We start from the raw sequence: 107,386 nt of genomic DNA, 5'->3' as shown, positions 1-107,386 counted from the left end.
TCGAAAGCATATTCAGGTAACATAATCATTCTGACTACAGTCAAACCACAACGAGATCGTTTATAACGAAATGTCGGTTTCAACGAACAATTTTCCGTGTCCGGCCAAAAAAGTCGTTATTTCCTTTAATTTCCATCGGTTTTAACGAGATCGTTTACAACGAAATGTCGAATAGAACGAAGAAAATTTTGTGTCCCAAGAGTAATTTTCATCGGTTACAAACTAATTCCACGAGGCCGTAAAATATTGATGAATCGATCCCTTGCGTTTTAGAGCACAGAGCATTGTTTTATATACTGAACCTCCCGTAGTTACTAACAAAACCTTATACGTGCGTTCATATTTTCTACAACGGTGCCTCACAAACGCATGCATATTGATTTGGCCACTTAAGTCAAAATACTTCAAAAAGTTGACAAAAGGAACGAAAAAAGTGGATGTATGCAGAATGTTCAATTTGAAGGCTCCGAGCGGCTCATCGAATAGATAAACTCAAGCGATTTGTTTGTCCAAAATTAGTTTCTTTTTTGGTTTTATTCGTAGGAAATGACGGATCGGTCGTTTCAAAACGTATTCAGTGATACGTTGCGCGAGATCTTTTGAATGGTCCGGCATAAAAGTCACGGTGCCTCGGAACATTCCTTGAGTTTATTAGTTATAAAACGCCCGGTTCGACTATATGGGCATGGTGTTTAGAAGCAACGATTTATGTTTTTTCTTCAACCTTTACAAGTATTGGATACAACGAAGTTTTTGTTTTGCCCCCAGAACTTCGTGTTGTAACGAGGTGTGACTGTATGACCAGGATCAAGATCCACTGTTCTCTCAGTAACAATTGATCCTAGAGCCGAAATATTGAAAATGAACTGAGCTCTTGCGTTAACTATAGCTCTCAACTGTTGATGTTTAATCACTGAAAGTGACATAAGCTGCGATCACACGTGCAGTTTTGGCCCGGGCCAAATTTGGCCCGGAACAACTGTTCACACGGGTGCCAAATAGGCTCGAGCCGTTTGGCCCGGGCCAAATTTGGCCGGACCAGGCCCGAGCCTAATTTTAGCACCAGACAAATGAGCACTGGAAATGATCCACTTCGCTTTGTTTGAGCATAGTTGAGTATCGAGTGAATAGTTTGCGTGTGAACGCGCTCTCTAATTAGGCACGGTCCAAATTTGGCTCGAGCCTGATCCGTGCCAATTTGGCCCGGGCCAAATCGTGTGATCGCGGCTTATGTAGTCGAAGTGTGAGTGCGTAATCATCCATGTAATGCACTAAACGATTTGTTCTGGCTTACAGGAATTAAAACAGGAAGAAGGGCGGATCTAGGATATTTGTGTAGGGATGGGGCCGCCCAGGGAAGTAAAAAGGGACCATATGAAATGTTACTGTAATGACGATGCAAGACGCATAACAGCATAGTCCTTATAGTCCTCGACATGTTTTGAAATTTGAGAAGAATTTGGCGAGATTCCACGAAGTTGAATAATGAAATCGATGAAATTAATCATAAAATACACAAAACCACTGTATTCATGATGAGAAAATACCACGTCTGTTTGTTTTAGTGATTCACCTTAATTGAAAAACTGTCACTTCTTTTTGGTCCCGATCCCTTTGGACACCCCTCTTAATCCGCTCCTGAGTCTTCCACATCCAAAACAACCTTGTCCCGCTTGTCCACAAAAGTTTGAAGTTAACAAACCTCTCCTCGGCCTTTGATGTCTTTTTATACAGCCCATAAAACGTAAGCCTATATGACACACGACACGAATAAATGGACATTGAATTGAAAATAAGCTCTTCTAACTCATAATTCCAAATAATGTCACGAATTCATATTCATCTTCTCGACCACGTTTGCGCCAGTTACCGCCTACTCACAGTCGCGTAAATTCTACATTGTATCAAGTAGGCCCCTATACGGTATATATTCCATAAGGCGTCAGTATTCCCGGAGTTTCGCTTCGCTATGTTCGCGGGTACTTCGCCTTCGCCCAGTAACCGCTTTGGAGACGCCGTTTCTCCGGTTCTCTCACTTCCTCTTGGGGGGTTGAGGATACCACAGCCAAATTCCTGGTCGCGTTTGAAGATCATCGGGTATTCGGAGCAGGAGAAAAAAGTTCCCGTCTCCTCCCCCGTGATTACATCCATCACAAATCAAGCGGTCAGACGTTACTTAGAAGTTCGCGACCCCCTCTCGGGACCCCCTCTCGGTCTAAGTGCGTGCGCCCAGAGGGTACAAGTGTTCACAGGGAATTCACAGCGCAGCACCCCTTAAGCTGCGATCACACGATCATTTTTGGCCCGGGCCAAATTTGGCCCGTGCCAAATTTGGCCCGGAACAACTGTTCACACGAGTGCCAAATGGGCCCGAGCCTGTTTGGCCCGGGCCAAGTTTGGCCCGACCAAAAACGTCGGACCAGGCCCGAGCCAAATTTTAGCACCAGACAAATGATTGCGTTTGAATTGCAACTGGTACCGGAAATGATCCACTTCGCTTTGTGTGAGCATTGTTTAGTATCGAATGAATGGTTTGCGTGTGAACGCGCTCTCTAATTAGGCACGGGCCAAATTTGGCCCGAGCCTGATCCGTGTCATTTTGGCCCGGACCAAATCGTCTCCGTGTGATCGCGGCTTTAGAGTCATGAATTTCCAACCTATTTCCTGCGACTTTAAGATAATAAAATTGTGTCTATTAAAACCACACGCCATCCTAGTGTAAACACGCCGAACAGGGGCCGATCCAGTTTGTTGCCTCACCGGAGAAAAAAGGGCACTAGGAGTCACTCAACCCCAATCAGACTTAACAGTTATTGTCAAACCAATTTTGTTCTTTTGTAAGCGAGCGGACTAGTACAGCATTTGACTTTTTTCTGTGACTAATTTAGTCATGCCCGGTCAGATTAGTCACCGGATTTGCCAAAAAGGGCACATTAGTGCGCCTTAAAACAGATGCTCTATTTGTCCATTTACAGAAAAATTTGATTAAATTAAAAAAATTAAAAGGGCATTTTACACTGTCGGGCCCGGCTAAGCTGGCTGCTTAGTCCATTCGAGCTAGCCTGAGCCCGTACATAGGGGGATTAAGAAATTAGGAAAACAACAAAATTTACAATTTAGGGGACTCGAACATGCAAGCACGAGAGTAGCCCTAACAGGGCAGCACTCCCACGTCCATCAGTGTTTTTCGCCCCGCAATATTGTATTTGCAGCTCTATCGTCCTATAGCGCCATCTGCATAGCCGCCATCTCTAATTGGTGTTCAGGTACACCACTGAATAACCCTATCTGCCATAGAATACCCTACCTGCCGATAAATTTATTAGATAATTTATTACTCTCCATGGTTCGTGGAGGGAAAATGATTTTGTTAACAAATATTTACATATCAAGCGAAAAATAAAAGGATTTTAAAAACATAAAAAGGTTATTTAACGGTTACTATATATACAAATACACAGTGTACTTAAACAATCGACAGACTACAGGAGGGATCTATTTACATCTAAACCCTCTTAATAAATTGAAAATTTGGAGTTTTTTATATCAATGTTTCTAAATGTGCCGAAAGCCCTACACTTGCGCCCTCTACAATTACAACATGGCTGCCATTCTGCGTGCGTTACGTGCCATTCAACCGGCTGTAAATTGCGCTGCTGTTCGCAGTGCGCTGCCTAGAATTGCCGCTGTAGCTGTTCAACAGCAACAGAATAGTAAGGCACTTCAAACAAACCAAAATTATAGCACAATAATCCGTGACAATAAGGTAATTATTCACTTGAAAAATGAAACATTTCGTGTGACCTTCAATTCAACCCAGCCGCCTGGGCTTCCGTCCGGAGTGTCCAGTTTGGTTGGTCACCATGACATGTCCACGCACACACACAATGTTGTTTAAATTTTTAAATCATCAAGCAAGGTTTCAAACGTGAATATTCCTCTTACGACATCAGATACATTCACTATTCTATAGATTGTATTTTTGCTTTCTGTGACAGTGTGAAAAAAATTCCTTTTTCTGATCGAAGAGGATTTTTAACCGTATACTTACGGCAAAGTATTTACTTGCACTATTTTACCGTATATTATTGCTATATATATAGTGTTAACTAATAAAAGAAACATAAAATCATTATATTGGGTTTAATGTGAGGGTTTCGATTGGGTTAGTGTCGAGAGGGTAAGAGGGTCCAGAGGGTTCCGTTTTACCTCTAGGGATCGGATTAGGGTAGGGTTAGGTACAATAGATAGTTAAAACATTTGGTTGGTTTTCAGCGAGCTCGATGGTCTAGCGGTATGACGCTGCACTAGTAATTTACTGGCCCGGGTTCGAGTATCGCTCTATTGGCGCTCTATTTTCTCTGACTGTTCTCCACACTTTCCTTGAATTTTGTCGCGCTCCTCTGTTCGCATGCGCGATGTAAATCAGCCAATCAGCGACGATGTGCGGTAAAATAGCGGAAATAAATGCTCAGCCGTATACGGTAAAATATCCACTGCGTTTTCTGATACAACACTAACTAACAACAGGCACTTGAATATGGCCTTTGACCTTGTTTGTGCTTTAAAAATGATTAAAGTTACCGTAATCTATGATAAAAACTCCACCGGGGTCGCCATTTAATTATCCATGATTCAACTGTTTTACCCATGATGCAATGTTCGCCCCTCGTCTATCTAAACTACACAGAAGGGCAGACAACGCTCCTATCTCCGCAAGGCTTAAATCTACCCGCAAATATCAGGACAGCTGACGTCACTAGCGACAAGGCGTAGGCCTCATAGGAAAAACTTGACAGGCGTTCAGACGGCAACACTAGGTCAACAAACGTCTTACAACTGCTGAGTGGTGTCATTTATAGGACATCCCGTTACATGCGTGTATATATAAGGGGAATACTTGTAACAGGTGTTGGTATGATGTTACTTGACCTAGTGTTGCCGTCTGAAAGCAAATTTTTCCTCCTGTTAAAGATTTGTCTTCACTCTTGACTCTTGACCCCGAGAAAACTCACTGAAAATCAACTAATTTTGTCCCTAGATTTACCTCTTTAACTCACAACTGTGGAGTGGAACCGGACTTGGGTTCATAATGTATTGAAACACGTCCAACATAATATCAAACCCTAAATAGCCGCTGAGAAATCTTGAATGAGGACCTCTCTGCAGCGGCGTTTCGGTGTTTACGATTTTATTCGCAAATATATTTCAGCCAAAGTTAACGATCAAATCAACAACGCGGCGGCCTTATAGTTCAACGGCGAGTTCAAAACTGACAAAATCTGATATCGAAAAACGAGTGATGAAAGTTGTCAGCGACTACGATAAAATTGATTCCGGAAAGGTATTCATTCATTCATTCTGAATTGTGTAATTTCAGCTGAATCGAGTTGTTGGTTCGCTGTTAGGTGTTCGAAATTACAGCCATGTTCCATTAACGTTAGAAATGATCAGAGAACGCGTTTTGCTTGTTCTGAAATTGTACGATAAAGTCAACCCCGAAAAGGTACCAAATCAAAAATTTGAAAATGGATATAGGTTTTCAGATATTTATTGCCCGATGTTGTTCTCGAGTCTGAAATTCTTCCGAATTTTAGTGCATAATTTTAGTTAAGCTTGTATTGAAAATGTTTGTTAAGTACAGTATATGGGATATCGACAAATTAAAGTTCTGGAATTACTCGTTTGATGGCGCTAGTCAGAACCGGAAATTGAAACCTATATCCGCCATGTTCTAGTTCATTTGCAATAAAAAGTTTTTAGTTAGCAATATTTTACTTACTATACATAGGCACGCTTTAAGTATAGGCTCCTATAAGTATGATATCCTGACAATGTGTTGAATTGGATAAAACCTCACTTTGAACGCTAAAGGTCACTAGAAATATCAAAAAACTACCAAAAATCACAAATTTAGCGATGACGCTCGAAGCAGCTAACGGAAGTGAAGACTGGTGCCGGGTGTCATCACTTAGTTCATGAGTTCAAGACTCTAGGGTGAATTTATTGCACGCTACACTGATAAATATGAAATAATATTATGAAATAAAATTGATTTTAGAAGGACTAAACTCGTAGATTCATAATAGAAATATGAAAAGTACCAGGACTCAAACCAACAATCGAAATTGGGCTGTCAAGTGGTGCCACCATGTGATACCTCCCAAACAGTCTTTACATCGTCAGCTGTTGCAAAATGTTTTTTGATAATTTTAGGACATGCGTAGTGATTCACGTAGTGAACGACCACTTTGTTATCCTGTTCAAATGACGTCATGTTGTCTCCTAGGTCAGTCAAATTCTTGCCGTTTAGTTTTCTCCGTAACAACATAATGTCTACACTTTTCACAGTATACAACTTATTTGTACTATTGAATGTTAGATCAAGTTTATTGCGCTTTCCAATATTTCCATCATTTGATGTAAAAAATTGACTGAATTCCTTGAAAGATTATAGCTAGACTATGGCTCATATTGATGGCACGGCACTGCTATGTCGAGCGCGCTAACGTGATTATGGAAAACCCACGCTCTGATTGGTTGTTTTGGGAATGCCAGCGCTTTTGATGTAATTATGGGAAACAAGCTATGATTGGTTGTTACTAGCCACAGTGCTGAAGTGATCAGTTTGACAAGTTCAGTCGCTTATATACGGTAACCGCTTTCTAGAAGGCAGTTTTTCTTTAATTATGACATGGATTTCATTATACTTTGCGGATTAATTTGTCTGATGTACAAGGCTAACACGCGCGCGCCGCCGATGTATGAGAGTGCTGTTCAGAGTGATGTATGAGAGTGATGTTTGAAGTTTTCTAGTTAGCCTTTGGAGTGAGGTTTTATCATATCCAACGTAGCGGTAGGATAACATATTTAAAGGATTACGCATGACGATATATAGTAAGTAAAATATCGCTCATTGAAAACTTGAAGCGAGAGATTTTCATTGCAAATGTACTAGGGCATGGTGGATTTAGGTTTCAATTTCTGGTTCTGACTAGCGCCATCAAACGGGTAATTTGTCGATATCCCCTATTTTGCTGGTATCAATGTGCCGTATAAACCCACCCCTCTGAAGAAATTTGATTCTGGTCATCAGACATTTCGAAAATTGGCTACTAACGCTAGACAGTTTTCGTTAGAAATAGAAACAAGGGGTGGGTTCAGACTGCAGGTTGATACCTGAATTAGTGAAATAAGTCTCACATGAAATTAATTTAAGCCTGTTCATGTAGTACGTCGGCACTTGGGCAGCAGGGGATGAGAAAAATATTGTTTTCCTTTCCGTTATTGGACATTCATAAGCGGAATGGTCGGGAGTATCCACCCCTGATTCTGAGTGGGGATTTTAATGTTCGATCGAGGAGGTGGCATAATATGGGTTTAGTTGGAGGTTTGGAATATTTTTGCGCAGTACATGAGTGGAACCGTATTCAAACTGTAAACTTCTTGGTGACGTACTCTTAGCTGTTAAGCTGTGTTCAGATGAAAGGCTGTATTCTTATCTAGAAAAATCACACGCATTGGTGAAATCTTTACTGAACTCTTCGCTGTTTTTCTTTTTTCATAGTTGACAGTTGACTCTCATTTTATCAACGATTTGGGCTTAGATAGTTTAGATACAGTGGAAGTGATAATGGCCATGGAAGACGAATTCGGTAAGTTGTGAAATTTAACTGCGTGCTTGCGTAGGATTTTGAAAGGTAGAAATTTACTTCCTAGGCAGATATTCAAACATAATTGAGATCACAGTCCAAACAACGACCGTAGATATTGCTACGAGATAGGCGATATCCGACTTGACCGGCTACGGCTTAGATGAATACGAAAGCATTACTTTATAAAGGAAACTGAAGATTTTTTTTTTATTGCACCGAGTTGAGCGGTTATACGACTCGACTGGATCCGACTTAGGCAGAGTTTACAGTAGGAGTCCGCAGCAGGATTTTGTATTTTTTTTTGCAATGTGATGATGAATGAGTTCCATAGTTCTTTGTTTTAAGTGTGACTTGATGAAAGTTAAAATTGGTTCATTTCCAATAATTCAACTGGTGGTTCAGTTCAATTTTAACCAAGAACTCTAGAATTGTGTCCTGGTTCAAATCTTATCAAGGCCTGTTGTAATATATGAATGGATTTTAATGGGAATATTCGAATTCTCTTTATTTGTAGGATTTGAGATCCCGGATAATGACGCCGAACGTCTTCTAAAACCTGCCGATGTTATTCAGTATATAGCTGATAAAGAAGACGTATATCATTGAACCCACTTTGAGGTAGCTCGTCCAATAAATGCAAATTTCAGAGAGGTTTATGTAGAAGTCGGTTTGCAGTAACCAACCAACTCATAATTTCGAATTGCCCAGTTGCTACTGTCTGAACCTCATTGTTCAGGCCTTAGGCCTATACGAAACCTGTTTATTGCGGTTTAGATGTCGTAGCTGAGATAGTTATAAGCGTAGAAAAGATGATCTAGGCTACCTCGTATTGGTGGTTACTGTATATGTGTTATGTGATTTTTGCGCGCTGATGGGTATCTGCTTGAACTGGTGCAACAATGTCCCCTAACCCTGAAAATAAATTTCACTACATCTGCTGCTAAGCTGACAGCAACAGTTGAATTCAGGCAGTCAATATTGTGAGCAACTGACTGTCAGTAGATTAGAAAAAAAACTATCTGTGTCTCCAATCTGTAGTATCTGATTGGGAGGACCTGCATGTTATCCTCAGGCACAGAAAGGGTGTCATTTATACAGTAGCCTATGTTGTGTTCACTTGTAAACAAAGGGGAAATTGATTAGCTAAGTATGCATTCTGGGTTAAAAAAGACTTGCGGTTTCACAGGGTTATGGTATATAGTAATGAAATGAGTACGCTCTGAAAAAGCCAATGAGCGAGTGAAGTCTTCTGATTGGGTTAGCTGCAAATATCAGCATGTGCTCACTTGTTGAAAATATTTTTAAAACATATAGCACTCGGAATAAGGCAATAGTGTCCCAAATGGATTAAACCATTAAACTGCATGTAGATAACATTCTGCAAGGGTTTATGTTCCTCTTTCAATCAATCACTTGGGTAGGTGGTGCCAATATTTATGTGTACTGGCATGTCCACCAAATGGCACCCTTTGCCTGAAATATACCGTTGAATTCAGACCACGATAATTTCCCCTCAATCTCTGGATTAATTCATTTTTTCTGCATGGCAGTTTGATAAATGAATCTAGTTTCAGCAATATATGATAATTGAATTGAGTTTGCTCAAGTTATCAAGGTCCCTGGACCTTCCTCCCTTCCTGTTGAATGCATAATTACTTCATAAATGGCTAAACACATGTATTTAACTAGATTTATACTTATGATTTCAGGGGCATGTGTTGTTTCTCCGTGCTGCTATCTAGAGGGGTCTTCAATGAATCGCTTTGTCGTCATTTAGTGTGTAAATGATTGTGTTTAGTACGAATTAATAAAATGTATGTAGATATTATTTAAGATTTGTGAGGTAAGCGTGCGCTTGATTTTCAGAGGAGAGAGGACCAAATTGGATGTGTATGAAAGGATTCAATTTAAGGACGCAGTGTGGACAGATGCACCTAAAAATCGCGCGCCCTCGCTCTTGAGATAGAAGTTTTGTAATTATTCTAATGCCAGTTTCGAGTCCATGCGATGAAACTATTTTCCACCAGTAATATAGAACATTGGCGGCAAAACTAGACAATTTGGTTAGAATAATATAATGGGCGCCTCAAAAGTTATTGTTTGGAAACCGGTAGGTGTCAGATCGTCTTCCCTCGGCCCGGATTCAAACTTGATGGCATTGAAACTCGCCACAGTACAAAACCCTGCCATGTCTAGTGTGGCAGGGCTGCGTACTGTGCCCAATTGTAGCGATGTAATTGGGGTTGAATCCCTGCCGAGGGAGGACGGGGTCACTCAGATGTCCAAAAATGTGAAATATGAAAATGTTTGAAAAAAACTGTTCTTCGAATATTTTAAGAATACTATTAATATTTTATTTACACTCTAACAAAATATTTTGTTTCACAGAGGATTATGATAAAATATGCCATCAAATGAATGATTTTTCATTCAACACTGAAACGAACAAAAGGGTACCAAACAGTACTGAATAGGAATAGCAATAGTGTCAGTAAAACGTTAAAACATTTATTTATTTACAATTATTCAAATCTCATTATAATACCAACTCCAGGACCGTCAAAATTTTGGCGGTATAACGAAATGACGATCGTGAGAATACACATAGTTTACAAGACTTGACTATTAACCAAATCCAGAATTAGACATAATTTGACATCAATTAATCTTAATTTAGGAAAGGGTAAATGTCTTAGCTCATTTCATTTAGATAATAGAAGAAATTATGTGTGATACTGCCGACCACATATATCGGTTCTTAACCAAAAGACTCGAAACATCGTTGACGAAAGATCGTTGGTGGTATAACGAATGTTTTCTCTATGGGTTTGAATAGGACTGTTCTAGGATTTTGTTGGCGTTCTGGCAGAGGATGAGAGGTGGTATAACGAGAGCAATTTACATGCATATAGATACCAAATGAACTGTGCACGAGGAAATTCTTGGCGATTGGTGAATTTTGCGGTAAAACGGATGGGCGGTATAATGAGCTTTGACTGTATCTCGTAAAAGCATCGATGGGCCAGGATCGATTCAGTTCACTAGCTAGTATGTCACTCCCCAAATTGACATGGCCACATTTGCAACATCAACCCTTAAAGATGGAATTAAAGTTTATTGAATTTTCATGTTTAATAAAAAGAATCGGGCCAAAAATACATGTATTATACCTTATTTCTCAACACTTACAAATCCCGCCTGTGTCAGAAAATTTACCAGCAAATTTGCGTTGTGAATAAAATGCACCCTCCCACTTCAAGGTTCTTAAATATAAGTCTTATTTATCAAAATAAACAAATGAACCTGCCCGCAGTCAAATAAAAAGCATAGCCTCTGATATTTTCATATTCTTCAACAAATGATACGTTTGTGTTGGACCTAACATCCCGCAAGTGAAGTAATTTTATTAGCACAGTGTAGAGTCATCTTTTAATAACCGGAACCTCAAGGTATCAGTGTCAGTGTATGGATTTCCCGGCTTTAAAAGTTGATAACAAAACGGTGGTTGACCATACATGAGACCAAATTGATTGTAAATAAATAGTGAATAGACAGCTCCTGCATCTGGAGAATACATGCGCAAGAAGCAATTTTATTTCAACTGAGAGCCGTAAAAATGAATACATCTGTACTTCCCGACTACTATTTACTTTTAATGAGAAGAGAATGCAAAATAGCCTGTTGGGCATCCTTGGGTACCTGATGGTATTGAGACTGCCATGGTACAAAACGCTACCCGAGTAGCCCAAGTGCGCAGGTACATGTGCGGCTTAGATGTCATTTATATTAGCCAATCAGAAATCATGATTTATTCAAGCCCAGATTATTCAAAGTTATAATTATCAGTAAAATTTGACTCGGCGACAACAGGCTATCGCGCAGGCAAATTTCTGCATTCAGGCTAGTGAGGTAGCAAGGGTTTTCATGCTGTGGCTGGGTAGCGATGTCATCTGGTTTAAATCCCTGACGAGGGAGGATGCCCGCTGGAACGAAAGTCCCAAGTGGGCTAAAAAGGTGAAAATCCAGATTATTGCAAGAGACAGAATTTTGTGATGAAACGCACAGGGCAATTGTATGCACAATTTTTGCTGCCATTTGGTGGCCTTTCTGCTGCCATGCCTAGAACCTAGTCAGACCATTCAACACTTTATCCCTATGCCTATAATTTTGATCACCCAAGCTCAGGCTAAAAAATTGAAACCTTGTTTCTCATAGCCAAGCTTTAAAGTTGCCCTGGCCGGCTGTGTATATACCTTGTACATTGCTGTACTGTACACTTGACTCGGCCGATTATGAGAAACAAGGTACATTGGTTTAATTCTTAGCCTAACCCTGCAATTTGACATTTTGTCGCCACATTTTCAAAAAGTGATATAGACATGTGGTTTGAATTACAGTGGTACCACCTTGTAATGAACTCGGATACAACGATTCATCGGAAATAAAAAATATAGAATTTCGTCCCAAGTAAGAAAATTTAATTAATTTCATACTGGATATAACAAACTAATGGTTATAGCGAACAGATTTTCTGGTCCCGTGAAGTTTGTTGTAACAAGGTTCCACTGTAGCGTGTAGCAGTCATCTAACAACCAAACAACAAATATATACATAGAAATTTTATTAACAACATTTTCATTATTTACAAAATGTACAAATATCTTACATTCTTCAACAATTCAGAATTAAGCCTCTACGACGCATGTGAATTGGAATTCATATTACATTGGTCCCTTTTATAATTGTCCTATTTGGTATGAATTTCTAGGTTTGTAATAACTGATAAATCGTCATTGTAACAAGGTTGCATTCTATATGGAAACGGGATCCAGTTTGAATGAGTTAAAAAAAGTTCTTATTCAATGCTTTAACCTGAATTGATTAAAGGCCATCGTTCATTACAAGTCAAATCTTACCAAGGACTGTGGAAGTGGGTCCAGGGTACTACACCATGAGCAGCATCGAATTTCAAGATTTCGAATTTCATATTGCCAACAGTTGTCTTGGTTTGAAAAGATTGTATTGGGTAAGAGAGTAAATGCATCACATATATCTACAAGTGCGACTTAAAACTCGCAGGAGATTTCACTAATCTGATGTTAGATTGTAAAATAGCGGAACATTTCGGTGCAATGAGACTGATTCGCATATGTCTGGTTTTAAAATACATGCATTGTACTGAAGCACTGTGCGAAATGGAGCCAAAAACCTAGTTAACTAAAATCTTACAAAAACCACTTGCTGTAAAAAATAAATACCACACACTGAAATAACATACTTGGCTAAGTTTATATATACATATAGTATACTACGTAGTTTCTCTATGAAGTTCCCGTCTCACAGTCTCGCAGGAGGTACGTAGGTAGGTATACATCAAAATAATGAATCCGCAAGTAAAAAGAGCCTCAAGCTTAATCTCTTAAACAGGAATTAATAAACCTTCGGCAGAGACACTAGTGTAAATCTGAATAAATGAATGAAGTTATAATGCAGTGATAATGGGTTTTCTGCATTCAAACTGAAGGGAATTATATTAATCAATATATTGGATACTGTGAGGAATTGTGTTTTATGGGGTATGTTCTGGGGGGTGTAGCCATCTTATTGTACGAGGAACCTGGTTATATTATACAAGGTTAAGCGTGGTTTAATGAGCTGCACAAAAAGTTCACTCAAAGCATTGTTTGATCTCTTACAGCTGCAGAATGTGTTTTAGGGGGATATCGTAGGGGGCGTAGCTATATTAGTTTATTACAAACCAATCAACACAGCATTCAGTGAGTTCTACAAGTTAATTTAAACCCCCTTTTATCCCTTATAGTTCAGTGTAATAAGTAGAAACACGTTTCATAGGGTACATCAAAGGGGACGTAGCTATCTTAAAGGATGAAATCTGCTAAATGTGTCTCAAATTCAATTGCAGCAGGGTCCGATCTAAGGAATAAAAGCCACTTGCCCGGGGGTAAGCATATCTGGAATTTTGATTGCCCCCTCCAAAAAATACTTGCCCTACACAGGCAGTCCGATTGGTGGCACTGTCATCTGTTGTATCGAGTGGGAAAAAAGCTTTGTGACATAAAATTGCACTAGCCCGGCGGACAAGTGATTATGAAAACCTACTTGCCCTGATGAGAATATACTTGTCCCGGGCAATCAGACAAGTGCTTAGATCGGACCCTGTTGTTTATATGATGAACAATTCACCCATGAAATTTGCCTAACCTTACACAAGCTTTAGCAACCAATCAGTTCACACAAGAAATAGTAAAGTTCCGTATAAAGTGTTGAGGGTGAACGCACATTTTTATATTACCATTAATAAACCATCCTTCAAAGAATTTAAAACAAAATTCATACAATCATTTATCATTAATATCGATTATTAGGTATTAAGCACTGCCGAGGTGGAATATATATAAATCAAGGTCAATTCCAACTTCATTCTTTTATAAACAGAATGCCTTGAGGGTAAATTCCAATTTATATCTCTAGGAAAATAAATCTCTGATTCTAATAATAGATATAAGAAATGAAGCTTTTTTCTCTGTAGTGTTATACTCATCCTCCCTTCGCAGGGATTCGAACCTGATGGCTGAGTCTAGAGATGCCATCAGCTTCGAATCCCTGCAAAGAGAGGATGTGTTATACTAGGCAAATTCATTTTAATGAACGTCAAATTCGGTTTTCTATAATATGACAAGGTCTGGTACTACAAATCACCCCGAACATGGGTAACATACCTGTAGTCTGTAGTTCGATTTCATTATAACATGGGCAAATATTAGTAGGGGCGAGTCGCTTAAGATGGTTAGAGTTAACCAGTGAATATTCGACACAGTGACAATAAAAAGTTCATTAATACTATGGTATCTATTGGAAGGTTATCTTAAACCAACTTTTGAGCAACCGGGCCCCTTGCATTTATTATGTCAATACGTGATCATGGAACCAGCTTCGGGTATGACAGTTTGATTTGCAGCACCACCAATTCTGTACGCTAACATATCATTGGAATTATGATCCTGATATAGAACAAATTACTCTTAAAGAATTCAGCAAACATATAATTATTTACAATACATAAAATGTAATTCATTTTTTCTAACTATATAGCACCATTTACATAAACCAAAAACACCGGTATAACAAACGAAACTAACCTTATAAACATATCAATATTTTTTTCTTATCATCAACTCACACTGTGGCTTTAGTTTCATAGATAAATTTCAATTCAGCCATAGAAGTTTAGTCAATAATTTTTCAGTTGAATTAATCAATCCCATGGTTAAGTCACTGGTTAATAAAAGAGTGCCCTGGAGCTCGAGTTTCATGAAAAGAATTATACCGGTACCTGGAATCGATTTTAGACTTGAAACTTTTTGAAACTGGGCCCCGGGGCTGGTTTTATACACATGTATTAACTTTGGCCCAGGTCAAATGGTAATGAATTGAATGAAATTAACTGCCACCCTAGAATGACAGTTGAATGTGGAATGATGAGTAAAGGCAGTGAATTTAGAATAGTTTCTAAGTTGGAACATGTAGATGGTCAAAGTACCTCAATCCTCTCACATTTGCATACCGGTACCTCATATTTGTCCCAGCCCCTGGAATCAGATCCCTCACGGGCATATTTTTCATAAGTTTTTTTTCTTTTTTAACAGATCTGCATCTGTGGATAAAAAGATAGTCCTTTTTAAATGTACATATGCCATTAACAACAGCTTATCCGCCACACAATCAGGCAACCCACAAAGGAGCAGCCGTTTGAGAATTCTGTTTTCTGCACATACTATTCATAATCATTTATACAACACTGTTCATAGGGTAAAATATTTACAATATATACTGTTTTACAACACACTACAGAAATCAGGCTTCACTATTTCGTCAGCACACTTTAGAGTTTGCGGTACACTGTTTCACAGCACACTTCAGTGTTCATGGTACCGAAACACTATTTCACAGCACACTATAGAGTGTTCACGGTACACCATTTCACAGAACACTACAGTGTTCATGGTACACCATTTCACAGCAAAGAGCAGCGTTCTGGTTTGACGACGCATAATATTCACGGTGTGTTGGTTTACAGCACACTACAGTGTTCATGGTACACCGCTTCGTAGCACACCAGTTGTCATGGCACACCATTACACAGTACACGTCAGTGTTTATGGTACACTGTTTCGCAGCACACTATACAGTGTTATGGTACACCATTTCGCAAAGAGCAGTATTAAGGTTTTACTGATTCCCAGCATACTGAAAATATGTCAAGACAATACACAACTAAAGACACCATTTTGCCCAGGGCTAAGGCTACACTGTTTCATATCACACTATACTACAGCGTTTAGGCAAAAATTCATAAAGACTAGTCTTTATGAATTTTTGGTTTAGGGTATACTGTTTTACAGTACCATACAGCACAGGGTCCAGCGTGCACTGTCCATAATATCTACGTGTAAGTTCAGGGTACAATATTTCTCATATCCTGATAAATGACAGCATTTAGGATAGACTGTTTCACAAACTGTGTTCAGGATACAATGTTTCGCAGACAGTGTTTGATATTCTATCCGGTACACTATTTGATATCGAATTTAGGATAGGCTCGAACAACAGAAAAACAGATGCCAGGGGTACAAAACTCTTATAGAAACGTTTCGCTTCAGATTATTCGGAATACTCTTATCCTACTGTAATAAACACATATACGCTCCATTGCGGACTGCATCAGATCGAAGTTGTACCCATTGTTCCCATTGCGGAGCACACTGTAAAATCGGACGCCCGAATCGTATCTTGCCGGTAAATAGAAATTCACCCTCTCCATACATAACGTGACATTTCGTAGGAGTATAAACCGATCCGTTGTAGATTTTCGGGTGATTCGCACTAGTTTTGAACGGTTGTTTAATGAACGGCTGTCGATAGAGTTTATTCACTTTCACGTTGACTTCAGTATGGCTAATTTCGGGAATGTCTTTCACGGATTCCATCTCACCTCGAAATACTTAAAAGAAGAAAAAGAAAATAATAAACAAAAAATCATTATACATACGTATAAGATGTTTACTTTTAAAGAATACTGTAATGACTAAATTATTTTACAAATACGGGGATCTTTATAATTCAACATTTCATGAGAAATATCTAATTCCCGTGGATGGCTGCTTGATCTGAAAAATGCCTTGTCTTTTCTTCTGGACCCCGGCCAACCAAAGTTCCTAGGTATCAATTTCTGTGACCTTTGAAGGGATACGGGCCACTACTTAAAAAATTAAACATTTCATTGTTGAAATCAATATTCTAGATCCAGGGACACTCACTTCAAGTATCATAATATCCGACATACAGACTGCTAAAATTGATTCTTTGAAAAAATCACTTCAGGAGTCTGGGAGATATAGTCCTACTTTATCATGGACAAGTGGTTTCCTGTACAGTTCTAAGAATCAGAGCGCCTACAATAGCTTTCAAGGATTCACGGGTATAAAAATCATAACCTTATCATAGCGGATGTTATATAAATAAATAAATGCAGTATTGCAGTGAGAAATGAAGCTTATTAAATAGCTATAATCAGTTATGAAGGTTTCCTGGATAAGTGCTCCGACGGTGTCATGCAAAGATTGTTTCTACGGCTTATCTTTTTGCAATATGTTTAACGACTGAAAAGTACGAACATCAGCGGGATTTGAAGCTGAGCTGGTGACTGGGCGATGTGCGACTGTGCCAGTAAACCCCGGACATAGCATTTGATGAAATTCTTAGAATTATGAAAAGTTGTAATGGGCACTATTCATTGATTCCATGAAAAATACCATAACTTCTCCTGAAGAATAACGCATCCCACCGCAAAGTTAAACAAAAATAGACAAGAGAGGTATATACTAACTGCTAACTGGGCTAGTCAATGGTACTCAAAGGAAACGTTTCTCACAATATTATTTATCCTTTTCTTTTTCTCTCTCTCTCGTTAGTGTCTAGGAACCAGTTCGTTAAATCTGACCGTGGAGTAAGTAAGAGACATATTTTCATTTTGGGAATTTCCGGAAACTAGTAACATATACGTACACCTATGTATAGGCCTACTATAAAGAGGCAGCTGTCGTTTTTTTTTGTACAGTACAACTCGCTTAATTCAGAATGGTTTTGGTCAGATTTTCACTTATTTCGGACTAAAGTTCCCGTTCGGACTAAAGTTCCCGTCCCCTCTAAGTTATTTCTCTTCAAATGAGAGCACATAATTCTGATTTCGTTTAATTCGGACAAAACTATTCCAGTCCCAGGATTCCGAATTAGGACATATAAACTAGTCTAGTTTATACAACCATGGTTCTACTGAATGCAGTTTAAGAGAAACCTTTTCGTTTACTCATGAAACTAGGCATGTACACAAGAGGAACAATTTGTAGTATATGAGATACAGTAAACCTCGCATAATTCGGATCCGCATAAGTCGGATAAATGGACAAGTCGTATAGATTCAGAGGTCCCGTTTTTTTCTTCTTATTTTCAAGTTAATTTCTGTCCCAGTCGGATTTTACAAGTCAGAAACTCGCCGATGTAACAACACTAAATTATTATTTATAATTTCTCCTTTTTTATTGAAGATTTATATCACATATTGAGCATCATTTTTATCAGTATGAAATAACCATTTCATACATCATATTCAATTTCATATTATCTGACTTTTTGAATATCAACTATTTAGTAAATCAAAACAGTCATACTCAAGCAGAGCTGACACGTCATTGTTTATAATACGACCCCGATATAAAGTGACATCTGACTCGATTGTGTTTTTATTAGAGTTAAAGGAAACTACTTCATCCAAAAGTCCCTCCACTAGTGGACCAAACTATTAGGCAAACTTTCACCTGTGTAAACACCACTGTAGCTTGGTTTCTATCCACCAATCGGTTGCCCGGTCCAAGAAGACGGAGCCAAAACCAAGAAGGTCAAGCATAGACCGTTCTGGATCATTCTGGTTTTGGACGCTCAATAATAAAGAACAACTATTATATATCATCGTGTTTTTGGTCTTCTTGGACATTACAGGTAAGCAAACCATATAACTTGAAATAAAATAATATTTGTACTGAACTAGTAGTACAGAATATATCTTTTAGGCAGATTAGTTTTTGTATTGAAACCTATATCATGTAGGCCTTTATCTTATAAATAATATTTGTAATCAACATAATAAGACTATAATAATCATTCTGGTTTTGGACTCAATAATAAAGAACAACTATTATATATCATCGTGTTTTTGGTCTTCTTGGACATTACAGCCCGTTGCAGTTAAATAGAGGACAAAACCAGGGTCCCAGGCTGTGCGACTACCATCTGACTAGATTCCCCGTCTAATTCCAAAGCGTTATTATACCTATGTTGTAGTGTAAAGTGTGATCCCATAATATAAAATCTATTTAAACTCAGATTTTTTTGCTAGTCCCAAATGATCCGACTTATGCGAGGTTTACTGTACAAGATATATTGGGTCCCCGGGGCTGATTCCACACCAGAATAGTTCCTCTAATTCCCAGTAGATGGAATGCGAGGGTGAGTTGCTATGTGACTACTGACTGTAAGTCACTTGCAACTGCACTTGATCTCGGTTTTCGTTGCAACGAGTCACACAATATCAAACACGTTTGAGATCGTGGAAAGGAATTCTCATTTCAAAAAATTCTTAGATATGTATTATATAAATGTTTATTTTGATGTCCTTCACACTGAATGGAAAAATCGCAAAATGGCACATCCCAGAAAATGTCAATGAACCTGATTGAACCTGATTGCTGTTTCCTGCAACCATCATTTGACAGTTCCCTGTCAGGGTCAAGCTTTACTATGTTGTGTGGGATGTTTGACTTTGACCCAGTAATTGTATACATTTGCTTACATTTGATTATCAAGGCCGGGCTGACCCAAGGGGGACCAGTGGGACTAGTGCCCCCCTCCCTAAATATTTTTACGTGCCCTCAAAATTCTAGGAAATTTTCTTTTTATAATCTATTAAGAGATATGAATGATTCTCTCATGACAACCATCAAATAGCCTTGGAGAACGCCAAAATTTCAAAACCCCCTTCAGTGGCTTACTTTTGTGCCCATCAGTACTGGTCCTCCAGCTTCCAATAATCCTGGCCCCGCCCTTGATTATCAAATTAACAACAAATTTCTTAATAAACAATTTTCAATCGCCATAATTGTTTGATCCAAGAACTGAGGGGCGTGTTGAGTAAGGGATGAACAATCTCCAGGTTTCTGAGGGGGAATTTACTCGAAAAAAAAATTCCCCTTGGATTCCCCCTCAACCCAGCCTTGTATCTTCTGTATCAGTACATATACACGGTTTTTTTCATTGATAATGAACTCTAGAGTCTACTCCGCCTACTCATCAAAATAGCATCCCACACAACTCTTCAATTTCAACATTACTACAACAACTAATTTCTTCAAGAAAGAAAATATATCTGATTGTTACCGGTGTTGTTATCAGTGTTGTTATCGTTATCCTGTCAGATATTACGTAATTCTGGATGGTAGCAACAAAGTGGCTAAAATGCCTTGGAGAACGCCAAAATTTCAAAACCCCCTTCAGTGGCTTACTTTTGTGCCCATCAGTACTGGTCCTCCACCTTCCAATAATCCTGGCTCCGCCCTTGATTATCAAATTAACAACAAATTTCTTAATAAACAATTTTCAATCGCCATAATTGTTTGATCCAAGAACTGAGGGGCGTGTTGAGTAAGGGATGAACAATCTCCAGGTTTCTGAGGGGGAATTTACTCGAAAAAAACATTCCCCTTGGAATCCCCCTCAACCCAGCCTTGTATTTTCTGTATCAGTACATATACACGTTTTTTTTCATTGATAATGAACTCTAGAGTCTAGTCCGCCTACTCATCGAAATAGCATCCCACACAACTCTTCAATTTCAACATTACGACAACAACTAATTTCTTCAAGAAAGAAAATATATCCGATTGTTACGGTGTTGTTATCAGTGTTGTTATCGTTATCCTGTCAGATATTACGTAATTCTGGATGGTAGCAACAAAGTGGCTAAAATAGTACGTAAAAATAAAAGAATTCCGCGCGTCATCGTTAACGCGTAGGTGTTAGGCTCAATAGAATATAATTCCGATGCTCTCTCTGCGTAACAAAAAATTCTCACGATGCAAAAAATTACTCAGTTGAATAACTGCGCCGAGGGTGACCCGAGGGCGAAATAATACCAAACTAAACCTGATTGGTCAATGAAGGGTCATTATAGTTCACCGCAAAATACTGTTATTGTCCAATGATATCTTTTCAGGAGACCTGGGATTTTTATTTTGTTTGAATTGAGGTCATTTTGACCGCAATGTCCTATATTTCACCAGCACAACTACTCGCTGACAATATGTTTTTGAAATTACGAATAGCTTAGAGGACGGAAGAACGTTTTTGAGCCCTGGAACTATGTGCGGACCCGCGTTATTGTGAAAACTATTGTAAAAGCAGACATTTGAACATAGTTGTATTATTCAAAATGATGACCAATTCAAGTTCGAGAAAATGAAATAAAATATGATCAACATAGGGAGGCTTATAGACATACACATTTCCAAACAGAAGTTAATACAGAATTCAAACCATTTAAATAGAAATGCAATGAGTTAGTGTCACCTGCGCATAGTATTCCATAAATTTAAAAAAAAATGTCCCCAAAGAAGTGTAACATTAAAAATATTTTCTCACGGCAGAAAAACTCTAGATCATCTTAAATATATCACAATGAAATCCTGTTTGTTCTATGAATGTTACATCACTAAGTGGGCCATGGATGTAGAGGCCCTAGCAACCACTATCTGTTTGTATTTCATATCTACACCATTCAGTGTCCTGGCCTCCCCTTTCTTCACATGCCAGTGGTATATTCAACGGATCCACATTGGGCATTTTCAGTTTTTTATTCGGGTCTGATTGACAGAGTCTATGGATAGCTTTCCTGAGCCTATTCTCTGACTTAGCACACAGGCCTGAAGATAGGATATAAACACGACATGGGAAGGAGTGAAGCATTGAACGACTGTGAAATTAAAGATCGCATGTAGGCTACGACATTTTTCTTTAAAGCCGAAAAAACTTTTTCAATAATTTTTATATAATTAGTAATTCTTACACACATTGATACCCGAGTTATATAAGGGGCTCTGTGCGGGTCGATGTGCACAACACCATTGACATTGGCGTTTCAAAATAAAAAATTACAATTGTGAATTTTGGAGTATAATTTGTAATCAAATACATTTCATTTTTGATAAGTTATTTTTCTATTCGAGTACGTATGTGCACTACGTCATCAAACTATTGGGACTAAACTGGTCACCGGTCAATTCAATCCAATTATCGATATATTCAAATCCAAAATAACTTCATTGATCATTGAATCTTATAAAATTATATCATTCATTGTTGAGAATATTAAGCAATACATATGTGTTATTTTTCAAGACGTCAATCGACTTTCAAGTTAGTTTTCTCGTTACAAGATTGTATCAGCATTTTCCAGTACCTGTTAGTGTGTGGAGACAGCAGCATAACTACAGGTCACTACTACATCAAAATTCTCATATGAAAAAAATTATTATTGCTTTACGACCTATAATCATAGAGTTTTAACTTTTGTATCAGACTGCTGTAGAAAAAAGGGCATTCTGGACAACATACTAAATTTGTTTTAATACGCATGAATTTTCTGAAATCTATCATAGTTTTACAAGATGAGCATTCATGATCAAACAGTAAAAAGTGCCTGGAAAATAGTGTTTGAGAGTGAACAATAATCGGTGTTTACTTGAGATAAAGAGACAGTTTAGAGTGATCCACGCAGGTGTACACTTACTGAATGTCAAGGGCTTTCATATCATATACCCAACTAGCCGAAGAAAATCATTCAACCCTGCCAGAGAATGATGAGAGGGGCGGTGGACATGTAGAGGAGAGAGAGAAGAGAGAAATGAGAGAGGAGAGGTGAGATAGGGAGAAAAGACTGAGAGGTATGGGAAGTCATCATTGAAGGTTGGAGTAAGAAATGAAGAAGTGAAAAAGTGGATGGAGACAAGAGAGCAGACGAGACAAGGAGTGGTGACGAAAGATGAGGGATTTAACTGCGATATAGTTATCTGATATAGTTATCCGCTTACCAAAGTCGCTGGTACAAAATGCTAGTAGCATTTCGTTATCTGTACATGGACGGCATTCTGAAAGAAATACAAAAACTCAGATAAACATTGGATACAAACTATCCATAGCAACATGATTTACATGCTAAAGTCAATTTCAAAATAATTGACCTGATAGAATTTACAGGTCAGAGTCAGTTGTTACTGAACTAGCCACTGTTGTTGTTTATCCTACGACCAATTATCCTATAGTTGCTCATAGGTCCATCCATCACTTTTTTTTAAATAAGTACCCCTTATCCCACGTGGAAAACCTTCTGTGATGTATGTTATTCACGGAATATCAGTTAAAACTTCTAATTGTCGTCCGAACAAATTTTCTCATGACTTTCTAGTCGAAGAAAAAAGCTTGCCGATGTAGATTGACATTTTGCGATAAAGAATGAACTGATAGAAAGAACATGAGAATCATGTCTTCTATAGAAATAATACTCTCTGTATGCCGAACCCTTACAATACATAGAATACCAGACAGAATAATAAAACATCTTGAAAAGGTTGTGATCTCCCATAAAATTGACTTTTATTAGAGAGGTCAAACTGAACACATCTGATGGTTGCGTTATTTTTCTAAAGTAAATATTTGATATGTCAGAATCTAGCTGATTACCGTGGGTGATTTTCATCTGTTTGACTTGAATTTACTGATATTTACAGATTTCTAATAGGTCGATATATAATATGACGAAAGTGAAGAACTGTATTGAAAGATGATACTTCGGCGAATGGAAATGTACCTGGTAATGACATTTTAAAAACAGATCAAGCTTTTCCAATCTTGATGTACCAGTATTACATTTGTGAGCCATTGAAAAATCAACCCTATCGGTCGCTGGTTCAAGCTGTGTAGACGATTTTTCAGCAGAAACCAATTATGTACTTCAATCTAAAATTCATATTGTTTATTCAACCTTCAATGCTTTGCTCCCATTTCTAATCTAATTTCAAAATGACAGGAAGTTTCCATTGGTTGCGTATGTTCGTTTCCACCAGAATATGCTCCTACACCAATAGGCCTATGGTGTAATCTGTAAATCAGTAAACTGTAACAATCTTTCTAGGTAAAATACCCCTAATTCAGCTTTTGCTAAAGAAATATTTTCAGAGTTTGAATTTGGATCTTTAGATGTCATTCTTAATTACAGAGATTTCTAAATCAGGATCGAAACCTGTCCAACCTCTTGCTCATTGCAGAAAAACTTATTATTTGTTGCATTGTAGATTGAGTTCAAAATGCTTGAGCAAGTTTTCGAATTCCAGAAGTTAAAACCTGAATTATCAAAATTCACTTAATATGGTATATATCAGCGGAAGAAATGACACCGAAACTAATGCCACCAAATTTGCCAAATAGGAAAGAAATAGTAAAAATGCCACCTTTTGCACAGTAAGAAAAAATAACCCTTAATTTGCTCTGTCAAACGTGTTTAGTTTGTAACCGTTTTTATACTGACCCCTACAGCATCAGTCACAACAACAACTACGGTCTAGCATCAAATTCATCAGTGACACACCAAAAACTATTCCAGCACACTAAAAGGACGCAGCTTCAAGTGCTGCATCTGCCAGCATTGTAGGTCAAGTGGTCAATTGATCAAGTAATATGATCACAAAGCATGTGCATTGAAACTAAATACGGCTAAATCCTGCGGCATTGATGCAGAATTAGGCGGCAAAAAATGCCTGAAAATTACTTGTGGCGGTTTTGATGCTAGTGTGCGGCTGAGCAATCGACTGAGAAATCGCTTAAAAATTGCAGGGACTCATTGCTCGTCTCGTCTGCGAGACCAGCAGACTCTTTCCGAGTCGGATCCGATCAACTCGGGATAACCGTTCAACAACGGTTTTATGAAATATTCTTGAAGTGCATAACATCCAACTCGCATATCACTCTCAAGTCGGACACATTTTTATGGTCCCAAAAAATCCAACTCGAATTATGAATTACAATGGCACAGACGTTGGGCCAAGGATTTCAGTACGTCCTTCAATCGTCATTATCAATAATTCAACAGTTCTTCTCTTCCGGATAAACACGAATAAAACTATTATATAAAGCATTGGTTATGAATGAAATAAAGTTCAGAGTAGAGAAAATTATACGGTTGAAAAATGAATAGTTTACAGTTGAATTCGGGTGACCGATAACGCTACTCCTATTATTACAAGTAAATCTATTAAAATGATCTTTTAATTCCGTCATATTTTGTATTGTTCGCATTAAACTGTACTTTTATAATCCCGGGGAGTAAGTTCCGGGGAATGTTTATTACACCCACTCTCAGTCGTGTCGTCTGGTGTCAATATGCTTTTGACCTCTTCGTACATGAACACCACGCATTATAGAAGAATTATGACGTCCGATGGCAAAATCGCCAAACCATAATCATAACTAGCGGCCAAATCAGAGAATGAATGGCCCAATGAGTTGTTATGAGTAAATCCGAGGATTCCGAATATATTCAAGGCCCTATAGAATAAGCTGAGCTCGAAACTTTGGTCATTCCGTGCGGCGAAGAATCCAATTATCTCAAATATATCTAAAAAATATGGTTAGCGGCAAAAATCCCCCACGTTTTGAGTGTGTAGATAAAATCTTAAGGTCTATTTATTCATATTGATCTAATCAACTTATTCATATTTTACAGCAGTATAACATAAGGATATCATGAGCATACAAATCGTTGTACAAGTTCATTAACGCTTAAACTGATACTAAAAGTTCTCGCACAGCTCAAATAAAGTTAAAAATAGTTCATTGCGAAGTTCAAAAACATAATCCTAGCTTGAATTTAAGATATTTCAAATTGAAAGTTAATTATTTCAAACAATTCATTGCATCGCACAGTGAAATATAACACAAGTTAAAATTTTACAGTTCAAAAATATTCCAGTTCAAATTGCAAAAAAATAAACAAATAGAAATAGAAAAAATTACAAATAAAAGTTAAGCAATTCCAGTAATTCTAACAGTTTATTCAATACTAAGAATTAATTTAAGAATTCATCGCAACGAAAGAGTTCATTGCAGTTTTATCATTGCAAATGAATAGAATAGAATTGCAGAAATATCTTGCTTTGAAATGTTCTTGAAAAATTGCCAAACGAGGATTCCTACCCACTCAGAAGATTTTGGGATTCTTCCCTGCTTTCGAATTCAACAAATATAGTTTGATAACGGAATGACACAATCTTATCTCCATGGTGATAGCCTTATCGGGTTAACCAATGGATCGTAGAATGCCGAATACTGATTGGTCGACAAGGAAGAACGCGTTGTCAAGGATGGCAAAAATCTGAGAGCACTTCACTGGAATTTCGATGATGCTTGCAAAATGTTCCAAATCGAGGTTGAGTAGGAATTGACACGTGCTGAAACGACTAACATGTCAGCTTTGCATTGAAATACTAAGATCTTTTTCAAATTGGAGTCAATAATATTCTAGCTTCTCTTTTCACAAGGCTTGTACCTTCATACCTGTTGCAGACAGCATTTCATAACCCGCAGCTTTACTGAGGCCGGCATTCTTTGATTATTTCCTGCCAGATATTCCCCATACTTATTCTTCAACACAGATGACGATAAGTGCTTCGATTTACAAATTGGAAAGTAAATCTTTCCTATAATGATTCTTGAAAGAACTGCCACATTCACGCTTTGTTATTTAAAACATTTGGCCAATTCCAATTTTGAACACAAGTCCGTTGAGCGTACGCGTGGACAGAAGATATACATTTGAAGGTAAAATATTCAAGGCAATACCTTCCGGATCCATTGATAACTATGTTTAAAGTCGACATCTAAATTTGGTCATGCTGGGGTACAGAACAATGAACGCGGCGCCCCTGACCAGCAATCCAAACCGCCTTTGCTCCGCACAGTAACCTCACACTCTTTCCCACGAGAAGGGCATCAAACTGTTTGATCTGATGAATTGATTATATCTGGGTCATCACACACTGCTCTTTATATTTATTGAGGAAACATTTATTATTGTACGTCTGATTACATCTTCACCTGTATTGTGTATTCCGCCCTCCTCCTCCTCCTCCTCCTCCTCCTCCGAGACAACTACTCTGGAGGAGTAAGTTACTCGAACTATGGACTCAAGTCGTTTTTTTCAACAGTCCATTCTTGAACATTTAAGCTCAGACCCTATTCCTTGAGCAAACACTCAGGCTGACGAAAAACCCTAATATGCCGATTGTGTTCAGCAAAATGCTATGTTTTCAATAGTAGAATAGCCACCCTAACTAGAAACGTTTCCTGACACCTGGCAATCCCTCAGAGTTTGAAATGTTGTGTCTATAATTCTTGATAAATAAAATTTGTTCTTAAAATCTTAAATTCTGTTTATAGTGAGTTTTAAGCTTATTAGTGAACTTTTCAAATTTTGGACTGCCTGCTCTAGTTTGCGTTTCATTGCTTTTTTCGATACTTTGCCTGTAATCGAAATGAACAGTATGAAGAACATGATCGACGTTTACATGAAAAATACGACCATACTCTACATAAAGCTACCTTGAACCATGAGAGAAATCAATTCTACATAATACTTTTGTTAAAAGAGTTTGAGCTATGCGAAAACCCGTTTATCCAAAAATCAACACTGCTGGGAAATAATGGTCGATATATCTTCTATCAGTGTCCCATTCAAAACCTATTATGAAAATAAATCCTTTGCGTAGGATGAAAAATACACGGAAAAATAGTCCATCACGAATTGAGAACAATCGAGCACCCGTGCCACCAGACACCCCGGGGTTCTGGAAAAATGATTCTATACTCGTTCCCATCATCAAACAAAGTCGGCGTAACGGTGGGAAAATTTGAGATGTACAGCTTCTCAGAATGGTCCAGCAATAGACACGCTTCTCAACAATAGATTACTATGAACCCCGAAGCCACAAGACACGTGCCATTTCTATTTATTCATTTCTCTATCGGAATTCATTTTGTCGTCGCGAAAAAATTGATGCCGTCAACGATTTCAAATCATTTAAGAAAATGCAGCTTGCGCCCGCAAAAATTGCAACTCCTTTCATTCGAAAATTATGGCAATACACGAAAATACTAGCTCTATTCGACTGTTATTTATTCATTGTTCACATCTCAAGATTTGAAGTTGCGTCGCGAAACGAACTTTATGACACGTGGATTTCTAAAAAAATCATTGACGTATCGAATTACCCCCCCCCCCCCGAAAATAGATCAAACAATAGAATAACAAGCAATCGAATCAGCGAGAGGAAACAACTGAACCCGAGTTTAAAACACTACTTTCAACTAGCCTTTTCAACAATCATTGGCGAATAAAAGATCCCCAATTTGCGATAGGTCAAACAACATATATGATTCCATTGGATAAAGAATTTACAATTTACACAAGATACGCGAGGAACCATGACCCCATTGAAAAAAAAAACGCCTCGAAAATGTTCTTTGTACATAGGGCTAGAACAAAGTGACAAAGCGCAGAAAATATCAAAACAAAATATGAAAGTCTACAAAAAGCACAAAACATTTGGCAACAACAATACAGAGTTCCATATTGCACTTGAAAATGAACTGATTTCAACCCAAGAGTTAACTCCAAAAGTCACAACTGTGGACCTGGGTCCTGCAACCATTTCTCCAAGCAAAATCATACATTTCATGTTTGCATCGATATAGATTTGTTATGAAGACAAGATTGCAGTTGTGAAAACGAATGTTAATCCATTCACTTAACAGTAATATAATTTCTATTCTTTTTTCTTCAATTTCGTCGAAAACAAGGTAGAGAAAGAAAAAAAACATCATGCAGTAAATTCCGTGTACAGTTCCAAGGCCACAATATTTACATCACGCGGACACATGATACGACTGGATTCTGGCCGGAGAGGTCAGTGACAGAGTACTCACATAACTATGATTTTCAGAAAAATTTTACATTAATCATTCTGGTACTGGCCATACTGAGATACACATAGGCGTTTTGAACTGAATAAAGACCATTTGTTATTGAATAACTCATTTTGTGTCTTCTAACGCATTACAGATTTCAGGTTTTCAATCGCCTTCTTAGCTCGATTCGTGGAGTAAACCCGATCGCATGTGAAATAAAGCTCATCAGCGACTGGCGCAATTTTGTATGGTTCGCCGCGAAAATCACGTCTCACAAGACACACTACGCCAAAGCATACAGCGATAAAAGTGATTCCTTCCGCGAGAAAATTTCACGTGAAAAAAATATCAAACGCATTCGGTCAATTTTACCGTGATCACAATTTCTGCGTAATCGCAATTACTTTCGTTAGGCCCCGAACCTACTGTTAATGGATCCATGGTTCCCACAGTTACATGAATTGAAAATTCCCAAGTTTTTCACAAGTATTTCGTAAGTGGTTTTTCAATTTTTCAAATTGGATAATGGGACCTTCGTAGAAACGAACAGATATCATCATTCCAAACATTTTAGTGGCGACTGGTTGATGAAGGCGATTTTCAAGAGAAATTGCTGAAGAAAGTTCCCCTTGGCAAATGCAACACGTGAAATGTAGGCTAAACAAATTTCCCAACTATTTCACCTCGAATACAATGATAAAGAGGGCACTGTAATCCGTAGACATTTGTGAACAAATCCTAAACTCTTGGGTGATGTGGAACTGGGTCCTTGATCACAAATAGAGTTATAAACATACATACCTTCCATGTCATCCTCAGAGATGATACTCGTCAGATCATAATCTATAATCAAACTTCCGATCGGCGATTCGGATTTTGGCGCCTCGGCGAATAAAACTAATCCATCTTCGCCGACGACGTTTAAACACGTTTCCACGGTGACCTGTTCATTAGTTACCGCGTCCAGTATCGCCAACGCGCGCAGACCGTTGTTAGTTTCGCGAGATACCATCGCGCGGACCGAGCTAGCTCGCATTCGAAAACAAGCTTTCAACTTCGCCGATACGTCCGGTAAACGAAATCGCATTCTCAGCGCCCCCTCCAGGCCGAACCAGTCGATACGACCCTCGGGACATCCTACGTCGATGATCTTCACACCTCGAGTATCTTCATAATCACTACGATGAAAAAAAGAAGTCGATCAGCAAAACAACAACCACAGCAAACTAAAACGGATCATCAGATATTTACCAAGTATGCTTTCACTGAAAATCTGGGGCTGGTCCCACAAGGTATCTGAACTAAGGGTAGGGGGAGCTACAGCCCATCCCACATTTCAGCCTGTCCACTAAGCAGTGTTCATAACACCCGAAATCAAATGGAATCCACCCTGACACTTATTTTTGGTTTCACTATTTAAGTAGGATCTAGGGCTTTCAGAGTAATAAAGAATTATGAATAAGAGCCACTAACTACTACATGGAAGTTTAGAAACTGGTTAGAAACTGAAATGTCACACTGGTCGGACCAGTGACATTGTAATACTGATTGGACCAGTGACATTGTGATACCGGTCGGACCAGGATATTGTAATACTGATTGGACCAGTGACACTTTGATACTGGTCAGACCAGTGACACTGTGATACTTGCCAAATCATACTCCAGAAAAGCAAATTATAACATTTTTGGCCTGCGTACGAAAAGCATCTGAAGTGTACAACCTAAACTTTTTTGTCGCTGATCTAGACTCAAATCTCATTTTTCACAGGTCATTGCTGGTAACAATGATTCTATAGACACCTCTAACTAGCAAGATTCATTTGGATTAAAGGTTTGATACCAATGAGTAGCCTTGGGAATTACGTAAAACACCCTCATCAAGTCAGAGAAGACTTGTTAAACCAGAGCACATAGTAAACATGTATATGTGTTTTCTCACACGTATTCATATATTTATACAGGCCTAACACATGAGACTACTGTTTCAGCGAATCTGATCTCATAAGAACCAGAAATGAGGGTCACTGTGGACCATGGCTCAGTCTGCTAAAAAAATGAGCAGTTGGATCTATATTTGTGTATAGATACAGTCAGTAATATAATCATCAGTAAATCACAGACAGATTCCCGGGCCCTTATCAAAAATACATAGCGCTTTCCTTTAAGACCACAGAGGTCAGCAGTGTAGTGAATGTCACAATCCTTACTTTCCATAAAGTTGAAATGAGGTTGCGAAAACATTTATATCTATGACTAATGAGGCCACAAACTTTGTGCCTCTGTTAAGGAGAAATCCTGCCTGAGGGCTTCTGATTTTCAAAATTGTCTGTGCCTTCATTTACCGGTACCCCCCAATTTAAGTTTCCTGTGAAATTGTTCTGATGGGCGTGATGGTTCTTGGCTGAATCAACATACATTTTTCAAATAGGTAAAATAGAAGTCAAACCTTGACTTATAACTCATGGAACCGGACCTAGATTGCCATATATACTAGTGTAAGGTCTGGTTTTAGACTGATACACAACAGGTGTCTTGAGAGTTAACCTCCTCTGTTATCTCTTTCACTCTCTCAGCTCTCTTTTGCTCTTTCCATCAGAACCACTTCAGAATTTAGGCCACCAGAGAAAAGTGAAAGCCATTGTCAAGTACTCTTCGATAATGGAAAAAAATGAGATGCCTTTCAATGTATACATATACTGAAAATGCAGGGCATTTCTGAGCCGCAAGTTCAAATGATGCTTAACTATCGTCTTTCAGTAGATTTCAGTCAAAATGGATTCCAATCTCTGTCCTACACGTAACTACGTAACTGCCTCGCACTAACCATTGAGTGGAAAATATAAAGGGTTTCCAGTGGTAAGGCCAGGATAAAAAGAAGTACTAAGAAGGACTTTTTCGGTAATTCTTGACCCAAAAGGAGGGACTTGTGGACTCGGTAAGAAGTACTTTCCAGTAAAATGAGGGCCCATAAGGAAGCCTTTTTGCAATGCCTTGACCGCAATACTCGTCATGTAGACCAATCATACATGTCAGGGTAATTCTATAACACTTTCCTGTATATTCAATCTTACTGACAATTGAATTACCAGGTCTGAGTAAGAAAACACTTCAACAGTCGAATTCACGACAAAATTGCGCACAAAAAGTACATAAAATCAAATTTGGAAGGACTTTTTTATCAAGAGGAAGGGCTTTAAGTCAAAAAGAAGGACAAAGATGATGTTTGTCCTAACTTTTTCCGAAAGAAGGACAAAGAAGGACATGGAAGGACAGCTGGAAACCCTGAAAATCTTCATTTTATTCGAGAAACACTACTTCAGACTATTCATTTCGCAACATTTTTTACCAACATAAACCTGTTTACCCAGAACACACCTCGCGTGATTGTAGTATTAATTTGATTCGAAATACTCCAAAAAGGTATTTTGTTCCCTAAAAAAACCATAGATTACACGATGTGTTTTTGATCCTATTCGAAATAATTGACATGAAAATCTTACTACGAGCACAATGTGAATCGAATTGTCTGACATTTTTTTGCTAACCGTGGCAGTCAAAGACATGTCATTAAACCGTACAAAATACTATAGCGTTTTAGATTTTTTACAGCATACCGCTATACAAAGACTGGACGGATGCCAGAACTTCGGAGTAGTTTTTGGCAATTTTTCAGCGAAGTAAACAAAAGATTTCTTCACGGCACACTTCAGGCATCAAGACACTAGTCAAAACGATTTGATCAAGTAGCTCCAGGGGTGCCAGTCATACTGGTGATATGAGACCTGGATGTATTATAGCGCATTATGAATCATGCTACCCGCGAATTTGTTTACACGAGACACAAAACCGCTCGACAAATCATAAAACTCGGCAATCCTCCTAAAATAGATTTGTAAATAATATATGATTAACTTTCAACTTCAGTCGTCACATTTTGCAGTCTTGTAAGTTTAAAAATCTTTAGACTGAAAAACTGTTTAACGTTTTGATACCACGGCGCGGTTGATTCAATAGAATTTCGATTGGATAAAAAACAAATCAAGTTCAAAAAGTCTTTGGTTGATATCAAGTCTTACTGCCTAGTGTTAAGCAGGAATTCAAGGCACAATTTACGAGAACTTCTGTTTCAACAAGGACTTAAAATTAATAGGATTCACCTCTCATAGAGTACATAGAATAATCTATGCTGACTACCACCTATATCACCAAGACTATCTGAATCCACACGCCCACCAAACCCCCACACCTTTATTATAATTATCTACCTGAATGACACCCAAAAAAAGAAACCATTTTCAGTATTGAAGATGACTAGCGTCGAGATATTGAAAGTAAATCATTCTCTTAGAAAATCTTTTTAAATGCAATTTTCCTTCTATTTGACTCAAAACAAAACCAGATCAAAACTCCCACACCACCAGAAATCAGACTCTCAGCGAGCGCAATACCAGAAATAATCAGTCAACTTAAATTCATTACCGTATGCTACAAATCAAGGAATCAGTTGTCATAAATTTCCATTACGCTTAACACTTGTTTCGAATACCGATATCATTAGTAATTCTAGTCCATGCCATATTTTTGTAAACTAATTACAAATTGTCGTAAATGAGACTTAATTTTTTTCGTTATGCAGGCAACAACTCTACAGTTATAGGCACACCTCGAACAAAATAATTGCCATCATTTTATAGAACACGTTAATAATATCTCATCTATTATACGTAGCAATTGTTGTAGAAGTTTACATGCATTTTCATCTAATGTAAAAACTGATTCGAGGCTTGTGTAGTAGCGAGGATAATTGCACGCTATTATATGACTTATTTTTTGCCGTACGAGTTACATAGTAATGCAGACAGCGGAGTTGTAAACTGCCGGGCTACATAAAGGGTTCCAAAAATATTTTTAGTGAAACTGAAATCTAGAGGCAAGGAGAGAATTTTTGCGTGGGTGAGAATGTATATAATCAATCAGAATAAAATATCTATTGGAGAATTATATTTAAGTCTTGTTGGTGACACCCTTTAAATAGTTTATGTAGGCCTAATCATTCAAAATTTAAAAAAAACCGAAGCTGATGACAAAAATCATTTGATGCAACAAAGCATCATAATTATATGCCCAGAGGCCTCATAGTCAAACACTTGTCAATGTCATTACCTATTAGTGCGGGCAGTGTCAGGTGGAAAGGCTCCCGTATTCCCTTGAGGCTTTTGGGTCACTCCTTCATAAACCATTTATTTTTTACTTAATGTATCAAATTTGTATTTTCATTTGTACTCTATAATTTTTTTCTCTGTATTATTGTGTATATGTTCTATGTAAATAAAATATCAATCAAATAAACATTAAAAGTTAGTTTTGGAAAGCAAAAGCGCAGTTTATACTTACTAAATCTTCCAATAACATTGAGTATCACGACTGTCAACCAGTATTGTCCAGTTAAATAGAATTGCGATAATAACAATAGTCACAAATTGACAGTGAATTGATGATGATATCACGGCCGGTCCCATGTTGTACGTGTTCGCATGGTCGAGGCATCGCATTCATTTGCCATCCATGCCTGAAGCGCAGGTTACACCGACGAGGCTATTCCATTCAAACTTTATCACAGGGAATAGTAGCTTTCACGTGAAACATTAAGCAGTCATCCTTCTCGGATTTTTCTCCCTACACTGACCAGTTTATATAAAATTTTCAAATTTAAAATAGAATAAAACGCGGATAAATCTTTTGTAACTTGTTTTGTTAAACTGGATTAATTTGTAACCTACCTTTTCCCACTAATAGCTTGATCAAATGGACCCCACTCAGAGGTCACATGACTAAACATGGCGGCGCCCATGGTAGTTTCCGATTTTTTGTAAACATTGAGAATTCCGCTCTGGTTTTGCATAATTTTTAGTATGTAATGTGGCATGGTTGATGTAGTAAGTACTGATTTCATTGTTCTACTCTTGTATCTTAATCCGATGCTGCCATTTTGCTGAAGAGGTATCTGACGTCTACTTTCGCATAATAGGCCCCGGCCTGATGTGATACCGGTGTGTCGTCGGTAATTGACAACGTTCCCAGGTTCCGTTTGTGACGTGGCAACAATAACAAATAACGAGACGAGTAGGTTTACTAGTTTATTTGACGAACGAGCTTTCGCTACTAATGAATAATAGCTTCATCAGGTGAATTCTCGTGCGTCAAATAAACTAGCTAATATAGACAGACAGTAGGGTAAGGTGTCAGGTCAAAACGTCCTCATGTCAAAACGTCCTCGCATACCCGGTGAAAACGTCCTCGCTTTTGTCCGTCAAAACGTCCTCACTTTCGTCAGTCAAAACGTCCTCACTAACGCCAGAATAACTTTATCATACAATAAATTCTGTCAATGCATATAGTTATTACTACTGTTAAATCCGAGTTATAAGCTAAATAAATGACCTTTAATGTATAGATGGCGTATGAGGCAGTCGGTCAATATTTACAAAAACAGAAAATAAAAGTATTTAAAACATAAGACAAACGTTATTTACAACATACTTATTACATACTATCGGAGGAGGGGTCTAAATACATCTAAAAAAAGTTCAGATTTTTTTAAACATCAAGGTTCCTAAAGGTTACTATCGTGAGGTGCCGCCCTCTCCCCACTACTGTTGATTGAGCTGTTGAGTGTGGAGAGGACATAGGCCCCTAATACAGACAAGGACATTTTGACCGAGGACGTTTTGACTGGAGGACGTTTTGGCGCGACGTTTTGACATGAGGACGTTTTGACCGTAATTCGACAGTAGGCCTACTGCTACTTCGTCTCGTTATTTATTATTCTGCACCCATAAGCTTAACCTACCAACAATAACAAAGTATATGGATGACAGTCTCAGTTAGTCTCAATTATTGACAGACTTGCAGGTTCGGTTTTATGCTGGTGTTCACTTGATCAGGTTAACTCAATTCATTGTCAATTCAATTAAGCCCGGCTAAATTTTAACGATGTGGCTGTCGCAAATCTGCCAGTGATTTCAAACAACAGATCTTATGGCTTAATACATAGACTTTCGGCCACTGAGCGGCAACCTGTCCACCAGAGAAATCTTGGGCGGCGTTAATTGGACCAGTGAAGGGTCTGCAGCCAGGGCTTGTTTTGGTGTGAGCTTCTGTGGGAGGCAATCAAACCCTCAAAATTGTTCTTTTGAATATTATGTGAATTATAGATTAGAGAAATAGAGAATATTTAGAATTACAAGGCTGAAATATCCTTTTAGCTCTCCAAAATAGAAGTACAAACAAATTAGTTTGTAGGCCTACTTCATTATAATGTTAGGCCTACATGTTATTTGTAACTTGATGATAAGTTAAGCATTTCTTTGTCCCATTTTAAGCCTTATATATCAAACCCTGGCAGGTGAGGATGTGTGCAATCAGGCAGTCTCTGGCCACGATAATGATGATTCATAGGCTGCACATTTTGTCACCGGTACTGATTTTTAGCCCACTTGGGACTTTAGTCCCAGCGGGCTATTGCGTTCAATTTTCCACCGTCCGTCTGTCCGTAGACAGAATCCAGTTATTTTTGGAAGTTTTGAAGACGCTTCAAGGTAATGTCTTGATATTTGGTTTATACATGTATCTACCCTAGACACATCTTCAGGCAAAAAAACTGGCCCTATCAGATTCAAGATGGCCGACTGGCAACAAGATGGCCGATGGCCATTGTTGTTTGCCAATATCAGCACTTTTTACACATTTTTCGAGGGAAATTTTGAAGACACTTTTATCAATAACCTTGATTGTTTGTGTATATTTGTACCTCCAAAGGGCCTATCAACATAAGAAAAATTGGGTCGATCGGACTCAAGATGGCCGTCCTATGACCTTTTTAGTGCCCAAAAATGTCAATTTTGGCCCAAATTCTGAGTCCTGTAGCTTCCTACTGGTTTGCCATTTCTCATTGCAATTTGTGATGGGTATTCTTTGGAAAGGGATGTTTTATACCATGAGACATGTATTTTTGTATTTTTGATCAGCCAATTATGGCGCAATTGGCAGCCATCTTGGCGTCATCAGTACTCATTCGTAGGTGGGAAAAAGCTTTTCCACATTATATTGATACCTAAGCATATTGTGTTACCACAATGTATTGGAAAGTTGTAGTTCATAACGTTTTCTATGATTATGGTGAGTTTCAAGGTCATTGGTTTTTGTATATTGTCACCAGGGGGCATTGAATGATACAAAAACTTAGTATTTCTATATTATATTTGAACCTACGCATATTTTGTTACCTCAATCAATTACAAAGTTGTAGCTCATGACATCGTCTATGATTGTGGTGAGTTACGAGGACATAAGTTATTCTATATGGTCACCAGGGGGCATTGAATAGTAGATGAACTTGGTATTTCCATTCTCCATGTTGACACTTATGTATATTTTGTTACCACAATCAATAGCAAAGTTGTAGTTCATGACATGTTCTATGATTGTGGTGAGTTTCAAGGTCATTGGGTTTTGCATATGGTCACCAGGGGGCTTTGAATAGTAGAAGAACTTGGTATTTCCTTATTAGATTGGTACCTAGAGATATTTGGTTACCATGATCAATTGCAAAGTTGTAGATCATGACATGTTCTATGATTGTGGTGAGTTTCAAGGTCATTGGGTTTTGCAAATGGTCAGCAGGGGGGTTGAATAGTAGAATAACTTAGTATTTCCTTATTAATTTGGTAACAAAGCATATTTTGTTATCACAATCAATTACAAAATCATAGCTGTTGACATATTCTATGATTGTGGGGAGTTTCAAGGTCATTGGTTTTTGTATATGGTCACCAGGGGCATTGAATATTGAAATTGTTAGATTGTTGAGCATTTGAAACCACTTCCCAATAGGGCATTGTGTCCCTGGACCCCTAGTTTATTTTAGGTTTATTAATCATGTAGGCTACCGTAGGCCTATTTAATAAACTGTTGTGAATTAAACAATCCCTGTCATCTATCCACTTGATAGTTATCAGGGCCGTTGGAAGGAATAAACTATTGGTACGGCCATCCCCAACCGTACCTAATAGGCAGTAACGCGTAGCGCGCTCTCGTTCGTAGCAATTATTAATTGCCAATGACCGAAGTTTAAAGTTTAAGAACTTGGCGGATCAAAAACTCCGATACGATGATCATGATTTCTCAGAAACCGGTTAACAGCCTGATTCAAGTCAATGTGTTCTGCTCTCCTTTTGTGAACGTTGATGATCATAAGGCTGTTAAGTCGCCTCTGTGTCATGGTTGAACGTATGTTTTAATCCTTCTAACGGCTGAGAAGGACCGCTCACTTGATGCATTGGTTGCTGGCATCACCATTATCAGTTCTAACACAACAATTACTTCAGAGTAAAATGCCTGTGCCGCCTTTTCAAGACTTGCAAGGTAACGGATGATCTGAAGCTTTACTGGTCTCACATTGACAAAATGAGTCACCAAGGTTTGGAGCTGAATTTTAAGAACGCCCTTTTTGATGTCATCATCATAGAATTCGCATATGTCATCTACCGTCGCTGAGCATTCTTCTCCGTTGCTAGATTTTACCAATAAAGCTGTGAGGTTCCTGTAGATCTGATAACTGTCTTGATTAAAGAAATATTCCACTTTGCGCATCTGCTCAGCAGTTGAATGGAATTCTGGTGGCGCATTCCCTACTTGAAAACGGATTGGTGCCCGTCTCCATGTCTCGGTAGAACTGAATCACCGATACCGTTTCCATGCTTCTCCTTTTCTAGTAGAAATTTCTTGTAAAACAAGGAGAAGTCTGCATCAGAATGAATGCGCTTCAATGTTGCGACTGTTTGTCTAGCAATAGCCTGACCAGCAGCTGCAGACAAAGTCGGGCTTTGCAGTGTCTTACTCAAGTTTTCTACATGTGTCAGAAGCAGAACAACGAGCTGAACACGCCAGAAATGGTCGAACGTACCCATCTGTGATCGGACACCGATGATTCTGGCCTTCATGTCAGTGTCAGTTACATACTTCAGGCTCTCCTCCCATAGGTCGTGCAAAACCTGATAATTGTCAAGCACTGACTGTAGACTGTTTGCTCGAACTGTCCATCGTGTAGGACAAAGTACACGCATACCGGGAGTGCCTGGGGCAATTTCTGATTTCAGACGGTCGAATATTGCCCCTCGTCCAGGCGATAGCTTCACGAGTTTTGAAAGTTCGTGTGTCATATCAAGGGCGTCTTTTACTTCCTTGATCGCATAGTTTGCTGCCAAGTTCAGGCTATGGCCATAGCAATGTGTAAACAATGCTCTATTTTCTTCAGCACGTATAGTCGTAGCAACGCCTGCCCTCATTCCGGTCATATTTGATGCCCCATCGTAACACTGACCAGGGCATTTCAACAACGGAAGTTGTAGCCGTAACAGGACATGTTTCATACTGTAGGCTACATAATGGTGTCGGCCACAATATTTGGACACTTCATATAAGCCAACAAAATCTTCATTGGCCTCGAGTGTACTACTGTTCACCCACAGCATAACAAACACGACCTGCTCCTTGTTTGCTGCGTCAGTAGTTTCGTCAGCCATCATGCTGAAGAATCTGGCTTCTTTTAATTCACTGCATATATCATCAATAATTTCAGCAGCCAGGACATCCAGTATTTCATTTTGTATGTCCTTAGATGTGTATTTATTTGTCTTTTTATGCAGCCATGTGATTATTCTTGCGTCATTAATTCCACGGAGATTCATCAGACCTATGAAATTTGAGTCGCGTTCATCTCCGTCACCCCTCAGTGGTAAACCTTGGTGACCCAGAAACCGTATGTTTTCAAAAATTTTCATCAGCATTTCACAATTTGGTTTTATCTCAGCCTGGAATGACTTTGATAGAGTCTGTCCAACATGCATCATTGTCTTCGGTAATACGACTACTTGATCAACTTCTTCCCGGTGAGCACTCGACTCACTGCTTCCCAAAAGCAGTTGAGGCGTCTTTCCAGTTACAAAATCTCTTACTGACGAATGCCGTATCTGCTTTACAATTCGCTTGTTTTTTTCTCTTTCTGCCCGTTTACAAACGTAGCAGTATGCTGTGTCATTAGCTTCACGATAAGACAACCATGACCAAGTCTTAAACCACTCTGGATTGAAACAGCGCCTCAGATTTTTTGTTCAGAAAGTCCGGAAGGGATACTTGAAGTTGGCCAGTTGATGAGGTGCTAACTCAGTTGGTTCGGTAGCAGTATCCACGGCATTATCGGCTGTACGGATGTATGTTTCTGACAAATCGCCGTCACTTTCTGGCACTTGTACCTCACCAGCATTATCAGCATCTGTACTTGTACTCGTATCTAAATCATCATAACATTCTGGCGCTAGTTCAACAGTTGGTGGCTCATCTGTACCGGATGTTGTTAACTTAAAATACACGAGTACTAACCATTATGTAGTGGCCAATTAGAGACGACTCATTGTAGGCCTTGTGTAAAGTTACCTTTTCCTCACATTCTCGCGTACCCTGTTTGATATTCAAAAACATTTCATTGAATCAGTGATCCATGTGCTGGCCCACTATATTCACACTGCACGTTTTGAGACGTCCTCAGAGGTCTGATCCAGGGGCAATCGACAAAAATGCGTATTTCAACGTAGATTTTGACTCCTCTTAATTTTGAATGCGGGTTTTTCAACGAGGGGGTCGAGGGAAGGGGTCTTTCTACGAACGCCTCTGTCACAGAAGTTTCGTTTCAGTAGTCTATAATCCTGCTCTCCTGGGGTAACAAAATTCCTTAATTCCGAAATATTAGTTAAGGGCTACTCCGGAGTCCATTGGGGGTCTTTAAGTCTAAGGAGGCAGCTCATCCAACATTTTTCCTATTGCAAACGGATGTGACACGGACTAAGACAGGCATGTGCGTCTGGCGGTGGTGCCGTGAATGTAGGTGGAATTGTTGGTCTCTGCTGTACGATACAGTCAATACTAGTATTATTTTTCTTTTCGATTGGTGATATCTTTACTTAATGAGGTCTTTTCAGCACCGAGAAGTAATAGACATCTTGACAATTTGGTCGTCTGCTGTTCAATTTCCATTGAAGTCAAAATACGCGCAAAAGTAGCATGACCACCGCGTGGCTTTTTACTAGACTGGTACCCGGTTTATTTGTTAGACGGAACCCGGTGTACGCAGTTGTGACGCAGCGGCATCGACTATGTCATCAATGATGACGACGGCACTGGGCCCCAGCCTTACACAGAAAACAAAAACAACATAGATAGACCTGTGGTCGGCCGTATGACTGGAATTTTATTACACAAATTTTGAAACATCATTGGCAAAATTATTGGTCCGGCCATGGCCGTACTGGGCGCACCGGTTCCACCTGCCCTGGTTATTTGATCTGGATTGGTACCTAATGCTGACAATGGATTCTTAAATAAGTGTTTACGGAGCCAAAAGTCTAATCACGATGATCTACGGGTTCGGATGTCATGATTTATGTGGTAGCTGCTATCAGAACTGCAGAAAATTCCTTTCTCTGGCTGATCATCTTGTCCTACCACAGCACCCGCCATTTTGGAATTTGAAAACCTTTGAGTTGTTAAATATCTTGCAAGAATAATTTTATCCCAAGAAAACTAAAACTCAGTTTAGAAATGAAGTTATTGTTGTACAAATTGAAATTAAAGAAATTGATGAATTGATTGATAAATTAAAGAAATTGATAAGCAAATCCAACCCACCTAAAAATGATCTAAATGATTTCGTCTTAAAGACCAACCCAAACTACTTGTATATAAATGGAAACTAGGAAACTACTTGTGATTCAATCCATGAAATTACTTGAGTATGGATTTTTTCAAGAAAAAAGTGGGAGGTTAAAGAGAAAAAATCAAAATGCAAAAGGCGTTTTAAAATCAATATCACTCTTTTGGGTTATCCTTGGGAGTAATGGCAAGTCAGACTTAGCCTATTGGTTACCATGATTTAGTGTCATAGAATACTGGCTTGTACCTTGTTGGAAACTGTATTCAACTCCCGAATTGTTGAAATTTGGTGCATGTGTAGGCCTATTCGGATGAACATGTATTCTTATTTTCCTTTTTTGTAGTCGGTCATTCTGCCAGTACACGATGCTGAAAAATGGTTAGACGAATGCCTTCATTCTGTATGGATTCAACAATTTCCAGGAACTTTTGAATTATCAATATACAATGACGCTAGTCAGGTAAATTTTTGACACTAAGGCCGTTTTTATAACTTGAGTACATATTTTTTCAAGAAAGAAATGGGAGGGTGAAGGGAAGAAAATTAAGATCTGGAAAAACATTTTATAACAGGCATTTTAAAATGGAAGTTAATGGGGAAAAAATATGATGAATTTTTTCTATTATTTGAGTATCTTCCACGTCCTTGGAAGGACTGCAGAAAAAAATAAAAAAAGAGTGAAAATTATGATGAATTTGATTCAGAGAATAGCATAAATGAAAAAATTTATCAACTTTTTTGCTAATCACAAGATTGAAAACTAAGATGAACACAAGTTACTATAGATTGAAAATCAAGACGGATATAATGGAAAAAAAACTTCTTTTTTTAATTGAAAAATTGGGATGAACACAAAGTAGGCTTCATTAAAAAAAAATTCAAATACGGGTTGCTATGTGAAGTTTTGGTCATTAGTAAATCTTAAGTCTTCACAGGTTTTGTGACCGATGCATGACTAGTGCATGGACATGTGACGAATTGCACAGGGTGTCTCAAAGAATGTGTTACTGTGCTTTAAGATTACTTATGCATTAAATAAAATTGAAATGAATTTTTGGTGGGTAAGATTGCTAAACATGTATGTTTGCTTGAGGATGGAATGTTGAAATAATGTTGAGGATGGAATGCAGTAATAAGTCATGCATGGCTGAGCAATACCGTGTTTTTGAATGGCCATTAAAATGGAGTTGAACTAAAAACAAGAAATAAGGATTATTGCATTGTGTACGTTTATTGATTGATGATCAGCAACTGTTAGACACAAACCTTGGTTTTTACCAATTCCCTGCCACAGAAAAATATCACAAAAAGTGAAATTCAGTGATATTAAATCAATGTCTCAACTGGCAGCTGGTCATTTGATATTATCAAATTTATTATCATAATAAATGTGCACAGTGGGACAATCTGTAGTTTTTGGTTCGATTCCATTTTCATGGCCATTCAAAGACATGCTATGGCCAATTTTAACATTTCATCCTCGTGCAAACATCTAGGTCTACCAACCTTACCCCCCACCAAACAAAAAATAAAAATAATAGTTTATGATTTAGTTATCTTAAAGCTTGGGTAACACATTTTCTGAGACACTCTGTATATGTATAAGCTGTCTGGTGATGGTTAACTGATGTTCTGATTATACAAATATACAATACCACAATTGATGTACAGTTGCAAGATTTACCTAAATCCCATCATCAGAGAAACAATTTTGTAAGTACGTATGTACCAGTGAGACATCCGATGTGATTTTTCTTATAGGACGAATCCTTAAGTATAATTCAAAGTTGGACTGAACAATTCAAACTGAAAAAGGTTAACGTTGTCTTCGGTGAAAATAAAGCTGTAGGGTTTCCTAAAGGAGGTACGGTATGCGTTCCATTCTGCATTCATTTATAACCTTTCAAACTGTCAGCATCCTTAAAGAAATTATTGTTCCGTTTTGATTACAGTTGGTTTTGCTAAAAATGCTGCCATAAAACAATCGCATGGGAGATATTTATGTTTTCTCGACAGTGTAAGTAAATTCTCAGGGACGGATCTATGCAGTATTATGGAGTAGTCATATTCCAATTAACCGGTACCACAGAATACAAGTCAAAGTTTCCTAAGTGCCCTTCAAAGATTTGACGTTCAACCGATGTCCCATTTTCCACCCATACATAATTTTGGTGCAAACCTGTTCGCAATGGCAAAAATAGATGAAATTTGTTCCGGGGAGGGCTCCCTGGTCTCCTGCAATGACTGCTGCCTTTGTCACGGATACAGGTTTTGCTCGTGCTCCCTGGGAGTTTGCTCTTGGAGCTAGCCCTGGATCTGCCCCTGATATTGTCAGATCAAGAGTTAAATATCGTATTCTTAAGTCTTTTTCTTGTTGTTTTCAAGGATGATGTGATGCTACCAGGACGAATTGAACAGCAATATATCGCGGCAAAAGCCCGTCCTAACAGCGTAACTATTCTCTCGAAAAAATTTCATCATTTATCCACATGGGTACAGACAGCAGCACCGAACAATACCATTTATTTTCAGATAATTGGTTGTAGATTTTACCGATTGCCTGAAGATTCAACGGAAAGATTTACGAAATGGGCAAATACAATCAGCCAACATCAGTTAAAAACGCAGGTAGGTCTATTTCAGGTGGTGTCTGAAATTTCCTTTCATCTCTGAAAACTTGATCTTCATATTTTCAATGTTTCAGATTTATACATCTCATGGTCCGACCATTGTCATGCCAACTTGGTTTTGTTCGAGGGATGTTTACAACAATGTTGGTGGTTTTAGTGAAAGTGGAAAGGTTTGCATGTATAGAGGTGGTTGGTTGGTTTCATACTTCATATTGATTTCCCTTCATAGTCGCAATTCTGATTTGTAATGACAAGGCAAAATGTGAACCAGAATGCCATATCGAAATGGAGCGTTCACTGCATGTAGCCAGAGATTGTGGAACAGTTTACCAAATTAAACCACTCAGAAGATTTTTTCCTGGAACTTGAGCATGGTTTTATGTGGGGAAGCGCTGTACAAATGGCTATGGTTACTACAGCTATCATTTTATGTTGTGAATAGGTTCATATAGTAAACCATGCGTAAGTCAGATCGGCCGAAGTCAGATAATTCATTATATCGGATGAATATTGATGGTCCCCGATTTCCGTTCTCTTTTTCAAAGAAATTTATATTCCAAAGTCAGATTTTATAAGTTGATATCTCGTAATACTTTAATGTCCATGAAATTCGTTTTAATTCATGAACTGAAATTTGAACAAAACATCATTAGCTAACAATTTGAACAGCTTTCATTTAACTTGGAATCATTCTCCCCCAATTGTACGAACGTGTATTGATTTAATTTTCAGGGTACTCCTGAGGATCTGATATTTTTCTTCAAACATCTTGAACTCGGAGGAAGTTTACACAGACTAGATGAATGCTTACTCATGTATAGATATCATCCAGATGCTACTACATTCTCCATCAAACAGTAGGTTTCATTACCCTCAATATCCAGTTTCTATTATAAAGATTATAATTGCAGCAAAAATATATTTTTCCATGACCTGTTCAGCTAGACTGAAATCTTTGATGTCAGTTAAAATATATTTTACAGGGAAACAATTTGGAATTTACGAGTTGCTAAGTTACAGGAACAGGTGTTATCGCAATGGGATACTTTCACGATATGGAATGCCGGAAAACAAGGGCGTAGATTGTATAGAACATTGACTCCTGAAAATCGGAAAAAAGTGAAAATGTTCTGCGATGTCGATGATAAGAAAATAGAGAAAGGAATCTATAGATTTGAGGGTTCCCCGGTAAGTCTAGGTCACTTAGAGTTCATCAAGTATACATTGTTATCACTGAATAATGTGAATAAATTGATTATTTTTAGGAGAAATCTAAACCAGAAATTCCAATTGTACATTTTACACAGTTGAAACCTCCAGTAATTATTTGTATGAAACTAGTAAGTTACCTTTATTATTAACCTCGGTGATATTCAGCTGGGGTCCTGCCAGAGGACAAAACGAAACTAAACAAAATGGTCATTCTCCCGCAAGTTCTGCTTAAGTACAAAAAGAAATGGTTATTTTTTGCTACACTGCAGTTACACCATATTGTGTTCAAATCTCATGTCATTATTTGCCAGAAAAATGGTGCGATTGTCCAGTGTTTATGCTAATGTAGGCCTACTCATCGTACTGTTTTCTCAGGATACATAACAGTACTCTAACAAATTCAGACATATTCGGTGTCGGATTCGAATCCAATATCCACCAATCCACACTTCCGCTCTCTCTCGGGCATTTTCAATTATTTCCTACTCATATTTCGTAGAAAATCGAATAGTTTGATCGTGTTGAAATATCTGTGAGTACATTTACAGCCCCAAAAATGACCATTTCGTTTTGTTTCGTACTTGAGCAGGATCTGCCAAATTGACCATCCTGTAACTTCGTTTAGTAAATTTAGAAACACCCCTTCAGTGGTCGAAGCTATGGTCACAACTATCCACCACCGTCCATTCAATATGGTGACAAAATGTTGACACGTTTTTAACCGACATCCATTTGAAACCAGTGTGACCATAGTTTTTCATATGAACCCCACTTAGTTTGAAAATCTGTGCACTAGTTCAAACAGCTCAAAAGTTTTTCGTTTTTTTTTTCTTTAGGATCTGACCTGTGGATGTTTTGAAGAGAATTTGGAATCATTAAATTTGACAGAAGGCATAGATTATTTCCACTTTAACTGATGCGCACTCACGTGGCGGAATCCGAGTACTGATCAAAGTAATATTGTCTCCCGAGTAGCTGGCCGAACTGCCGACAAGGGTTTGGGAACCTTAACCAAGGAAATAGGCAAGCCGTAAGACTCTAGTGCCTCTGGTCCACATGTGCGTCAAGTACCGAGAGAGTAACATGATGCATGTTTGTGTGAAGTAACATGCAGGCAAATATTGACATGTGGGGGTGCTCCTAACGGGTGATCTTAAGGCTGGATCCGCCACTGCTCCTTCAGCTCTACTCATATTATGTTTCATTACTTAAATCTACTAACATTTGTTTTTATATACTGTTTACAAAAAATATTCTTATATATTTGTTACGTGCTATGTATTGAATTTCACACACTACTTTTCCGAAAATAAAAAAATTCAAATGAAAATGCGTATTATGAGATTTTTTTTATTACATCAAACTCTTTTATCATGAAAAGAGAGAAATTAAAGCCTGGTTTTATTACAAATACATGTAATTTGTTACATTCTAACACGCACAACACAGAGTGAATCAACTGATTTGATAGACCATACATATTCATTAGCGTTACAGCTATGTCAGCTTAGAGAAATCATGACTTAGGGGTTCACACTACCACTAGACTGGTCCAGATGTAGTCAGTAACCTGTCTGTGGTTTAGTTTCACGATCAGATATTTTCGACACAAGGTTGGTATAAAATCAGATTATAAAAAGCTTACCACCAACGATTAGGTAACTAACTAACTGGTACCTGGAACGGATCAAATCACTGTGTGTTAACACACACACACACATTGCTGAATTTGCTACAGATAGTTATGACTTGCCCCGCAAGATGCGCCATGAGTATTTTAACCTGAGAGGACATGTGGATTCAGTCCACAGTCATACCTCGATTTAACGCCACCCTTGGGGATTCCTGATTTTGGCGGTAAATAGTGTGACGGTAAATCGGGGTTTATGTCGAGTCACTCAAATAACTAATCTATCATCTGCTCAGTAGGCTACGGTGTATATTGATGTGATGAATAAAGAAAAAAATATGAAAAAAAAACATCCTTTTACAATTAAACACTTTTTACATAATAAACATCGGGGTGCATCATCAGGAAAACATCGTAGGCTAGAATAGGAATCATATCACATGCAACATTGATTGTTCATACTACGATACCAATCGCTCTGCAGATTGATTCGTAAATAGATGCACGCCACTGTATGCCGCCTTTAACGCAATTATCGCCGTAAATCACAGTCTTATTCCATCGTATGGAAAATAATGGTCAGCTATTTTCTATTGCGCTGGATCTTTATTCCTCCAGTTTTTCTTCAACCGTAAATTCAATTCGTTTCGGTGTCGGTGCCATCTAATGAAATAGTTCTAATTACCGTACCTTACTGGAGGGCTAGACTTGCAACTAAGTGAGGTCATCGGATCGATAAATGAGGTAATCGGTATAATTTTATGGTGGCGTATCGTAATATTATTAAAGATCAAGTTACTCAACTTTACGATGGCGGTAAATCGGGAAATATTGTAATACATTTTTATAGGATTGTACTAGGAGATTACGTTGGCGGTGGTGGTATGCGAAGGGCGGTAAATCGGGGTGGTTCCTGTAAATTTTAGATACGAATGTTCATTTTCCCATGAAATCCAGGCGGTAGGCGAGGTTGGCGTTAAATCGAGGTATGACTGTATGCATAAAGCACACCCTTAGAATAGTCCTCTATGAAACCATCGACCCCATTAGATTTCCACTATACTTCTGGATAAGTAAAAACCCTAACCAACGAAAACAAAAATCAATTTACGACACTGGTTGTCTTCTATCAGTCCCAAATGATAGCGAGTAAACAAGCCATACTTTTTTCACAAGTACTCTTTGTCAGTTAAAACTGGAATAAACAACAACCAAGCATACTTTGGTCATCTCTTAACTTCTTTCACCCAGTGATTTACTCTAGGACTAGTACAATGTATATTAAAACCCTCCTGTATGAATATAGAGTAAGACCTGTTTAATCAAGATCATGTGGGACCTATGAAATTAACCCTGTTTATAAGAAATCCAGATTAAACGTAATTCATATTTTACATACACTTATCGGTATATATAAAGGAGGGTTTTAAGCCTTACTCAGGTCGCATAAGATCCAACTCGATAGTTGGATCGTAAGGAATAGGCACCCAGTCACTGATTAATCAGTCATTGAATTTTTTACCACATTAGATCGTTAAAACTGATTGCAGACCAGACATAAGCCGATCGGACATTTTACATTTCTTAGGGATCATTCATTTATTACATACGCATAAAATTTAAATTTTTCAACCCCCCCTCCCCCTCTGTACGCAAAATCGGCCATTTTTTCATATACATTAAGCATTACAGTACGCAAATTGCACTGACCCCTCCCCCTCCCCTAATGCGTACGTAATAAATAAATGACCCCTTACGACAATCTAATCGGATCTTACGTGACCTGAGTGTACTTACGACCGATCGTAATGTTGTAGCCAATGAACAACGACGTGTATACATCACATGACTTAAGGATTCGGTGCAAAATAACCGTGGAACTCCGGCGACTCGAGAGTAGCTAAGATCCGACTAACCAGTCTTGACCGAATCGGCGACTAAACCTCGCAATGTAAAATAAGCGTTCTTGAGACCACGTACCATAAAAATTGTCGGTATTTCTAAGTGTGTTCAGATGTGGTACAGGATAAATTTCTTCAAAAACACAGTACCCACTGGAATAAGCTTAAGGCATGTTTACAGCAAACTGAAAAGGTTTATGGGAAAAATAACAATTGTGTTGAACAATTTGTGAATTGATTTACCCATGGGTATTATTGACAACATGTAAAATCCTGTGTTTAATCCGGATTTCTCGAACTGGACTATTGATCTCAATAATGTGGCATCTACCATATATATTCCAAATTTAATGGTACAAAAAGGTCGGAATTAAGTCGACTGTATTATTTGGTAAGTGCCATTTTCATAAAATTAGATCATTACTTTCACCACATCCTTGGCAAAATAGATGACATTCACATGTACGGGTATCACTGTAAGAGGAAGAAATTTGTATGATCTATTGAACAAACAGTTAGAACAAATAAATACAAGACATCATTAGAATTTATTCCCAAATGGACTAGATCCCCCAACACACAGGGTTGACTTAGTACCTTAAAAACAAGAACTGTTTATATTCAGGCAACTCGCTTTACGCTGTGTTGGCCGGAGAGGTAGGCAAATCTTCAATAAATGCATTGAGTCATTTCAATGGTATTACTTTGTACTCTTTTGACATTGTCACACTTTAAGATGCTGCACCATATGTAAGCGACTTAGTGAACAAGTAAGGGCACAGGGACACCATGCCCACTTGGCGAAATGTTGGATTTGTTCTTAAACTCAATTGAAATCTAACAATTATGTCTCAAATCCACATGTGAATGGGATGCTACAATAATGCAACATATATATTTTCAAGATTAATCAGAGTATAATTAGACATGTTTTTTGGATTGAGATTGAAAAATGAGATCAAAGGTAATCGGTAATTAACTAATTTTGGTAGAACACACCTGATAAATCATCTGACAAGCGTGTCAGTACCCCATTCTTTCATCTACAATGAGGACCCTGTGCCACCACTACCAGGTGATTTACTTTCATCGATATTTTTAGCCTCACACATCAGAAATTCGCAAATCACATCTCTCAACAAAGTCTAGATTGATATTTAGGGTTCATACATAACAAGAGATGCCGCCACTACTGCCGGTGAAAAAATAAAGACTTATTTCATTGTAATGATGAAGCAAATACCAGTGGTGCAAAGTCCAAAGGAGGGGAGTGATGCCCTATCAGAGAATCCGAGGTATTAGAATAACAGATAATTATATTGAAATTTGTGATAAGTTTCCAATGATTTTAATGCTAACTAGTTACTAGGAAGGTCTATTTTTAGAAGCTGACAGCTGATATATGGAAAGGAATGGACGCACAGACAACAAAACTATATGTGTAATCGACAAGTTAATTTTGATAATGGCGCTGAACATGAAATATCAACGATATCCCGAAGATAGTACTTCTGAATCGAAAACTCAGCATTCTGCAGAAATCTGGAGAACAACTCTATATAAATAAGGATTTATATTTTCGTAGAATTCAAGATATTAGTGATAGATTTCAATTGAATCAGAGAAGAAATCTGGCCTTGTTGTCATTATGCACACAAGCAAACCTGGTGGATCCTTGCTTTCCACAGTCTTACATTGAGTTCTCATTGAATTAAAATTTCAGTGAGATCAGTATCGCATTCAAAATTGTGCAAATCATGTCTCTAACTGGTTATCAATGTTGTTACATTTGAACTCGTGCTGAATTATGAAACGCTCCACCATGAATAAAAAAAGACAAAAAAAACCAACCAATCATTCTTGGTCCCAATGGAAAATAATACATGTTAGTGAGAATTATTATATTTCATAATAGAACATCCGTGTAGGCAGGACTAAACATGCCTACTCGATCCATATAAATGCTAGGCATTAGTTTTTTGCCTAGCCGCAAATCTGCTGCACGATCACAGCGCGAACATTCAGAGTTTGATTATGAGATAGACCTGTGAGCAACCATATTAGCTCAAAAATAATTTTTTGCAAAAACGATAATGCAAATGAAAGACGTAAGTACAAAATATTAATGGTCAGTTGTACATAATTAATCAACATAAACCGATTGATTCAACATAATAATAAGTAGATGCCAATGCAAATTTTCATGCATATAAGTTAGTTAAATCTTTAGTTTTAATTTCTCATCGAAATGAGCAGAAAATAATCAACACGTCAAGAGAAACCGACCGAAAAAGCAATTTTCTCGGAGGTTCTTTCTCATGCACAAAATAACCTTCAATTCAATTTGGTAAACAAAACCAAAAATTCAAAATAAATCACTAACCGAGTGGAAAACACACAAATAGATTTAAAGGCGAAAACAAAATCACAAATACTACCGTAACAATGGTTTAGTCACATTCGACTAGTGATATTTTTAAATTTAGTTGATTAACTAGAACGCTGTTCTATTGGAACGACAAATTTAGCGGCGATACGAGATTTTTTAGGTGTACCCGATTTAGGAGAATGACTGCTGTGAGTGCTACGACTGCTGTCTAAATCGCTGTCTATATCGGAATGGTTGGGAGTATTCTTAGGCGACAGCATCGCTAGTACATTCTTGATATCGGTATCGGTAGTTTTAGTATCAACGGTAAGCGCCGAAAACGGAGTTACGATCGATTTTACAAACGACGATTTATCGCCGTCCGACAGGGTCGGCGCGACGTCCTCGTACGCGACAAAATTCTCGACGATCTCTCCCTCGACCGTCGCTACCAACTCCTGGTCTAAATCCAATCGACGTTGTCTGCGATTAAGATTTGCTTGTTGAGATTCGTTCTCCCGATCTTTGTCCTTGGTTGCTATCTCTCCGCCGACTGATTCTGCGGGTATCGCCTCAACGACGGATCTATCCGGCGTTCCCTCCGGCTTAAGCGGCGACAGTAACGCCAGCACGTTGCGCACGTGTTCGTTGTTCTCATCTAACGAACTACAATCGGAGCGCGATTTATCGTAGCCTGGTGACAGCGATCTCGCCGAGACCGGGGTACTGCATGGAGGCGATATCATCGCCAGTATAGCTTTACCGGGATTATCAGTAGTATAGACGGATAGAGGAGTCTGTGGCAGGTGATACTGTCCTCCGAATGCATCCGTATATAAACGTGTAGATGCTGCTTCATTCTATAGAAAATTGAGAATCAAAGTAACTAGGGGTCCATGGTCATTAAGCCCACTTTGTGAAATGCTTGACAACAGTTCCAGTATTCAATGCTTCCAGGTGGAAAAATACAGAAACAAACTAGAACGTGGTGGAAATGAAATTTTGCACATTTTCTCCCAGTACTTCTAAACAACTAAGAGTTGATGCACGAAACTTTCAATATTAATTGCAGCAAAATATCAGCTGTGTATATTCAAATGGTTACAATTTGTTCTACCAAGAGCGAACAGTAAAGTACTTTCAGGACCACAGTTGATCCTAAAGATTTGTTAGGCAAATAATTATTTTTTAGAAAAACTTCCCAAATTAGGCAGCACATCGATATTTTAGAACCAAACTGCAACCGTGGATTTGCTAGAATTGTTACAATGAACAGAAAACGCATCAAGTGTGAACAACCCCTTACTCTGTAAAGGGTTATTCCTATTTTCTATTAAGACTGGGCCGGAGGTGGCTTTTCAACCAGGCTTTGTGTCCAGTAAGGACGTTCTGTGCATGTGCCGTTGTTTAGGGTTAGTGATAAACAATGCACTAAATCAGCCGAGAATTTGCTATTTTTGCGAATGAAAAATCTTCGAAATGTTCATTCGATACTTTAAGTGACTTGATCAGCCACTAAAATGCCTATCTTTTAGAAATCATATCAGAAAACTCAGGGTTTATCCATAGTTATAAATTCAAAACACATGGCAGAATCAGGCTGTATAGCAAGCAATAGACAGGGAAATTAAGATAAGTCTACTGCCGGGTTCATAGTCTCCATGACCAGTCTAATTCCATTACTTTCAAGGACCTTTTTAACCCTAATTCCATAACCCAATTTGATGATCAAATTGACGATTAATCAAAATAACTAATGACTTATACACTAGTGCTGTATTTGTAACTAGTAGCAGATGCGTGAAGTCTAATCCAAGATTTATGCACGTACCTGCGGTGATCCTGGAATGTACTGAGCCGTAAATTGTAGCAAATCAGAAACGGGTGTTCGCACCAAGGGCGACCGCTGGCGATTCTTTTCATCTTCACTCATCATTGTAATTGCCTCTATAATAATATTGACAATAAAATACGAACTGATTATCAAGTATAAATGATACACGTAGAATTAAACGCCATTGGCAAATTAACACTACCGGGTACTCTATTGACGGACTGAAGTAACTAAAATACTTTCATTCTGCTTTGATGAAAGGATTTGGACGTATCTTTCAGTCCAATACGCCCATTCATTCTCCAAGGGTTATGGACATATATTCAAGCTCAAGTCAACACCAATCACTAAGTTTTTCGGACATAATCATACGCTCCAGCTGTTGTTTCGTTAGCCTTAAGCCGGGCCTAGGTTGACCTTGCGACGCGACGCGATCGTCGCATCGCAAGAGGGGGCGTAAGTCAGTTGCGACGCGATTGTCAGCGACTGTGTGCAACTAGTTGCTCCCAGTCGCAAGAGCGTGTAGGTCGGTTGCGACAGTCGCGTTTCGTCGCAGAAAGTAGAACATGTGCGACTCATTGCGACTGGCGTCTCTGGCAGTCGCAACCCGTCGCTGGTGGTCGCAAGGTAGCGTAGGTCGGTTGGTCGTTGCGACGCGATTGCAGTCGGAGTGAGTCGCAAGCCGACGCAAGGCCGACCTACGCCCGGCTTTAGAGCCTTCATTCAAAACAACCATGGCAGCGCCAGGTAAGGCGAAATTTATCCAAGTGAAAATTGTGAATTTTGTGCTATTAATTGAAACCCTGGGAAAATGGAATCCGGAAACCATTGAAACCTTAAAGGGGTTAAAAACACCGGCATAGCAGTGAACTGAATAGAATGTGCCTTAACGTGTAATTAGCAGATAATTTCAGCAGCAGACGTGCATCAAATGGGTCATTCGAGTCACTTCACTGAACTATACAGTGAAACACAACGTGTTCTTCACTTGTGACAAGTAATGTTTAAATTGTATTAATATAAACTGTGAAATAGGAATTTGAAAAATCAATGTGCTAATGACCTTTAAGTAGAAAAAACCGAAACCACAGCAAGCAATTAGTATATAACAAACAATTAATATATACAACAAACAACAAAGAGACAAAAAATAAAAGCAAGCCGTACAGTTGCAGCCTGGAAGAAACCCACGCAGAAACTAAATGCAATCTTGTGCAGTGATTTATTAAGTGTTTCTGGTCTATTTGTTAGGTAGTTTATGTTTTAAAGTAACAATCTCGGCGAATTCTGGCACACTTGTGGTGTCAGGACGCTACAATATTATAGGAAATGTAATAGGGGCCAGATATACGAGAGGTGGGTTGGACTGCAAGTAGTATCTGTTAGTACCTAAACCATTCAATAGGTGGCAGGATAAAGTGTATGATTGTGGTTAGTGCCTAAATCACCAAGAAATTCCTTGAAATGAAATCATAACCCAGAAGTTATTGTTAGTACCAAAGACTAGGGGCCGTTTGTGACACCTACCTATAATAGGTAGAGGTGAATGAGTGAATCTAATAAGATCAACTGGAGTTGGAACTTTAGGGTTAATGCCTGGACATGGTATGGCAGACGGAATTCGCCCCTGCAACAAATCGATAGGAGACGGAGGCTTGAACGCAATCTGCATCAATTCTTCATCTTCCTCTTCTGAAACCATAGTAACCATATGCATAAAAGCTGTCTTAGTATCAGTACATATTTACAAATCAGTATCAGGCCATACGGCCTAGGGACCATGCCTGCTTGGGAACAGGAAAAATACGAAATGCTTGACGATCAGGAAATTTCAATAACCACAATCTCCTTGGGAAATGTAAACATGAAACAATCGTCCTCATCTTAAATACAAAGTTCGTTATAGTCTATTGATACTACAGTCAAACCCGCTTAAGCCGGATCAGCTTAATCCGGACAATATTTGCAGTCCATTTGTTCATTGATATACAACATAAATTTCAATCCAGATTTCCGGTAAATCAGATGAATTTTATTGGTCCCAAATGACCTGAATCAAGCGGATGCAACTGTACCAAATACCTTTCTTCATCTACACACAAGGAATGTGTGACGATGCCATTTGATTAAGATTGACAAAGGTTTAACATGGCATGGTTCCCACAGTTATATGAATTCAAAATTCACAATGTTTTCCCAAGTATTTCACGGGTGATTTTTCAATTTTCCCAAATGCAAATGAACACATATCGTCATGCTACAGTCAACATTTTAGCCGTGACTGGTTGATAAAGGTGATTTCCAAGGGAAACTGCTGAAGAAAGTTGCCCTTGGCAAATGCAATATGTGAAATGTAATGAATACACATAACTACCAAACTTTTAAATAACTGATTAAAAGTTTTTCAAAATACCCCATGAAAATGTAGAAATAAATGAAAAGTGACAATTTTTGCTTAGAAAAATTGCTGCCAGTCGGCCATGTTATTCAGATTGACCTAATTCTAGGGGCACAGTTATGCTTAGGGGTAGATGAATGTATTAACCAAATACATTAGACCTCGGATTTTCCAAGGCTGTTTTCATTTTTGCAGAAAGGTTTGAAATAGTGCTCACTGTGCTACCTACCTTGGTATCCTATAAATTATGAGGTTTGTATAACAGTGAACCAATAATATTGTTGCATTATTCTGTCATGATGCCCAATAGATAGTACTAACAAGATAGATAATGCACATAGAAGTACTGGTATAAATATATTGTATTATGCTTCATGAGGTACTTGAGATTCTAAGTAACAAGATTTATCTAAAAGAATTGATTTCAAAATATTTTTTCGATTAAGCCTGAGGAAAGTGTATATAATTTGAGGTACATGTACATATAAATCTGGGGCACGTGTTCTATATCACAGCAACCCATCAAAGGTGTCGAAAAATTCCCCAGTAAAACTTGACTCCATCTACAGATGAGGTAACAGGCAGTTGAAAAGGGAACGCATTAGCCCGCTGTGCCAAAATGAGCATAAACAAAGTATTCATCGAAAAAATGTAATACGACATTAAACCATGCAACACTTAAAGCACATAAACATAAACATAAACATGCTACACAGTTGCAACGCCTTTAGGTAAATATGAATAACTTACCCGGGTTGATATTTATACCAGAATCTTTAGAAGGAGTGTCGTTACTATCACGCCTCGAACCACTGTCGTCCTCAACCGGTGGACTATACGCCATCTGGTGGCTTAATTTATCTACAATTCAAATTCAGAACATTTTGCACAACAATGTTTACAGTCGATAGTGTCACAGCAAAGCCTAGAACAACCAGCGATACATGAACCCGAAAGATGAAATACTTTTCTTGCTTGTTTTGTGACGGTATGCATGCTTCGAAACACAAAACACAGTTTTTGATACCTGAACCTGTCGGTTCAGTGAAACCCGAAAAATTCCTTACGATTGTTGTGTGCAATGGGTGGAGTAGCGATTCAATAACCATGAGTAACACTGCACAGATCACATGACCGATAAAATCAACCGTCATTTTGATATAATGTGTATAATTGCTACTTTTCTAATCGCCATTGGTGCTGTAGGTTTGTTTCTCATTTGGCTCCGCGCGATTTAGCATGCAAACTGAATCATTTAAACACAAATGCAAATCTGTTTCATATTTCAGGTTCATTACTCAATGTGCACAGATAGGCTTAAGAATTGAAGTCTCCGTTTACCGAGAAAATCAGGACAAAGATGAATCATTCTTTTGAAACCTCGACCTTTAATGCTAGCAGCTAATGGAACAGCCATTAATAAGGCGGTAACCGACGGCAACCCGTACGCATCCGGTTTCAGGTCCACTCCGAAATGATTGGCATATGCATTTTCAAAATGTTGCAGCGGCATTTTACCGTTATGCTGTCTCAACAATGACCGTAAATCACGCGAGAATTCTAACAGGCAGTTCAGTTTGATAGTTCCGGATTCATCATCTCCATTAACCTGGAAAATATCCTCAATTTTACAAAACAGAACAGACTCCCCGCCATTTCGTTTTGGGCAGTAGATCTTAAAAGTACTAACTTGATTGAAAACCAACTAGAAATGAATCCGAGTTCATGCACATTTTTGATATTTTCAGAGTGATCGAGCACTCTTTCAAATATATAAGTATCTCTCTAATCAGGAATCGTCTCAATACAGGGCATCTCTCTTCTATTCACTCACCCACCAGGGGCAGATCAGATAATTTTCAGTGAGAATTTTGAAATGTTTTTTGAAAAAAAATGGATCCTTTTCTAGTGAGCATATAGAGCGATTCTACAACAAAATGAACGCCAACTATATGCCAACTATATGTCACTATACGTGACGTGTTACTTTCTTATGCCAGGTTGTGAAAATCTTAGCAAAAATAGTGCCGTTGGCCCCTTTTGGAACCGCCCCTGCCAGCAATACTCAGTGAATACAGTAATGATCCCCCATCTTACTAACTTCATAGTATTCATTCAGTAATACTATACTTACATTGACAACAGTAGTCATTTCCCGGCGTACAAGATCTATATCACACGGTTCAGAGTACAGTTTAAAGAACTGGTATTTCAGCGCAGATATTGTAATACTACCAGTCGGATCATCTAACAATATAATCAGTAATTTATGTACCAAATTTTGTACATTACTTCTATCCAGTAAACTTATTACTGTCTGACCATTGTTATCTTCAACCTAAAATAAATGCATAATCTATTTATTACCGTATTTTCCGGCCAATAAGCCGAGGGCAGTTTTTTAGCCTAAAATACATGGATTTCATAAAGCTTCACCCAATAAGCCGAGGCCCTTCATCAGAGATTTTAATTCACTGATTTGTCAATTAGTTCGTCTTAATTGACGATTTAAGAGGCTGACAGTAGCGCCCGCCGATGTGCGAGAGTGCTGTGTATACTATCATCGCCGAGTGACTGTGCTATATATAGACTCACTCAGCTGATTACTATACACACAGCCATACACGCAGTACGCGGCTCACTGCTGATTTGCATATATACTAATGTATGAACTGACACGTGGTAGTACGATGAACTCGCCCGTTATATAAATGTATACCATTGCCGCTGTGCGGTGATGGAACAATCAAAGTAAAAATAAAATAGTTCAAAATAGATTATAATTGGTAGTAAATAATGACCTCAAATAAATATCGACCACTTTTCTTGATTTTGACGATCATTGAGAGCATTAGAGTGGCATAGATCGGGAAGTGATTTTTTATGTCAGATCGTATCCGCCCAATAAGCCGATCACCATATTTTGGGTAAAAATCTGAGGCTAGAAAATCGGCTTATTGGCCGGAAAATACGGTATATTGGGCGAAGATGGTTGCAATAAAAATCTGGAAACCAGCGTGATGCATCAGAGAGATGAACACTGGAAAGCCGCTAAGTTCAAACCTCACCTTTACAATGTGGCTGATCTTTTTCATTAGAGCTAGTACGTTGTGAACACTGAAATCCTGCAACTGTAAACTGTGCCCGTGGAAACGCATAAACGCTGTAAGGAACTCACGGGCCGGAAGAGATTTCATCGGGAATGAGTTTAATAACGACATCACCTGATCAGCGAGAACTTTAATCAGTTCAGGTTCCGTTAAACATAACACCTTTTCATCTCCATCATCTACAATCTACAATATAGATAAACATACAACTTATAAGTCACTGAACATACAATGCATAGTCATTTATCCCATATCTAATTCACATAATCGCCCTCAGACAAGTTAGTTGCTTTGGATTCCCTGAGAATGAGGATTGTGATATTCCTCACTCAATTGAAAAAGAAACACAATCGATGGCTCATTGGAACTCTTCCATTAATGTTCGAAACTGAACTGCAGAGTGTTTGATTTCGAGTGAAATAAGTAGCACTTGTGCTAAATTGATCTTCAGATTACAAATGCCCTTTACAGATTTCAATGGTTCAGAGGCAACTAAAAACATTTTTGCAGCAACTAAAACAATACGCGAAAAACAATTTCCATTTTGGTTTCTCATGTTCAAACAGAGATCAAACAAGAGCCCTACCTGTATTACATCGGGAATGTTTTCGAAAAGATCCAGTAGTTTAGTATATCCATACTCTGACACCTTACACTGACGCCCAAAATGATGATGATACGACGGTATGAACTTATTAAACGGCATTCGACATTGCGGACTATGACGCAATAAATCTACGCATTCCTGACAGAATATTTTCGTTTTTTCTGCTTCTTCAGGAGTTTGATCTCGAGTCGGTAGTCGTATTAGCATTTCTTCTCCGGTACCAAAAACCTACATCGAGGAAGGAGGACGATACATTTTAGTGAAGGCCCTCTAGAAGCAAACACAACCTCGCTAAGTGCAAGCATTATCATCAATCATATAACACGTAAGAACAACATTAAATGTTCAAACTACAGTTTTCGAATTCTGCTTAATTCTCCCTTTTCTCCATAGCTTTGGTCATAAAATTTGCGCAAATTTACTGAATATACAATTCCTTTATGAATTTGGTAGAACAACCTCTGAACAGAATTTGCATAATAGAATATTTTTCTATAACATTGTATTTGGATAAAAAATACCTATTTTCACTTTTTTGACTTTGAATCTTGACAACAGAATTTCTATTGATTAAAAAAAAAAGAAATATACTCAGGAAAAATGATGAAGCTGGACAGGATGAATTTTGGAAAACGGCGAGTACCCAATGTGTTAATCACCATATCATAGTGCTGATACAGGAAACAATTTGCTGACAGTTATGGTATATATCATAGTCCAGGTTCTGTCACTATCGGCCACTATAGTTAACTTTTTGCTACTAATTGTGTTTGAATAAACTCTTAAGACGGGAAGAAGAAATCCTCCCAAAACATCAGTAAAACAGAATTCCTAGCTATCATTTCATCACTATTGTGGGTTTTTCAAATATACCTTGCCACTTCCCTTGTTATATTGTTAAAACTGTTCTTTGAAATTAAATCTATTTAAAAATGGGTTGTAGTATTCAGTCACTAGTCAATGGAAGCCAAATTTATGGTTCCTGATCATTCTTCCGTACGATGGAACAGTGTAAATGAAATAATGAATTAATGACGAAAGCCCATTAGTTAATCCTGTAAAATAGTTTACTAACTACCGCACGGGAACAGTGACCATGGAAGCAAAGATGTCAGTTTGTCCTCGCAGAATATACGGTACTTACGGTGATGGTACTTTCAGGAATTTCAGCTAGAATATCTTCTAGATAACAGACACCATATTCCGTCATGTCAAACATCTTGTTAAAAGTACGGAAGTAACCTCCGGGTATTTCTATAGCTTTCAACTGTTTCGTTGTTTGCGCCTTCAGCAGACGCAACAAATCAGACGTGAATCGTTTCACTTGAGCTCGATGAGTTAACGTCAAAATACGTCTGTTGCCAGTTCCCATCACCTTGCAACGATAACAAATTACAACAAATTATCGATTTGGTTCTGATCCGGATATAATTGACGGTTCATCCATATTGTTTCCTCAAATAGGTGGTGTTCCACCCTGATTTCTCATGAACGGGATGGATTTGTTCAGTCGCAATTGATTCAAATTACAGTACATTTATTGGCTTATTGTTCATTTATTGTTTAGCAAACATCATGAAGGACAACACAGCTAATTAAACATACATCAATTTTTAAATAACACATTTTTCTTATATCTTAGAAGACATGTCGCTTACCTGTAAGACATGCGGTAAAGCTTCAAATAGTTCAGCTAGTTTCGTATAGCCATAGTCAGCCACTCGACACTGACGACCAAAATGATGATGATAGGCCGGGATAAACTTACAAAATGGCATCCGACATTGAGGACAACTCTTCAATAAATCCACAATCTCTTTACTCAATTGATACAACTGCTGACTCAAAGCAGGACTCTGACTGGGTGCATGCATGAAATCTGAAATCAATATTCGTACCGATATTGGCCGAAACTAGTTGCATGGCAATTAGATTTTGTAAAGCAGAAATCACTGGTGATACCTGAGGGCGAAGGCGGTTTATTTTCGGCCCAATGTACTTTCTTGACGCCACTTTTCGAGATAGATAACTGAACGCCCGGAACGGCGCTGATCAGGTGTTCTAACGGTACTCCTCCCTCACTAACGGGATGAACTGGTCCAAACTCAGCTGCATAGCAAGCAGGAAAACTAAAAAAAAGTTCAAATAAATAGAACAGATTCCGAGACTAGTCGCAAGGGTCAAAGTAAAGTGGGGGGGGGGGGCGAATGGTTAGGGCATTTGGAGGTCATGGGTTCAATTCCAGCTGTTTACCAGTCACTATTTCTCATTGCCTCTCTCTCCAACCAGTAGCAATCGGGTATGACTCCTTAGCACTTTAAAGCAACTTTGTTTAATCATCGAAATGTGGGATGACCGGTTGATGGTAAGGCAACATAGTAATAGGCTGGAAGCGATAAACAGCAACAGCAAGAATGAATGCATTCAAATTGTGATAATCTTCACCGTCATTTAGCTCTGGAAGTCATTTGAAACCTTACTCACCTCATCATTGGCATATACCCATTGTGAGCCTGTAACAGCGTATGCAACTGCGGAGCGAAACTGCGCAGTTGTAATTGTACGTTGGGTAAACTCTCAGAGTTTAACGCCTCCATATAGAAATCAGTACCTTCACAACAATGAGTTTTACAAACTGGCGATTCGAATATCTCTTCAACCTGAAAATCACCACAACGATTACGGACTATAAGGCAGGTTTTTAATTGAGCTTTAGCAATTTTGGAGTAGGCTTCTGGTGTATTCATTTAAGACCAGAATACATTCTATTTCATTCGAGAACAACATAATCCGGAAACGGGATACAAAGCCGTTACAAAGCACTAAAGGAAATCCAGATTTCCATCAACCATATCATGGAATCGGCTTTCTCAAACCAGGATACAGTTCCCCACAGGTTAATATTTGATTAAGTTTAAAAACAAAGAAAATGAATTTATTTCAACTCTTTGAACCAAATCAATGCTGTGGAGCTGGTTTCTGAATGCATTCAATTATAGTCTGCCTAACTAATGCAATAAAATTCTGGAAATGGATTTACCTCTTTATCGATTGGATCTTGTAGATTCGGGCTGTCAGTAGTATTCCTATGTACAAGACTAATATTTCGCCCAGACCCTTCTGAATCCGTGATTTCTAAAACATCTCGCATTTTATACAGTTCTGACACGCTCACAGTTTTATGGAATCTAAAAATTTGAGAACACGTTAAAAGACATATTCTTTTCGCTTCAACTGAAATACAGTCAAACTTGCTTAAGTCATTTAAGTTGACAACTCAATTACGTAAATCATCATTTCCAAATAGTAAATTGAATTAGAAATGCAAACTAGGACTAAAAGATAGAAGACTTGAACAATAAAGACTTGATAATGACTTAACTGAATTTGACTGTAGTTATCCAATTTTTGTTTTGATTTTACCTTTTTTCAAAAAGTTCTATAAATTTGAATAGAGGAAGAGTTTGTCCAGTTACATCCTTCAGAATAGCAATAGATTCAGACCTAAAATACATTCATCGAATAACTTATCAGGGCCAAGTTTCACATCGTAAAACTATTGAGGCTCAGAGCGTGCATTCTAAATTGTGAACTAAAACAATGCATTGATTTGATCAGAATCTTAACACAGATTTCAAAGTCATTTGGACTCTTTTTCATCGAGTCTAAGGGTTCTCATTAAATTAAGATACTTGGAGTACCAGTAGGGAATTTTTCAAGAAAACTAGGGGCCCAGGAATACCATACCTTCTTGGTGAAATGCATGACAATCTGATTCTCATCTCATTTTAATTGCCCCCAAATGAACACAGAAGCGACTTAAACACCTACCACAATATGTGGTGGGTGTGTCAAGGTCATTCAATCAAAACAGAAATAAAACAAGTTGATAGGTTCCCATTTTCACATACATCTATGCGAGAGGACCGATAAAACTGCGACAGCTAAAAATTGTGCTTAAGTGTAATGATCGAAAAACCCATCTAATATCTTCTTTTCCCAAAGTATAGGCCTACCCATTACAAATTTCAATGGAAAATGACTAACCATTAATAAGCTACAGGTCTCGGAATACATGCCAAAAACAGTCTTTTGGGCACAAACAGGTATAGAATGGTCATCCACTCAATTTTTGCTGCATATGAAACTCAATGTGTTCAAAATATCCCTTAAATATTCAAGACTGTTTAAAAATAGCTGATTTTGGTGAACAACAACAGCCACCAGTGAGCCATCTTGAATCTGATTGGGTCAGTGTTTTGGGCAGCAGATGTGCCTAGGGTATATACATGAAGTAAAGTGTCTTCAAAACTTTCGAAAATGGGCCTAACTGATTTCTGTCTACGGAGGGACAAACAGACGAAAGTCCCGAGTGGGCTAAAAAGGTCCGAGAATTAACTCTTGACCTTAAACAAGTTAATTTTCATTTTGCAATAATTTTGAGAAGTGTGGCACCGGGTAATCACGTGTATGTGAATGTCATAATGAAACGTACCTCAGACTGGCCTGCGTAGCTGTATTGTTAGTTCGAACCAATGTAACGTGAATTCGTTTATAACCGATCTTTTTGCGGTGAAATTGAGCGATCGCCAATCTCGCTTCATCGATATTGGGTACACAGACGATCCCGATATTAGAACCGTCATTCTGCGTTTGTATATATACATTCAATACCTAGAGAAAAAACATATGGAAACATTCTCAATGATTTTACTTGAGAAAGAAGAGAACGGGAGAGAGACAGGGAGCGGAGGGGACAAGTAAAGGGAGGAAAGTAAGGGCAGACAGAAGTGGAGAGAAATGAACGAAAACAGCATGTCAATTTAAAAAGAAAAGAAGGCACGAGACAAAAAGGGAGAGAGGTGGAAACAGTGAGGGAAATAAGAATTGAAAGGAGAGAGGTTAGGAGGGAAACACTAAGGACCATTAAGGCCGAGTAAGCAAGCCTAGTTCTCTTTCACTTCAAATCTTAAAATTACTACGAAATACAGTGAAATCACTGTTGCAACATTTTACTAAGCGACCAGTAATGTGAGCTCAACTGATCTTTGATTTTTAAGCACACACATAGCCTGCCTTCGGGATATAGGCCTGCATAATGCATAAAAAGATAGATAAATAAGTAAAATTTACCTGAACTGATTGAACAAATGTAGAATACAGAATCTTTCTCCATTCACGCGGACTAATATTGTAATCCAAATTAGTAACGGTAAGTTCGACCCCCTGAACACAAGATGGCGACTGTGAGTATTCGTGCATAATCGGACTAGGCGACGGAGTCATCCGAGTCACCGGCGAATTCCCGCGAGATCGGATCGGTCGGAAAAAATTATTACCGTGATTCGCGTAGCCGTGATAATCGTAAACGCCGGATCGAGGGGTGATCCTTCCACCGGTGAAACACGCGGGACTCGTTCTCGGACTCGAGTACGGGTAACTATGAGGTCGACTGTAATGCGGTAAATCGCGGTAATAGAAATCTGGCGTGCTCGTATTACTGTGAGGACTGTATCGTCGGTCCTCGCCGCCGTACATCTGCGCCATCTGCAGGCTATTTCTCTTCTGGTAGAAACTAGGTGACGGCGTATGGTGCAACTCGCCCGATGGTGTTGGTATGCGTCCACTCATAGGGCCGCACGAACCCGGTCGATGATATACGAACTCGCTACTCGGCGGCCGGCCGCCGTATAATATGCCGTCATTGTCGTGACGACTAGGCGGACGACCATACATCAGCGCATCGTTGTCATGACGACTAGGCGGGCGCCAGTCACCGCTACCATCTAAACGACTAGGCGGTCTTATGAACGGACCAGAATCCATCGGGAACTGGTCAACTTGATCCAGCAAATCATCATCATCATCATCATCTCCAGCTGCGGTGGCATTTTCAACAACCTTAATGAATAGATATAGATATTCATTTGCCATATATACTGGCACAGAAGATGATACAAGGAATAGCCTACACAAGACGACAATTTCAGAAACAATTATTATAATTGTAATCAATTATTACATAGTTGGATGTACAAAACGGCAAATGCGTTTTACACCCTTAGATTTTTCAGACAATAAGTTTGGAAGCTCTGCGTCACATCACTGTGCGCACTGTTCTTCAAAGTGATATCATTTGTAACCAAGGTGACCCGAATAACCAAAATCACCCAAATATTGACTTTGTCACTGCTTTCAGTGTCTGCTTTAAATTTAGTAGTATTAATACTGAAACTGCATAGGTACTTTATGCGTCCTTGGACTTCACCCGTCCTCAGAGAACATCAGACGGTTCTTTGCTAGTATAGAAAGTATATGAAATTTCAAGGAATATTAACAGGGGCGGATCCAGGGACCACTTTCGAGGATAGCACAACTTACAATAAATTGCCCATGGGCAAAGTGTGGTTTACCTTGAAGCTAGAGGTTGTTTGGAGTAAGGACATTGCTTGAAAAATCTTTTTTATTTGTGACTTCAAAGTTGTAGAAGTATTGTATTATATCTTTCTTAAAGTATTATTTTGTAGGCAAATAAGACCAAAAATAAACATTTGTTTATGGTCTACGTCCAAAATCTCGTAGGGTACAGGTAGGCACTATTTTATATTTTCAATAAAATATTTTTCACAATATGAAAAAATATTCTAATAAAATTCATGTCACATGTCAGAGGGTGGCTGAATATTGAGTCTTAGGAACGAAACCTCTTCCAATGTATGGCCACGGACGCTAAAACACAGGGGCGTAGCATTAGATCATTTTAAATCCTGGAATTTACCACTACAATATTCAGACCTCGACCTATAGCTATAGTTTGCTGCTTAGTATTTTCAGGTCACAAGAAATTACAATTTATTACAAATTCGCACCAAGCAGCTTTACAGCAGATCACCATATAGTGCCTGTATGAGCGTGTGTTTGTGAGTGCAACAGTCTAATGTCTAGCACTCCCACGCACGTGGAGGCCTTGTTTAGTGAATGCTTGCTTCACTTCAATCTCAATCAACACAATCACCAGGTATTGAAACAATACCTATGGCGATATGTGAAATAATTATATTTTCACCAGCAATGAGCGTTTAAAATTCGCACATATACGGCACCTAGTCCAATGAAACGTTCGCCATTAATGGCTTTCCCATAATTATTTTAGTAGCACCGGAATTCCCCGCATATACCCAAAATGAGTCAATCACATTGAATCACATTCGCTCGTACAGATGACACCCCCAATCGAGGTCATTGCAATTTTATACACAAGAGCTACGAATTTTCCCACCAAAAACAGTTTTTCGTCGAATTTAAACAAAGTTGACCATGTCATCGACGGAGGTTCGTCATGCCTTCAAACGCATCCATTATACGTTGTTTAACCCGAGAACCAATGAAAAAATGCTCACATAAAAAAACGTACCGCGATTTTACATGAATTGGCTCAATGCCAACCTCATACTGCTGACAAAGGTAAACCAAAAAGGGCATTTTGAAATAAAAAGAACATTCTAAAATTCTGAAAATCTGTAGCATGTGCCTACAGTGCTAGCGTCTGAATCCGCGCCTGCTTAAAGGAGAAAATTTCAAAGATTGTCTGGGGTACTATAGGGGTAGGGGTAGTCTACTTTTCAACTATAAAAAGACAAAAAAATTCTAATAAATTGCCATTCTCTCAAAATTGAAGGAGTTTTGGACATTTTTGTTCAAATTAACGGGGTTTCAAGCACCTTTTTCGTTTTGGAATTTTTGAGGAATCAATGAGCCGTAAGGACCCTGTGTATAAGTCAATCTGACAAAGGCCCCGGTCTACCAAGGGCCGAGGCACAGTTTACCATCAGATTCGTGAGTATAGAATGGTTGCGACTACTTTCTCAATCCCACTCACCTGACGTTCAGGACTCGGTTGAGATTTTGGATTTTTGCGTTTTGTTGTTTCTTTATGACTGTCCGTCTGATTACTGTTGCCAGGATTACCATCATTGAGGTTACCACTGGTTTCTTGTTTACTGCGATTACCAGTCGATGGAACAGACTTGTGACGCCGCCGCCGTCTAGGGGCTACAATAAAAAGTACCGATTTCCTAACACAGTCAACCCCTGACATGATGCCCCTCTGATGCACAGGGGTATGTCTATGGGCTAGGATGGTGTATATCCCCATGGTTACTTGAATTTAGACTGAAAACTTTCATACTTTCCTTACTCTGGAACCCAGAAACGAGAAATAGATGTGTTCTTCCCACCAGTGCTATGGTAGACATTTGTCTATTACCAACCTTGTCTTTCTATAATATAATCACAAGGGGATAAAACGCCTGCGCACTTACTTGTGCCAGCCAGTAAGTCACAGTTACAGATCACAGATCAAAGCCATACATAGGGCGTCAATCCAAGCAACCATATAAAACACGCAATCCAAGCCCATCAACAAACCCATGTGTCTGATGAACCACCGTCAGTGCATTACATCAGATTTTTCTGAGAACAGAACATCCGTATTTCATCTCGGAACTTGTTGATATCTACCCTCAATAATCTATATACAGCCAAAATCCTTAATCACCGTTGTGGCCGGTAGATCCGGGGTGGTTTCTAAAGACAAAGAACAATACTTGGCGAGTGAGGACTTACTGATAACTTTTTCCGGTTTAATCGTCGAATTGTTGCTAGCTTCTTTTTTCTGCTCGGCAGGAGCAAAATCAACGCTAATTACCGAATTGAACACATCTTCACCGTCCATTCTTTTCTTAGCTCTGCAATAACAAATATACTCATAAGTAACTATCATACTCACCCTTGAGGGCCACTGAGAAGCAGTGATAGAAAAATAACTGACCCTTCGTAATTCCAGTAACTGTAGCCAGTTTGTAAAACTATTTCACATTTCAGTTGAATGAAACTCTACTTTATGAGGGTAGCTTGAAATAAATTTGGACTGAATGCTGAATGAAGAGTTAGAGCCAAACCTATCTGCTCAATGCATGTGACCAGCACCACCAGGCCACACACAGTGAACTGAAGCAGAGCATTCACTGTGTGGTGAATATAAATGTGCTTAAGTAATGGGTCAGTGGTTCCCATAATACTGCTCAATACATTCAATTCAGATATTAATTCAATTCAAGTATCTTATTTCTATTCATTTCAAAAAGTCTTAAATTTTCAATAGAATTTATAAACATGGAAAAATACTTCGATGAATTCCTCGGCATAAAATCGTGAAAAACTTTTTATATATAGGAAATGAATTTACGTTGAGATCAATTTTTTGTTTTTCATAAATGATGTCCCCAGGACGGCGGTGGATTTCGAGGGAAAATCAATTTTTGAATTAATGAAAAAAATTTCTAAATTAATGTTGAGATAACAACTCCACATAAAATCAGCCTATCTATCAATCATAAATGATTTTAGCAATTAATTTTGAAACTCATAACAATTCAGATAAACAATCATTATAAAATAAAGGACCAATGGTCCAGTGGCTTGCTAAACTGGTGTGAAGTAAAAAACTTGTCACGTAGGCTACTAGTACGCAAAAATTTATTTCATTGAAAATTAAAAAAGAAAAAATACATCAAAAAGGACTCAATTTGGTCAGTGGTAACTGACTTTAACGAGAATGAAATCTTCGAAAAATTGATTCTGGGAATTTTTATCTCAACAAATTAATGTTTATTTTAATACATCCCTGGAATGACATATAAAACAAATAAAACTATGAGTGACCAAGTCTATGCAAATTTGAGGCCGGTGCCAGTTACTGACGAAATAAAGTTTATCCACTGCCATGTTTTTTAATAATTTCATAATAGGATTGCTTTTAGAGGCAGGCAAGCTTACATCTTCACTCAAGACAAATTGTTGTTACGCGCAATATACACCATAGCGCGCGTTGACTGATACATACACGCAGTGAACGCGAGGGTATAAGGCGATATCTTATACCACGCCACTGTACACGACTGTTTTCTACGCGAACGCTGATTATCGATTGGCCAGACCATTGACATAGACTCGCTAACCCGAGCCAAAATCCGTCCGCATGGGGAACAAACAACTTGACTTGAATTTCCGAAAAATTGAACTAACCTTGCAGCAGAATCAAGATTCTGGAATTTAATGATTGCTGAACATGTATGGCTGTTAATGCTGATAACTTTGCCACCACAGTTATCAGATAGACGTTTCAAGCGATTTCGTAAAGCACCAATTGGTTGATTTACTGGTAACTGTGTAACCAGTAACTCAACTGCACCCACTGAAGATTTCTGTAAAAAAATGCATCATTATGTAAAGGTTATAGGCCTAAGCCGCAGTAACGATGCCAAACCAATTCAACAGTTCTTGGTTATCAATTTGACTCTGAAGCAAAACAAGGTGCCCATGGGCACTGTTAGATTCAGCGCAGAAGTTAGTTAATTGAAGAAGTTAATCATATCCACCATACTAGACCATACATTGGTTTAGTAAGGTGCTCTTTCAGCTTATAATTGACAAAAAAGGAAATGCATGTTATAAAAGTATAAGGTAATTAGATTTTAAATGACAAACAGTTGTTTATACAAGGAAGAGAAGGTAAATACATAACATATCTAAAGTAGGCCTAATAGATTTTGAAATGAGATACATATAATCACTATAAATTATAAGCCTCCTAATAAATTATAGGGTTTCGTTAAACCAAAGGTATCTCAGATGTCATATTTATATTTTTGTTGCTGAAGCCGAAATCAAATCTAGCTGTATTTGGAGATGAGAAAGTATTCTAAGTTCTATACAGACTCTGTCAGGATTTTCACGATTCAAAGCCAAGACCTAAGGCTAAAAAATTGATACCTTGTCTCTCCACTAATTGCTGAGCTTAAAAGTTGACACAGCCGGCCACCTATCTACCCTGTACATTACTTTTTTAAACCATGATCAATAATCAATAGCAGACCCGGCAGTTTAAGAAATGAACCGATAAACATTTTACAACTAAAAAGATTCTTTCTGTGTGGTCGGGTTAGTAACAAGTTCGACATTCTAATGAATTCTCTATCTATTCTCAAACTACAGTAGATCAGTTCGACGTAAGCAATATGTACGTGTGAGCGATATTTTTCGCCGGACAGAAGCGACAGTCCACATTCCTTTGTAGTATCATTCTAACGGCAATGCAGTGTAATTCACGCCCTATTAGAAAGCGCGTGGATCGCGGCCACCCTGTTACGTACCTGTCTCATCATAAACCTTAGCGTCAAGCAGTAGCGCACAGGAGAGGCAGAGGTAAACAAGACGAACCCCCGCAGAGGCAGGATCGTAGCGAGTAAGCCGTAGCTAATGCAGCGTTCGAATTCAACTGTATACTACACAATATTGGTCGACCTGTGTTGTTAATGCGACTTAGAATTGTTTAAAATTCATCTGCATATCGATACAAACGTTTTCTTTGTCAAGATAATCTCGGGTGTATGCATGATTAATCTTAGTTCAAATCTTTTTTTATTAAAAGAATATCGTTTATCTAAGATTAACGGCTTCGTTGATTTTGGTGAGCTTCACGTGTTACTAAAACGAGGCGCTATCATCACAGCTCCGCAGAAAATAACTGCAAAACTATGCCGCGCATCGACATATGCAATTTTCAGCACAGTACAAGAATAAAAGACCAATGGTCTTGTAGCTCACCTGACCATTAACTAAATAATATATATATAGGCCTACTGGTCGAAACGAACCAACGCACCAGAAGAGAATTCCAGAATCAGTATAGAGAACTATCAAAACATACCTTAGTGAAGTGTTTAATTAGATAAATTTGAGGACACAATAATATAGTAATAAAATAATATACATACATTAGACTCCATCCAACTCGGATAACCGGGCAACTCAGATGTTTTTTTTAAATATTTTTTGCGACACTATAGGCTAGTATATATTTAATACTTAACATCCTACTCAGATATATCTCTGGTTGGACACATTTTTAACATTTTTACGGTCCCTAAAGATTCGAATTAAGTGAAATGTGTTATAAATATTATACAGGGCCTACATGTACATTATAAATCATTCAAGCGATAACTTACCCGGGGTTGTTTTTCCGGTAAATCGGTGACTAGTTTCTCAAACGCATGGTGAATATGAGCACACGCTAACAACGCGTCCGGCACATTCTTATTATGTATGACGACGATACGAAAGCCATGGCGATGTCTCAAATCAGACAGTTCCGACGCGAAATTTACATCACCTAAACAGTCAACAATATAAATATAGTATCTGAACTTCAGAACTTGTATCAGAACTTAAGCTTGTGACAGACGACGTCAATTTTTCTCGTAAATCATTCGCTGTATAACTCGTCTGACACTGAATTCAGGAGACAAAGGTTGACACAGTGAATTTGGTGTGACCACGAATTCACCATGATTTAAATACATGGTTCAGTATAATTTTTTTTTCGTCGCAATTATTTGGAGGTCACACACTGGGAAAATTGAGCAATCAGCAACTAAAATTTGTATCACATCAATCAGCCTTAGCGCACTAGGCAAAATTTGGCAAAACTCAATACGTCATGTGAATAATGTATTGATGAAATTTGCCTGTGCGTCCCAAGCTTTAATATTTTCAAGATTTGAGATTGGTAACGTATTTGACCGTGGTGCATATCATTTGCTGTTTTACCTGATATAAGTATAACAGTAGCAGGCGGGGTATACGTATCAGAAAAACGGCGTAGACATTGACGCAATTTATCGTCGGCTGCGTTCTTACTCGTAGCATTTATATGTACTACCGTTACCTGAAAATAATATTCAATATAGGTCTGTGTGGAACGCAAGACATTCGTTCAAAAACAACGCACCAAGTTACGAGTTGTTGGAAAAGTGATAAGCATGGGTCAGTTGCTCAAAATCGGTTTTTGAAGCCAACCGCTGGAGTTGCTATCCTGGTATAGTAGCAATAGCAACACAATTCAAATTTCGTTGTCAATGTGATTACTTTTGAGCAATTGGCTCCTGACAATCAACAATAAACCTTCAGCTTTGGCTAATGTTGATGGGGCCCAGTTGCATGATGAAAATTTAAGTTCAAAACTTGTATCGCTGACTAACTTGTAGAACATTAGTCGTTAAATTGGCATAATAACCTTGTAAGTACGCTTTACACTAGTCTGCATTGACTAAGGATCTGGCCTGTCAATTCACTTTGCGGAATGTAATCGTGACAGGATCTTTGATTCAACTTCTTGATACAATAGGTAATATTAGGCAATGAATGTATTCAGCTATTCTAAACAACAGGGACTTATCACAATTGATACAAATAGTATGGAACAAAGGAGTATCAATGATTAGCACCAATGGCTATCAATATATATAATATATATAATAAGTTTATTTCTTCACTAAAGAGATACAATACAGAAATACAGTCATCACTATTACATAAAAGAAAAGTTACAGAAAGTACTTCTACACTGTAAAGCGTAGTAAAGAAAAAGGACAAAAAGGGACCCCAAAGGGGGGTATACTTTTAATGAAAAAAAGCCTAATGCCCTGGCGGAATGGATGGACATGATGTTAAACACAAGTATGATAAGTATTAATACAATCCTATTATATGTCTTTTCAAATTCCGCTTGAATATATCGATGTTGGATGCTTGCTGAAGTTCAGTTGGAAGAGAATTCCAGACTCTAATACAATTAATGTTAGGAGAAAACATCCTGATATTGGTTCTGTAATAAGGTAAACGAAATTGATTAGAGTTACGGGTGTTGTGGGAATGAAGATCAGAAATACGAATTAAACTATTGGACAATTTGACAGGCAGCAACACATGGACAGATTTATACATCAGTACAGAATTTTGGAACACATTGATGTCTTGAAGTTTGAGTTGATACGACTTTTTGAACAGTGGAGTAGTGTGTTCTAGAAAATTTACCCCACTAGCAATGCGAATAGCGCGTTTTTGAAGCAAAATAAGGGGTCGTAACCTAGTTACATAATTAGATGCCCAGACGATATTACAGTACTGTAGATACGGAAGGATGAAACCGTTGAATAACTTGATGAGCGCGGATCTAGGAAAAATACGTCGTGCTTTTCTTAATACACCAATATTTCTGCTAACAATAGAGCACAGCTTGTTTATGTGGGAGTTCCATGTTAGGCTGTCGTCAATTATTACACCAAGGAATTTTGTTTCTCTGTTTCTAGTTATTGAAACATTACCCATTACAAGGTCGATATCATCAAGAATATTGATCTTTTTATGGAAAAGCATATAATTCGTTTTCAACAGATTAGCAGATAGCCTATTGGAGTTTAGCCAGTTAAACAGTTTAGTGAGCTCAACATTAGTATTTGATTGCAGTATATTCAGATCGGAATGAGAGTTAATGGCAGTCGTATCGTCAGCAAATAGTAAAAAGTTTAAATTACAAGAATAAACGATGTCATTAACAAACAAAATGAATAGCAAGGGCCCTAAGATGGAACCCTGAGGTACCCCTATAGGAATGGGACTGACATCAGATAAATAGTTCTTGAACGACACTTGCTGTAAGCGGTTAGTGAGGTAGGATTTGAACCATGAATGAGCAACACCTCGAATTCCGTAACTATACAACTTGTCTAATAATATAGAATGATCAATAGTGTCAAATGCTTTTTTTAAATCAAGCATGATACTAACAGTAAATTTTCCATTATCTAGATTCTCAGTGATGTAATTAGTAAATGCGATTAAAGCATGTGACGTGGAGAGACCTTTTCGAAAACCGAATTGGTTACATGAGAGAATATTGTGTTTATCAATAAAAGAAGATAACCTGTTGCTAACAGCTTTTTCAAAAAGTTTTGAAAATGCTGGTAAAAGTGAAATGGGGCGGTAATTGGACACATTATTTATAACACCGGATTTATAAACAGGGACTACCCTAGCCATTTTGATACCCGATGGGACAATACCAGTAACAAATGAATTGTTAATTACATGCATTAACGGTTTGCAAATATGCTCGATAGACTGTTTAAAAATAAACATAGGGATTTCATCCCATCCAGATGAAGTTTTGCCTATAAACTGTGAAACAATGTCATGAATTTCTATTTCAGTAACCGGAAACATAAAGAAATTATCAGATATGTTATATCGATATCAATGGCCATCTCGATTCTGAACTGGCCAATTGTGGGACTGTAGATATGTCGAGGGGATAGATACATGTACAAATCAAATATCAAGACAATTCATTGAATTATCTACTAAAACTTCTCAGATTAACTAAATTCCATCTATGAATAGGCGGATGACAAACGAAAAGTGAACTCTTATTGCGCTTAAAACTACTGGTACGCTTTTTTTTTGAGTTTTTCATTGTTTGGGAGGTATTGCAGATATTTACCTGAGCGTTGTTCAATTCTTCGATAACGTCACGATTTTCTTTACTGATATCGCAAACGCAGAGAAACTCGACTTCGCGGAATCCGGCGAAAAATAATTCTCGAATTCGGTTGACGACATTCAACGCCGACTTCCCTCGCGGTACATTACAATTCTCGATATCCCAAAATACACCTATTGGTGGCAGCACTGTTCCTTCTGGAAGAAAAAAATCGATGAAAATCTATTACCAGTCTGAGATGCCAGAAACCTTTTTTCATCAGAAGTGGATGTTGTGTCGACTAGACATTATCTGAATTAATAATAATAATAATAATAATAATGATAAAAATAAACAGTTTTAAAAGGGAAAATGCCATCAAAATTGTACTTTCCGCGATTTCTTAACCAGAAGAAACTAAAGTATATATATAACAACCTGAGATCTCACTTATCGAAACTAGGGGTCCAGGGACACCATGCCCACTTGGGAAGTGGTTTCAAATGCTCAACAATCTAACAATTTCAATATTCAAAGCCCCCTGGTGACCATTTACAAAAACCAATGACCTTAAAACTCACCACAATCATAGAACATGTCAGCAGCTACGATTTTGTAATTGATTGTGATAACAAAATATGCCTCGTTACCAATTTAATATGGAAATACTAAGTCATTCTACTATTCAACGCCCCCTGGTGACCATATTCAAAACCCAATGACCTCGAAACTCACCACAATCATAGAACATGTCATGAACTACAACTTTGCAATTGATTATGGTAACAAAATATGCCTAGGTACCAATATAATAAGGAAATACTAAGTTATTCTACTATTCAACGCCCCCTGGTGACCATATAGAAAAACTTATGTCCTTAAAACTCGCAACAATCATAGATGATGTCATGAGCTACAACTTTCCAATTGATTGTGGTTACAAAATATTCATAGGTACGAATGTAATAAAGAAATGCTCAGATATTGCATTATTCAACGCCCCCTGGTGGCCATATTCAAAATCCAATGACCTTGAAACTCACCACAATCATAGAACACGATATGAGCTACAACTTTCTAATTGATTGTGGTAGCAAAATACGCTTAGGTATCAATATAATGTGGAAAAACTTTTTCCCACTTACGAATGAGTACTGGTGACACCAAGATGGCCGCCAATTGCGTCATAATTGGCTGATGAAAAATACCTGTCTCAGGTATAAAATATCCCTTTCCAAAGAACACCCATCACAAATTGTAATGAGAAATGGCAAACCAGTAGGAAGCTACAGGACTCAGAATTCGGGCCAAAATTAACATTTTTGGGCACTAAAAAGGTTATAGGACGGCCATCTTGAGTCCGACCGACCCAATTTTTTTTATGTTGATGGGCCCTGGGGGGATTCACATATATCCGAAAGATCAAGGTAATTGATCAAAGCGTCTTCAAAATTTCCCTCAAAAAGTTCAAAAATGTGTAAAAAGTGCTGATTTTGGCGAACAACAATGGCTGCCAGTCGGCCATCTTGATTCTGACAGGGCCAGTTTTTGGGCTGAAGACTGTGTCTAGGGTAGATACATGTGTAACCCAAATATCAAGACGTTACCTTGAAGCATCTTCAAAACTTCCCAAAATAACTGGATTCCGTCTACGGACGGACGACGGACGAAAAGTGAACGCAATAGCCCGCTGGGACTAAAGTCCCAAGTGGGCTAAAAAGTAACTCGAATTAGCCATAAATTAGCCATTTATTTATCCTTCACTCCGTGCGCATAGTTTATATTCAACCTGCGGTGGCGCTACTTATGATGTCAACTATGGCAATCAACATAATCGATAAAATAAACACAATTTGCTCACCGTATTCACTGACCTACAGCGAATGAATTCATTACCTTATATACGAATATCATGTCATATACAACGGTAGCAACACTATACAATGGTAAGACTTTATTATTTCAAATTACCCCCAAAACGAAAAAATACTGCATGAAATGTCTAGTGAAATGACTGGAAGCCGCGAGCGTTTGTCAGAAATGACATTAAAAACATGCACCTGCTAACATAAGCAATAACAGTGAGCACATGCTGAAATTGCCGATCTAAAAGTCATAGGCCTATTCCTCAGTAATGGCTGAACTAAAATTCAAACCAGTTCCAAAAATATTTGTGAATACATCACATTTGAAAATGAATTTTACACAATATTCTATTTTGATGGCATTTGCTCTTTAATATAGTGCCTTTCCATAAAAAATTCAAAGCGCTAGTTCTCCAACTGAAATAGCCAAGACTCGACTGCTGATTGGTCAAGTGAGTCATGTTTCGTAAATAAGATGGCATTGAGTTTTAAAGTTTGAGCCGTGCAACAGAAAACTACGATCACCAATTTGCGTAGTGGTACGTCTCACTGAAAGGGTTGATGCTGCAGATCTCGTGACACGTCCAGGGTTGGGTCTCTTTATCAGATCACACAAATATGCCGGTGCTATACCATGTACATATTTAAGCATGATTAGCAACACCTTATATTTAATTTACCGGTATGTTACTATGCTTTCAATTCATTCTGAATGCCTAATGCACTGAGGTGCACGACTCGGGAACGAGGAAAGAGAGTAGTGGAGAAAATGGAGCGGCAAATTCAGAATTCGAATCGGGGCTAGCAGAGTATTTCTAGCAGAGTATTTTCCTAGTACTTTACTAGAGCATCAAGACTCATTGCCAACCACTAAATTTTTCAAAGCACTTAACCTTAGACCTCTATCTCTGATCCTCCTAAAATGAACCCATAAAATCCTATACGACCACAACCTAATTTCAATAATATTTTTGTCGTTTCATTAAATATATCTCCTGTTTATAGAGGGCTGTTTTATTTATCAAGTTTACAAAAATAATGCTGCTTTGCCAGAATATGCACTTTTAAATCCAGATTTTGTTCTGATCCAGGCCTATTGTTTACAGGTTAATCACAGGTTAAGATATGATGTTTAACCCATTAGCACTCAGGAATTTCACTCTGTAGTGTCAATTACTCCTCAGAAAATTCAAGGTAAAATCCAAGTTCATCACGATACCGTGATTTGCTGTTATAGAGCTGTAAATAGCTCATTTGCTGTTTATTTCAATGCACTACAAGTAGGTGTTATTTTCTAGTAAATAGTCAAGGCTTTCATATGATGGAAGATTTGATGAGGTGGGCCACCAAAATCATGCGCTTTTGGCCCCCTGAAATGCATCCGAACTTACTTGGATTTGAAGTGAGCGCTCAGATGTGTCACGTTCAAACTCGGAATACTCGAGAAATTGAAATGGGAGGATGTTGTTTATGTTCGGTATTTCAAGGACTTAGGTGTCTAGTTTATCATAAGCTATTGGGTTCGAATCCCACTAATACCGTTTTTTTCGCGCAGTATACGAAAAAAGTGTCAGGGCGGCTTCGGGTGGCTTGAAGAGAAATAGGCAGGCCGGCTTGAGTGCTAATGGGTTAAACTAGATTACTTATAAACCAGATCTAGTTCTTCGGTCCCACGCAACCATATTCATCCTTATCTAAATATTTTCACATACATCTACGTATTAGGCCTATATAACTTCACAAAGCTTATCTAAAATGAAATTTATTGATAGAAAAAAAATATTCATTATTTGCGAATGGTAATAATTACCTGACACCGTACTGCTCGACATGTCTCTTTCAATTCATGAATCGAATTCACGACAACAACCATTACCATAGACAATCATCTTAAAATACAATTGCATAGTTTAGTAAATTAGCACTTTTAGTGAGTAAGCTTAATGAGGATAGTTTGCAGTGGCAATTGAGGGTTTCTACTGAGATTGAATTGAAATCTATCCTTAACTTATCAAACTCAATGAATGATGAATAACTAGAGGTCCAGGGACACCACGGCCACTTAAGAAGTAAAACTTAAAAATACACTACGATACAATGCAATGTAGGGAAATCAGGTCTATTGTCTCTCACACATGCTCTCCGTGCAACATTTTGATCTGTGAATATTATGCATCAATTTGTTTAGTAAGGAATTTGCATTCAGAAATAAATTATAAATCAGCATTAATTTGTTTGTGTTTTCATTTATCATCGATTTACCCATGGGTGGATCCAGGGATCACTGTCGACGGTAGCACAACTTATAATTAGAAAGAAACTTTTTAATAGGACGACGACAGAGAATAGAAATTAAAAGTGGCACTCAGGGTGAAGACGAGTTAGGTTGGTTGCTAAGGCTTACACACTGTAATGCCTTTCAAACACATTTGCAAGTCAGGTCCAAACGAAGTTCCACTGATAGACAAAGAGTTGAACATATAATGCAAGTTTAAGGTATTACAGAGATTTAAGGCAAAACGGAGCAGTTAGCATCCCTGCAAGTTTGAAAACTAGAGGGAAAAAGGTACCGAGGCTCGAAATATTGTCAGCTCGATCAACAAAATCGTTGTCGGTATGGATTGATATTGCCTTACATATATCATAGGTATCATTTTAGCCATCGGTGCATGTTTAATCAAAGTTATACTTACCATGACCACCGGATACAGTCTGCTCTCGGCACAATCGCCAAGAACCCATGACATAGGCCAATGACCATGCAGTCCATGGGGTAGAAGCTTCACATTCATCTGTTAACACAGTTATTTGAAGCTGTTCACAGACTGAACCATAAGCCAACTGCTAACTGTACCCTTAGGCCCTGGAGCTAGTCAAACGATCGACCAAGTGGAACAGAATGAATATTTACCAGCAGTCTTATTAGAATTCTTACATGATATCTTTAAGATTGATTATGGGAATCTTTGACTTGACAAATGTTTGATAGATCAAGGAGAATGATACAAAACAACTACGATGAGGGTGTAGGCCGGTTACTGACGAGTAGTTACCTAATCGTTGGTGGTTAAAGCTTTTATAATCGGATGGGATATTTGTGAAAATATCCGAACGTGAAACTAATCCGGCTACAGTCGATATTAAAACTAGTTACTGATGAAATTAAGTTACCGACTTAAAGGTTTTAATGGTTTCACAAAAGGAATTTTTTATAGTAAAAGTTATCGTGAATAATATTTCCTCTGCTAATTCAAGACCTTTTTGATAAAACGAGCGTGTGGATTGTAGCCTATGCGCGACCCGCTCCGTAACGCGCATTATCTATTACTGATACATACACGGTGATCGCCGCGTATATTTAAGGCGATATTGCCTACGGGACTGTCACTAATGTTATCGACGGGCGCTCTCATCACTGTGCCGCAAACTAGATACACATAATCGGGCTCTAAAAACCGATCGCTGACGCGAAAGTCCAAAAGAATTTTGACCATAAATCATTTTACAAGTAATAGTAAGATAGTTTTTAGAGTTGCTCGACGTACGAGTATCGATTCAACAGCAGGCTAATGTTGAATCGATGTAGCACGTGTACTCGCCGAGTCCACATCACCAATGTGTAAACATTCAATTAATCCGCTGACACACACACCAAGAAAATACGGAAATTTCGGGCAATAAACGACAATACGGAAATAAACAACTAAATCATGGAATAGGCCTATGCAAAGTGCTATTTCAAAAATGTATGCGTGGCACTATTTTAAGCGCGGACTAATACAGTTTTACTTCTAGACAGGGGTGGCGCTACTTTTGAGTTACAATTTTTTTATTTCGGCAATATTTAATTAACCAAATAACAAAAATTCACCATATATGAACTCAACCTTCTATGTTTCATATTTAAGCGACTGTGAAAGTTCCAGATATGCCTCGGTTATGGTTATTCAAAATATGCCTCGTTACCAATTTAATATGGAAATACTAAGTTATTCTACTATTCAACGCTCCCTGGTGACCATATGCAAAACCCAATGACCTTAAAACTCACCACAAATGTAGTACATGTCATGAAATACAACTTTGCAATTGATCATGGTAACAAAATATGCCTAGGTACCAATCTAATAAGGAAATACTAAGCTATTCTACTATTCAACGCCCCCTGTGACTATATGGAATATCTAATGTCCTTAAAAACTCACAATCATAGACGATGTCATAAACTACAACTTTGCAATTGATCATGGTAACAAAATATGCCTAGGTACCAATCTAATAAGGAAATACTAAGTTATTCCACTATTCAACGCCCCCTGGTGACCATATAGAATAACTTATGTCCTTAAAACTCACCAAAATCATGGAAGATGTCATGAGCTTCAACTTTGCAATTGATTGTGGTAACAAAATATGCATAGGTACAAATATAATATAGAAATACTAAGTTATTGTATTATTCAACGCCCCCTGGTGGCTACATACAAAAACCAATGACCTTGAAACTCACCCAAAACATAGAACACGTTATGGGCTAACTTTCCAATTGAATATATAGTAACACAATATGCTTAGGTATCAATTTATTGTGGAAAAACTTTTTCCCACCTACGAATGAGTACTGATATGACACCAAGATGGCCGCTAATTGCGTCATAATTGGCCGATCAAAAATACCTGTCTCAGGTATAAAACATCCCTTTCCAAAGAATACCCATCACAAATTGCAATGAGAAATGGCAAACTAGTAGGAAGCTACAGGACCAAGAATTCTGGCCAAAATTGACATTTTAGGGCACTAAAAAGGTCATAGGACGGCCATCTTGAGTCAGATCGACCCAATTTTTCTTATGGTGATGGGCCCTAGGTAGATTCTAAATATAAACGAAAGATCAAGGTAATTGATCAAAGCGTCTTCAAAATTTCCCTCGAAAACTTCGAAAATGTGTAAAAAGTGCTGATTTTGGCAAACAACAATGGCTGCCAGTCAGCCATCTTGAATCTGACTGGGCTAGTTTTTGGGCTGAAGATGTGTCTAGGGTAGATACATGTATAAACCAAATATCAAGACATTACCTTGAAGCGTCTTCAAAAATTCCCAAAATAACTGGATTCCGTCTACGGACGGACGGACGACGGACAAAAGTGAACGCAATAGTCGGCTGGGACTAAAGTCCCAAGTGGGCTAACAATTTAAGTCCTGACGCCAAGCGCTTTTTAGCAAATTAACTGCAATGACATGTAGTTTCCGGGTAATAAAGACAAAATCTTGAAGAATTATGTACTTTTTGTTTTCAAAATTATCTACCTTGTCTTTGTGCCCTCTTTGTGTAACGTGCCCTTTTCTACTTAGGGCATGAAAAAAAAGGGCACGAGATTTTCACGACGGTTGCATGCGTCTACGGTGCTACCATGTGAATCTGCGCCTGTAACTTAGCATAAGCTTGTGTAATGCAGAAAAACGACTTTTGCACCCTGTAACGTGGCGCCACCTACATAACAGATCAAAACGTTGCACGGACAGCATGTACGACAGACAGCGTGGCTGAGTCTAGCGATGCCATCAGGTTCGAATCCCTGCCAGGGGAGGATAGTTTTATCATTCAATCATCGACAACGTCATGAAATGTCCATTAGGCCTATTGCCGCATTTGATGTTGTACAACACTACCTGCAATCTAGCCTGAATACCGGTCATTGTTACTGGTTCCCTACGGTGGTTCATCCTTATTAGGCCTACCGAGATGACGTATTTTACCGAAATGAACCGAGATGAAATGAAATATAGCATATTTATTTATTCCTTATCGATTTTAACACTCAAAACCATGTTATATCAGTAATAAATACATTCTAGAGTCATATTTTACATATTTTTTTATTCAAAAAAATTTTGACTTCAAATAGGCCTACGTAAACTCGGTTAGCAATAAAATTTCATTGAATTTTATAGACAATCTCATCTCGGTAAAGTTAAAAGTTATTTTTCTACAAAAATATCCGACAAAATATGACTCCAGCAGGCATTTATTACTGATATAATATGATTTCAATTGTTAAAATCGATAAGGGATAGATAAATTAAATATGTTATATTTCATGCTAATTTCATGCCATCTCGGTAAAATACGTCATCTGGGTAATAAGGATGACCGCCTACGGTTGTTTTGTGGAACGACGGCTAGGTGGTACTATTAGACTACTATCTGCAATCCTGCATCATCAGACACTTAACTTACTTTCCAAATCATAGGCCGACTCTCAGATTGGTGGTGTCGTTTTGAGAGCTGCTGAAGATAGATGCACTAAAAGTGTAGAAACGGCTGCTGCAGGAGCATGCACAGCTACCGTCTCTGGACTGGAATCGAGTCGGGAACCGAAGATTTATCCATCCATCTTTTTCACGCCACGGTCTTTTTCACCACTTTTTAAATTAAATTCCAGTGGCAGTGCCCAAATGACTGATAGTGATAATGTCAGCGATAGCAGCACACCTGCAGAATCCTACATAGTCAGAATAGTTTAGTTTCATCATTTCGATAATTTCACTGCCTGCTCGTAATCAAAATCGTAAATCATCGTGTTTCAAATTTCAGCAAAAAAAATCAGCAAGTTCCATTGTTTTGTGATGACAGGAACCATTTCGGTAGACAGTAAACTACGGCCTCGGACTTTCGAGTCAGTTCAATTCAATAAAGATTTATTGCCTCAGAAAATGACATTAATAGACTGGTTGTCGGTCTCTAGACTGCGAATGCAGGTGCATCCTCGCTTGCCAGGGGTCGAGTATCACTCCCGAACTCGCTTCCACCAGCCCCCTGGCCTCACGAAGCGTGATTTCATTACTGGCGCTGTTGCGCATGACGTCATATAGCGATTTGCGAAATACTTCCTTGTTCGGTAAAACGTTCGCTGATTGGTCCATTTAACGGGAAAACCAACAGAAGTCTACTGTCGGTTTGTTACAAGCGCTGTGATTGGTACGACCGGATTCTGGTCGGCTAGTAACCACTCCAACGACTCGTGAGGTCAAGGGGTTCGGGGAACAGCTTTAGCGTAGTGGGTTCAAATCCCTTGACGGGTGAAGATGATGCAGGTGGTGCAGAATTGGACATTTGGCCAGTCTTTGACATTAGGCCTAACATACACAATGGGTAGACGCTAGATCCTATAAACCGACTCGTTGCGCATTCGCATTGACTACCTGGACTTGGAAAACTCTTGACGATTAACTTTAAAATCACCTAACAAACCCCATCCTCGCTTGCCAGGGGTCAGGTATCACTCCCTAACTCGCTTCCACCAGCCCCCTGGCCTCACGAAGCGTGATTTCATTACTGGCGCTGTTGCGCGTGACGTCATATATCGATTTGCGAAATATTTCCTTGTTCGGTAAAACGTTCGCTGATTGGTCAATTTAACGGGAAAACCAACAGAGGTCTACTGACGGTTTGTTACAAGCGCTGTGATTGGTACGACCGGATTCTGGTCGGCTAGTAACGACTCCAACGACTCGTGAGGTCAAGGGGTTCGGGGAACAGCTTTAGCGTAGTGGGTTCGAATCCCTTGACGGGTGAAGATGAACAAACCCTTAGCTCACCTCCGCCCCTAACCTCAATCCCGAAACTAACCCTTCGGATCTTCATACCTAGTTTTATCGGTTGAAAAATCCGCCATTTTGCGTACTACTCGGTGTAAATGTAGATTAAAATTTGTAAGAATTACGAACTTTTGAATGGGATAAGCAATAACTCAAAGTGAATTATTGGGAAGACGATATCAATCTTTATAACTTGACCAGTGTGCATTGTGGCATTAAATCTGAGTAATATAATACAAGGGTAATTATTAGCTGAGTTCATAGATATTTTTACTTTGTTTCTATCTTAATCCAAGCCAGAGATATGAACGAAATAGAAAAAATAAACGGGGGGAAATAGGGACAAATATAGCTGCATAGCTGCGATAACGGGTTTCTACCTTACTAGTTCATATGTCGCACTTGGAAGTGTACGAAGATTTCATCGAAATAATACTAATCCGTCCATAACATATGACTATTTCCAAGAAGCGCAACCTACCTGGGTCAACATTATAGTGGATATGTCGATCCATAAGGGCTACCAGGTAAAAAGTACTGATGCACCAAGTCAAAATGGCTTTGCGGATACCGAAGATATGGTCCCCTGGTGGCAGTTGCATCAACTTGAAAAAGTCCCGTGTCGAGGCAGGTGGTGGCCAGGAAAAGAATTATTTCCTGGAAAAATTTTTTGAAGACGCAAGGCAAACACTTATTGTTCACTTTTTTTCCTATCCTTATTTTGAAATTGAAGTATTGTAATGAACAATAGATTTGGTTACGCATGTCATCTTGCTTAGGAGTCTGTTTATCAAAGCATCGAAGCGCAAACATTTGAGACTGCGTTATTACAGTCTAACTTGCTTATGTCCCTGATGCAGCGGGGCAGGGCGGTCATTATGTTGCTGACTTATCCAAATTACACTTACACAGCCCAACGTTTTTCAGTGTGTAAACTCCATCGTACTTGGCGTTATAGGACAGTGAGGAATTGAATTTTAGCCACCAGAGCCCTCGGCTTGATTCGAGCAAAAGAAATTAACTGACTTCACATAATTTGATAATGAGTCTAGGATTCTCTAGATTTCTGAAGAATGCTTTTTAGGTTTTGAGATCAATTAAATCTTGAATACATAAAAATTTTCATTTTACTTTAAGAAATTCTACTGAACACAGATTTTGAAATGAATGATGTGTTGATTTATCCGGGCGAAAAAAATTACAGCAAAATCCACTGACGATCAACGAGGTGAAGTTTTCATTTATCTTGGGATAATTTGTCTACCCCGTTACGGTTAAGTTACGACTTTGACTGCCAATAATGACAAAAAGCTTGATTTGAAACGTACACTTGCACACTGTGGTTTGAATTTCCACCAGTTGCAAGAATCCACAAAGGAATTGAAGACCGTTGATCAGTTCATTCCACGAATAATAATAGCTGGAAAGAAAGTAATCGAAATAAATAGTCGTACAGAGTATAAGCAGCCCCTTAGGGAGCATTTCTAAATTTCGATAGTTACTTGCAGAAGGGGTGGGGGTTAAGGCCTCCCGCGAATTCATCACGGCTGCCGAACTATCGATTTAAGTGATTTTATATAGTAAAGCGTGACGACCGTCTGATAATGATTCTTAACGACCAATTGTTTATCGAAACTTTATAGTGGATAAATAAACAATATAAACACAAGGTATTTCCGTGATATTTTGAATTTATTCGCAGTTCATATTTAGCGCCATTCTCGCGAGATTATCAACAACCTGGAAATAAAATCCAAGCCCATCGCCAAACCCCTGTGCACACTACTTACTCACTAGTAGTAACATAGGAATTTAATTTCAAGGACCGCAATCCCTCATCGGTCAAGAGATGACTACCAGATTTGGCAACTACTGTTCTGAGTATTGGATCTTCCTTTTTGTCCAAAATACATTTGACATGAAAAAACATCATTTGTGGCACACGTATTTCATATAGAAGAAAGAGAGAAAAGAATTAATTTCAATTGCGACTTACATGTGCTGAACTTTACTTCCGCGTACGTCACGGTTTGTTTACTTCCAGTATATTCAGAACATGCGCAGAGCGAAACCTAACTGTGGCCGGTAGAAAAAATCGCTTACCATCACAACCGCACAAGCCAACTTTAAACACTATGCTGAATATTCCAAGAATGTGGTTTACTTCTACAAGACGAAAAAAATCTTATTTGAACATTTCAATGTAGGCCTATATAAAATATGATTATGAGAACCACCTTTCTTTTGTCAACACGTCACGCATGACTATGGGCGACTGTGGTATTCTCTGTTGGAGACTTGAGGTAAGTTAAATTGGATAGCTAGTTATACTGATGATGCGACTTTTAGACAAAAGGGATCTTACTTAATTTCCTTTTAATTCATTGTGCGCATGGAATGGATTTAACAATTACGAATAATTCATTTGCTGTGGTGAGAAAATCATCAGGTTTTTTAAAGAAATGACATAGCATCTGTTAGAAATTGTAACAATTCTTATTTTTAGACTATCTATAAAAGGAGGAATCATGGACCAAGTTGATTTGCTAAGATGGACATATAGATACCAAGAAAAGACTTCTTGTAGCAGCAGTGATTATATTTCATTCGGTAATAATTTGATTCAACCAGAGAAAAATAAGTCAACAGCTTTACTTGGTTTTCCTGGGACCAAATTTGTAGTCTTTAAAAGCTGAGCGATATTCCGAGGTAACAAAGGGGATTTCAATAGAATCCCAGAATTCAAGCCCAAGCTAAGCGAATCTGTGGCTTTAGCGCTTGATTCGGATAAAATGTAGAACTGATTTCTTTTGTGTATAATGTTTAAGCTGTTAATTAATATAGTTAGATAAACGTTCAATTATTAGATCTTTCTTGTTGACTCGTTTTATTTTGAGAGTTTAGAGTTCCAGTTAATCCACAATGTGCAGTTCCTAGCCTTCATCTACACTAAAGCCAAGCCTGTGTATGGGAAAATGTTGTTCGACTCTCATAGGCCAGACAAATCGAGGTATGAATGCAGATGGTAGTCTCCAGCAACTTGAGAATGTAAACCAAGTTTTGATCTCTACCGGGGGACGACCCTTTGAGGCCTCCTTGTAGAAAATGTAGAAATATGAAACCCAATCAAAGCTATGCTAAGTACAATGACAGTTGAACCTTTATTTACGAATTTCAATGACACCGAAAATAAAATCGAAATAATCAAATCTCGATGCTAGCACATAATATGGGTTGTCAGGTTCAGCCTAACTGTACTTTCATTCAACTACTTCTTGTATGAAACGTGGAAATGAGAAGTTGCAAGGAATTACCAAACAATAATAAAAACAATTGAGAATTAGAATTATGGAGTTAAGAATTTATTCAAATGAAGTGAAAACTTCATTGTTAGCTCATACGGGTACATACATGCACATAAAACAATAACAACAATTTATATCATGATGCACAGACAAACGAAAGTAAAATATTATTTATTTATATCATTTTCCATTTTGGGGAAGCATGATGGTTCACCCAGCACTGGCAGTGGTTGTCTCCACCAGTGATCTCCGTCGCTCTACGATCCTAGTGTAACCTGTGGTACATCAGACACTAAGATTCTTGGTGAACATGATGGTAGTTTTTGGAACTGATACAGTTTTGATGAACTAATTTTTGGCTAGTAAGTATCATGTTATACAGTGTGTCCTGAACAATTATTGTTCCTCCTGATTCAACTGATTTAAAGATTCCGGCTCATGTCAAGGAAATGAGGTCCTCCATCAAGCGATCAAAGGTTGAGCTCAGACCTCTATCTTATTTGCCGAAATTATAGCAACATTTATGGGGGACCTCTTCTTCACTCTAGCTACCATGGTCCGGCCATACGCATCTTCAAGCTACTAACCTATCAATTGTGGTCTTATGGCAATTTGTGTAATGTTGAAACCATCCACAAATCAATCCAATGCGCATGCGCGAATGCGCTGGACTTAGAAAATTCTGAGAAAGATTCACGAAAATTGGGATTCGAACACGCAAGCATAAGTGTGCAAGCCTAACGTTACCCGCAAAGCGCTACGACGGTTGCTTCGTTCAGTCGTAACTTTTTAACTACTTATAGCCTCATCCTAACCCTACAATGTTATAATATGTAACGGAACCTAACCCTAACCCTAATCCTTCCCGTAGCCCTAACCCTAACCTTAACCCTAACCCTCTTGACCCTCCGACCCTAACCAAAATTCAAAAAGCCGCCATTTTGTCTCTTTTCAATATCACTTCCGTTTTGTGGATGGTTTCAACATTACCTAAATTGCGGTCTTATGCCAGTTGAAAATGTTAAAGGGAGCCGAAGACAACGACCTTGTGGGCGTAAAGACTAAAGCACGGTTTAGGACCCGGCAGCAGACACCGGGCCAGGAAAAATATTCAAATCGTGTATCGTCGGTTCCTAGCACAATTTCAGCGTTTTTCGGGAATTCCCTGAAATTTCAGCGTTTTTCTGGAATTCTCGAAATTTAAGCGTTTTATTTTCAGCGTTTTAGTGTTTCAGCTTTTCAGCGAAGTTCAGGAACCGGCAGAAACCCTAAAAATTCAACAATGTGGACCCAGCGGGGACCCAAAAAATGGCGCCTGGAAACTGTAAAAAGGCTTATTGTGGGGGTTGTATTCAATACCGTCCGATATTCAACAACGCACTGACAAATAGTTCAACGTAGTAAGTCTTTTGTATGTTAGTTTCTTCGTGCCAAAATGGAATTGCTTCGAATACATCGTCTAGAAATAAATGGGAATATATTGACTTCATCTTCAGCGAAAATATATAAATGAGGTTTTCTGCTTCTTCACATAAAACCCTATCACTCTTTTTCTCCGAATGATTATCATTTTCATTACAATTTTCCCCTTTCCAAGCAGGTGCCGTAATCCCCCAAAATCCCTTGATAAATGCCCGAAATATCTTAGCATTGCCGTGTTCAAGTTCTTCACTATTAAATGCGGTGACATAGGACTACCCATCTATGGACATACAATTTCATTTTATGAATGGAAATCACATTCCTGGTGGACGAGAGTAATAGGGATAATAGGGGTTCAAGCCAAAGGTCGAACGGTCGAGCTCATAAAAAATAAATTCTCGCACGCTCGAATTTATTTTTCATTTTTTACTCACTCGCCCCTTCAACCTTTAACCTGAACCCCTATTACTCTTAAAATATTCATATATATGAATAACATATAAATGAATAATTTCTAAAATCAATTTTAATAAAAAATTTGATATTAAAATGGAAGCAAATAAGAAGTACTACTGTCCAACATGTAAAATCAATATATTATAATACATGACTCTTGATTTTTTACAAAAACACCTGTTGCTATAGTTGCCATAGTGACACACGGCGCCTGATGAGTATGTATTAATTGCGACATAATGATTCATACCTCTGATATTTACTGTTGCGCAAGTATGTATTACACATACTGGATCGCCGCTCTCTTACTGAACAGACGGCATATACAGAACGCTTAGGATTTATCTATCGAAACACAATTCGGAGTTAAGGTTTACAGTTCTAAATGTAAGTACTGTTTTTGTAGTTATTATGAAGTAGGGAAGGGGGGGGGGCTACTAAATATGAAACCTTTAAATATATTTATATTTAGTATATCTTTTAGATAGCTAGAGTTACCACTAATATCTTTTAGATTAATAAAATGTCATACGCGTCAAGAAGCGATAGAGAAACTCAAGATACTCTTTCTGAGGAATAGACAGCAATGGGTATCGAACCAATAGAAATTGGCGTAGAAGCACAAGAAACACAAAGATCGACGAAGAAACTATATAAGAATTCAAAAACATTTAGACTACTCCAAAAATTCTAATGATTAAGTTTAACATTTGTTGATATAGTTAAATATTTACCGGCAATTGAAAAAATGTTTGTAAATATAAATTTGATATATAGAAATCAAATGATGTATTGGATGAAACGACCGAACATACTTGTATATGTATTGTGTAAATCTGTAGGCGCAGCTTGGTGAATGTTCTTTATTCGGTCGTTTCAATTATGATTAGCGCATGCGCATTGATCAAAAGCGCGCCTGTATGCGCGCTTTTGCCCAGTGCGCATGCGTTTGAATTTTCTATGTTCGGTCGTTTCAATTTTACTGAATAAATATATAATTATGATAAGCGCATGCGCATTGATCAAAAGCGCGCCTGTATGCGCGCTTTTGCCCAGTGCGCATGCGACACGGATATTGCAAATGGTATGATTTTGATATCAAGGATCCGAAATGACTTATCAAAAGCAGCGAGAAATGAAAAAGGATGACGTTAGTCGAAGAAATGGAAGAGGATTCTAAAATGTTAAACAATTTTCAATGAAAATATATATTATAAATGGAGTCAGAACAATCACAAACTATCAATATTACAAACAATACTGTTGTTATAAATATTTATCAGAAGACATGTTGTAAATGTAAAAAAGTAAGCCATTAACAGATTATTATTAACGTAAGATTGGCAATGATGGTTTACGCCATAACTGCAAAAGCTGCCATAATCAAAATAGTAAACAATATTATATAAATAATCTAGAAAAATGTAAAGAATTGAAAAAACAATGGCGAGCAAATACCCAGAATACATGAGAGATTGGAAAAAAGATAACCGTGATTATATGACAGAATATATGAGAGAATGATACAAAACAGATCTTAATTTTAAAATGAAACAATGTTTGAGAAATAGATTATCACAATTATTCATTAAAGAAAAGCATTCAGTTACACTATCTAATTTGTTGGGTTGTACAGATAAATTTCTCAAATCATGGATTATATATCAGTTCAATGAAAAAATGAATATAGATAATTATGGAGATTATTTTCATATTGATCACGTGTTACCAATATCTAAATTCAACATGAATGATGAACACAATCAGAAATTAATCTGGAGCTGGCAGAATTTAAGACCTTTAAAAAAAGTTGAACATACTAGGAAAGGAAACAAACTTGATATGAAATTATATTTGGATCAACTGGATAAAGCAAAGAAATTTATTGAAATATGGAACAATGATCCAAATAATGAACAATACGTTGAGTCTTTAATAAGTGGTTAAAGATTAATATATCTCAAATAAAATATAATAAAAAAAACAATAACTTCAACTATCCATTATTTCTATTATATTTTTAATATTTTCTTTTGCAATTCTTGTTAACACTAGATTAAATAGATTTTGAATGGGTTTGAATAAAAATTCTTTAACTTTAACTAACCTAGTCAATTAAGTATTAACCTAAAGAGTTATTAGTATCATTTTATAATACTTATAATATTTTTTTTCGCTTTTTTCTCTAATATAAATGTCAAAGAAATCGAGTAAAAATAATGCTGATATTGAAAAGACAATTGAGGATTTGGGCATTACCGGCGATAATGATGCAGTTGTAACTAATTGTGCTTAAGTTGATAACAATATTGATTATGAATACTACTTATATTGTAAGCACCATCTTGAATTACTAATTGCCGGAGGGAAATCTAAAGAATTCTTGGGAAAAATTGTAACTTATCAAGAACTAGATGCCATGAAACCAGATAAAGTAATAAAATATTTTAAGATTTATGAAGAGTCAAGATTAGCTAGAATAAATGACTCTATAAGTGATGGTATTGTCAAATGTTATTCAAAATTATGTAAACGGATTATACCAATTGATGATGAAAATAAATTATATAGTGATTTAAAAAATGACTACTTAGTTATGACTGAATTACAAAAATGGGTTGGATACGCTTCATTCTAATTAGGATCGGTTATGACATTAATTTCTACTGGTGTCATAACATTTTCGAATATCAAGCCTATAGAATATAAATCAGGTAAAAGAACGAAACAGATGGTGCCGTACAACACCCACACGGTGAAACAGAAAATGAATCAGAACAAAAATTAACTAAAATAAATGAGTGATGATATTAAGAAGAAGCCTAGATCTGAAAAACAAATTAAATGGGCAAGGGAATTAGGTAAAAGATCTGCAGAATTAAAAAAAAGCTAAGAAAAAGAAATTAACTGATATAAATGAATCACAGAAATTATCTGATATTGATTCGAATGATAATCCATCTGATTCTTCTAATAGTGGAAGAAATAATTACTTGTATATTAAAATTGGGTTAATCACAATTATTATATTATCCGGTGTAATATATAAATCAAAATCTAATAACAATAATGATTCCGATGATAAACCTATTATACCAGAAAATAAGCCAAATCATAAAGTCATTGAAACTAAATCTAAATTATTATTAATGGATTAAAATAAGATGAAAAAAGAACAATATTTAAGAGATTTATATTATAACCCAGAGAGTGAAGTATCATATTCTAGCGTTTCAGAATTATGGGATAAAATTAAATCTGATAATGAAAATATAAAATATAGTGAACTAAGATTATGGTTACAAAATCAATCAAATCCACAAGAAAATGGATAAAACTTATTTAACAAGAAAAGTTACGGTTTCATATATCGATCAACAATGGCAAGCAGATTTAATTGATATGAAGAACTTAGAAGAACACAACAAAGGATATTTCTGGATATTAAATGTTATAGATATATTCAGTAGATACGCATGGTCAATTCCAATCAAAAATAAAACTGGTATAGAAGTAACAAATGCTTTTAAATCAATATTTAAAGAAGCTATTCCAGACAAGATACAATTTGAGGAAGGTAAAGAATTCTATAATAAACATTCAAAAAAACTATTATCTGATAACGATGTAGATTATTTTTCCACACACTCAGATAAAAAAGCATCTATTATAGAAAGATTTAATAAAACATTGAAAACTAGAATGTGGAAATATTTTACTGCTAATGAAACGTATAAATATATCGATGTGTTAGATGATTTAGTGAAAGGTTATAATAATTCTAAACATAGTTCTATAAATATGAAACCTATACAAGCTAGAAAAGAAGATAATTCAGAAATAGTTTGGAATAATTTATATGGTGCGTTTGTTACACATGATTTCGGAGAACCTATATTTAAAATTGGACAACATGTTAGAATATCTAAATATCGAAAAACATTTTATAAAGGTTATACTCCTAATTTTACAGAAGAAATTTTCAAGATTATAAAGATAATATTAACTAAACCTTTTGTTTATAAATTAGAAGATTTAAAAGATGAAGAAATATTAGGTTATTTCTATGAACAAGAATTATCACTTTTCCAAACCCAGATGAAATAGAATACAAAATAGAAAAAGTATTGAAAACAAAAACTCTTAAAGGAAAAAAGTATTCTTTGGTGAAATATAAAGGGTACGATGATAAATTTAATGAATGGATTTTATCTAGTAAAATTAAAAGAATAAATGAATAAAGATTTATTTATATTTGAACCGCATAATATGTTAGTTACTGGGGTAACCAACGGTGGTAAAACACATTTCATATTAGATTTGTTAGAAACTATTTATAAGAATCATTTTGATAATATAATATTATTCTGCCCCACTTATGAAATTAATAAAACATATAATAGAGATATAGTTAAGATAAAAAAGTTTTTTATATTAGATCCTAAAACAGTAAAAGAAAATTTAGATAATTGTATTGAAATAGCAATTGATATTTATAAAGGATCAAATACATTATCAATTATAGATGATTGTGCAAATTTACATGATTCAAAAGTGAGTGAAAGTGAGTTATGTTATCTAGCTTTCTCTGGGAGACATTTTCGGATAACAACATGGGTTTTAAATCAAAAATATAATTCAATTGTTAAAGATTTTAGGGAGAATATAAGATTTCTAGTTTTATTTTATAACAAAGATAGAAAATCTATGCAACAATCATTGGAAGAAAATCAATCAAATTATACCTACTGAATTACATGATGAATATATGAATAAATCAAAGAATAATAAAGGTTCAAAATTACTTCTGAGGCTTCAATTTCCATAGGAATATAAATTTATAAAATAAGGTATTTCAAGTATTGATGTATTAGATACGTATTAGATACGTATTAGATACGTATTAGATACATAAATACTTAAAACCCCTTTTTTTATTAACTCTGATTTTATACAATTTTCAACTAATATATTATGTGCGTGTTAGATAATTATCATTACTATCTGAATCACTTTCATCATCATACCCTAACAATTTATTCAACATATCTACCGAATCATTTTCACAATCAGCCAAATTAAAATCGTTTTTTGATAAAACTTGAGCATTATCTTGACTTATATCTTCTATCTTCTATTTTCGATTTCTTAATACCTTCATCATTATAATCAATATATTTACCTGTAACTATATTTTCATTGTCATCTTTCTTAGTGTTTAACTCCAAAATTTAATTTACAATGTTTGATCCTAATATTTGTTTAGCAGCAGATAAATCTAATTTATCATTACTACGTTCCTTAGATAAAAATTCACCTAATGAATCTTTATATGAATCTTTACTTTTTTATTTGAAACAAACTTTGTTACATATCTAAATGGGTGTTCTATAAATTCTCTTATACCAACAGGCTCTATTACATTAGTAATATGTGTAGCTGTATTCATATGATTATTCCAATTTGATGGACTGTTTGAAAATTCACCTTTACAGTAGCCACAATAATTTCTATTTTCACTAATATTTAATATTATTTCATTATTTGATGTAGAAGGTAAAACATCTGAAATCTAACCATAGTGCATATTTATTACCGGTATAATAATCAATTTGATAAATATTACAATTTTCAGATGATTTTACTTTTTCATTCATAAAATGTTATCTAATTTCTGGCCACTGATCTATCATTCTCATTCCTTGACAAAATATTTTATTTGCTATACCTTCGATAGTTATTTCTACTTTTGTTATTTCAGGATTATAATAATTATCGACCTGTTTGCGCCATTAGAATATGTTGCAATGGTAAAAAATATTAATATACCTTTAATAGATCGTCTTGGGAAGATAATATTCTCATTAATAATTTCATCACTTGCATTAATAGTTACAGTTTTAAATTTATCAATATAATCATATAATAATGAAAATCCTTGATTGTATTTAGTTTGAATTATGCTAGCAATATTTTCATCAGTTACTGTATCATATTCTAAACATATATTCGATAATTTATAACCCATATCTTTAACAACGCTAGATAATACAATTTCAGGAGCAAATGTTATTTCAAATATAACATCTTCTTGAATTGCGTATTTATATAAAGGTGCATTATTATTTATCAATTCAAAATCTAATGGAATTTTATATTTACTACCATAAATCTTTTTAATCAAATTATCTGCAGTACGAGTTACTATTGCGTCATTAGCTCCTGATCTTAATTTATTTTGATTTTCTGATTGCATGCCTTGGAAAATCATATTATTTCTATTTTCTTTTGTTAACCATAAATCTTTATAATGCGTAAATAAATTATAATCATCTAATGAGAAAACTGTTTCTGGACCAATCTTTATAGTTAATTTTTTAATCAAATATCTTCCAACATAATCAACAACATAATTATTATTATTACCAGTAACATTTATATAAGCTGATAAATAAATACTATTTGGAACATAAAAAGTATTTTGTGTTAATCTGGGGATTCTTACATATAAAGTTTCATCAGAATTACTATTAGAAGGATTATGAGTAATTATATGATGAGATCTCTCTGCTTTAATAGCATTAGATATTCTTGAATTCTTAGAAGGATTTATATAACTCCCACTCATTTATTTAACAAAAAATCAATTATCTATTTTTTATCATATTCACTAACCCAAAAATAATTGCACTAACAACTGTAATTAAAAATAAAATAATATTTTCAGCAGCAAAGTTAATAATGTTTCCTGCAGATTTCAATATAAAACCAACAATTGATGCAATAACTCCGGGTAAAGCTGCAGCAGATTTTTTAGATAGTTCCCATAAATATTTTGCTAATTTTTTTAAACCATCCTCAACTTTATCTTGTATAGAATTATTATTACTCGGAGGTTTATCAGGTTTTTTAGGAGTAGGTGTAGATTTTAATGAATTTGATATTGCTAAACCAATTGTTGTAAATACCATAGTTACAGCTGTTAGAATTGAAAGAATTGTGATACCTTCTAATTGAAATAATAATTTTATTCTATCTTTTAATAATATTTCAGAATTTGGTTTCATCAACAAATCTTTAAAAATAACTTTAAATCTATTAATATTATAATCATGTGATTTTTTTAATAATTTAATTTCTTCTTTCTGAAATTCTATGTTATATTCTAAATCATCTTTTTCTTTTTCTAAATATGCATTTCTTTTTTTAAATTCAATTTCTTCAATAACTTTATTATCTCTATCTGATTTTAGTTGTTCTATTTCTTTAATTTTATCAGTTCTATCTTTTTCCGAAGTTCTAATTTAAAAATCTCTTATACTTTTATCATGCGCAATTTTATCAGATGCAAGTCTTATACTAATAATTTCTCTAATTGCTTTATCAGAAAATATATCTAAATCTTCTAATTCTTGATCTGTTGCATCAAGTAATCCATTTGGTAAAAGTTTTTCAATTGGTACTTTATTTGATTTAAGTTTACTAGTTTTGGAAGTTATATTCTGTTCAGAAGTTCTTTCTGGTTCTAAATTATCATTGATTGTTTCAAATAAGTCATTAATTCTTTGTTTAAATAATCTTTTATTTTGAATTATTTCTTCATGTGTTACATTTTCTATTTCATTACTATTACTTATTCTTTTAATTCTATATGGTTCTAAATTACTCAAAGTTGATTCTTCTAATATTTTGTTTTGATTATAAGTGATATCAATATAATAATCATCTTTCAAATAATAATAATATTCACCATCTAAAGATTTTCATTCTTGTACTAAAAGTCAAGCACCTCTATCATTGATATTATATCCTGATCTTTCAAATATAGGTTTGAAAGTACAAATATATTCATTATATTCTAAATTTTGTTTTACTAAATCTGGATTTTTATTTTCAGGATTTATTCTCGATTTAGTTCTTCTATCAAATTCATCTGTTGATAGTCCTTTAGAACCACTATCTGCTAAATTAGAATTATATGCTGATCCATCATCATTATCAATATTAGTTTCAGCATCATTATAATCATCATCAATATACCCATCATTATTATTTCCCATTTCTCCCATTTCATAAGCTTCTCCACCTTCTAATTCCATTTATATCCTATAAAAATTAAAATCTAATTTATAATATTCCTCCTATTACAATTCCTATACAAGTTATAGCTAATTTAGCATTTTCATGGGATTTATTATCATTATCAGTTTTAATTATGTCATGTTGAATATTTTCTGTAGTATTGTAATCTTTTATTTTAGAATCATTATTTAATTTAATATTCTTAGTTTTAGTTTCTGTTGATTGAATATGTTTTTTAATTTTTTCACCTTCCATTAATTTTGGAGCAGTTATAATCTTTTTATCTATATCATTCAATCCAAATGAATTATTTATTGTTGCAGTCTTAATTAAATTATTATAACCAATTATATTTCCCATCTTTAATACTAAATCATTATAAATAGTTAATAGATTAGGGCCTATACAATAATTTAATCTAATGTGTGATTTATCTAAATAATTTTGGTACCTGAATCGATGTATTTTTATCATTATGAATGGAATCTCCAAATAAAACTTTGAATTGTTTTTGTGTATCAAATGAAGTATTATCATTTCCAAATATTGGGGTTCTTGTTTCAACTTGCGCACCTAGAATGCATATCAAATAAGTTCTAATAGATTGATTTATTCTTTGTATGCCTGATTTTGTAAAACCTTCACTATTTTCTAAAATAAAATTAAGCTCCAATTCTATGCATATAATCAATTCTTTTTATTTCATACTGTTCACCAATACCTTGCAATTTACCATGCGCTCTAAAATCGGAATTAATATTTATATTAAATTCATTATATATTTTATAAAACTTAGATAGATTAATATTATTATCCAATTCTTTAAAATATTTAGATCCAGGCAAAGGACATTCTTATTCATTTAATATTATTCTGATTTGAAAATACGTGTGAAATGTAAATATTGTGTGAATTAATTTTAAATCATAATTATTCAAACTTTTATCTAAGTTATTCAAATGATCATTCCAACTTATACCACAACCAGTTGTTGCACAATAAACAGCAAAATTTAATTGATTCTGCCAATATTTCATATTAGATTTTACTTTATATATATATGATATTCATCTCAAGTAAAAGTAACTTCATATGTACTAAATATATTTTCCATTTTAGAAATAAAAAACTGTGTTTCAGTAACATAAATTTCTAAATTAGTTAATGAATTTAAAACTAAATTTTTATATGTAATATTTTTATTAAAATCTTTTGCAGGAATATTATATTTAATTGATTTATTATATTAGAAAGCTTTTGGAAACCCCATTTATTTAATTAAGAAATTAATGATTTATTAATTCTTTTAATAATTTATCTTGTTGTTCAACTGTTATATTACCATTTAAACTCATTATATAATCTAGTGTATTTAGTAAATAATTACGCATTTATATAGGAGGAATATATTTTTGTTTTTCTAAATAATCAATAGTTAAATTAGATAAAGTAACTGCTAACGTTGATTTTAAGATATCATTTATATCAAATCTATCAATATTAACACTTCCCATTTTAAATACTTTTTTTAATACCATTGAATAACCAACAGTTCCCACTGATAATAATGCTCCATTATATAATCCAGTTATTATCCACTTCTGATCCGCCATTTATTTAGAAAAAAAATTACTATCTTCAAAATATTTAGTTATCTTATTTATGATTAATTCAACATTTATTTCATTACTACTTTTATGATTATCATATATTTTAGATAATATATCTTTAATATCATCGATAATTCCATCTTGATTTAATACATAATATTCTAAAGACGTTTTGATTAAATCAATTACTTTTTCTATATTATAATTTTCTTTATTAATCATTGATGCATTGTTAAATGATTTACTTTTAATATCAGTAATTACATCATTTAGTTTAATTCTCATTTCTTTACGTTTATGTTTAAAATCAAACCCAAAACATATACTCGGTCCAACAGTTATATTCATTTATAATATAGTGAAAAAAATACTCTCTACATCTTATAACTAATTCATATATCACAGGAAAGTTATTCAAATCAATGAAATATCCATTATGATTTCTAATTTCTAATTTAAAATTATTAAATTGAGGAATGCATGGTTTGAAATCACATTCTGTTAAATTATAATTTATTTGCGTTCCAAATTCTTTAACATTCTTCAATGGTAAAATGTTTTATAAACCAGAATTACAAGTTATATCTTTAGTTGCTTCGAATGTTTTTGTAGGATCGATTAAATTGCAATAAATATAAAAAAGTGTGTAAAAGGTATTAAGTTTGGTGTAGCATCAATATTTGTAAAAGATCTATCTGGAGGAATTCCTAACAGTTTAGCTATAGGTTTTTTTACCATAAATTTATGTTTTTCAATATCAGTCAACCTTATCTTTATTTTGTTAGAACTCTCACTTTTTAAAAATCTAATATTAAACCCGGAATTATTACCCGACTTGTGCCAGGCTTTTCTATTAATTTCTTGTGCCAATGTATCTAAATTATATAACCCTGGTTTTAAATATATATAGGCCCATTTATTTTTATTTTTAATAAAAAATTAAAAAGGCTCTGTGTTCAACAGTTTTATTCGATATATTGTAAAATGAGTTACATAAATTTATATTTACTAATTTTAAATCAACACAATTCTTAAATTCTCTATCTAATTGTACTAGTTAATTATGTGATTTATAATTAGTAAGTCTTCTAGAATCAACAAATATTCTGTATTCTTTTAATTCTACCATTTATTTTACATATTTTATTCGGAATCTATTTCATGGTGCCCTTTTTCATTCTTACCTTTGTATATGAAATAGAAATCTCCAGAACATAATTCTTCTAAATCTTCACTTGATAATCTATGAAATCTATCTGGTAAATATGTTCTGAATGTATTTCCTTTTAATCCTTCATATTCTAAGTGGATAACTAATCTATCTCCATATTTGTTAGTAACTGTATCAATATTTGTAATTAAATATTTCTTATGAATTGTTAATTCCGTTAACTTTTTAAATTTATTATCTACAGATTTTACATTTGTGATATCTTTAATTCTATTTAAGAATTCACTGTGTACTTTTTTACTCTCCATTTTAATAACATATCTTTTATTAACATTTATTTTAGAAATTATTCATATATATGAATATTATAAGAGTAATAGGGAATATGTTGTTTCAAGTCAAAGGTTGAAAGGTTGGAAAATAAATTCGAGTGTGCGAGAATTTATTTTTCGACCTTTCGACCTTTGGCTTGAAACAACATATTCCCTATTACTTCTATATACTCAGAAAAATAATGTCACCGGTTCACGAAGCTGCATTTTGCCTGCATGTTACTTCCGGGTTGTTGATTATCTCGCGAGATTACGGCAAAAATGTAAACGGCAAATAGATTGCAAATATCACTAAAATAGCTTGTATTGATATTGCTTATTTATCAACGTTAACTAAAGTAGTGAAAAAGTTGGCTGTTTACGATCAGTATGAGCGATAAAGCAATAGATTGGTTACCGGTAACTACGATAACTGTCCCAGGCAACCATATCGCGGCCAAACATACTGGTAGTTAACATGCAATCGTTTATCGGATAATGATGAATATGTACAAAAAATAATGTATGAAATTTGACATTTATGGACAGTTTCAATGTTGCACCATTCTCGCGAGATTTCCAACAACACGGAAGTAACATGTGGTAAATCATGACTTGAATTGAATGACTACCTACCACCCATCATCTTAACACTTTATAATAACCTCATCTACCCACCCTGACCTATGGTCTACTAACCTAGGGACTCTCTCCAAACAAAACAACGAAATATTTTATACTTCAAAAGAAAATCGTTAGAATCACCACAAAATCGAATTACACAGCGCACACTGACCGACTTTACAATGAAAACTAAATATCCTAAAAATGAATGATGTATTGTATTTCAAATTTGTAATGGCATTCTAACTCAAAACGATTTAAATCCGAGTTCAAAGTCGGAATTAAATGGCCGCCAATAAAAGAAAAAAATAGAATAAGATGAAAATGATTTAATTCCTTGAAAAAGTCAGAATTAAATGGCCATCGGGTGAAAAAGATGAAATTGAATGAAAAACAATTCAATTCCGTGGAAATTAAATTTTCATTTGATGTCATAATAATTCATTGACAAAATATAATAGGTACTCGTGTGTACCAAGTGTGTAGTAGGATTTTGTAGTTCAACTTCGGGGAGATTGCGTCAATTGACGGTGGATTTTCATAAAATCTTAACTAAACTATGCGTCGTTGTTAATTTCAATTGAGTACGACTACAAAATAGGGAGACTTTGTTTATTGCATTGGAAAAGCCATTTTGATCAGTTTCAATCGTTTTAAAATGGCTCTTCGTTCATTCAGGGAAGTGTAATCATTACACTTTCCTGGTCCATTTATGTTTTTCGTGGTTTTAGATTACGCACAGTCGCTGTGTTGTTAGTAACCAGTTTGATGTATCAAGCAGCATCTGTGAGTTGCAGTCTACTTCAATTTCGATTAGATTGAATTCGTCTTAGGAAGAAAACGTTCGACAGAATATCCATTAACACCATATACAGCCAATCCTTGATGTACCAACGTATGAGTAAACTGACCCCCGCCAAAAGCCAGGTTTATGTCCGAGAACGGAATATCGGTATTTTGTACTAAGATATGACCACCGACATACTCCCCAAATTATAAGTCATTCGGGGCGCGGTATATCAGGGGGGGGGGGTGTTGACTGTAGTAATAAAACCTTATGCTCTTTTTTGGATATTTTCCATGTCAGTGTAGTAGAATCAGATGATGTAGTCGACCCGTGCATCCAGGGACGCTGGCCTTCCACTCAAAATCGATGGTCAGATTTCTATGCCAATGGGATACCGGCAAGGCTACTGAGGGAAGCGAGGATTCAGCGTTAATCCGCCAGGATCGCTAGTGGCACTGGTTCACCGCGCTTCATTTTCTTCTACATTTCAATAAACTGAGTAAAATTTTCTGATAAGTAAATCAATTTTCAGTGATATCAATACCACACTCTTAGTTAGAAAGGAAATCTTATATCTATCCGATGACTTGTTTGATAATTTCCGGATTTGGAAGCCTAAAAATGATGTTCAAATTTCATTGAAAATGAACTGATTTTCACTACGAGTAACCCAATGATTTGTTGCGCCATCTGGTGTTGCCAGTATCCCATTGCACGCAAATAATTGGCAATTTGTCCTAAAATCCAATTAAGATGCAGACGTTAAGTGAAGATCCATAACGGGCTGTCCAAGGATACGTCCACAAAAAATGTTGACCCCACCCCTCCCAATCCCTATCTATTCAGTTATCTCCATCGAGCGAGGGGCTATTGCTAACGTATCTCTAGTTATAACGTTCATTGATGAGATGACTTGTAAAAACCCATTCCTTGATCCGATATCAGTGTATGAAATGCACTAGTGATAAACGAAAACAATTATACTCTTGAGCTATTGCATTTATTGCACCGTATGAAAAAACGATGTTACAGATAAGGCGCTTTCTCGTCGAATACACATTGACCTCGGATGCACCACTGAAAATGAAAAAGTAAAGGAATGTACATACAAACATTAACACATGTACCGTATGCAACTCTTATCTATCACATCAAGGAACGACTTTTACCATTCCGTTCCCGCATGAGGTCCCGTACGCCGGGGGTTGATATCCTGTTATACAATTCTTACTTTTATTTGTGCACGAAAGGCGTTCGCATCGGCTATACCTCCTCGCATACTATTTTAATAGAATGTAAATCATTTTTTACGATTGCAACTGAGTGTGTCGATGACTTTATATATACCCACGGGTCAACTACGAATAACTTTGATTTGATTATAATTTTTTTTCTCAAACACGGTCTGTGGGCCAGAGACTAGGAAGTTTGCTTTGAAATTAATGAGCCTACGATCATTCATGCCTTTTATCTTAGGTTCCACATCGCTCGACATTTTGTAAATACGTACTCGAAAAACACAATTCACCGAATCTGGTCCATTTTTCATTTTACATTGTTCATCAGCATTGTAGAATTGTCCAGGTAGTTTTTCAATTATTTCAGCGTATTTCTTTTCATTTGTCGCGTTATTCAGTAAACAGTTCTTGTTTAACCTGAAAGATGTTACAAAAATCTGCCCAATTGCACGCATCCAGGTCTCACTTTATGTTGTGTTTTGGCAATATGTGACCCTTGTTTCCATTCATAGAAATTCATATATATCACCAAAACTTACTCGTCGAGTCTTTTCAATTTTGCTTTCATCTCTCTGATTGCACATTTTGAGAATGTATAAGGCGGTCCACCTCCCATCACACTACCCATATGACTGGGGCATTCAGGCCCATAATCATGACTGGCTCCCATACTTCATAATATAAAGAAGGTACACATGGGTAGCTGGGAAAGTAGATTTTCATACCAAAGGTCGAAGGGTCAAAAATAAGAATAAACAAAGTGAAATAATTCAATATTTCACGTATCATTATTTTATCAATTAAGAAATAAAATACGAAGTTGAGACCCACCTCGCGGGATTTTTTTCTATTGATACAATAATAATGAAATATTAAATTATATCACTTCCTCAGACATTTCTTTGTCTTCAACCTTTGATATGAAAACCTACATTCACAACCACTTATTATTGTATATGAAGAACAATTATAATATACCTTTGATTGAACATTAAAAATCTAATAAAAATGACCATATATAAATACATGGAATATCTACATTTTGTAGAAGATTGAAAAGAATCTATGTTTTCTATATACAGGTGATAGAAATATACTATCTGTACATAATTTACATTTAATAGTTTGTATCTCTTTCTTTACATAGAAATCATACATTCTTTTCGATCTACAAAATAACATAACTTTTATGAATTATATGTATATGATATTGTACGATTCAGTTGCTGTTTGGGGTGAATAGAACGTTGTGACGATAACCACCGCACCACGAACTGCCCGCTTAAAATAGAACTCCCGGCTTTGAGATAAACATAGAATACCTATGTCCAATTTCATGAGCAGGGCCGGTTCTAATAATATCCGTCGGGGCCGCTCGAACAAGTGACGCAGAGTTACTACATATGTTTCCTGATACACCTAGAAGATAAAAAGGATCTGGATCAATTCCCAATTCGTTATCCCTATTGATTGTATGTGACTGTTAGCCCTCTAATTAACAAAAATTCTTATAATTGCCAAAAAAGCAATTCGATAAAATAATCAACTAAATGTTACCTGCAGCTCCTTTAATGCTGCCATCTGATTTAACAATGTACACCAATGGTATTCTGAAATTCACCAAGAACACATTATAGTCTCTAGATTACATTTAGTATTTTGCCTTAATCTAAATATCTAACATAGTTCATACTTAGTTCGTACTGGTCCATGTACATACCCTGTATACAGCTGGACATGGTCGTACGGAGGAAGTATATCCTTTCTTACCGCTAACCACCTTTTTATGCTAGACTTTACGCTTCGAATTTCCAGCGCAATACCTCCGTTTTGACCGCGCATCTTCTGTGGATTAGAATCTGTCCAAGGGGCGTATCTAGCGCTCTTGAAACATAGGATCGCAGATACTCACATAATCGCTGATAACATATATAATTATATCAAAATCGTCGAAAGTCTTAAGATATGCAGTGAACCCCCGATATACCGCCCATATCAGTGCCGAGCGATTTTGGCCGTATGGAGAGTATGGCGGTATATATCTTGTGTTTTACTATGTAATATTTGTATATAGAGAAGTACATCGAAAAACCTGGCGGTAGGCGGGGTGGCGTCATTTCGGTGGGCGGTATATCGGGGTTCCCTGTACTTACCTGAGCAACGAAAAAACCAGTCACGCGAATTCGTACTTGCAACTCGCTATCGCTGATAGCGCCGAATATTAGATCAATCTAAAATGATTGTATACAACGATATAATTCATGAATTCTTGTATCTATTTTCGATATCTATTATATAAAAGGAATGGAGATGGCTAAGGTTTAGACAGCCAAACCGAATACCAGATAAATAACAAAAAAACATGCTTACGCCGTTAACGACTTGTGAATAATGTTCTATGGCATTCTCAACCTCTTTATCATAACTTAAAACATAATAAGATTTTCATTGGTTTCTATGAGCAAATTCATACGACCGCACGGTGTTCATGAATAAAAGCTTACAGCAAAAGCGTTGAGTAATCAATCATGACAAATAGTTCAAGGTAGTAAGTCTTTTGTATGTTAGTTTCTTCGTGCCAAAATGGAATCGCTTCGAATACAACGTCTAAAAATAAATGGGAATATTGACTTCATCTTTAGCGAAAATTGTTCAAGTTCTTCACTATTAAATGCGGTGACATAGGACTACCCATCTATGAAAATACCCATTCATTTTATGAATGGAAATCACATTCCTGGTGGACGAGATATAACTCGTTAGAAACGTGATTTTGGAATCAAAGCTGTACTCATTTTCCGACGAGAGTTACGAGAGTTACTCCAACGACGAAAATCGTTATTCCTTTACTTAAGAGATCTAACTGTTTTGGATATATTAAGATTCATAAATGAGATAATGCTTTAAAGAATTTATTGTACACAAGCGAATCACCTGGATTACTGTTTAATGCTCGTTTAGTAACAGCATGAATAACCGCATGATCCTCATCGTTAACATCTCTTTTTGTATCATCTGATACTGATTGCTCAGATCTTTCAATAGCATATATATTTCCATCTCCATACACATCAAATGTTCCCATCTACAAAGCGATTGACACACTTTGATGGAGTATACGTAAGCAATAAACGTATAATCTGGCAGTTATCGTGTTTTATTTCCATCAAAGGAGTTATTGAAAACTAACCAGGCTTCGTTGTACGCGTCCATTATCGAGTCGTTTTGTAGTTACAGTAACCGCAGCTCTTTTATCTATTGACTGGTACGGTACGCTTTCCTATACGCAATATACGATTATACAATAGAATTTTGAATGAAGTTCAAACCTACCTGCAGATTGAAACAATATTTACCGGTAATTCTCTTTGTAACCTTTTTAATTCACCATCATCGCCCGTCACAAAAACCGGTGCCTGGTGGACATTTAACGAGTCTCGTCTTTGTAGATGTAAGATAACGTTGTCTTCGGGAAATTCTAATCGAAATGTCAAGAGCTCCGGATGAATTTCAGACTGTGACAAACTTCGCTTCGTTACATCGCGAATCAATATCTTCTTCTCATCAACACCTAAATGTATGGAATAGATTATATTTTTGACTTTCTACTTACGGACCTAACCGGTTTACTCAATTCGTTTGATAGGCCAAACCAAAGGGATTGTAGGATTGTAGTGAAGTCGTTATAATGCAAACCGGTTTCCTTGACATCCTATATTCTAAATACTCAATCTCCTGATAACTTCAGAACAACTGGCTTGTTTTTTTCTTTAGGCCCTTATCTTCGAGGCCTGAACTATTCAATCATGCCACAGTAAACATATTTCATATATTATCCAAACCTGGGGAAATTAGAAAAAAAATAAAAATAATCAACTGGCTTACCCAAAACTTTCGACGTAAAAACTGAGCACACGAGTAAGAGCAACAACATGTTTCTACGACACATTTTGTGGGCGGGTTTGTCACTACAGACTACCCGGTTATATACGAATTCATCGTAATCAGAAATGACAAAAACACTTGTGATTCTGGGGTTTGAAAATGCTTTATTCGTTGCTTTGCAAATCTCCACCTGCTATTTCAAATTAAGCCTAAGCGTATAATATCTATCTATAATCTGTATTGAGGACCACAGAAATTGTTACTATGCACACCGTTTTTCAAAGTACGTATACTCAATTACTACTATCTATTGACGTATTGGCCCCATTCCACTGGGTCTGGCCACCGCGCCGGATTTACACGTAGCTGCAGAAAGCAAAAATGGCCACAC

General features: G+C 36.8%; 6 protein-coding genes and 1 long non-coding RNA gene across 11 annotated transcripts; 3 read left to right on the top strand and 4 right to left on the bottom strand.

Annotated features, from left to right (window-relative positions):
- Positions 1–3,592: 3,592 nt before the first annotated feature.
- Positions 3,593–9,483, top strand: LOC141903811 (acyl carrier protein, mitochondrial-like). 2 transcript variants are annotated; one of them, XM_074792137.1, is made up of 6 exons: positions 3,593–3,766; positions 5,213–5,344; positions 5,381–5,506; positions 7,568–7,655; positions 8,170–8,273; positions 9,365–9,483. In XM_074792137.1, the coding sequence occupies exons 1-5, from the start codon at positions 3,602–3,604 to the stop codon at positions 8,259–8,261; spliced, it is 603 nt and encodes a 200-aa protein (XP_074648238.1). In that variant the 5' UTR covers positions 3,593–3,601; the 3' UTR covers positions 8,262–8,273; positions 9,365–9,483. The 2 variants fall into 2 exon arrangements, with proteins under 2 accessions (XP_074648238.1, XP_074648239.1); XM_074792138.1 differs by lacking the exon at positions 5,213–5,344.
- Positions 9,484–12,267: 2,784 nt separating this feature from the next.
- LOC141904104 (meteorin-like protein) lies at positions 12,268–34,452 on the bottom strand. The gene is made up of 4 exons (XM_074792612.1): positions 34,196–34,452; positions 29,601–29,977; positions 22,874–22,930; positions 12,268–16,677 (listed from the first exon to the last, which is right to left on the bottom strand). Exons 1-4 carry the CDS (start codon positions 34,351–34,353, stop codon positions 16,358–16,360), a joined length of 912 nt encoding a protein of 303 aa, XP_074648713.1. The 5' UTR covers positions 34,354–34,452; the 3' UTR covers positions 12,268–16,357.
- A 174-nt stretch (positions 34,453–34,626) lies between these two features.
- On the top strand, positions 34,627–46,712 carry LOC141904667 (queuosine-tRNA galactosyltransferase-like). Its single transcript, XM_074793297.1, has 11 exons — positions 34,627–34,737; positions 41,911–42,027; positions 43,329–43,431; positions 43,520–43,584; positions 43,953–44,018; positions 44,100–44,195; positions 44,272–44,367; positions 44,930–45,054; positions 45,181–45,385; positions 45,463–45,537; positions 46,246–46,712. Exons 1-11 carry the CDS (start codon positions 34,726–34,728, stop codon positions 46,324–46,326), a joined length of 1,041 nt encoding a protein of 346 aa, XP_074649398.1. The 5' UTR covers positions 34,627–34,725; the 3' UTR covers positions 46,327–46,712.
- On the bottom strand, positions 38,491–39,711 carry LOC141903253 (zinc finger MYM-type protein 1-like). Its single transcript, XM_074791341.1, has one exon. The coding sequence runs from the start codon at positions 39,709–39,711 to the stop codon at positions 38,491–38,493; it is 1,221 nt and encodes a 406-aa protein (XP_074647442.1).
- Positions 46,713–46,744: 32 nt separating the features above from the next.
- On the bottom strand, positions 46,745–83,126 carry LOC141904664 (meiosis regulator and mRNA stability factor 1-like). Of its 4 annotated transcripts, none has more exons than XM_074793293.1 (24): positions 82,744–83,126; positions 78,315–78,393; positions 74,661–74,857; positions 71,930–72,047; positions 71,329–71,492; positions 69,344–69,522; positions 67,883–68,004; positions 67,137–67,309; positions 64,391–65,158; positions 63,753–63,931; positions 62,681–62,761; positions 62,298–62,445; positions 61,742–61,917; positions 61,220–61,386; positions 60,916–61,136; positions 60,402–60,632; positions 59,237–59,485; positions 58,609–58,836; positions 57,675–57,878; positions 56,882–57,149; positions 56,291–56,401; positions 54,670–54,834; positions 53,140–53,255; positions 46,745–52,168 (listed from the first exon to the last, which is right to left on the bottom strand). In XM_074793293.1, the coding sequence occupies exons 2-24, from the start codon at positions 78,334–78,336 to the stop codon at positions 51,431–51,433; spliced, it is 5,025 nt and encodes a 1,674-aa protein (XP_074649394.1). In that variant the 5' UTR covers positions 78,337–78,393; positions 82,744–83,126; the 3' UTR covers positions 46,745–51,430. The 4 variants fall into 4 exon arrangements, with proteins under 4 accessions (XP_074649394.1, XP_074649395.1, XP_074649396.1 ...); XM_074793294.1 differs by having other exon boundaries at positions 54,670–54,831; XM_074793295.1 differs by lacking the exon at positions 54,670–54,834.
- Positions 76,560–86,222, top strand: LOC141904665 (uncharacterized). The gene is made up of 3 exons (XR_012619171.1): positions 76,560–76,585; positions 85,242–85,332; positions 86,149–86,222. It is a non-coding gene; the product is annotated as an uncharacterized LOC141904665 (long non-coding RNA).
- A 16,656-nt stretch (positions 86,223–102,878) lies between these two features.
- On the bottom strand, positions 102,879–104,964 carry LOC141904714 (metalloprotease mig-17-like). The gene is made up of 7 exons (XM_074793354.1): positions 104,831–104,964; positions 104,668–104,720; positions 104,433–104,529; positions 103,650–103,781; positions 103,383–103,527; positions 103,042–103,152; positions 102,879–102,949 (listed from the first exon to the last, which is right to left on the bottom strand). Exons 1-7 carry the CDS (start codon positions 104,950–104,952, stop codon positions 102,899–102,901), a joined length of 711 nt encoding a protein of 236 aa, XP_074649455.1. The 5' UTR covers positions 104,953–104,964; the 3' UTR covers positions 102,879–102,898.
- Positions 104,965–107,386: the final 2,422 nt, after the last annotated feature.

Source organism: Tubulanus polymorphus, chromosome 4 (genome assembly GCF_964204645.1).
Source record: "Tubulanus polymorphus chromosome 4, tnTubPoly1.2, whole genome shotgun sequence".
NCBI lineage: Eukaryota > Metazoa > Nemertea > Palaeonemertea > Tubulaniformes > Tubulanidae > Tubulanus > Tubulanus polymorphus.
The sequence above is the reverse complement of the archived record's forward strand: the minus strand, read 5'-3'. Positions and strand labels throughout refer to the sequence as shown.

What these genes read in the sequence shown, in the direction of transcription:
- LOC141903811 (XM_074792137.1), top strand. Translation starts at nt 3,602, where the DNA reads ATGGCTGCCATTCTGCGTGCGTTACGTGCCATTCAACCGGCTGTAAAT. An exon ending in ATAAAATTGATTCCGGAAAG is followed by an intron (nt 5,345 to 5,380) that starts GTATTCATTCAT and finishes GTGTAATTTCAG; the next exon opens with CTGAATCGAGTTGTTGGTTC. An exon ending in ATAAAGTCAACCCCGAAAAG is followed by an intron (nt 5,507 to 7,567) that starts GTACCAAATCAA and finishes CTTTTTTCATAG; the next exon opens with TTGACAGTTGACTCTCATTT.
- LOC141904104 (XM_074792612.1), bottom strand. Translation starts at nt 34,353, where the DNA reads ATGCGATGCCTCGACCATGCGAACACGTACAACATGGGACCGGCCGTG. An exon ending in CTCTGAGGATGACATGGAAG is followed by an intron (nt 22,931 to 29,600) that starts GTATGTATGTTT and finishes TATTTCTTTCAG; the next exon opens with AATGCCGTCCATGTACAGAT. An exon ending in ATTTTGTACCAGCGACTTTG is followed by an intron (nt 16,678 to 22,873) that starts GTAAGCGGATAA and finishes TCTTCTTTTAAG; the next exon opens with TATTTCGAGGTGAGATGGAA.
- LOC141904667 (XM_074793297.1), top strand. An exon ending in GTTTTAGTGAAAGTGGAAAG is followed by an intron (nt 44,368 to 44,929) that starts GTTTGCATGTAT and finishes TTTAATTTTCAG; the next exon opens with GGTACTCCTGAGGATCTGAT. An exon ending in ATAGATTTGAGGGTTCCCCG is followed by an intron (nt 45,386 to 45,462) that starts GTAAGTCTAGGT and finishes GATTATTTTTAG; the next exon opens with GAGAAATCTAAACCAGAAAT.
- LOC141903253 (XM_074791341.1), bottom strand. Translation starts at nt 39,711, where the DNA reads ATGATGCATGTTGGACAGACTCTATCAAAGTCATTCCAGGCTGAGATA.
- LOC141904664 (XM_074793293.1), bottom strand. Translation starts at nt 78,336, where the DNA reads ATGTCGAGCAGTACGGTGTCAG. An exon ending in AACCGAGTCCTGAACGTCAG is followed by an intron (nt 65,159 to 67,136) that starts GTGAGTGGGATT and finishes CTATTCATTAAG; the next exon opens with GTTGTTGAAAATGCCACCGC. An exon ending in GGGTATATGCCAATGATGAG is followed by an intron (nt 61,387 to 61,741) that starts GTGAGTAAGGTT and finishes ACTTTTTTTTAG; the next exon opens with TTTTCCTGCTTGCTATGCAG.
- LOC141904714 (XM_074793354.1), bottom strand. Translation starts at nt 104,952, where the DNA reads ATGCGCGGTCAAAACGGAGGTATTGCGCTGGAAATTCGAAGCGTAAAG. An exon ending in CAGCATTAAAGGAGCTGCAG is followed by an intron (nt 104,530 to 104,667) that starts GTAACATTTAGT and finishes TTTATCTTCTAG; the next exon opens with GTGTATCAGGAAACATATGT. An exon ending in CCTCATGCGGGAACGGAATG is followed by an intron (nt 102,950 to 103,041) that starts GTAAAAGTCGTT and finishes TTTCATTTTCAG; the next exon opens with TGGTGCATCCGAGGTCAATG.